The sequence below is a fragment of the Pristiophorus japonicus genome, chromosome 17 (assembly GCF_044704955.1).
Source record: "Pristiophorus japonicus isolate sPriJap1 chromosome 17, sPriJap1.hap1, whole genome shotgun sequence".
Lineage (NCBI taxonomy): Eukaryota > Metazoa > Chordata > Chondrichthyes > Pristiophoridae > Pristiophorus > Pristiophorus japonicus.
Genome location: NC_091993.1, coordinates 116838683 through 116971517, shown reverse-complemented (window position 1 = coordinate 116971517; position 132835 = coordinate 116838683). Strand labels below are relative to the sequence as shown.

Here is a 132835-nt window from a genome sequence, read left to right as displayed (position 1 = left end):
TAAAATCCTCTAACTTCCCTTCCCCTCCCTGTCTCCTTTGTGTTTAATGCTCCCCCCCCCCCCCCCCAGTCTCTGGCTGTGCCTGCACTAAACTTAACTCTAGGTAAGGTTTTTCAGAACTTACAAAAGTGGACACTTACTCCATTCTAACTTAGTTTAGAGTAAGTTTTCACTGCCTAAACTTGCAAAACAGGCCTAAGTGGCTAGACAAACCCCCTTTTAAAAAAAATACCTGAACTAAAGCGAACCTAAACTAACTCACTAGATTTGGAGCAAACGAAATGCTGAGAATTGCGATTTCTAAGATACTCCAAACTGGAGCAATGCCACTCGAAACTTGGGCCCATTGTCTATTCTATTCAGCCTATTTGGGAGGCCTTATATTTTTTTTCCTAAATTTATTTGGTGGGCCTGTGTTCTTTGGTGAGCTTGCAACAATTTTTAAAAAGGACAAAAGTTCTGATAGTTACAATAACACTTCTTAAAATAATTGATATACAAAATTTACACTGGCTAGAGTCTAATAGATAAAATAATCCACAGATTCTTCATGGTGAGAATTATATATAGAACTGCAATTGGCAAACCGAATGCACACATCTTAATTTTGTACATCATTTTATGTTGTTCAAAAATAAGGGTGCGACTTTCTTTTCACTCTCCTAAACTATCTCGGGAGTATCAAATCGGCATGAAATTGAACAATGGATATTTACAAAGTGCTCCGCAGACAGCTCATTGATCTAAATCACTGTGACCCGGCATTGATAAACTATCCAATTGAAGGAAAGAAGAGAGAAATAATATCAAAAAGAAAAAGGAGAAATAAATGGGGCAAACATTAAAATAAAATCTGTGCGCCCCACCCCCAATTTCTTTCTTTCCTCAACTCCCTCCATTGAAGATCAGCCATGATCTTATTGAATAGCCTATTCCTGCTCCTATTTCTTAAAAGAATGTAAGAACATAAGAAATAGGAGCAGGAGCCGGCCATTTGGCCCCTCGAGCCTGCTCCGCCATTCAATAAGATCATGGCTGATCAGATCATGGACTCAGCTCCACTTCCCTGCCCGCTCTCCATAACCCTTTACTCCCTTATTGCTCAAAAATCTGTCTCCACTTTAAATATATTCAATGACCCAGCCTTCACAGCTCTCTGCGGCAGAGAATTCCATAGATTTACAACCCTCAGAAGAAATTTCTCCTCATCTCAGTTTTAAATGGGCGGCCCCTTATACTGAGACTATGGGCCCAAGTTTCCGGTTCTGGCGAAAACGGCACACCTCCGAGGCTTACGTGACCTGCCTGGGCTCGAAAGCGTGCCGGAATCTTCCTGAGCAATTCTCCGGTCCTCCTGGAGCGTGGCGTGGCGTGGCGTGGCGTCTCCCTGGGGCGGAGCAAGCCTATCGCAGTCTGCAGGGGGGCGGGGCTAAGCCCCTGCGTGTCTTTCACAGCCGGCTCCCTTGCGCGTGCGCGTTACAATGTGCGCGCATGCGCAATGGAACCTCGACCTTGGCAATCGGCCATTTAAAGGGAGAACGTGGCACTCATTTAAAGCTAGCTGGGATTTTTGGTTGCAGGTAGGAAAAGGAGTAAAAATTATTTTACTGATTCTTGTGCAAAGGAGTGCTGCAAAGGTGCTGCATAGGTGCAAGCAAGGGCATTTAAAAGGAAAACGTGGCACTCTGTTACAGCGAGCTGTGTGATTTTTGGGTGCAGGAAGGGAAGGAGTGAAAAGTCTTGTGATTCTTGGAGTACAAAGGGGTGCTGCACACATGCATGCAAGGAAAGGACTGTGTTTTTAAAAATCACTGAATGGAAATCCAGTACCTGTACAGCAATGCAAGGACGTGCAGCGAGAACGAAGAACTTCTTGCATGACGAAGTCGAGACACTAGTTAATGTCATTGAGGGGAGGTGGCAGGAGCTGGACACCAGCAACAGAGGCCGCACAAAGGTAGCACCCAAAGAAATCAAAAAACGCTGGGACCTAGTTGGAGACGAATACTGCGCAAGTAGTGAATACCAGGAGATCTGGAGCCCAGTGTAAAAAGAAATGGCAGGACCTTGGTCAAGTCGTTAGTGTAAGTAATATCTTCCTTTTCTCAATGGAATTGCAATTGTAAATGTGACCAGCTGTATATGTCCCACCCGGCAGAAAGGCACCCTCTCTAAAAAGTTATATTTTCATCATTGCAGAAGAAATTGGCTCACAACAACAGGAGGAGGCCCGCCAAATCTGCACCCACTGATACCCTTGGAACAGAGGGTCGCTGCCATGATGAGTTGTGCCTGGAGAAAGGCAATCAGTGATGCACAAGCTGGGCCCACACGCTTGGGAGAGGGTAAGTCCTGAAAATGCATCGTGACCCGTCAAATCATCCTGCTGCCTAGCCTGCTATGTGCGAGACTATCCATGTCACCCATCCTGCCCACTATTTGACTGCTAACCATTTGACTGTTCGGTTATATTTTACAGAACATGATGTCAATCCAGAAGATTCAGAGGAAGAGTCGGATCCATGCGATCAAGACCAAGGCGGTGGGGGGGGAGGAGGGGGAGAATGGATGCGTTCAGGGAAGAATGCTGATTGTAATATGGATCAGTCCATAGTGCAGGGCCTCACTATCCCAGAAAATACCATGAATTCTCCTCCAACATTCCACTCCTTCATCCAACTCCCATCCTTGGGTGGTGCTTTAAGTTTTGATGCGGCATGTCATCGTCTCCTCACGTACCCATCCACGCTTAGTGATGTAAGTTCTGGTAAGACATTCCATGGTTTCACATCCTTCGAGGTTGAGGGTCACAGTTCCATGGTTTCACACCCTTTGAGGTTGAGGGTCACAGTGGTGGTGGTGGTGGAATGCAGTGTGGAACACCCAGGGCCCCACTGTCAGAGGAAGCAGGTCCCAGTGGTGGTGGTGGTGGAATACAGTGTCGAACACCCAGGGCCCCACCATCCCACCATGTACCTCGCACTGGAGGGGTGCTGTGAGGCAGAACCGGGGGGAGAGGAAGGAGAACCCGATAGGCTCTCCTGAGATGCAGCGTTCAACAAATGCGCTTGATGTTATTGCATTGGGTGTGGAGGGCAGTGACCTTACCCGTTCACTGGAGGGCACCATCAGAGGGGTTGGTGATGAGTTGACAGCACTGTCTGGGCAAATAGCAGTTATGTCACGTGAACTGAGTGCGGGAATCACAGGGCCAGTGCAAATGCTGGCAGAGGCCATCAGGCAGTTAGCTGCTGCAATAAGCGCACACCTCCCGGCCTATCAAATGCACCTCCCACTGAAATCCCAGTACCAGCCTCTGTAGATATCCAAGCTGGGACCCCTCTCTACCCCCCCCCTCCCACTCTCACCCCCACCACCCCTTCTCTTCCCCTACACCCCCCCCTCCAACCCCCATGAGGCAGTGCACATGCACCGAGATGTGGATGAGAGCTGGGTGCAGCCTTTCTTTGCTGTTGGTGTTGATGTAGTAGATTTGATGCCACTGTTGTAACTGTTTTCAAATTGAAATTGTGTACTAAGTTTTGTAACTTTACAAGTATATAAGTGATCTTAGAGTTTTTAAAGTAATCTTAATAAGTTGTTTAAATTTACTGCATTAAAAGTTATCTTAAGGTTTTTCAGTGATTTTGTTCACAAATTGAAATTGTTTACTAAGTTTTCTAACTTTAAAACTATATAAGTTTTTGGGGTTGTTAAGTGATCGGAAAGAGTCATCAAATTTGATACAAGAATGATTTTATTGCAGTAAAGTACATTGTAAAGATTTCAATGAAATATATTATACATTGAAACTGAATCATGACAAGAATGCTTTTATTATTATTGCACTAAAGTAAAGTACATTGTAAACATTTCAATAAAGTTTATTACTTAACATTACAACTGATTCATGGTCCATTATCATACCAAACAACATTTAGGAACACCTGCAAAAGATAAACATCCCTCACCCCTTCAGTCATGCCTGCCTCCCGCACCTAGCCATGACCAAGGGGCGTGCTGGTGCGGTGTGTCATGGCTCGGAGATCTCTCCTGCTGCAGTGGGATGGGTGTCCGTGGACCGAGGAAGTCAGCGACCAATTGCCCTTCAGTATCTGAGACACACAGATCGGTCCTGCTGCTGGCTGTGAGCGGTTGGGTTGGGGGCTGGGTGGGGGAAGGGGAAGTGTGCTGTTGGGAGTGCAGGAGTGAGGAGGGACACACGGAGCGAAGGGTTGGGAGGTGGGGGGGCAAGAGTCCTGCTGGGGGTGTGGGAGAGAATGGTGGGTTAGGGTGGCTTACAACATGTTACTCTAACAGTCAGTCCCTGACAGAGGCACAATGCCAAATAGTTAGCTTTACAAATGAGGTGAGATTCAAGTAATAGGTTGGACTAATGGGGTATGATGATTTCCTTGGATCAAATTAACCATAATTAGGTGTTGATGTGCCTGCCTCAGCTGGGAGCCTACACTTGTTTATTTATAAAAAGAGAACCAACTATCATCATTCAGCAGATATAAGCAAAATATCATCAAGAGGTTTAAGGCCATTTTAAGTGATGTGTTTAATGCTTCAGTCCTTTTTGTGTTTAATTCTTCTGCCCCCCCCACCATCTCCGGCTTCTAGGTAAGGTTGTTCAGAACTTACAAAAGTAGGCACTTACTCCATTCTAAATTAGTTTGGAGTAAGTTTTCCCTGCCGAAACTTGCAAAACAGGCCTGAGTGGCTGGACACACTCTTTTGGAAAAAAAAATATCTGAACTAAAACCAACCTAAACTAACTCACTAGAACTGGAGCAAACTAAGTGCCGAGAATTGCAATTTCTAACATACACCAAACTAAACTGGTTGCTCCAAAAAAATAGGAGCAACTCCACCCGAAAATTGGGCCCTATGTCCCCTAGTTTTAGTTTCCCCTATGAGTGGAAATATCTTCTCTGCATCCACCTTGTCGTTTCCCCTCATTATCTTATAAGTTTCAATAAGATCACCTCTGATTCTTCTAGACTCCAATGTGTATAGGCCTAACCTACTCAACCTATCCCCATAAGTCAACCCCCTCATCTCCAGAATCAACCTAGTGAACCTTCTCTGAACAGCCTCCAATTCAAGCATATCCTTCCTTAAATACGGAGACCAAAACTGTACGCAGTACTCCAGGTGTGGCCTCACCAATACCCTCTGCAGTTGTAGCAGGACTTCTCTGCTTTTATACGCTATCCCCTTTGCAATAAAGGCCAACATTTCATTTGGCTTTCTGATTACTTGCTGTACCTGCATATTAACTTTTTGTGTTTCATGCACAAGGTCCCCCAGTTCCCTCTGTACTGCAATACTTTGCAATTTTTCTCCATTTAAATTATAATTTGCTTTTCTATTATTTCTGCCAAAGTGGATAACCTCACATTTTCCCACATTGTACTCCCTCTGCCATAGACCGCCACCAGCTGAGAGAATTATCTGAATGATTGACCTTCTGATTTTTAAATCCCCTCCCTCTGGGATGTGCTTGGACTCGGTTCAGCTACAGCAGCACAGTTACGATAATTTCTTAAACCACGTGAGGAACTGACCTCCGCCTCGCCCTCATGTAGAGTTCTTTGTTGCAACATTCTTGGGCTGTGGGGAGGGATGTAGAAAATGTGGAAAGCACAACCCAAATATTTCTTGTGAAATGCAACTTCCACATTTTTGCCAAAGTTCATTGGTATGTGACAAGAGAAAGAATGACAGCAAAACAAAACACACCTATATTAAGCTGATTTTATTGTAAAGCCTCAAAGTTAAAAAGAAATACTTGCACTTATATAGAAAGACTTACATTTATATAGCGCCTTTCACAGCCACCGGACGTCTCAAAGCTCTTTACAGCTGATGAAGTACTTTTGGAGTGTAGTCACTGTTGTAATGTAGTAAACGCGGCAGCCAATTTACACACAGCAAGCTCCCACATACAGCAATGTGATAATGGGCAGATAATCTGTTTTAGTGATGTTGATTGAGGGATAAATATTGAGGGATAACTCTCCAGCTCTTCAAAATAGTGCCATGGGATCTTTTTACGTCCACCCGAGACAGCAGTCGGGGCCTCAGTTTAACATCTCATCCGAAAGACGGCACCTCCGACAGTGCAGCACTCCCTCTGCACAGCACTGGGAGTGTCAACCTAGATTTCTGTGCTCAAGTCCCTGGAATGGGACTTGAACCGCAATCTTCTGACTCAGAGGCGAGGGTGCTACCCACTGAGCCACAGCTGACTCTGAAACCACGATATTAGGACCAAAAAGAAATTAGCAATGGAAAATTCAATCATAACATACAACAGTGAGACAAAGCACAATTACCGCAGGGATCTGACGAGCTCCCTGAAATGTAAAGGACAGGGAGAGATGGTTGGGTTGATATTAAGAGTTGCCCATGTCCCATTTGATTTTAATCCTAGATTTTTGAGCAGGCTAAGCATAACATTACAAGAACTTGCAGGAGAGGGAATGCCCACTAGGGTTAATCATTTACCAATTGTTTGTTGACCTACCTTCCTTTCCATCACCTCGCTTCATCCTTGAACCTCATCAAAGGTTACATCTAAATGTTAACCATCTTGCCTTCAGCTCTGATTAGCCTCCTGTGTATTTCCAGTGCTTTTTGTTCTAGTCTATTAAAATTTCCTATCATTACACTGACCCGATTGAAAAATAAAAACTGGACTGTTCGTGTTTCGAATCTGATTTGGTTGCATTTAGGGGATTTGCAAAGTTGCTGAGAAATATGCTTTTAGTAGGCCTTATACACCGCCAGAACTTTAACACATCAGGGGCCTGCAAATTATCCTGCCTTTGGGTGCGAGTGTTGAGAGGGAGAGGCTGAGTGTTCAAGAGGACAGTATCGGTGTTATTGGAGGTAGATGATAGTCGGTGTCTCAATTCACCTGCGGACTGTGGGGCTCTACTTCTTCAGAAAATGCGGGCGGGGGGAGGGAAAAAGATGGGCTTGTATATAGCGAAACAAGTCAAAATAGCAGAGAAAGTTATGTTCTCTAGTTGAATCCTTCTTTCCAATCATATTTTGTGATGTTTTAAAAACAACGCAATTATTTAAAGAGGCTCTTATAGATAAGAAAAGAAGCATTTAATGTGGTTGGGGGAACTCCATCCATGAATAAAAGAAGACTGGTATTTTAAATGGTACAGATAAGTTAAACCCAGACTATTGGGTGAGTAGGGCCAAAAGACACATTTAAATTGAGGAAAAGTACATTTGGAACAGATATTAGGAGTTTCTTCACTCTAAACTGATGTTTGGAACAAACTGCTAAGCAAGATTATAAAGAATAAATTAGGTCATTTGCAATGGTTAGGGAACGAATGGGCTCCGATTCAATGGTCTGGATAGCTACTTATCTTACGTCTTCAAGAAATCCTATTTCATTTAATCAGATATAACCCCATCCAAAAAAAAAAACTTTCATTTTGGTCATGTAAATGATCTCAAGTTGAATAGTCTACTATTATTTTGATATGTTATACTTGATGTAAATATATTTTTTTTAATTTACCATTTTTTGCACAATTTTGTTCTGTCATACTTTTAGGCATGAAAGGATTTTATTGAGCTGGATTATGTCCCAGACTGGGAAGCTTCTGGAAGAAGGTTGACAAAGTGATTTATCAAGTCAATCAAGACTCTTGGGAGCCTTTCCAACGCCAGCTGAGCCTTCCTTCTGTGAAAGAGGAACTGACTGAAAATAACCAGGTGTTGGTCTATATCAGTTCAGAGGAACAACCACCTAGCCAACTAAATGGTCCACAATGTACACTCCACCTGTAGTAGGATCTCTTTGGATTATGTTGCCCTTCTTGGAGCTATTCAGAAACTCAAAAAAAGTTGGGTCTTCGGATCTTGGTGAGGAAATAGGAATGGATTGGGTATCATTTATCCTTCCTTCCCATGAAATGATATAGAGTCTCTTTGAATCTATTTAGCGTGGTGGTTTCCAGTTCACTTTTCACCATTGCTTTTTAGTTTGAGCATTCTTCCCTTTTCATGCTATTTGTTCGATAAGCATGCAAGTGCCTGGTTTAACATGATCTTACTAGGATTAGAAAAAGCCCCTCAAAAATGGAGGCAGGCAGTTCATGGCCATTTCACTCCTTCCTGTTGGTGCAACAGCCTTGATACATAAATAAAAACAGAAAATGCTGGAAATACTCAGGTCAGGCAGCATCTGTAAATTTTTCCAGTTCTGACGAAAGGTCATCGACCTGAAACATTGACTCCGTTTCTCTCTCCACAGGTGCTGCCTGACCCGCTGACTATTTCCAGCATGATCGGTTTTGATTTCAGATTTCCAGCATCTGTAGTATTTATCTATTGCAGTAGCCTTTATACATGAACAGGATGTTGGCGCAATGTTCAGCCTGACATTGTGTCACAGAACAGCCGGGCATTGGCTCACACCAATAACTTCTCCACAGCGTCATATCCCTCAGGAGAAATTAGCAAGCTTTCCCTACATGGAAAAAGAGTGGGCAGGGGGCAGTAGCCAGTCTATGAGGGTCCTGACATTCCAGGTCCCGAACTTCATTTTGAAGGGTGTAAGATGCCCGTGCGTGAGTTCTTTTAACGTGGGGTAGCCGTTGCACACTGGCTACCACACGAGCTTTGCAGAGCAAGGTCTTGGTCCAGTGGCAAGGGGGTCCAAGACGACTGGAAACCAGGCACTGTTGCATGGGCCTAGTTGCCTTCGGTGGGATGTGAGCCATAAAGCTCGGTGCTGAGAAAACCGAGGCCTGGCTGAGGGCAGGCATTAGGAGGGCTAGAGGTCCACTTTGTGGAAGGAGAGGTCAAATAGGTCAGAGTGACCACAGCCATTGTGCACACCACATGCGGCCAGGGGAAGGCCAGAGCATTGTTGGTGGGATGAAGACCAGGATGTCACCAGAGGGTTGAAGGCCCGAACATCACCGGAGGGATGAAGTCCCGAACATCACCGGAGGGATGAAGTCCCGAACATCACCGGAGGGATGAAGATGTCGCCATGAAGCAGTAGCCAACACGCCTAGCAACTGAATCAAAATTTGCATTGGAAAAGATTTGGGAATAAGTTTAGTTTGTACTCTGTTGGTTCTAGGATGGAACACAGCTGATAGAATTTTGGAGAGAGAAGGGATTTTAAAGAACATAGTGAGAAGATGGATGGGCAAAGTATGCTCCTATGGAACTACATTACCCAATATACACCATGACCCATGTCATATGCCCACTAGAAGAACATTTACAAATAGCAATTGAGGGGTGCAAAAAAAAAAAATGAAAGTTTTTTTTTTTAAAAACATTGCATATAGGGCAAGCAATAAACTCTGAGCTCAGTGTTATTTGGGATGAGGCTCTTCCGTATCACTGATGTTTGTGCTGGCTCGATGCTTATAAACTTTGGACTACAAATCCACTGTTTAATTAAAAATAAATCTTTTACATCCATGTAAATAACTGATAAAATAGTTCCGAGGATGGAAGAATAAAAACTGCAAATTCCCCATGAGGGGAAGAAGGAAAAACTATTTTACGTGTAAAAAAAAACGGATATGATTTGGGGAAAAAAGAACAAAGTTACTTGCTTCTTAAACACATTTAGTAACCTTTTTTAGACCATTAAACTTGCATTTATATAGTGCCTTGACTCCCAAAACACTTTATGACCAGCAAGTTATCTGATGTGACTTACTATTGCTTCTGTAGGTTAAAAAGTATTACAAATATGTTAGAACTGTAGCTCAATGTTTAGCTGCACTTCAATCCCACGCTCCTGATCTTTGGTCAGCTGGTGCGGAGGGGAGCAAACAAATCAGAGGACATTCTGGACCTAGCCAAGGTGTCCATTAACAGATACAGGCAACGAGCGTTCAATTGGCCCAACTGTGTGCATCTTTTCTGCGGCTACGTTTGCGCCCGGGTGTCCCATGGAGATGGAGCACTCTTTGTCCACTGGCACGCTTGAGGTCTTCCGCAGCAGTGGGCACTGGAGGGACTGGAGTGCTTCATCACCCTCCAAAACAAAATCCTGATTGAATTTGTTCAGTTTCCTTTAAATTTTGTTTAAGTTAGTTTTATTGGTTGCACCCCTTTAAGAAGGAGGAATATCCTATCTCTAATTGGTGATGGCATCAGTCATCAATTAAGTTTTAACCAATAAGAAGTAGACCTGTAGCTTTCAGAATCAATTAGATGTGTAACTTTTCTTTTTAATCTGGTGTCAATCACGTGAGGTAGTGCTTTCATAAAGTTGCTGCTTGAGCAATGGGCAAAACCACCAACACATTTATGTTGCAGTGGGTCAGTAGTGCACAGGAGACATGACACTCAGGGCAACAGGAAATCTAACAGTACCATAAAAATACAGTGGAACGCAAACCTCATCTGGTCTTCATGGTTAAAAGCCACAATCAAAATCTGCTGTCACCAATAAAGAAACAATACTATGATCAGAGCTTAACAGAATGATTATACTTCCATTTTGATTATGGGATGATCTTCCAGTCTCAGAGCACCAAAACAAGATACAACAGAAAATATAGAACAAAGGAAAAACACAATTAAACTTTTGGACGGGGTGGAAAAGACAAGTGCATATGAAACAAGGATGGTTGTTTAGGAGACCTTTATTCAGGTTAATGACATTTTTCATCCACTACTCTCCATAGTACAGCAATTAAAAAGGTTGTATGCAATAGAAAATTATCAAATAATATGTAGAGCAATAAGTGTTCCCTACTTTGAATATATCGTATTTCTTAATTAGCTGAAATTGAGCAAGACTCCACGCTGCTGGTTTATCCGGTGGCCTCTTAAATTTTTCAAACCATTGTCTTATCCCCAAAAATCCTTAGATAACAGGCTGAAAACCATGAACTGTACCAGTTAAGAAACTGCACTACCTATTTTAAACTCTCATTAAATCCAATATACAATTAAGATGACAACACTGACTTTGCATTTGGGGGACAAGGTCACGTCATACTGCAATGACTATATGTCACTGTCTCAAGTTGCTGTGGTTAACGAAAACGGTGGCAGTGACCTTCACCCATCCCCAACTTTCAGAGAAGTTTTGGCCGCCAAGTTCACAGTTACAATTCTGCAGGTTTTCAGAAGTTATCCAACAAGATATTGCACTAGTTCAGATACCAATCGTTTTCTTTCACAAGTCACGATGGGTGCGTAATTCACACGCATTACACGTGGTGATGAATCACAAGTCTTCCATCACAAGTGAAATCAACCCAAAAGCGGACTGCTGCCAGCCATTTGCTCACTTATTGTACATCCATTACAATTTAAATCGCAATGGATACATTTTAATTATTGTGCAGAGTACCGGATAATTCTTCAACTAACAAGAGATTTTGTGCTGCGAGTGCTATTGGGTTTACTTCGGGGATTTGCTTCAATAGTTTATATTTTTTCTATTTTTAAAGCCATTGCTTTAGAGCCAGGGGAAAAAAAAAAAATCAAAAATTGAGCAGGAGCTAATGAAAAGCAAATTCATAACAAGAACAAACCTGAATGTTTTAGATAACAAACAGTTGCAGTAAAGCTCATGGTAAGAGTACATAGCATTTTTTTGTTGTACAAACCCAGTATTATTTTTTGTCTTTGCTACGTGCGATACAAGTGGTGGGGACCACAAAGGTAGCTGTAATCAATGTACAACAAAGCAGGTATTGGTCCTTTTTAAAAATCATCTAAAATGCTGTAGAATCTATAAGGCAATGACATTTCTTTATCCCCATTTTATATGTCCTGAATAGTATCTATTGAATAGGTCTCCATTAAGATCTGAGGTGAGCCAGTAACAATAGATGCACCAAAACCAACTCTGCTCCCTCAGAGCCACATCTCTTTGTGGCTTAGGACCAAATTTACCACGTGCTAATGATACTCAAGAGGAAATGGCAATTCCAGAATACCCATAAAACTCCCAACATTAATTTCTCTCCAGATTCTTACTATCTTTGTCTCCCTTCAATAAATGAGTATTTAACCTGGATTTTCAGACGACCACCAACTGATGATGATTTTCCTATCAAAATCATAGTTATAGAAGAGTACCCGCCTGGCATACCACTGCCGATATATACTCACACGTGGCAACCCTTCCTGCTCTTAATTTTGAAAGTTAGAGATTTAAAAAACACATAGTTGACCACAGAGCTAGTTCATAAAGTTCCATACACATCCATTCTTTGGCATTCTCTATCCCCAGAGGACTGTGGATGCTGAATCGTTGAGTATATTCCAAGGCTGAGATCGATAAGATTTTTGGACACCAAGGGATATGGGGATCAGGTGGGAAAGTAGAGTTGAGGTAGAAGATCAGCCATGATCTTACTGAATGGCGGAGCACGCGTGAAGGGCCGTATGGTCTACTACTATTATGTCTGTGGCTGGAGAAAACTCATTGTGTACAGTTTTGGTCTCCTAATCTGAGGAAGGACATTCTCGCTATTGAGGGAGTGCAGCGAAGGTTCACCAGACTGATTCCCAGGATGACAGGACTGGCATATGAAGAAAGACTGGATCAACTAGGCTTATATTCAATGGAATTTAGAAGAATGAGAGGAGATCTCATCGAAACACAAAATTCTGACGGGATTGGATAGGTTAGATGCAGGAAGAATGTTCCCGATGTTGGGGAACTCCAGAACCAAAGGTCACAGTCCAAGGATAAGGGGTAAGCCATTTAGGACCGAGATGACGAGAAACTTCTTCACCCAGAGAGTTGTGAGCACGTGGAATTCTCTACCACAGAAAGTTGTTGAGGCCAGTTCGTTAGATATATTCAAAAGGGAGTTAGATGTGGCCCTTACGGCTAAAGGGATGAAGGGGTATGGAGAGAAAGCAGGAATGGGGTACTGAAGTGCATAATCAGCCATGATCATATTGAAAGGTGGTGCAGGCTCGAAGGGCCAAATGGCCTACTCCTGCACTTATTTTCTATGTTTCTATGTCACGTAAAGGAGGGATTGCCCCAGAGGGTCCATTGAGAAGTCATCACTCTTTGATTTGGGAGACTAGTCAGGGGATGGAGAGTGAGGGCTGAAAAGATTTTTCAAGTGTGCACCAAATTAGTGCCAGTGAAGGCCGTAAAACAAAAATCCACACGCATCGTTAATTGGTCACTTAAAACACCCGAAACGTGGATGCCGTGCTACAGACTGTAGAGGAACATTCTGCCACATGGCTCCAATGCATTGACGCCATGCTGCTGCAGAGATGTACTTTACAGGGCTCCATGAGAAAGCATCCAACTGGTGATTTGTAAATACTTGTGGAGTTGTTACTTTTCCTTTACACAAAAATGCATCTTCATCCTGTCTCATGCCTCATGAACCTTCCTCTCAGCTATGTCAAACAGTACAAGAAACACCTGTTGCTAACATGTCAGTTCATCAGCTGTAAAGTTTGTCGCCATAGCAGATATATTCTCCGGATTAGTGCATCTTTGTTTTCTATTGGGATAATTACTGAGCATATTTAAAGAATTCAAAAACATTATAAGAGTAGAAATAGGCATCGTGAGCAAATCAGGTACAACTTTTCCTAGTTGCACACCCCATAATTAAGCTGAAGCAGAGAAAAACATTTCAATAAAATGAAACAAAACACTATTCTTTAGAGACATAAAGCATAAAGAAATGTTAATAGAAATGATCACCCGACACAAATGTACCAAGAAAAGTGGTGATTATCTTGAAAGGCAATTTTAACCGTTCTGTAGCAGCCAGCTGGTACCCTTTCTACGGCCCTTCAAAATAAACTACAAAAAATTACTGTGCATCTGTCCACTGACGGGAGTGTATGGGCGGATATAATTAGTACATCTTTTGTGTTTCTTTTACTGTTGTATAGATTAACGAGGATACAGTGTCTTCTAACAATCATGCCGTTCAGCCTCGCACTGCAAGTCGTGCCCTTTTATGAGCAAGGATTGATTTTTGTGCAACGTTTGTTGGATGCAAGGATGCAGAGTGGACATTCAATAAGAATACCTCACTGCCCGTCTCTGAGCACCATCGGGACACGGAAGGGGGAAGGGGTGGCGTCCGCACCCCTGGGGTCTATCTCCCTTTCTTCCACTACGCTCCTGGCCACAGGAGTAAGAACAGAAGAAATAGGAGCAGAAGTAAGTCACATGGCCCCTCGAGCCTGCTCCGCTATTCAATACGATCAAGGCTGATCCGATCATGGACTCAGGTCCACTTTCCTGCCCACTTCCCATAACCCTTTATTCCCTTATCAGTTAAGAAACTGTCCATCTCTGTCTTAAATTTATTCAATGTCCCAGCTTCCACAGCTCGCTGGGGCAGCAAATTCCACAGATTTACAACCCTCTGAGAGAAGAAATTCCTCATAGTTTTAAATGGTCTTCCTATCTTTGCCAGATTATTCACACTTCCCCCCTCCTTCCTCTGCTACAACCACTTACACTCATCTCTGGACCCATCTTTTGTTTCTAAACTTGGCTCATGATCTCCTAACTTTTCCTTTCACCATTCATCACTTTTGTTACTTAAACACTGCTGCCCCCTACCCTGATACTGTCCTCTCCCTTTCGTTATTTTCCTGTCCTGCCCTGCCCCCACCTGTTTTAAAACTGATACTTCTCTAACATTTTCCGGTTCGGACGAAAGCTCATCAATCTGAAAAGTCAACTTTGTTTTTCTCTCCTGACCTGCTGAGTATTCCCACCATTTTCTGTTATCACAGACTATTGATTGGAGAGTTTAAAAAGACAGAAAGATAATTCAGTGTTGTCTAGTGCACCTGCTTGCAAAAACAAATTCCATCATTTGAGGTCCCTTTAAGTTTGCGAAATTAAAACATGAATTTCCACATTTATTGAGATAATACACAAATTCTACATTACTACACAATAAACAGCAGCTATCCAGGCTTATTTCCATCAGCAACATTGTAAATGTAAATACAGCTAAATCCCATTAATGGTAACTCTTATTTAAGGGAAATATCTGATTAACAAAAAATGCTTTGAACCTCCATGGGATAAAAGGCATCTACTAGAACTTCCATTACCAGTGCTGGGAGTGGTGGGCTTCTTTTGACATCAAGTTGAAATGGACTGTTGTAATGATCAATTTTTTCTCTCTCTCCCTCCTTTTTTTTTTCACCAGAAGGTATCATTTTTGGAAAATAAGACTTTATGGTCAAAGCAGGATCACTTATGATCTCAATATTGTTGGGTTTACACTGGAAGTTTTCACTGTCTCATGGCTGTATGAGCATTTATCAAATGTCAGACCTCATTGAGCAAAAGTTTAATCATCAGCTATTAAGATGACATTTTTGGAATTATTTACTTGGGAGTTGGCAGTGATACGGGGCTGCAACGAGCTCATTATATAGCCCACCAAACATAGCATGCATGATGGAGGGGAAAAACGGCTACGCCTCTTAAATTGAAGAAGTTGTAGCTACAGTGCCGTTGATCAGCTCACTGATTACTATAGTCATGAGGTCCCAATTTAAAACTGGTCCACTAATGTCCACTGCCACACTTTTATTCCCACTTTTGTTCCTAGGACAGCGTGCATCAGCCTTCTCAACAAGTGCTCTCCCCATCACTGGCAGTAAGAAGATGCATAGCTGATAAGACTGGTCCTGGCATTTCCCTATCCTCATGAGATGGCGCTCCTCAAAAATCATTTGCTTAGCAGCTCAAGCAAGATCAGGCATCGCCCTTTCCCCACAAGGAGAGGTCACTATCTTACTGTTAAAAGGGACTAATTCATTCCATACTCAAGATTCCTCATACAGCAATTAGCCTCGGTTACATTTCAGAATAGCAGTTAACCACACATCACAAGGACAGGAATCCAGGAAAAAAAACAGCACACAATAGATTCATTACAGCAAACGGGATGGTGAGCAGTCATGGTCAGGAAAGCTTGGGCCCAATCATACTGCCCAATTGGGCGGTGGAAACAGATTCAATCGTAACTTTCAAAAGGAAATTGGATAAAGACTTGAAAAGGAGAAACGTGAAGGAGTGACGGGGAAAGAGCGAGTGGCAGTGGGACGAATTGGATAGCTCTTTGGTTGAGCAGGTTGGGCCTATACTCATTGGAGTTTAGAAGAATGAGAGGTGATCTTATTGAAGCATATAAGATTCTGAGAGGACTCGACAAGGTTGATGCAGAGAGGATGTTTCCACGTGGGGGAAATCTAGAACTCGGAGGCATAGTTTAAGAATAAGGAGTCGCCCATTTACAACTGAGATGAGGAAGAATTTATTCTCTCTAGAGGGTCATAAATCTGAGGAATTCTCTACCCCAGGGCGCTGTGGAGGCTGAATCATTGAATATATTTAAGGCGGAGATGGACAGATTTTTGAACGATAGGGGAGTGATGGGTTATGGGGAGCGGGCAGGGAAGTGGAGCTGAGCCCAAGATTAGGTCAGCCATGATCTGATTAAATGCCGGAGCAGGCTTGACTCCTGCTCCTATTTATGATGTCCTTATGTTCAAAGAGCCGGCACAGGCACGATGGGTCAAATGACCTCCTTCTGTGCAGTGCGATTCTCGGAAATCTGCATCACAAATCAAATATGGCAAGTTGGTTTTGCACATGTTGCTTCAAATTGAGATAGTAGCAGTCCTGAAAATATTGCTAGGGAGATTTTTTCACCCTTCTTTCCTATTTAATAATCTAACTTTAATCAAATGAACAAAAGGTTACAAGGAAACAGATTTCACCAATCAGAGTCATTCTCACCCAGGTCAATTCACAAAACAACACAGAAGCAACTTTTTGATTGAAAAATCCTTCATGTTTCTACAATGATTTTTAAATCCTTTATTTATTTTTTTTAAAATATATCTTTTTCATGTAACTGGAGTGAAATTATTTTCTGGTCCCACTGTTGGGTATACAACCTTCGAGGCTCATTGGCATACAACCCACAGTATTGAGAGAGAGGTTACCAGCAGCAACGAATGCTTCTTCATGGTCCAGAAAATGCATTGACAAAAGAAAAAAAGCCCCGTCACAAACAGTACATAATCTCTGAAATGTTTTGCGTGTTTGTATACAGCAAGTGTCTGGAATATGAAGCCATCAGGAGGACTCGACCAGAGATTAGTGCTCGTCACCACAAATTCCATTTGGCACAATCTTATGACAATACTTGCTCGAATATGATTCCGTCAAAGTGTAACCGACTAGAATTAGAATACTGACACCTTAAAATCCACTTTCCCTGTTAAGCCGACAGATGCAAGCTTCGAATTCTCTTTGCCTGATTGGTAATGATTCATGTCCTGAAGTGTAACATCTAGTGGTGTCAATATATTAAAGCGCACAAGTAAGGCCAGCACTGCATGAAGAGACGTGAACTGAAATTCTGCATAAACAAAACCATTCACATTTTTTTTTTGGCTACACAGTGATATTCACAGCTGCTTTAGTACTGAATCGGGTTTGTTTAAAAGTTGATGCTCATCATTTATTACAGTCAGCACTGGCTCCTGAAAAGACACGAGTATCATACAACTATAACTGGCAATCACCAAATAGGATTCGATTGCCACCAAGAGCAGATTATTTAAAAAAACGTATAGTAAAAACAAGAGAATCCTTTGGAACAGTTTGAACTGAGCTTAAAGCTCACGTCTTGGACTAAAACAAACAGGAAAAACAAAAAAGAAGATACATTTTTTAAATTATTACAGTACTATTTTGTTTGCACATCAATCATATCATACAGGCTCAAGTGATTTCATGGAGACTGCACTGTCACAATATAATGTGGCAGGTACACCTCTCGACAGTAAATTAGAAATCAAAACACTCATTTATAATTTGGAGAGTATAGAAAAGAAAATACAAGCAAACGACCAGGCTGTGAAAGAAAGAAGATGCCCATGAGTGCAGAAATGCTCTTCAAATACATTTAAACGTGAGCATTGAAACAGCTAGGCTGGCTCCTACTATACATTCTTCTACTGAGGTTTCAGACAACTTGGTCCATCTTTTCATCATTTTGGTTCTGGTTTGTCTAATACCTGAAGAGGGGAAAAAAATGTTGTGTGTGACTATTCCATCAGTGATACGCATTGACTGTGCATGTCCTACCCCCTCCAGTTAAGCACAGATAATTGTGCATACTATCCTACTCTTTACATGAAGAGTTACTACACTAATTATATCAACTTGTACCCGAAACACATTTTTCACTACAATGAACCATTAGTGGTTAGTGAGCCTGCAATGTAAGTGGTAGCGAAGGTCTCTCTGCACAACAGGGTGCTTGGAACAAATCACCTAAGGGATGATTATCTGTTCAAATATAGTGTCATTCTTTCAGGTATTGGACTTTCACAATAACTGATACATTAAATAAAATGATCCTACATTTCATTTGTGTTCATTTTTGTGCAGAAATGCTCACAGTATGCTTTAACAATGCTTCAGAGGTTTTTCTGAACTTATTCAATTTTTGTATTAACATTTTCCTCTCTCTGCAACATAATTCCCACACGATGAATTCTCACAGGGGGTCAGGTTTCATTGTAAACATAGCATTGTAAACATACTTAATGAGGTGATTATAGTTCTTTCTTTCAGGATTTCTTGAATTAATACCAATGGCTACAGATCAAAAATTGGGGAATGAGCCATTATTTTATGAAGGTACTAGTGGAAGGGCAGGATCACGTTAAGTGTGTGTGATGAGTGCCCTCTAATGGCTCAGTTGGTAAAGGCAGTATGTAACTGAGCCATAAAGAGCAGCAGGTCATACACAGGTTCACATCCTGGCCAGTGATGACTTGGTTTGTCTCATGTGGGACAGCAGTAAGAATGTTAATAAAGGATGGGTCAGGGTAGATAGAAGCAGACTGCTTGCAGTAGTTCAGGGGCCAAGAACGAGGGACCACAGGTACAAAATTAAGTGCAAGGTTTAGAACCGATGCCAGGAGAAACTTCTTCGCAGAGAGTTAGGAGGTTGAGGCAGGATTTATATCAACATTAAGAATTAAATTGGATAAGTGGATGAAGGAAAAGGGATTGTAGAGATATGGGAACAGGATGGGTAAATGTGATTGGAACTATTTGATCATGGCCTGGAAATTCCGATGTCCCGAGCCCATACAAAGTTTCTAGCGGCCCGGAAAGGCATCGGAGAAGCCGGTTTTCAGCGTGCAATGCACATGCGCTGAAAACCGGCTTTTCCGATCTATCAAGCTGGAGAATGACAGATCATCTACAGATCGGGAGCGAGGACAAATGTCCTCAAAAATCTTGTGCCTGAAAAAGCATGCGCATAGCCTACTTTTACAGGCGCAAGTGTTTAAAAACACACAAACACAATAAAATAAAATAAACACATTGTATTGTTAAAAACTCTGCCCACTAAGGTAAATTTATTTTTAACCCAATTACAAAACTTTTTTAAAAAAAACGGAAATATATTTTTTTCTAAAGGCATTTATTAACTTTAATTTCAATTAATTTTAATTATGTGAGATCTGTTTTTTAATTTTTTTTAATTAGTGTGTTTGGTTTTTCCCCCCATTAATCGCACTGAGAACTCGTAGATACGCAAGTCTCAGTGCTATTAATGGGAACCTGTGAAATACCTACTTAGTCAGCTGAGCAGTCACACGTGACTGCATCTTCTGCATGGGAACCCTCCGGACGGGAGCGCACTTCTCAACGTGAGAGGAGAAGGCCTCCCAACGGAATCCAGGGCGCCTCCTAGACCACCAGGTACTTTCGTAAAAATTCTCTGGTCGGGAGGCCTCCAACCGGAATTTTCCAGCCCATATGTGGGGGGCGGGGGGGGGGATATACTTTGATACAACAACAACTTGTATTTATATAGCGCCTTTAATATGGTAAAATGTCCCAAGGCACTTCACAGCAGTATTGTCAGACAAAAAATTTGACACCGAGTCATACAAGTAGAAATTAGCGCAGGTGACCAAAAGCTTGGTCAAAGAGGCAGGTTTAAAGGAGTGTTGTAGAGGTAGAGGCGTGGAGAGGTTTAGGCAGGGAATTCGAGAGCTTAGGGCCGAGGCAACAGAAGATATGGCCACCAATGGTTGAGCGATTATAATTGGGGATGCTCAAGAGGTGAGAATTTGAGGAGCGCAGACATCTTGGGGGGTTGTGGGGCTGGAGGAGATTAGAGATAGGGAGCGGTGAGGCCGTGGAGGGATTTGAAAACAAGGGTGAGAATTTTGAAATCAAGGTGTTGTTGAACCGGGAGCCAATGTAGGTCACCGAGCACGGGGGTGATGGGCGAGCGGGACCTGGAGAGAATTAGGACATGAGCAGACAAGTATTGGATGACCTCAAGTTTACGTAGGGTAGAAGGTGGGAGATCAGCCAGGAGTGCATGGATTGATTGGGCCCAATGGCCTGTTTCCATGTTGTAATTTCTATGTACAGCCGACACGTGAAGAATGGACACTTGACAAAGCACAAGTGGATGTCAATTGCTGGTCAAATCAGCAGGGGTGGGGGGTGGGGGAATAATGTATGCTCTCACACAGCAATTGACCTCTTTTCCTCCCCAGCCGACCTCTGACTGGGGAGGAGCGGGCGACGTCAATTGATGAAGTTCACAAACGATGACTGCTGAAATTAACCTCAGTTTTCAAAATAAATATCCATGAAACATTTTGACCCCTCTACTGTTTTACATACAGGGGAGAGGTACTATCCACAAACCCCCCCACCTCACCCCCGGACGCAGAATAATTATTTTTCTACAGAGTACTATATATTTTTCCTAAATTGCAATGAATAAACCCTCAGCTAAATAGCTGAATATCTGCTTTATATCAGAATTTTTCAGGAAGTCTCTGAGTCACAACAGTAATCAAAGTTAATATGCTCGAAGATACAAGATGTTTAATGTTTTAGCAATCCTGTGCTCAGCGGCAGCTCAGTTTCGTCTAGTCTTATAAATTACGATAGCCTCACATGGAAAGGTTAAATAATTCCACTAAATACGTGCAGTGATGTTAAGGTCCATTATACAGAAGTGTACCTGTAGTAATTCGGTTTGAAAGGTCCATTTTTGTTTAGGCCAAGATACTTCGCCTGATCGTCTGTCAATTCTGTCAAGTGGGCATCAAAGGTTGGCAGGTGCAAACTGGCAACGTACTCATCTGTAAGGAGACAAGATTTATGCACATAAATGCTGGATCGAAGTATTGGATAAATAACACAAGTATCTTCTGGCACACTCTCTGACAGTTGCACTTGCCGACTGTCAACTGAAATATTTATCCAGGATAACTAAACATTCTTTGAAACTTTCCCGAAAATTTCAAGTTATTAGGGCCACGGTAAAACTATACAATGCATAATGGTAGACCTCCAACATCTTTGCATCCAAGACGCAGCTCTATAACGGAAGGCAGGCTACTGCTTACCCATCTTTTTAGGCAGAAGATACACGTCTTGTTTGTAGCGCCCCTCGGGGGCATTGTAGAGCTCGATCAGAGCCAATGCCTGCACAGAAAGAAAGACAGACTTGGATTTATTTCACGCCTTTCACGACCACCAGACATCTCATAAGTGCTTTACAGCCAATGAAGTACAGGCAACTCTCTCGATTATCCGCACACGGATGCAACGGGAAACCGTTGTAACGGCACTTAAAATTGTGTGTGCGCTGCTGCAGCCGCTGCCTCTCGCGGCCGCTGCTGACGTCAGAGTCCTTTTGGCCCGGGAAGGTATCGGGCCGCTGACGTCGGAGTCCTTTTGGCCCGGGAAGGCAGCGCACTCCGGAACCTCGGAGCTAGACAATCTCTTCCTCGAGGCCACCTGCATGCATGCTGGTAATGTCCATACTTAACTGCCTTGTTACTGTTTGTAGCTGATTGCACAGTTTTTATTAATTGAAGTTTCAACTTTATAATGTCAACTCGCTCTAACGGAGAAATCGTTTACCCGGCATAGCCCAATCCCCAAGGGACCCGGATAATCAAGAGTTGTCTGTACTTCTGAAGTGTAGTCACTGTTGTAATCAGTATAGATCATTAACTTTTATGCGGTAGACAGGATTGATTTAAAGCCATATATTTGGTGATACATTGTTTAAATTTTATTGCTTATATTTAGATTAAACAAATTTAGTGGCTTGGTAGCAGCAACAGTAGAGCACTGGGACAAGTGATAAGGAGGCCAGAGATTTGGTAGATTCAACTGGTGCTTGCTTAACAGGGCAGATTTGGCCCATCTCTGCGATTATTACATGCTTTTCAAATGTAATATTTTAGAATTACAAGACATTTCTTTTATCATCTCTAACCAGAAGTGCTGCCCAAGAGATTGAGTGAAGCTAGTCGGTATTTATATTAAACATACGGTCTTTAAAAAAAAAAGTATCACTTTACATTACAGAGTCAAACTCACACTGCAGTTACATTATTTATTGGAGTTCCCATCTAGTCACTTACCTGAGTGGTTGCTGTAATTGAAAGCACAAAAGTAGGCACAGTTGAGCAGCTCAAGTTTAGAAGACGGCCCTGAACCCAAAAAAATTGAGAAATTGTTAAGCTGACATTTTAAACTGTAACCACTGCCAGTTTATTTCCTTCTCCCTCCTTTATGTCCCCTCACCGAACACTATACATTGGCTGATGTGGCAGACAGGTGAGCCACTGACAGGCAATACAGTAACACAAAAGATGCACACGGGTACTATGGGATGGACCACTGTTCAAATATTCTCTCCCTTACAAAGCCTCTGGCTGCGATTTCGCCACCCGTGGCGAGTCCGGTGCGGCTGGAGTAGACAAATCCCGCTCCCGTCTTCATCCCCTCCTCCTCCTCCTCTTCTAAGTGATTTTGCCCCGATTGGGATTTGTTAAGCCCGCCCTGCGAGGTTCCTTGCCAATTAAAAGGAAGCCAGTCTGATGACATCATCTGATACCCACATTTATTTTGACAGTTGTGCTGTCAGTATTCTACAGCATTGATCTGCTGCAATCACTGACAAGCGCTGCACAGAGGCGAACGGCTGCACCCAAGTAGAGATCTCCTGGGGAGGTCTCATCCGCCCATTGCTTATGGAGGGAGTTACAGGGAGGTTCTTTTCCCTTCCAATGGGCGCACTGCACAGGAGGGCACAAGCAGGGATGTGTTCAGGAGGACCTGGCTGCAGTGGCACAAACCTTTCAATGATCACAGTAGATTACGAAATGTTACTGCAAAGCCACACTCAACCTCATCCTCCTGTACCACTCATCACATCCCCATCACTCTGCCTTCCTTACCCTACTCCTGCACATCCTTATTCACACCAACTTACCTTACACCTCCACCCATCCCTCTCTATCTACATTATCACTTCCCCATCACACCCCTCACATTCACCCTCATCCTAGTCCAATCGTTCAAACTAACAACACACAAGGTGCTTTTTGGTGAATGTTCGTGTAAAGTTTCTGTTATTGTGTGGTCAAGCATTGAAATCTTTATTTTCACCACTTTGCCTTCTTGGACAGATTTGTGTACACCTTCGAAAATGTCTTAGTGAGTTCCAGTGAATGGTAAGGCTTGCTTTGGAGGAGGTTCAGAGAAAGTTCACTAGGTTGATTCCGGGGATGAGGGGGTTGACTTATGAGGAAAGGTTAAGTAGGTTGGGCCTCTACTCATTGGAATTTAGAAGAATGAGAGGTGATCTTATCGAAACGTATAAGATTATGAGGGGGCTTGACAAGGTGGATGCAGAGAGGATGTTTCCACTGGTGGGGGAGACTAGAACTAGAGGGCATGATCTTAGAATAAGGGGCCGCCCATTTAGAACTGAGATGAAGAGAAATTTCTTCTCTCAGAGGGTTGTGAATTTGTGGAATTTGCTGACTCAGAGAGCTGTGGAAGCTGGGACATTGAATAAATTTAAGACATAAGTAGACAGCTTCTTAAACGATAAGGGGATAAGGGGTTATGGGGAGTGGGCGGGGAAGTGGAGCTGAGTTCATGATCAGATCAGCCATGATCGTATTAAATGGTGGCGCAGGCTCGAGGGGCCGTATGGCCTATTCCTGTTCCTATTTCGTATGTTCTTATACCCCCCCCCCCCACCCCCTCCAATGGTGATGAGTGTGAAAGGAATGGCTTGGACATTGTAGAGATGCTTTACGGTGCTGGTATGGGGCGTTTCACATGTTAAGTGAAGCAAATCTAGACATGGTGAGGCCATCGCTGACGACCCGGGCTGCAATGAGATCAGGTGCTGATGCCCTGTGCCCAGCGCAGCATTAGTTGATTGCGGAAAAGGTCGGTGTGGATGTTGATGATGGGGCTGAGGACCAAGCTGAGATGTTGTTCAAGGGCACGGAGGCTGATGGAATAGATGGCAGGTGAGGTTGAGATGGCAGGATCAATCTATCAATGGTGAGAGAGGTTGTTCCAATGAGGTGGCACTGGATAGAGAGTTTGCTCCAAACACTTGCCAACTGCATAAAGATCAATCTGTCTTCGAAATGCAATAAGCAATTGCTTCTAACCTTGGAAAGTGAAGACCTGTGAAATGGGAGCTTTCATTTGCAGCTGTCACATTAGTGAATTATTCGATGCTGACAACACCCGACCTACTTACCCGACGTGATAACTGCAACTCGTTAAAAATCTTGTACCTGGTAAAATACTGCTTAACTACCTTTTAACGAGCTTTTAACTAAATGGCTGACCCGCCACTTAGTGTGGGGTCTGATCTGGAATGACAGACCTGACACTTGGGAAACTGACAAGGAGGTGGGTTTAAAGCGGGATACGACCCGCTGTCAATCTTTTTGATTTTGACAGCGGACCCACCTCCAAACCCGCGCTCGCAGGGCTGGTAAGATTCCAGCCTGTGTGTGGGCAGCTACTGGTGCTAATTCACCACCTCTCGTGCGATAATTTACCGCAAGTTCAAGACGATGCCCGCAAATGATCCAATACAAGTCCCACGGCGTTGTCAGTTTAATTACCTTGCCTTCACTCTCAAAGATTTGCTTGTTCCCAGCCAGACGTATGTGCAGAGAATTTAGGCCAGAGAAAGTGCGGACACCCCGATTTCAGGCTTCACCTAATCCTGCTCTATAATCAGTTGCTAGGAGGTAAGCCTGTGGCCTGAATTGATCCACTGTTGATTTTTCCATCTCTCCCTCTCAGCGTTAACATGACAAACCTGAACCACTTGAGCTTGTAGCTTATAGCCTCCGAATCCTGCGAGCGGATCACTGCCTTTGTAATTTCCATTACCCTCTTTAATAAATAGCGCTGCAGTGCAGTCTAAATACCACTTCTGCTTTTTCCATGTCAAATCAGAATTAACCAGCAACATTTCTTTCAGTTGGACAGCAACAGGAGGACAACAACCAAGAAATGGTCCATCCAGTGACTCCTGCTGGAAAGTGCGGATGTTCAGTGAAGATAGCACTGGGATTGGCTGTGATGTTCTCCACATTCGAATAGCTTGCCGTCACTCACTGAGCTGGGCTTGTATGAAGAATGGCCTTTACTCCATCACAACTGGTTCAAATTCTACCCAGCTACATCCGAGACTCGAACACCCTCTACCGATTTAATAGTTGTGCGTCCTCCAGCAGCCCTATTCATCACCCTTTCACTGTGGGTGTATTGTCATTCTATGCCTCCAGACATCACCTGGAGAGTTAAAGGCTTGAAAAACAGATAGAAAGTCTGCAAATTTAGGTCTGGAAATAATACTGGAATGTATCAAAGTTAGAATTCAGAGCACCTTGAATAATCTGTCACAACTCCACTCACTTCCTCCAGATAAATATGGAAACCTGCATGGGTACTAGATTTGGCTGTCTTTTGGTATAAGATATGGAACGCTTAGGATGAGAAATTCCCCGGTGCCCTGATTGGGGGAGGTAACTGGCTCGGGGCAGGACTTCCTGTGCCCGGCGCGGAAGACCCACCCCGACCGCGAAATTGCGGTTACCGCCCCTCAGAGGAAATGGGAGCGCAATCTCGTGCAGCCCACATCCTCTTGGGGCGGGGTCCGGGGGCGATGCTGGGGGGGGGGGGGGAAGGGGAGATCGGCAGCTGACGCGGTTCAACGCCCCGACCTTTCATTGAAAGGGGAGCACTGCTGCACACTCTGCACGGCCTCCACTGGGCCACCAGGGCAGCGTGGTATCGGGGGCGCGCAAGGGGGAGAAGATGTCGGGTCGAAAACCGGCAAGATCGCGCCCCTTTAACTTGCGCACCGTGAGCGGGTGTCGGCCCGGTTTGATATGCTCTGCCCCACACTTTGCCCATGGCCCTGTATCTTCTCTGGCTTCAAATATTTATCAAAAACTTCCCTGTGCAACCGCAGCAGGTGCAACACCTGTCCATTCACTTCCTTCCATACCACTGTCTAGATCCCCAAAATCTCTTCCATGCAAGTCAGCAATCTACACACAGGTCCGCCAATATAACATATGGTATTTACAGACCCACAGTGCAGTATCCTCTAGAGGGCACTGAACGCAAATTAGTTGGCTGCTTATCCAACAATCTCCATTCAATCCATAATTGTTACACTGAGCTCCCTACAATTTGGCACCTGAACTCTCCCTCACATTCTCACTCTTGCCTCTCTACCTTTGGCCTTGTGCACATGAGCCAAACTCAACGCAAGCTTCAGGGCACTCTGCAGCTCTCTGCTCTGAACTCTATAACTTCAGACCTTAGCCAAATGCTCCACTTTCCAGAATTTCAGTATTATTTCCAGACCTGAATTCGCAGAAGTTTGATTTTTTTCCCCCCAGTTTTCCACCATAGCTGGGCCATCTCACCATCTCGGCTTTGAGCAGTTCTGTTGTGTCATTATGTGTGTGACCAGCTCCGTTGGGCGGGCCACATCGTCCGCATGCCCGACACGAGACTCCCAAAGCAAGCGCTCTACTCGGAATTCCTTCACGGCAAGCAAGCCCCAGGTGGGCAGAGGAATTGTTGCAAGGACACCCTCAAAGCCTCCCTGATAAAAGTGCAACATTCCCACCGGCACCTGGGAATCCCTGGCCCAAGACCGTGCTAAGTGGAGGAAGTGCATCCGGGAGGGCGCTGAGCACCTCGAGTCTCGTTGCCGAGAGCATGCAGAAACCAAGCGCAGGCAGCGGAAGGAGCATGCGGCAAACCAGACTCCCCACCCACCCTTTCCTTCACCCACTGTCTGTCCCACCTGTGACAGAGACTGTAATTCCCGTATTGGACTGTACAGTCACCTGAGAACTCTCTCAGAGTGGAAGCAAGTCTTCCTCAATTTCGAGGACTGCCTGTGATGATGTGTCTTTAACGTCTGTCTGTGGCCAGTTTGAAAGAATCGCTTACATTACCCAAAACTTCACCTGTTTTTCTTAACTTTCCCTTTTGTGACTCCAGCATCTATTGCTTGGTTAGTTTTCCTTTCTCACCCCTTTCCTTCCCGATTCTATTAAATTCTGAAGGAAGCCACTGTCCAAAGAGTTTACCTATCCGGTTTTCTCTCCACAGAAGCTGACTGACTTACTGTGTGTTTTCAGAATTTTCTGCTGCTCTTTGATTTGTGGTATTTGTTGGTTTTTTTCCCCCCCCTTTTATTTTACTGAAAGGCCGGTCAAGTAAGCTACTAGCCTGCACCAACGGAACTGTATCTCGATAAAAGTCAAAGTCAGTGCCTTCAGGAATGGGGAAAAATAAATAAATGTTTGCCTTGTGATTCCCGGCAGCTTTGTGCTCGCAATGTTATTCCCCTCCGTGAACTACCTTGAACTTATTCCTGTACAGATTCTTGCTCTAAAAGCAGAATGAAGGCCACGAACCTCAGCTAAAAGCACAACACGCTTCCCATCTGGCCAGATCACATGATCAACTTGAGACCGGACACGCTCCCACGTCAGTTCTGGAGTACGTAGGCTAGCCTGCAGTAGAAATGTTGAAAAAAAACAGATATAACTATGACAAAACCATCAAAAAACAATAAAAAAAAAATCTAGCTTATTCCATTTCAACTAGGCTAATTACTTGCATTCAAAATTAATTCATATTATCTTTAACTAATAATTACTCTCATTTTAGTCAAATCTTTCAATACTGCAGCAAATTGTGAAGTTAATGTGTTTCTTTTGTGAATAAAAATAACATTCAGAATACCAGAAGCATTCAGGCTTCTGAAAGCAGTACTATCAGGCATGTTACTAGACAAAGGTTACACAGAATCATAGAAATCGCGACACGGACCAATCGTGCCTGTCTGGATGCTATCTTCAAGTGGGAACTATCTATTTTAATCCCAATTCCCTACTCCTTCCCCAAATGCTTAATTTCACCTTAAATAGCTGTGACAAACCTTTCCTTACCACGTCAATCTCCGTGTTGGAATGCCCCATGTTGCAGACAATGCAGCCATTTTTCATTCGGTCAAGCTGTTCCCTAGTAACAACGTTCTTGTTACCTGAAAACAGAACGTATACATTTAAAACAAAACTGTGCACGCTATGTAGATACAGGTACGGCCATACACCACTTGAAAACGCAAAGTGAAAAGCAATTTACAAAATGCATCATTGTTAATAATATACAAGAGTGTTCATTCATAGCGGGTTACTGGGAACATCATTCAGCAACTCTGCCATCACTATATCGTAATCATAAATAGGTAAGTTTGAAATAAAGACTTGCATTTATATAGCGCCTTTCACGACCACCGGCCGTCTCAAAGCACTTTACAGCCTATGAAGTACTTTTGGTGCGTAGTCACTGTTGTAATGTGGGAAACACGGCAGCCCACTTGCTCCCACAAACAGCAATGTGATAATAACATAAAAAACAGATTATCTGGTCATGTTGATTGAGGGATAAATATTGGCCAGGACACTGGGGATAATTTCCCTGCGCTTCTTCGAAATAGTGCCATGGGATCTTTTACATCCACCCAAGAGGACAGACAGGGCCTCGGTGCAACGCCTCATCCGAAAGGTGGCACCCTCCAACAGTGCAGCACTCCCTCAGCACTGCACTGGAATGTCAGCCGAGGTTTTTGTGCTCAAGTCCCGAGACTGGGACTTGAACCCACAACCTTCTGACTCAGAGGCATGTGTGCTACCCACTGAGCCACAGCTGATACTTTGGCATCATCATTGGACACTTGGGGCTGGATTTTGAGGAGGAAGGCGACTTTAACGGTGAGGCCTGAATTGCATGCGAGGTCTGCAGCCAGCCAGATGGAGGGGCTGACTGCGGGCGGGTAGGCCTCCAGCACTCGGCCACACATAGGAGGGCGGGAGGAATTGAAGCCTGCTGTTAAAAGGATCGGGGGAGTGAGTTCAGCAGGGACCTTGTAAAAAGGCACTTACCTCCTGGATCCAGCAGTCGCCGTCTTGCTGTAACTGCCGGGTTTTACGAATTGTGTAAAACCAGTTGCCATGCAGTTAAAAGCAAAATGGAGGTTAAAAAAGAAGCTTCCAACCTGATTCTAATATTTAAATTAATGTCCCGCTTCCTGGGAGCGGATTGGTCCCCGTTCACCCCTCCCCCCCCCGTCCCCCCAAACTCTGTTAAAACCGGAAGTGACGGGTTGGAGAAGGATTTGGGTCGAGAATCTCATTTTTACACTATTTAACTACCCCAATGCCCCCAACATACCCATTTTCTTTATTTTTTTAATAAAAGGTTAAAATTCCACCTTTGCTTCCGGGATCAAAACAGAAGAAAACTTAATTTAAGAGGGAAGCAAAAAGCAAAGTTCAAACGGCCATAAATTGCAGTCTCTCCGGGTGCGTACGATGTGTGCATGTGCCCGAAGAGACCTCGCATTTTCCGGTTTTAGGCACGCAAAGAATAGCCGCTTAAACACGGCATTTACGATATGTCAAAACTTCTCGACAGATCGCGCGCCTTCCCAGTGAAGGGACTTTGGGGGTGGAGATTTGGGCTATTTGCCCAACTCTCATCTCCAGCAAATGTTCTTCAAACTCTTGCTTTTACCAGCGTAAAGGTTTTAAAAGATATAAAAATAAGAATTTATTTTTTCTATTAAAAACGCTGCCCATGAAGGCAAGTTTATGCTCAACACTATTAAAAGATTACTTTTTAATTCAAAACAATTTTGTTAATAAAACATTGAATTGAATTTGATTTCTTTGGTATTTTTATTTGTGTGTGCATTTTCTTTGTTTTTAAAGGTATTCTCATTGATTGCAATGGGAGCTCAGAGCTACCGTTACCGAGAATGAGAACACTACATTGTGATTGGTGGTCCAGGCCCATGTGATCACAGGAAGTGCTTACGTTCCTGGGATGCGTGGGCCTCTGTGCTGGGATGAGCAGCTAGGCCTGGGACCGGAAGTCTACGTTGGGGCGGGACCACCAGGTACTTTCGGATTTTTTTTGTGGTCGGAGGTATCCGACCGCGGAAATCCACCGACTGCAATTTTTGGCCCAATCAAACCACGGTTCTTCAAACGTCCCATTTGATGCCCGTGCTGTTGAACTAAACTGACACCAAAAATTCAATTTTTCTTAAACCCTCCTGGAGTCAAATATAGGGGTGATTCCAATTCAGTATCTAAACAATACGTGCAGTAAATGACGCTAATATGTGACTCACCTCTGCCACTATTTCATTTTTTTTTAAATATAGCTTTAGGACATTTTTCAGCATGCCACAACTTGGCCTTCCCCTATCCCATACCTCACTTCCAGAGCAATGTTTGCAATCGCATTAGTTAGACTGGGCTGCTAATTAAGACATTATCCACGCTGTAATTACATCCGCATCCCTCCAGTACCTGTGCAGGTAATGATCAAATCTCCCTGCCGTATGACTTCATTCAGTTTCATCACACGAAATCCATCCATACTACAGGAGGAGAAAAAAAAAGGTTTACAATGAAAATAAAGCAGTTCATGTCTTGGTCTGAAAGTCCTTTGCTTTTGACACAAGGGTCAGCTACTTACAGGGCACATCCGTTTAATCAAAGCACAATGTGAGTTAGTGCAATGAGAGTCTTCAAAGTGATAAACCTTATTTTTTCTGCTAGGGTTAACCCATGGTCTGCTGGTTTCCGAGGTCTATTTAGGTTGAAGTCCAGAGAGTTATGCCTCGAGTCAATTCTGTCAGGTGGGTTGAATATTATTGGCAGCATAAAAATACAAGCAATAGGAGCAGGAGTAGGCCATTCGGCTCATCGAGTCTGCTCTGCCATTCAATAAGATCATGGCTGAACATCTACATCAACTCCACTTTCCTGGGCTACCCCCATGTCCTTTGATTCCCTTAGTGCCCAAAAATCTAGCGATCTCAGTCTTGAATATACACAACAACTGAGCCTCCACAGGCTTCTGGGGTAGAGAATTCCAAAGATTCACAACCGTGAAGAAATGTATCCTCAGCTCAGTCCGAAATGGCCGACCCCTTATCCTGAGACTTTGACCACTAGTTCTAGACAGTCCATCCAGGGGAAATGCCTCTCAGCATCTAACCCGGTCAAGCCCTGTAAGAATTTTATATGCTTCAAAGAGATCACCTCTCATTCTTCTAAACTCCAGAGAATGTAGGCCTGTTCTACCCAATCTCTCCTCATAGGACAATCCCTCTCATTCCTGGAATCAATCTAATGAACCTTCATTGCCGAAAAAGAGCTATCCAGCCAAATCCTCCTTTCCAGTTCTTGCTCCGTAGCCTTGTAGCTTACGGCACCTCAAGTGCATAGCCAAGTACTTTTTAAATGCGATTAGTTTCTGCCTCTACCACCCTTTCAGGCAATGAGTTCCGGACCTCACCACACTATGGGTGAAAAAATTTCTCCTCAACTCCAATTACTTTAAATCTATGCCCCCTGGTTATTATAAAAGATAAAAGTTCACAGGGTTGGGGGTAATATATTAGCATGGATAGAGGATTGGCTAACTCACAGAAAACAGAGAGTCGGGATAAATGGTTCATTCTCAGGTTGGCAATCAGTAACTAGTGAGATGCCGCAATGATCAGTGCAGGGACCCCAACTATTTACAATCTATACTAATGACTTGGAAGAAGGGACTGAGTGTAACGTAGCCAAGTTTGCTGACAATACAAAGATGGGTTGAAAAGCAATGCGTGAGGAGGACACAAAAAACCTGCAAAAGGACATAGACAGGCTAAGTGAGTGGGCAAAAATTTGGCAGATGGAGTACAATGTTGGAAAGTGAGAGGTTATGCACTTTGGCAGAAAAAAAAAAATCGAACAGCAAGTTATTATTTAAATGGAGAAAAATTGCAAAGTGCTGCAGTACAGCAGGACCTGGTACATGAAACACAAAAGGTTAGTATGCAGGTATGGCAAGTGATCAGGAAGGCCAATGGAATCTTGGCCTTTCTTGCAAAGGGGTTGGAGTATAAAAGCAGGGAAATCTTGCTACAGTTATGCAGGGTATTGGTGAGGCCACACCTGGAATACTGCATACAGTTTTGGTTTCCATATTTAAGAAAGGATATACTTGCTTTGGAGGCAGTTCCCTCAAAGCCTCCATGATAAAGTGCAGCATCCCCACTGACACCTGGGAGTCCCTGGCCAAAGACCGCCCTAAGTGGAGGAAGTGTATCCGGGAGAGCGCTGAGTACCTCGAGTCTCGTCGCCAAGAGCATGCAGAAACCAAGCCCAGGCGCGGAAAGAGCGTGCGGCAAACCTGCCCCATCCACCCCTTCCCTCAACGACTATCTGTCCCACCTGTGACAGAGACTGTGATTCTTGTATTGGTCTGTACAGCCACCTAAGAACTCATGTTAAGAGTGAAAGCAAATCTTCCTCGATTTCGAGGGACTGCCTTTGATGATGATGATACTTGCTTTGGAGGCAGTTCAGAGAAGGTTCACTAGGTTGATTCCAGAGATGAGGGGGTTAACTTATGTGGAAAGATTGAGTGGGTTGGGCCTCTACTCATTGGAATTCAGATGAATGAGAGGTGACCTTATCGAAATGTATAAGATTATGAAAGGGCTTGAAAAGGTGGATGCAGAGACGATGTTTCCACTGATAGGGAAGACTAGAACTAGGGGGCATAATCGTAGAATAAGGGGCCGCCCATTTAAAACTGAGATGAGGAGGAATTTCGTCTCAGAGTTGTAAATCTGTGGAATTCGCTGCCTCAGAGAGCTGTGGAAGCTGGGTCATTGAATAAATTTAAGACAGAGATAGACAGTTTCTTAACCAATAAGGGAATAAGGGGTTATGGGGAGCGGGCAGGGAAGTGGACCCGAGTCCATGATCGGATCAGCCATGATCATATTAAATGATGGAGCAGGCTCGAGGATCCATATGGCCAACTCCTGCTCCTATTTCTTATGTTCTTATTAACCCCTCTGCTAAGGGAAATAGGTCCTTCCTATCCACTCATAGCTAAAAACATAGACAGGGAATTGAAACTGTCAGCTATTGAATCATGAGGGAAGCCTAATTTATCCTTTTTCGGGGTAGGGGGGGAATGGGGCTCAGTTTGCTTCTGTCCTCAACAAATGCCAATAAACACCCACTCTCCCCCACTCTGGCTCGCACCCTACCTAAAAGTTTAATATAGCAACGGTGATTGTCCCAGCTTCTTGGTTAGGAAACGAGCCGAAGCCAAGTATTCTATCGGAGGTTGAAGCATCTATCTTGGAGCTGCCTTATTTGCTTGCAAGTGTTTAAAACAGTCTTCTCGATGTTAAATTGGTGTTCATGCAGTTTATAGAAGATTTACTTAGCACTCCCAATGGCTCAGTGTTCGGTGCACCACCCAGCGTGATCATGAGCCATACAGACCAGAAGATCCCTGGGTTTGTGCGGGGTTATGGCTGGTTGCGAGTGCACCTCCTGTTGGAGCACTAAAATTGGCTTAGATATGTTGGGCTAGAGAAGGGGTTAAAATAAAACAATCAGCTGGATTGATATCCGGTGACGCCTACTGGAAATACAAGGGGGCTGATTTTAGATGAGGAAATGGTCACCTATTTCCCAGTTGGTCAAACTGCCTGCCCCTCATCTTCAAGGCTCAAATGGTTAGTTGAGCGAGCACAAACACCCATAAAGCCAGACAATGAAAACTGGTAAGGAACAAAACAAATGCATTTAAAAAAAAACTTTTACCTTACTAAAACAAAAATTAATGTAGCTTTTGAAATACATCCTTCTTTTCTTTCATGTCATATCTGCATTACTTATTTGTAGTTACAGTCTAGTAGTAAATGAAGATTAAGAAATGCACAGGACATTTCTCGGCCCACAGTATTCTTGGAATGAAATGATGAAATTGTTCTTCCAATGTTGAAATTTTCCTGCATTGCTCAACTATGAACCGAATTGAAAAACATCAATTAGGTACAACATTTTGCTGAGGATAGCACATCAAAAAGGTAACTGCCAGAAATGAATACGAACGCAGTCGCCTTTATCAGATGCATGGGAATAAAATATTTTATAAACCAGATAGGTATATTCTGTTCAGTTTTACCTCAAGAATGCCACTAAACCCCTAAGTTCCCTTAGCCGAAATACCAGAGATTTGAGCATGGAATGACAATAAGCATTGAAAACAGTCATCTTACCAAGCTTGTAGAGCACAAATTGGATCAATCTCGGTCACGTACACAACAGCACCCAGTGCCTTCAGCGCAGCACAGCAACCTTTTCCAACCTACAAAAACACATTATTCAAAACATTATTTATTTTTCTTTACGGTCTTTCACTTTGAGGAACAGCAAAGATATTGAGCAGAATTGTTTTACTGAGTGCATGGTTTACTGCAAAACGATTTCAGAAGCATTGTTGTAAGGAAATTTAAAGTGGCTGTGGAGATTAGAATGAAAAACCGCAAGACAGAAATTTGAAATGAACACTGAAAATATGCATCAGACCAGTCATCATCTACATAGAATGTAAGGCACAGAAACAGCATAGACATAGAACGTACAGCACAGAAACAGCATCTACATAGAACGTACAGCACAGAAACAGCATAGACATAGAACGTACAGCACAGAAACAGGCCATTCAGCCCAACTGGCCCATGTCAGTGTTTATGCTCCACACCAACCTCTTCCCAACCCTCGTCATCTAAACCCTTATCAGCATGACCTTCTATGCCTTTCATCCATATGTTTATCTAGCTTCCCCTCAAATGCATCGAAGTGAGAAAGACGGGCTTTAATGCTTCTGATGCACTTGTGACAAAGTTTTGCACCCAGAACATTAAACCATTTCCTTTTCAACGACTGATTGTACTTCCAGCATTTTTCTTCTTTATTTTCGAAGAGCCATTTCTCTTGACCTGACATTAACAGCAGAATTATGAGTATTACTTCCCCCCACCCCCACCCAAGTTCAAAACCAGTAAAGCAAGATTCTTGCTACTGTGTCAGGCCTCCCTGCGGAAGCAATCTTTCACACCTAGAGCCTTGCCTCATTTCCAAGTAAAGTGACAGATACGATATGCTCACTATTGCATCCATCATTCTACCTGATCTGCAAAATAGATAAGAGGATATGGGACAAGCAGCACTCAAAAGCTTTTATTTTAATAAAAGTGCTCTCTAAACAAACAGCTCCTCTGTAAGGGATACACATTTGCCACTGATACAGCCTCCATACAACACCATGTAGCAAGGAGGGAAAGCTGAACAGAACCTTCAAATGCATTTTTGCAAAAAAAAATGTTCCGAGGATGTGGGCATCGCTGGCAAAGCCAGTATTTATTTTCCATCCCTAATTTCCCCTCAGGTGGATTGTGAGTGGCCATTTCAGAAGGCAGTTAAGAGTCAACCACATTGCTGTGGGTCTGGAGTCACATATAGGCCCAGACTGGGTAAGGGCAGCAGATTTCCATCCCTAAAGGACATTAGTGAACCAGATGGGTTTTTACAACAATCCAGTAGTTTCATGGCCACCATTACTGATACTAGCTTTGTATTTATTCCAATTTTTAAAAAAACTAACTGAATTTAAATTGCCTCAGGTGCCATGGTGGGATTTGAACTAATGTCTCCGGTTCATTAATCCAGGCCTCTGCATTACTAGCCCAGTAACATTACCACTATGTTACTGTTCCCTCAGGGAAAAACATTCTCTTCCAAAACCAAAAACATTACTTGGGTTATTTCAGTTTTACATTTGCAAGGAACATGTGGGAATGAAGTGCATGTAATACATGAATCGTTTTGCTATGTTTATGAAATAGCTGCTCTCTTGCTGTCAGAGGGGCACTGACTCAATACTTTTGTGCAATAGATCGATTATCCAGAAGTCACTGCACTTTTTCCAATAACGTACAATAACTTCAGCAGCACCACAACCCAAATCAACAAACACTCGGGCAGGAGGGGGTTTTCAGAACAGTTTACCAATCAGATATCCAATGTCTGCATAATGACCAGAAAAAAAATTACAAAAATCATGCAGTTTACTGGGATGAGCACAAATTCATAACAATCAGCACAAAGATAAGGCCACAAACAGGATTATGAAGCACAAAAAATGCCATGCAGGTGAATGGTATTAAAATATTTATTTACAGAAGTACTTGGGAGCAATGTTCATGGTAAGCTGAGCTTTGTTCTCAGCAGCCTGTTTCTTTCAATGTGAGGTCGAAATTTCTGCTCATGCACGAGCAATATTTACAATGTAAAGGCTAGTGAGTAGCTTGTTCAGGACCTTTCACATTACTGCAGGGCTGCGCACACCTCAGCGAAAATACCGCTCGGGAGCAGGCTGCTTAGCGGGAAACACCGCTCGGGAGCAGGCTGCTTAGCGGGAAACACCGCTCGGGAGCAGGCTGCTTAGCGGGAAACACCGCTCGGGAGCAGGCTGCTTAGCGGGAAACACCGCTCGGGAGCAGGCTGCTTAGCGGGAAACGCCGCTCGGGAGCAGGCTGCTTAGCGGGAAACACCGCTCGGGAGCAGGCTGCTTAGCGGGAAACGCCGCTCGGGAGCAGGCTGCTTAGCGGGAAACACCGCTCGGGAGCAGGCTGCTTAGCGGGAAACACCGCTCGGGAGCAGACTGCTTAGCGGGAAACGCTGCTTGGGAGCAGGCTGCTTAGCGGGAAACGCTGCTTGGGAGCAGGCTGCTTAGCGGGAAACACCGCTCGGGAGCGGGCTGCTTAGCGGGAAACGCTGCTTGGGAGCAGGCTGCTTAGCAGGAAACACCGCTCGGGAGCAGGCTGCTTAGCGGGAAACACCGCTCGGGAGCAGGCTGCTTAGCGGGAAACGCTGCTTGGGAGCAGGCTGCTTAGCGAAAACGCTGCTTGGGAACAGACTGGACATTACCTCTCCGTATCCACACACTACCACTTGCTTTCCGCCGAACATCACATCTGTTGTTCTCTTTAAGCTGGGAACGGAACACAGAAGCAGAACATGAAATTCATAGTTTGTGAGCAATCCAAGAAGAGCAGGTTTGTAAATTTAACCGAGATAATAAATATGATTTGAGATCTAATTTTTTTTTTTTAAATCCCCTGGGCACTTTGGGGCCCTCTTCCGTTAGTTAACGTGCTAAAAAGGAAATAGCTCCCCTGGTGGCAGGATTGGCTGATCTCAGCTAGTGCAACAGAATGCTTGCCGAAATGGCCGGCGTCCCTGAGCTAAGGAAGAAGAAAAGAAGCACACAGCAGGAGCGCCTGCTCCGGATTGCTATCCAGTGATCCCCTCTGAAAAGGAGGTGCGTGCAAAAGACAGACAGAGAGACTTGCATTTATATAGCACCTTTCAGCGTCTCAAAGCGCTTTACAGAGTCGAGAGTCGAGAGAGGCAGCGGCCTATAAAAGGCTCAGCAGTCCGGGGAGAGTCGAGAGAGGCAGCGGCCTATAAAAGGCTCAGCAGTCCGGGGAGAGTCGAGAGAGGCGGGAGTCGAGAGAGGCAGCGGCCTATAAAAGGCTCAGCAGTCCGGGGAGAGTCGAGAGAGGCGGGAGTCGAGAGAGGCAGCGGCCTATAAAAGGCTCAGCAGTCCGGGGAGAGTCGAGACAGGCAGCGGCCTATAAAAGGCTCAGCAGTCCGGGGAGAGTCGAGAGAGGCAGCGGCCTATAAAAGGCTCAGCAGTCCGGGGAGAGTCGAGAGAGGCGTACCGGTGCAGCTCCAGCTGGGAGAGAAGGCAAAAAAGGCAAAAAAGTAGTAGAAAGAAATCAAAAGGTGACGTCACAGCCAACGTGGTAAGTGATTGGTGAATAGTTTTTCTTTTTCTTTATTAGTCAGTAACTTATAACATTGTTGTCGCCAATTTAAGTGTATCTAAGGGTTAAGTCATGGCAGGAGAGCTCGGTCACGTGATATGCTCCTCCTGTACCATGTGGGAACTCGGGGACAATACCAGTGTCCCTGACGACTACATGTGCGGGAAGTGTATCCACCTCCGGCTCCTGACGGTCCGCGTTGCGAAGTTGGAGCTGAGGGTGGATTCACTCTGGAGCATCCACGATGCTGAGAATGACGTGAGTAGCACGTGGAGCGAGTTGGTCTTACCGCAGGAGAAGGGTCCACAGCCAGTGAGGGAATGGAAGACCAGCAGGAAGAGTAGTGCAAGGAAGGTAGTGCAGGGGTCCCCTGTGGTCATCCCACTGCAAAACAGATACACTGCTTTGAGTACTGTTGAGGGGGATGACTCATCAGGAGAGGGCAGCAGCAGCCAAGTTCATGGCACCGTGGGTGGCTCTGTTGCACAGGAGGGCAGGAAAAAGAGTGGGGGAGCGATAGTGATAGGGGATTCAATTGTAAGGGGAATAGATAGGCGTTTCTGCGACCGCAACCGAGACTCCAGGATGGTATGTTGCCTCCCTGGTGCAAGGGTCAAGGATGTCTCGGAGCGGGTGCAGGACATTCTAAAAAGGAAGGGAGAACAGCCAGTTGTCGTGGTGCATGTTGGTACCAACGACATAGGTAAAAAAAGGGATGAGGTCCTACGAAATGAATTTAAGGAGCTAGGAGCTAAATTAAAAAGTAGGACCTCAAAAGTAGTAATCTCGGGATTGCTACCAGTGCCACGTGCTAGTCAGAGTAGGAATCGCAGGATAGCTCAGATGAATACGTGGCTTGAGCAGTGGTGCAGCAGGGAGGGATTCAAATTCCTGGGGCATTGGAACCGGTTCTGGGGGAGGTGGGACCAGTACAATCCGGACGGTCTGCACCTGGGCAGAATCGGAACCAATGTCCTCGGGGGAGTGTTTGCTAGTGCTGTTGGGGAGGAGTTAAACTAATATGGCAGGGGGATGGGAACCAATGCAGGGAGATAGAGGGAAACAAAAAGGAGGCAAAAGCAAGAGACAGAAAGGAGATGAGGAAAAGTGGAGGGCAGAGAAACCCAAGGCAAAGAACAAAAAGGACCATTGTACAGCAAAATTCTAAAAGGACAGAGGGTGTTAAAAAAACAAGCCTAAAGGCTTTGTGTCTTAATGCAAGGAGTATCCGCAATAAGGTGGATGAATTAACTGTGCAAATAGATGTTAACAAATATGATGTGATTGGGATTACGGAGACGTGGCTCCAGGATGATCAGGGCTGGGAACTCAACATCCAGGGGTATTCAACATTCAGGAAGGATAGAATAAAAGGAAAAGGAGGTGGGGTAGCATTGCTGGTTAAGGAGGAGATTAAGGCAATAGTTAGGAAGGACATTAGCTTGGATGACGTGGAATCTATATGGGTAGAGCTGCAGAACACCAAAGGGCAAAAAACGTTAGTGGGAGTTGTGTACAGACCTCCAAACAGTAGTAGTGATGTTCGGGAGGGCATCAAACAGGAAATTAGGGGTGCATGCAATAAAGGTGCAGCAGTTATAATGGGTGACTTTAATATGCACATAGATTGGGTTAACCAAACTGGAAGCAATACGGTGGAGGAGGATTTCCTGGAGTGCATAAGGGATGGTTTTTTAGACCATTATGTCGAGGAACCAACTAGGGGGGAGGCCATCTTAGACTGGGTGTTATGTAATGAGAGAGGATTAATTAGCAATCTCGTTGTGCGAGGCCCCTTGGGGAAGAGTGACCATAATATGGTGGAATTCTGCATTAGGATGGAGAATGAAACAGTTAATTCAGAGACCATGGTCCAGAACTTAAAGAAGGCTAACTTTGAAGGTATGAGGCGTGAATTGGCTGGGATGGATTGGCGAATGATACTTAAGGGGTTGACTGTGGATGGGCAATGGCAGACATTTAGAGACCGCATGGATGAACTACAACAATTGTACATTCCTGTCTGGCATAAAAATAAAAAAGGGAAGGTGGCTCAACCGTGGCTATCAAGGGAAATCAGGGATAGTATTAAAGCCAAGGAAGTGGCATACAAATTGGCCAGAAATAGCAGCGAACCTGGGGACTGGGAGAAATTTAGAACTCAGCAGAGGAGGACAAAGGGTTTGATTAGGGCAGGGAAAATGGAGTATGAGAAGAAGCTTGCAGGGAACATTAAGACGGATTGCAAAACTTTCCATAGATATGTAAAGAGAAAAAGGTTAGTAAAGACAAACGTAGGTCCCCTGCAGTCAGAATCAGGGGAAGTCATAACGGGGAACAAAGAAATGGCGGACCAATTGAACAAGTACTTTGGTTCGATATTCACGAAGGAGGACACAAACAACCTTCCGGTTATAAAAGGGGTCGGGGGGTCTAGTAAGGAGGAGGAACTGAGGGAAATCCTTATTAGTCGGGAAATTGTGTTGGGGAAATTGATGGGATTGAAGGCCGATAAATCCCCAGGGCCTGATGGACTGCATCCCAGAGTACTTAAGGAGGTGGCCTTGGAAATAGTGGATGCATTGACAGTCATTTTCCAACATTCCATTGACTCTGGATCAGTTCCTATAGAGTGGAGGGTAGCCAATGTAACCCCACTTTTTAAAAAAGGAGGGAGAGAGAAAACAGGGAATTATAGGCCGGTCAGCCTGACATCGGTAGTGGGTAAAATGATGGAATCAATTATTAAGGATGTCATAGCAGTGCAATTGGAAAGAGGTGACATGATAGGTCCAAGTCAGCATGGATTTGTGAAAGGGAAATCATGCTTGACAAATCTTCTGGAATTTTTTGAGGATGTTTCCAGTAGAGTGGACAAGGGAGAACCAGTTGATGTGGTATATTTGGACTTTCAGAAGGCGTTCGACAAGGTCCCACACAAGAGATTGATGTGCAAAGTTCGAGCACATGGGATTGGGGGTAGTGTGCTGACATGGATTAAGAACTGGTTGTCAGACAGGAAGCAAAGAGTAGGAGTAAATGGGTACTTTTCAGAATGGCAGGCAGTGACTAGTGGGGTACCGCAAGGTTCTGTGCTGGGGCCCCAGCTGTTTACACTGTACATTAATGATTTAGATGAGGGGATTAAATGTAGTATCTCCAAATTTGCGGATGACACTAAGTTGGGTGGCAGTGTGAGCTGCGAGGAGGATGCTGTGAGGCTGCAGAGCGACTTGGATAGGTTAGGTGAGTGGGCAAATGCATGGCAGATGAAGTATAATGTGGATAAATGTGAGGTTATCCACTTTGGTGGTAAAAACAGAGAGACAGACTATTATCTGAATGGTGACAGATTAGGAAAAGGGGAGGTGCAAAGAGACCTGGGTGTCTTGGTACATCAGTCATTGAAGGTTGGCATGCAGGTGCAGCAGGCGGTTAAGAAAGCAAATGGCATGTTGGCCTTCATAGCAAGGGGATTTGAGTACAGGGGCAGGGAGGTTTTGCTACAGTTGTACAGGGCATTGGTAAGGCCACACCTGGAGTATTGTGTACAGTTTTGGTCTCCTAACCTGAGGAAGGACATTCTTGCTATTGAGGGAGTGCAGCGAAGGTTCACCAGACTGATTCCCGGGATGGCGGGACTGACCTATCAAGAAAGACTGGATCAACTGGGCTTGTATTCACTGGAGTTCAGAAGAATGAGAGGGGACCTCATAGAAACATTTAAAATTCTGATGGGGTTAGACAGGTTAGATGCAGGAAGAATGTTCCCAATGTTGGGAAAGTCCAGAACCAGAGGTCACAGTCTAAGGATAAGGGGTAAGCCATTTAGGACCGAGATGCGGAGGAACTTCTTCACCCAGAGAGTGGTGAACCTGTGGAATTCTCTACCACGGAAAGTTGTTGAGGCCAATTCACTAAATATATTCAAAAAGGAGTTAGATGAGGTCCTTACTACTAGGGGGATCAAGGGGTATGGCGAGAAAGCAGGAATGGGGTACTGAAGTTGAATGTTCAGCCATGAACTCATTGAATGGCGGTGCAGGCTAGAAGGGCCGAATGGCCTACTCCTTCACCTATTTTCTATGTTTCTAAGTACTTTTGGAATGCAGTCACTGTTGTAATGTGGGAAACGCGGCAGCCAATTTGCGCACAGCAAGCTCCCACAAACAGCAATGTGATAATGACCAGATAATTTGCTTTTTTGTGGTGTCAATTGAGGGATAAATATTGGCTGGGACAACGGGTATAACTCCCCTGCGCTTCTTGAAAAGGGTGCCACGGGATCTTTTACGTCGGTTTAACGTCTCATCCGTAAGACGGCACCTCCGACAGTGCAGCACTCCCTCAGCACTGCACTGGAGTGGGATTTGAACCCCACAACCTTCTGACTCACTTGGATCGAGCTCAACCATGATGTCCCCAACAGTCAAACCGCCCACTGACCATCACAGTCTGTGTTCACATACAAAGAGTGGCTGCTTGGATGAGGTATCGAAGGCCAGCTGGCACCAGTGGAGACATGTCCACCATGAGTTGGGACCTTCAGGAGAAAATGAGAAGCAAATAACTGGGGAAGGAGGAAGTGGTGGCTGCACACTTTCAATTAGTACCCTGAATTAACAGATTTTGGGAGCTTCCGGAGTCTCTCATATTTTTTGATGGTGATTTTAAAGCAGCTTCAATGGCAACATTAAAGATGCCGTCTTTCGAATGAGACGTTAAACCGAAGCCCCGTCTGCCCTCTCAGGTGGGCATAAAAGATCCCATGGCACTATTTCGAAGAGGAGAAAGGGAAGTTATCCCCAGTGCCCTGGACAAGAAATAACCCTCAATCAACATCACTAGATCAGATTAGCTGGTCATTATCACATTGCTGTTTGCGGGACCTTGCTGTGCACCTTGGCTGCTGCATTTCCCACATTACAATAGTGACTACACTTCAAAAAGTACTTCATTGGTTGCAATGCACTCTGGGACATCCTGAGGTCGTGAAAGGCGCTGTATAAATGCAATTCTTTCTTTTTTTAAAGGTACTAGATTAATTTATGCTAGTGATGGGATAACAATTTTGTTTTTTTTTTAAAAAACCTGATCACCTTGGCTACCAATTTTAACGAATACATTACGTTTACTTACAGTTTCCACTCACGGTACGAGACTCCCACGTTGGAAGATGGGAGGGGGGGGGGGCACACATACCCACATAAAAGCAGTTAAGTATAGTCCAGAATCTAATACTGAGCTGCCTAAGATGCCTCACCCAATACATCCAAAGACTTCTAATCAAATATTACCAGGTAATTGCCTTTGGTATTTCCCGTAATAATTCAACACAACCAGAGGTCGTGCAACATTTTATCTGCCCTCCCTTGGGTAGGCAAACAAAGCACATTTCAAACAACCTGTGGAGTGATCCGGTGACTGGGAATGAAGGGGCTGGGAGGGGTAAAGGGAGAAAACACGTGCGCTTTTGGGCACAATGACCACTGATTAAACGAACACAGAGAATCCCCGAACAACCCCAAGTGAGCTTTGAAGCGGTTTTTCACTTCGCATTAAAATGAGCCACTTGCACATCCCAACATGCCAATATTAACAGAGCAAAACCAGCGCCACCCATTCAGCAGCAACTTTTAAAATATATATATATATTTTTTTTTTAAAATAGGTTTATAAGCAATTCTGTGGTCAATTAGAAACATGCTTCTGCTGAAATGAAGGGAGATGGTTCACAAATTATACAGATCAGTTACATGCAAAAACCTTCCAAGCAAAGCCACTGTGTAGCCACTTGCTTACCCATCCAAAATGGACTCCCTGCAGCAGTAGAGGTTATCAAATTTTTGTTTGGTAACAGAATCATTCACATTCATGGCTGGGACGCAGAGCTTTCCTGCTTTAGACAACTGATACAATCTGAAATGAAACAAAATAAAGACAAAACCTTAATGCGAGAGCAGTTTTTCTAACCCGAGAATCATGCTGAGGGTTATAACATGGATGCTGGCAACATGCAGCTGATTTAGCCGAATTATCAGATTGTTCCATGTTGCTATCTGGCCGTGCGTGAGCATGCAAAAGCGCATTCACAGCATCCAAACACAGATTACGTTTTTTTTTTAAGTCTTTCTTTTTAATGTTAAGGAGCCGATGGAATTTGTTACTTTGTTGACTGTGGCAAATTGGATTTTGTTTGGGCTGCTTAAGTTGATTTTTTTAAAAATAAACTTGTATTTCTGTGATACTAGATCCAATACTTTTCTCAACAATAAGCTAGCATCTTAAAACCAGGCCGTGCAGAATACTGATGTGAAGTGTTAATTAGTTATTCAAAGCTGGGATCATTATGCATAATCTCAACCATATTCTGCTATTGCAAGAAGATGGCTCCTTCCAACACCTGAAGGTCCAGGTATCATTCCATGAGTGGGGCAGGGGCACGTGCTTAGTTAAGATAGGTGCGTGCGAGCCCCCTACACCCACATCCACATCAGTGGTAGGCTCCCATCTCAGGGTAGTGACCCAGCTTGTTTAGATGTTCACCTTATAGAATTAACAGGGGCTCTCTTGCTTGCTTGTTCCGTTTCTCACAGACAGATACAAGAGTAGTTTCAGTTTTCATAGCACCAATAATCTGTCTGTATTTTAAAAGTTTGAACTAGCTTCACTTCAAAACTTTAGCCACAGAAGGAGAGCCTATTTTCAGAGAGTCAGTCCATAGCATTTTTATCAAGGAGTAAAGGAAAAATCGATTGTTCTCACTATGCAAACTGCACACTGTTCATTCATGCATTTTGTGTAAATAAACAAGTTGTTGATTTGAAACAGTGTCTCATCTTGGTCAAGTTTTCAGTCTGTCTTCTGTCAGTGGAAAGGATTCACATGGTGGCACCCGTCATATTTCAGAAGACGATATAAAGAGCAAGAGTTCTCCATTACAATTTATGTGTCACACTATCATTTAATTAGATACTGGGTGCACTCTAGATCATAGGGGATGCAAGGTCCACTTACGGGAGCGACTGACGACACTGTACCCTGGAGAGCATCTGGTGGAAAAGCTCAAAAAATTACAGCACTAATATTAAAAAGATAAAAAGAAAAAAAGTGAAGCTTAAAGGGATGTAAAATAAAACTTTGGTAGTTCCCAGGTGGTCAATTTGGGAATGATTTAAAAGTCTGCTTCACAATAGTTGCTGTTATGCAGCCGTCAATGTGAAGATGAATCAGTCAGGCTACCCACTCCAGCTGGTCTGAACACTTGCTTTGATGTGAAATTCAAACTGTCTTTGCTTCAATAGAAAATACGTATTTGATATAGGAAGGACATTACTGGTATTCATAAGCCCAATAAATGTGAGAAATATATATAGCTCATCTAGGAATGTAATACAAACGCACCATAGTGTATATTGTCTTTGACATGACACACCTCAGGAAATGCGGTGTAAAAATTGCCTACACTCACGAACATAGTCCCGAAGGAGCAGCTCACGAGATCCCCATGGCACTTCCACATTGCAGCAAAACTGAGACCAGGATCTCGCACGTGGAAAATTGCAAAAGAAGATCGTACCCTATTGCACCAAGCCACTACGTCACCTATTCATCCATTTTAGGTACTCTCTAGAAATTTTCGTTGAAGGCAGGTGCAACAGTAGTGATCTTAGTTATTTCATTCTTCCATTAACTATAGATAGAGTCACTGCTTTCTGCCACTATGCCCTCTCTCTCCTTTTTATTGAAGACCTCCGATTATTAGTTGTTTATTTTTATTTTGGCTAAAATCTTTTATATGAACATTCCCACCTGTGAACACCAGTCACACTCTCCTCTACAATGCCTCTGATCTTCTTAAAAACATTAGGATATTTCTTATAGACCCAGTGAGTCAGATCTCCACCATCATCCAGAATCTAAGATAGAGCAAAAAACACAGAAAAAGACAGTCACTGACTTTTGCACATGCAAAAAAATCCGGTAAAATAACCACAACACTCTTAGGTACGAGAAGGTTTTTAAGAAAATTAGATGCAGTTTATTTAAAGAAAACGATTCTACAGTGGCTCAGTGGATAGCACTCTCGCCTTCGAGTCAGAAGGATGTGGGTTCAAGTTCCACTCCAGAGACTTGAGCACATAAATCTAGGCTGACACTCCAGTGCAGTACTGAGTGTGCGCTGTATTGTCAGAGGTGCCGCCTTTCAGATGAGACGTTAAATCGAGGTCCCGTCTGCTCTCTCAGGCGTAAAAGATCCCATGGCACTATTTCAAAGAAGAGCAGGGGTGTTATCTCTGGTATCCTGCCTAATATTTCTCTCTCAACCAACATCACTATAACAGATTATGTGGTCATGATCATAATGCTGTTTGTGGGACCTTGCTGTGCGTCGATTAGCTGCCGTGTCTCCTACATTACAACAGTAACTAAAATGGAAAAAGTATTTAATTGGCTGCAAAGCGCTTTGGGACGTCCCGTGGTTGTGAAAGGCGCTATATAAATGCATGTCTTTCTTTCTTTATTGTTAGACTTTGATCAAGTGTCATTGGAGTTAGTGCACTGGTCAAGGTTATACAACTGAACTGAAATGGAAAGACATTTTCCAGCCTTACTTTTCCAAGGTGAATATTAACAGGGTTCTGGAACCTATAAAGTAATTCTATGATAAGATATCCTCCAAGAACACATTAGTTTAATCTCAACTTCTGCAAGGTCACTCTTCTTTATACTCCTTCCCTTGAACCACTTTCCCCATTCACAGATTTTGAAAATGTTAATGCTTATACAACCTGTAATAAGTTACTAAGCAATGCTCTGAACATTTCATAATATTTTTGGCAGCAAGTGCAATATATTGGCAGATTAATTCCTCGTGGGTTTGAGGATTTTTTTTTAAATAAATGAAAATTGAATGTAAAACACATCAATTTCAATAATTACAGTTCACTGAAGTGCAGAAAAATAGATATTGCAGGTTTTGAAATATTTTTTCTCTGTCATTTAATTTCACTAAACCAATAATTACTATATTTAGAAAAGATAAATAGCATTTCACAAGTTCTTGGTTACCTCCCCCCATCATATCTAATCTCCTTTATCCAATTAAGAAAAGTTCAGTCATGTCAGAAGCACGAAATGCGGATGTACCAAAGAACCGAATAATGGAATGTCGGTTTCACCTCTGCCATTCCACCTCGGCCACATTAGTGTGTCAGAAAAAAGGTTTGAAGAGTTGTAATTGGCTGCTTGCATATCTCCTTGCAGCTAGCGAATGACAAGGTGCAGTTGGAAGACGGGAAGCGAACAAAGGGTACTAAGGAGATAATAAAAGGATTCGGTACTCATTAAAAAAAAAGGCTAAAAGTCATCTTAACCCACTATGATTACTGCAGTCTTACAATTGGCACATGTAATGCAAGTTTGCATTTGAAAGCTTTACAACTCATTCACTTCTACCAGTTTTGGTTTAAGGAATTAAGTGCGCTGTTCTTTAAACTCTGGGACCTCGATCTGAAACCAGCCTCCAACTCATGGTGCGAGGATCCTACTCGGTCCTCAACTTGGCTAGAAAAGTAGCTCTTTACCATATTTGCTTGCCAGCTGTTCATGTTGACACAACAATCGATGCACCACCAGAAATCATCTTCAGACTCCCCTTTCCAAGCAAACACTGCAAATCCTGGAGGTGGAAAACAAAACAAAAATTGTGGGAAAAGCTCAGATATTTGTGAGCTATATAACAAGCTTAAAGGATTCAAGAGCAGACAGATTGTTCAACTGAGTGAGAGAAGCAAGCTCCACTGACTTCAAACAGATTTTCCATAATTATCAGATTATCATCTGCAAAATACAATTTAAATAAAAGTCTTCACTGCAGGAAAGGTACATCAATGAACCAGGCTCCCCAATATTCAGTGGGAGAATCTGAAGGGATCAGCTGATGACATTTCATGGGTGAGAGCATTTTACTAATCTTACCAAGACCAGCGCAATTAAATTCATTGCTTCTACTCAACGTTAGCTAGGTGGCATATTAGAAATACAAAACACGTACACTAACAATATCTAGTTGGTGCCAGCAAGGAAACGTTCCAAAATGACAATGTAGTTAATACAGCGCAAATCTGTTTTATTTTTTTTAAACATAGATGTACTGCTAATACCGATACTCTCCAATTGAAAATCTTCTGCACTTTAGGAACTCTTTAGATTAGAGGCTATACAAAATAAGGCCATCATCTCCAGTCCATTTGACCTTGTAGTTCCAGAATACCAACTCTTCAGTCTTTCCTTCAGCTTTGACATCCACCTTGAACATGCAGGACCTCAGGTTAATCTCCTCTGAAGGACAGCATCTCTGACAATGCGGCACTGGACTGTCAACCTAGATTAGGTACTCAATCCAGCTCAAACCCACAACCTCTGACCCAGAGGAGAGTGTTAGCTTGGCTCAGTTAGTGTTTTAGAGGCATCACATTTAAGCAGAGACGCATTACTACATAAGTAGACAAGAAGTATTTTAAATAAATGAAGACTTGCTTGCGATAACCTTATGCCAATACCAATAAACAAACACAGGCTGAAGGAGCTCAGTGAGAAAGTTTTAAAAAGGGTCTCACCCTTTAATACAAACCTGCTGTTAGAGACTGGCCAATGACCCGAGTTCCTGGATATTGTGTATAGTTGCTCTTAACAGAAGCATTGTATGCACTCTTTTTTTTTAAAAAAGAGCTTTAATTTAAAAGAATATTCGATTGAAGGAAACAGTTAGTTCCCATCAGCAATTGTCCAGCAGTTTGAAGAGACATTGGGGAGAAATTTTTCTTTTAAATGAAAAACAGAAAAATGCTGTTTGTATCTCCTTAATTAAAAGCCCATTCTCAGATAGTATGCCTGAAAGCCACATATTCTCCTGTAGTTTCATTTGAGGACCAATAACTGCAAAGAAATATAGGTATTCTACCATCTTTTATCAAAGGAATTGCAGCCCGATAAAACTAATTAATTCATACCCATTTATATTGCAATACCTCTTCTGAAAGCATGTGACTAGTTGCTGGTGCCCCTTTTAAAATTGTGGGATTAATTGAGAATATCCGGAACATTAAGCAACCAAGCCTATATAAAGCAAGCAGGTGTTTAAAAGGTGTGATCATAACTGTAAAGCCAGTGCACATACATAATCCTGTCCTTTTTCAAAAAATGAAACCTACCATTTTTTGTTTACATGAAGCTTTTTCTCTCGAGGCCACCTGCAGAATTTCACCTTTCCCAGTTCCAGTACTGAACTGAACTGAACCTGTGTGGCTTTTTATTCTTCACTATTCTTTCTCCCTCAGCAAGAACAGCAGCAGAGTGCAGAGTCCAGACTTCTTCAGGAAATGTATCAGTGCTGCTGGGATAAGACGACCATGGCTAAACTATCCTCTTTCCACTTCCCAAAATGGGATGGATCACACTCAATGTCTCTCTTCTCCCCACACCCCCCACCAATTTGTTTTGTGGGTGCGTGGCTCCTTTAAGGGGTTGCGTGGCCCATTCAGTTACACGTGCAAAACCCAACTCTGAAAAAGCCGGTCCTGGGCTGTGCGTGACCAGCAGAGAGCTGCACGGCCTAGCGGAAACATTGATCACACTCTGCCAAAAGATCATTTCGAAGTGGCAGCCAAAACAAGGACCAGTAAATGTCCCCAGGGAGGGTACATAAGAGACCTGTCTAAACTGTCCTGTGCTGAGCACAATTTGAATGCAGGTTCACAGAATGCCCATCACAAGACAGTCAGTCACTAAAGTTATTCCCCTGAATGTATTGTTACGGTTAACTACCATTACTATATTGCATGCAGGTATGGTATAAAAGTCATGTTCACAGACTGTACATACAGTCCCACGTAAATATGAACTGCCAACTTTCACCAAAAGCGCATGACAGTTGAATTTAAACTTTTGTTCGCCAATATGACCGACAATACTTGAAAAACCACAATTTTCTCACTGCTGCGGATAGCTGTGCTCGGCCCTTTTATGCCTGAAGGAATTTGACAAGAATGTTGTGCTGTTGGGTCATTAGTGCATGGGTGCAGGGGAGAGGGTCCTGGGCAATTTCAGATTGTGTACAGCTGCTTTTACATTGACCTCGGAGGGTATTTCAGCCTCTGGATTGTGCACCTGATGACAGCCCCAATGTAAACTTGCCTGCTTCACCAAGGCTAGCTGCTGGAAGCACACACGGTATTTTTTTTTAATAAAAAGCCAGATCTTCCCGGTGACGAATCTTCGCGAATTACACAGACATCCTCCAAGGGAAATGCAAAAGCAGCTCCAGTTTTCAGCAACCACAGCTTGTTGACAAACCAGTGTTAGCTTTCCTAAGTGCTCGGAGAAACCAATACTTTTTCAATACCTATTTAAATACATTTTCTCTACATTCTAGTTATCCTTATGAACAACTTTCAACTCTGAGGTGTGGGGTTTAGAAAGGGTGAACTGGGTCATCTCAGCTATTAACATTTGTAAGATGCTTTTATGCTGCATGCAGCAAACCGAGCCAAAAGCTTTGAAGCTCACTACAGATATGAAGACCACATTTACACTACATTTGGGGATCTGCAGTTTGCACCCAAGAGCCCCAACTACTGCAGGTTTCATTTTCACAGTCCTAGTGCAATAAGATCAATGATACGACTCAATGCCGGTGTCCTAAGTCCCGCTCACCCATCACCCCTGTGCTCGCTGACATTGGCTCCCGGTTAACAACGCCTTGATTTCAAAATTATCATCCTTATTTTCAAATCCCTCCATGGCCTCGCCCCTCCTCGTCTCTGTAATCTCCTCCAGTCCTAACCTCCCCGACCCAGAGATGTCTGCGTGTTGTAGGCATTAGGCACCTGCTGAATATATCTAAACTCATATAAGTTTAAAGTGGCCACACATAAAATGGCTGCCCAAGCATGATGGGAGCTCAGTTAGTCAAGTAATGAACTACTGACTGAGGCTGACTGAGCAATGACCTAGTGAGGCCCATTACCAGGATTGCCTTGGATACAAGATAATTATAACGAACCATTAGAGTACACTGGTATAATCAGTGACGTCACACAACCGAACCCCGAGGAACAGAGATAAGGGGAGAACCTGCCTCACATAACGAGGTCATTAATCAGCCCGAGCTGACAAAAACTGAAAATACAGCCCCTGAGGTATCAGGGGAATTTTATTGGGTTAAAGAAACCGATATTTAATCTATAATCGTTGTGATTGGATTGTGTCCAGCCGAAGTGGGCTGAGTAACTGTAAAGAACTATTGTAAAACATATAAATATCGATGAGTTTCTTTGTTCGTCGGAGAGAAGTGCCTGGATCCAGTCCTGAGGCTTCCTCCCCGCATGCGAAAATAAAGGCCGCATTGGCGTTGGAACCAACTGAGTGTTGAGTGATTCTTCTGAGAAAACATTCACGCTAACAGTGGCGTCATGAACAGGATTTCGGGGTCACTGACGTGCTTGGAGAAACCGGGTGAATATACCTTAAACAAAATTTAATAACGGGTGCAGAAGGTTGATTGATCGACATGAGGAGACGGTCCAATATCTCAAACACCTAGCCTGAGCCTGAATTAAGAGGACTTTAGTCCCACGTGACGGCCAGGAACTAAGTAGGTGCCGGGAACACACTTGGGACCGTGGGATTGTGATACCGAAAGACATCTTCCGGACCCAGTAGTGTGATTTGAAATATACCCCGGGGTAGAACCAAGCGGTGTACAGCGGCTAACGGAATCCAAACCTGTGAACAGCGTTGGACCAACGGGCAGAGTGGTGGTAGGTAGTCGTTAAGGATACGGAGAGCACTGCGGGAATTGCTTAAACGCGTTTTAAGAATTGTATAAGTTTGTGTAACAGCACAACTTGTGACCTGACAGTAGCCAGGAGACGGTCTACTACAAGTTACGCTAGGTAGAAAGCGGACCTCTGAGAGTAGATTCCTAACGGTTCTAGTCCTACCCAGGAATGGCCACGAAAGCAAGTAACCTCGAGTAGGGACCAGAAGGGTCCCTTACCCGCCACCTGGTGGAAAAACAAAAGAAACTAATCGAGAAAATGATTAGAGCAGGGTGGGATCCTCAGGACCTGCCAGCGAATAAAAATGAAAAGGCTGTGGTCTTGATACTGCGAGTCCACATAAAACTAACCGAGGAAGTAAATCAATATGTAAGAAATAAAAAAACCTGATAGTGATTATCATAAGTGAAGTATGGATCCAAGAATAGAGCCGGCCAAAATAAAAATTAATAAGCTTTGTTGAATGAAGAGAGACTTTTGTGAATGTCTGTCGTTGAGAGTCCTTGTGTGATTTTTTGACTGCGGAATGAATTTTTTTATGTTTTCATGTTGCCAAAAGCCTGGTTGGAAGAGGAATGCAAGTGTCTGTTTATTTTAGCACCACCCACTTTTCTAAACAGAGTGAAAGTTTTTTTTAACCTTTTGTAGTGTTGTCCTGTATGTGGGAAACTTTAAGACATTTTAAGTTAGAAACGCAGGTGTGGATTTATTCGGATGATAAGTTACGGAGCTAGGAAATGTACAAAGGATAGGTTTGTTGAGTAAAAGATAAAAAATACATGGTCCCGGTGGTTAAAAAAAAAGAATTTATTTGACACGCTCACTTACTTGTCGAAAGAAAACATGCAATGATTGATTACATTGGGTTGAAAGACATAAATTTAGTCTCGGAATGAGATAAAGAATGCCTTTAAAAAAAAAAGCTTCTCGCAAAAAAAAAAGTTTTAAATAAAGATTGAAATTACAAATTTTGAATTGGGATTTTGAGATATTCAGAGAAGGCACAGCAAAATACTGAGGTGGATTCAAAAAAAAAATTATTAAATTAAATCTGATCTCTTAAAGAAAAAAAGGAGATATAAAACTAAAAGGTTTGGAAACAATCTAGAAATACTTTCAGGGTCAGGTCAAACTCCTGAGCGAGTGGCGAGCTATCTGCGAAGGTGCAAAAGGGACTTTTGAAAAATGTTAAAAACAGCAAGCTTTAGCAGTTTAGAAGAGACATTTTAACGACTTTGAAACTGGAGCATTTTGAGATAACGAAAAGCAGCCCTCAAACCTGGACTCCATTCCAGTTATGGAGAAAAGAAAAAGATAAAGATAAAGATGCCACTTTGAAAGTAAACAAATGATTTTAAATTAACAAATTTATGGAGTCACAAGCCCTCCGTGTAAAATACAAAACCTAATTTGAAGAAAGGAGATCTGAAAAAAAAAAGATGCAACGTACTAAATAAGTGCTGAAAAAAAATGTTTGTGATGGAAAAAGACATAACTTACTAAATACTAGTTGATGTTTGCTGTAAAAAAGATATTGGTTTAATTAGAAAAAGAAAAAAAATTGGAAGAGGTAATGATTTTAAATTATGAGAAAGTTTCAATGCAGTTTGAAAAGATTTCCAAAATGGACAGTGTTTATCAAGAAAATTCCAGAACAGTCTAAACAAGCAGGAGGGTTTTGAAGATAACGAGGAGAAAAGATCTAAGCTATGCGAACTCAGCACAGAAAGAAAAAAAACTGGGAATTAAGAGAATCTTACTGAATTTTTAAATTCTTATAGAAAATGGAACTGGTACGGATGTTTAGATTTTGTGCTGAGAGAGAAATAAAACACAAGATTTGTCCAGTGAACGGGACCGTAAAAAAAACCGAAGTGTTGGAATGTATGAAAATAACGAGAAGAAAAGATCTAAGCTATGCTAACTCAGCACAGAAAGAAAAAATGGAACTGGCACAGAAGTTTAGATTTGGTGCTGAGAGAGAAATTAAAAAAAAACAAAATTGAATTTCAGTAAACAAATTAAAAATGTGTGGTCTCGTTTTAAATCAATTAAAAAAAAAAGATTCTTTGGCAAGTACTTGAATTAGAAGTTAAGACAAATTGGAGTTTAATCTAAAATGCTGTCTTTCCCGATGAGAAGATTTTTTATTATGACCACTTTACTAATGATTTATGCTGTTTAACGGATTCCTAATTTCTAAGCAAGTTTTGAAGGCACAAAGACTTGAAAAATTTTTTTTTTTGGATGATTACGTGAAGTCACGTAATGACATCAAGCTTTCTTACAAACCTGTGCATCCCAGCAGCCAAGGATTGGAGCAAGGACAGGACTTATTTTAATGCATGGGTACAAGTGAATCCTAATAAGAACCGGGTATGTGTACAGTGCTCCACGGGTATAAGGAGCAGCTGCATTAAACGGAGGGATGTCAAAGGGCCCGATGAATGTACTTTCAGCATAATTTGCGCGCCTCCGGGACAGTCCCAGCGATCAGTCATCCGCAAAAAGGGAGTGGGGCTGTGTGGGTACTATGAGGAGGTGGGGGCGGCTGCAATATCATTGTATGTATGCTTCTCACCCCCTCCGACACCGCGCCCCATAAGAACCACTACTTTGCCCGAGGAACTGCCTTATCCCACAACTACTAAGGGATCTGAAAATGGGATTGTAATGTACAACGAAGGGGAATTATTGTATGATAATGTTAAACATGAAATTGTGCCTGTCCTGATCAATATTTCAGGCATCCAGATGCCGGAATACTGCACAGAACAGTCAAGGAAAATGTACAATGTATTAAGTAAAGTTGTAATGCAGCAGGCTGCCGATGCAATGGGTGCCAGTAGATTTCGGGGACAGGGGTCAGCCCCCAGGATAAAGAGGGGAATAGTTAATGATGTTGCTACCGGTTTCAATACAGGGACCTCCATAGTAAACTCGATAGATATACAAGGGTTAAATGAGAGGGTGGAACAGCTTAGAGGGGTGATGAATGGGTTATTAGAGAGGGTGGAGCAAAACCAGGAAGACCAAGCCAACCTAGGAAAGGAGGGTGCCGAAATCCAGTTGGATGGCATCTCAGTCCTGGAAGCTCACGCCAAAACCATCAATCACCTTATTGATAGAGAAAAAGATACAGGAAAGCAAAGACAGGGGCAACTCTGTCACACTTATGGTCTGTGGATGGTGGGCCAGATCCGCCACAATCTTGACCAAATCCAACGCGGGGAAGTACCCGATTGGATAGACAGTTCACATTTGGCTCAGTTGGCTAACCAGAGGGGGACACTGGATAATTGTACTCTGAAGGGACTGACCCGAGAATACCCAGCAATTCCAGATTGCCAGATGGGTAGGAATACTGGGATAGGGATAGTCCTGATGATCCCTATAGCCACGCCGGACTCAGGGCCGTTCCCCCTATACCAACTAGAGAATATCGGAGTAATACAGGAAAGTGTCTCCATATGTTACTATCTGACCACCACCTCCGCCGTTCGTCAAAACAACATACTTACTGGGATTTCCCTAACAGAATGCAAGCAAAGGGGGTAGATCACAGTATGCCCTCACCCGGTGGGCCGAGGTGAGCTAGACGAGTGCGGGTTTAACCAAACCGACGGGTGTGTACTAGAAATAGTGCCCGCACATAGGCACTTCGCGAGGGCAGGCTACGGAGGGAAGGGAAGATACTGCGTCTCTACCACAGAGCGTTCATACCGGTATAATGACCTGCAGTGCCCGATACCACAGCCGAACTTTTGCTTTGCGCCGCTACGACCTGTCACGATCGGGCAAGCGCATATCACCCAGGTTAGGCACCGGAAGCCCGAAGTTATTGATGTAACCGAATAGCTCCACGATCATTTGCAGGATTATGATGAGCCAGAGTAGGTCCCTATCCCACATCTAACCGAAGTATTACGAGAATTGAGGCTCAGGGTGGGTCAATCCGTAAAGCTCTACCACCAACTGCAAACTAAAATCAAAGTACTGGAAGAAGATATTGATGTAGACTTACAAAGTCAGAGTTGGTGGAGAAAGGTCTGGGACTGGGGAATAAATGTGAACATCCATCCTTGGATTCGAATAATTTCACCCATACTGGTTGGGATACAATTGATCTTAGCAATAACATGGGGCATAATGGCCTGCCAGGCATGCAGGCACCAAGCACAACGAAGAGGGACCCATGACCGGTCCCCAAATACTAAACAAGCCTGTCTAATAAAGGGGCAGGAGGATTTGGTCTTTGTTAATTTGGTTTAAGCAACCGGGACTCCTGAAACCATGTGACTGGCCAGCACGTTGAGGTAGGGAGTACCGGGCCGTGCACAAAATCTAATAAAAGTAGGGCGGTCGGTTAAAGGGGGACTAGGACTAGTCCCTTTACCAAAAGGAGGGAATTGTTGTAGGCATTAGGCACCTGCTGAATATATCAAAACACTAGGCATTAGGCACCTGCTGAATATATCTAAACTCATATAAGTTTAAAGTGGCCACACATAAAATGGCTGCCCAAGCATGATGGGAGCTCAGTTAGTCAAGTAATGAACTACTGACTGAGGCGGACCGAGCAATGACCTAGTGAGGCCCACTACCAGGAATGCCTTGGATACAAGATAATTATAACGAACCATTATAGTACACTGGTATAATCAGTGACTTCACACAGCCGAACCCCAAGGAACAGAGATAAGGGGAGAACCTGCCTCACATAACGAGGTCATTAATCAGCCCGAGCTGACAAAAAACGAAAATACAGCCCGAGGTATCAGGGGAATTCTATTGGGTTAAAGAAATCTCTATGTAATCTATAATCGTTATGATTGGATTGTGTCCAGCTGAAGTGGGCTGAGTAACTGTAAAGAACTATTGTAAAACATATAAATATCGATGAGTTTCTTTGTTCGTCGGAGAGAAGTGCCTGGATCCAGTCCTGAGGCTTCCTCTCCGCATGCAAAAAATAAAGGCCGCATTGGCATTGGAACCGACTCTCCGATTCTGAGTGTTGAGTGATTCTTCTGAGAAAACATTCACGCTAACACTGCGCTCCTCTAATTCTGCCCTCTTGAGCATCCCTGATTATAATCGCTCAACCATTGGCGACTATGCCTTCTGTTGCCCAAGCTCTGAAACTCCCTGCCGAAACCTCTCTGCCCCCCTTTCCTCCTTCAAGATGCTCTTGGTAACCTGCCCCAATTACTCCTTATGTGATTCAGTGTCAAATTTTTTGTCTCTTAATACTCCTGTGAAGCACCTTGGGATGCTTCATTATGTTAAAGGTGCTATATAAATACAAGCTGTTGTTGTTTACGCACGGACTAACATTGCAGCTAAAGTGGGTGTATAAACGCACCATTGGTGTGGCTAGAACCTCACTGTTGAAGACAAGCGTTGGGTTGGCACAGTGTTTCTGACATCCACATAGCAATGCTGGGGATAACTGTTGATTTTTACCTTGGTTGGTTGATCACCTTTGGTGGGGCATGTTGGGCGTCGTTCTGTGAGCCACATACCAACTGTGGTTAAGAGAACACATTTTCATTGCAACTGATAGAAACTATTGGTCAGGGTTCACACAGCTCAGAGATGTTACTTCTGTACAAAGATCCTGTTACACTTCAATATATTTTTTCTTGCCCTCGCCAAATGCTGAGGGCATTTCCTCTCTCTCCTCCCACCCCCCCCCCCCCCCCACCACCGATGGGCCTGGGTGGGGTGGGATTAAGAGAGAAAGAACAAGAATAGAGATGGAAAAGTTAAAGAATCAGACAGCATTGGAGAGCTAAGTTAATATGAACAGACACAGTCATTAGTTCAGTGAGTTTGTCAGTTTAACTAGACAGTGCTGGGACCCCAACTATTTACAATCTATATTAACGACTTGGAGGATGGGACTGAATGTAACGTAGCCAAGTTTGCTGACGATACAAAGATGTGAGGAGGACACACAAAATCTGCAAAAGGACATAGACAGACTAAGTGAGTGGGCAAAAATTTGGCAGATGGAGTATAATGTTGGAAAGTGTGAGGTCATGCACTTTGGCAGAAAAAAATCAAAGAGCAAGTTATTATTTAAATATAGAAAGCAGTACAGCGGAACCTGGGGGTACTTGTGCATGAAACACAAACGGTTAGTATGCAAGTACAGCAAGTGATCAGGAAGGCCAATTGAATCTTGGCCTTTATTGCAAAGGGGATGGAGTCAAAGAGATGGCGGAAGTTATAGCAGATGCATTCGTTATCATCTACCAAAATTCTCTGGACTCTGGGGAGGTACCAGCGGAGTGGAAAGCAGCTAATGTAACGCCTCTGTTTAAAAAAGGGGGCAGATAAAAGGCAGGTAACTATAGGCCGGTTAGTTTAACATTTGTAGTGGGGAAAATGCTTGAAACTATCATTAAGGAAGAAATAGCGGGACATCTAGATAGGAATAGTGCAATCAAGCAGACGCAGCATGGATTCATGAAGGGGAAATCATGCTTAACTAATTTACTGGAATTCTTTGAGGATATAACGAGCATGGTGGATAGAGGTGTACCGATGGATGTGGTGTAGATAGATTTTCAAAAGGCATTCGATAAGGTGCCACACAAAAGGTTACTGCAGAAGATAAAGGTACGTGGAGTCTGAGGAAATGTATTAGCATGGATCGAGAATTGGCTGGCTAACAGAAAGCAGAGAGTCGGGATAAATGGGTCCTTTTCGGGTTGGAAATCAGTGGTTAGTGGTGTGCCACAGGGATTGATGCTGGGACCACAACTGTTTACAATATACATAGATGACCTGGAAGAGAGGACAGAGTGTAGTGTAACAAAATTTGCAGATGACACAAAGATTAGTGGGAAAGCGGGTTGTGTAGAGGACACAGAGGCTGCAAAGAGATTTAGATAGGTTAAGTGAATGGGCTAAGGTTTGGCAGATGGAATACAATGTCAGAAAGTGTGAGGTCATCCACCTTGGGAAAAAAAACAGTAAAAGGGAATATTATTTGAATGGGGAGAAATTACAACATGCTGCGGTGCAGAGGGACCTGGGGGTCCTTGTGCATGAATCCCAAAAAGTTAGTTTGCAGGTGCAGCAGGTAATCAGGAAGGCGAATGGAATGTTGGCCTTCATTGCGAGAGGGATGGAGTACAAAAGCGGGGAGGTCCTTCTGCAACTGTACAGGGTATTGGTGAGGCCGCACCAGGAGTACTGCATGCAGTTTTGGTCACCTTACTTAAGGAAGGATATACTAGCTTTGGAGAGGGTACAGAGACGATTCACTAGGCTTATTCCGGAGATGAGGGGGTTACCTTATGATGATAGATTGAATAGACTGGGTCTTTACTCGTTGGAGTTCAGAAGGATGAGGGGTGATCTTATAGAAACATTTAAAATAATGAAAGGGATAGACAAGATAGAGGCAGAGAGGTTGTTTCCACTGGTCGGGGAGACTAGAACTAGGGGGCACAGCCTCAAAATACGGGGGAGCCAATTTAAAACCGAGTTGAGAAGGAATTTCTTCTCCCCGAGGGTTGTGAATCTGTGGAATTCTCTGCCCAAGGAAGCAGTTGAGGCTAGCTCATTGAATGTATTCAAGTCACAGATAGGTAGATTTTTAACCAATAAGGGAATTCAGGGTTATGGGGAGCGGGCGGGTAAGTGGAGCCGAGTCCACGGCCAGATCAGCCATGATCTTGTTGAATGGCGGAGCAGGCTCGAGGGGCTAGATGGCCTACTCTTGTTCCTAATTCTTATGTTCTTATGTTCAAAGGCAAGTCTTGCTACAGTTATACAGGATATTGGTGAGGCCACGCTTGGAATACTGCGCGCAGTTTTGGTTTCCATATTTACGAAAGGATATACTTGCTTTGGAGGCAGTTCAGAGAAGTTTCACCAGGTTGATTCCGGTGATGAGGGGGTTGACTTATGAGGAAAGGTTGAGTAGGTTGGACCTCTACTCATTGGAATTCAGAAGAATGAGAGGTGATCTTATCGAAATGTATAAGATTATGAGGGGGCTTGACAAGGTGGATGCAGAGAGGATGTTTCCACTGATAGGGGAGACTAGAACTAGAGGGCATAATCTTAGAATAAGGGGCCGCCCATTTAAAACTGAGATGAGGAGAAATTTCTTCTCTGAGGGTTGTGGATCTGTGGAATTCACTGCCTCAGAGAGCTGTGGAAGCTGGGACATTGAATAAATTTAAGAAATAGACAGTTTCTTAAACGATAAGAGAATAAGGGGTTATGGGGAGCGGGTAGGGAAATGGACCTGAGTCAATGATCGGATCAGCCATGATCTTATTGAATGGCGGAGCAGGCTCGAGGGGCAGTATGGCCTACTCCTGCTCCTATTTCTTAAGTTCTTATGTTAATTCAGCTCCTGCGCACTGCAGATACAGTAACTCCTTAGAGTCAGTTATCTCAATTAGGTTAGCACCACTTGCTGTTGAAAATCAAATTCAAAAAAACAAACAAGAAAACACCCAAAGACAATATAATCATCAGTTTTCAAAAAAGTGATTCGGCTCATGAGGAGCAGCATCATTTATTTATTTGAAGAGGCAATGTGGAATGACACAGCCAATTCCCCAGTACGTCTATCCACGGTGTGGCACAGGGTCAGCTGGAGCGAGACACAATGTATGAATCACATTCTGCCGAGGAAATGGTGGCTGATGCAGGTGGGCAGAGACGCACATCTCATCTTCATGGGAAAGGCAGCCCCGAGAGACACGGGGAAATTCACCGTCCCCAAAGGGATGGCTACCGCGGAGTTTGGCCTGTCGACTGAAAAAAAAAAATCGATCGGCTGCTGCGGTTGGATGATTTTCCTTCCCTGAGCCATATTCAGCTCGGGAGGGGAGGGGGAGGGGAGGGGGGGGGGGGGATTTGAGCGGTGTGCACTTCTGCTGGAATCGGCGCGGTGAAGCTGCTGTAAAGGAGACATTGCAGCAGAGATCTGTGCAGCGTGCGGGCCACTGGAAAGCGGCAAGCACAGGGATTTTCAGCGACAGAAAGGTAAACCTATTCCCAGCAGTGCCCCCGCGAGGTATTCGAGTCGGCGCTCGAGCGGGACACCGCTGGAGCTTTGCTGCGATCAGGGCCATTTGGTAGGGAAATAGATTTTTTAATTAATTTTATTGTTTATATTTAAGATTACAGCATCAACTGTATTTATCTTTTAATAGGTGTATTAATTGTTTTGGCTCCATTCAACCTGCTGAGTGCTGCTCAGAGGTTTGCACATACCCCTGTACTTTTGTACAACTTTCAGGTCCGACTCTTTTGTGGAGTCCTGTGGGCTGCAGAGACCTGCTGGGCAGGGTTCACCCTGAGGATGGGAGGAGTGTTGGGAGGGTGACACCTGGTACACCTGCTCAGAAGCAGGGTGGCACGCAGGAGAGGGCATCGCCGTCAGCACCGCGCAGACAGGCAGCGGGCAAGGGAGGCAGCAGACATGATTCGTTCATTCTACGCTGGAACAGTGTGTCCGCCGCCTTCACCGGCCCGAATCAGGTGTACTGCGGAACCCCAGGATAGCGCCAGAGCATTGTGCCACCAGGCGCATCATCGAGCAGCGCAGAGGCATCCTTAAGCAGAGGTTCCGGTGCCTGGTCCGCTCTGGTGGCACCTTGCAGTACTCTCCTCAACGGGGTTCCATAATCGTCGTGGTCTGGTGCATGCTGCACAACCTGGCCATCATGAGGGGACAGCCGCTGGAGCTCGAGCCAGCAGTACCACCTGAGGAGGAGGAGGTGGTGGTGGTGCAGGAGAAGGATGAGGTGCAGGAGGAGGAGGATCCCAGTCACTCCAGAGCTCGGAGGCATCGCCCCATCGCTACCCTGGAAGGGCCGGGTGCAGACTGGCCAGCACCCTCCTGGGTGGGTGCATCCTCACATATATGGAGGTGCGTGACACCTCCCCTGCAATCTCCCTCCATGCATTATGTACCAGTGGTCTGTCAGGTCACCCCACGTCAGGAAACAGTATTCTTCTTCTATCCTCCACACAGTCCATCAGTGTCCCCAGCTCCATATCAGTGAACCTTTTAGCTCTCCTTGCATCTCTTACATCAGCCATCCTTCCAATCTCCTTCCCCCCACCCCCCTCAGGGCCTTGCTGCAAACCGTGCCCTTTAAAAAGGCCAGGGAGCAACTGGCTCGTTAGAAACCCTTACCTGAATGCTGAATTTCTCAGTGCTGATAACGCTCAAATTAAGACAGCCACACTGCTGAAAAATTCACTTTGGAAGAGTTCGTTAGCGCTGGAACCCATTTGTTCACTTTTGGAGCTGAATATGGGGTGGCCCAGCCACGAAAACATTTCGCTGCTAATGTGGCCACAAAAAGGTGGGAGAACACCAGCTTTTCGGCGGTACTGAATTTCGGGCCCACCATCTGCAATTAACACATTTCAGAGGAATGGAAGGTTTTATTTTGACAGGTGGTTGGTAAAATTAGCACCATCAGTGGATTGTTTCACCGCCATGAAATTAAAGCGACTTACTTCAAAATGGAGGTTGATGGGAGTTGGAGAAAGATGGAGGCGGGAGGAGAAGAAAAGATCTTTGAGAGAATTAAATTAAGATTTTGTTATTTTCTACATTACTTAAAGCTGGTTCATACAGTCCCTTTGCTTACTTTGGCTCAATATCCAAGGTATTCAAAACAACTACTGGGGAAATGGAGAACCGCCAAGCAGGTATTCTAGAACTCGCTGCCTGAAAGGGTGCTAGAGGCAGAAACCCTCATCACATTTAAAAAGTACTTGGACGTGCACTTCAAGAGCCATGACCTACAGGGCAACGAACCTAGTGCTGGAAGGTGGGATTAGGCTGGGTAGCTCTTTTTTGACCGGCATGGACACGATGGGCTGAATGGCCTCCTTCTGTGTTGTAATTTTCTATGATTCTATTCTATTTTACACAAACGCAAATTAAGAGATTTTTTGAATGTAGTAATAAAGACAGACAGTTATTCATTAGCTGGTTCAAGTGACTCAGCGGGACAGACAGACAGCACAGACTTGGTATAACCTTGGCACAAGTGCCCTGGAGCCAAAATAAAATTAAAAAAAAGAAGAGTGGGAAACAAATATTGCCACAATGTTAAATACCTTTCGTGCAACTGCAAGCTTTCTCATTTTGAAACACAGTAACCTGAAATACTGCATTCCTAAACCTCACTCCTTTCACTGCTCAATATGCTGGTAAGCAGTCAGTCAGTGGTCACCAAATGCACAATGATAAAAACTTTACTTAGTGCGACCGACTACCAACATCTTCCATCTCTACATTCCATTGTGATGGCTCTTTGCTTCAAACTAGAATAACTACATGCTGCTTGATGTACAAATCTTTGGGGTTAGTCATTACTGTTTTGATTTAATCGGATTTTAATTATTGGACTTACATAAGAAATAGGAGCAGGAGTAGGCCATTTGGCCCCTCGAGCCTGCTCAGTCATTCAATAAGATTTGATTTTGGCCTCAACTCCACTTCCCTGCCCGCTCCCCATAACCCTCGACTCTCTTCATACTGAAAAACTTACGCTTGCAATTTAAACATTTTTTTTTAAATAAACACAATTTGGACTAGGAGTGCGGATATATTTCCACACACGTTCCCTATCAACAGGGTTCAGTACATTTCATACCGATTACATTTAATGGCCCACTTCAGACTGCAGGCAAATCAAACTGAAGATCTTACGGTATTTGGCACAGAACATGAAAATAAATTGTAACATTGCACAAGCAGAAAGGCTTTTAGAAAACACAAATCCATCTCTCTGGACTCGTATCTTCGCCTTATGGGCCTTTTATGACAGTAAAATGATCCAATAAATGTGTCTCGGGACAATTATCACCAGCAGAACAGAAAGTTTTTGTACCGGGAAAGCCGCCAACCAGGAATTAATGGGCTTCAAACACTTCATTTTGTTGGTCTCTGTTCTGGTGAAAAGAGCACAATAGAACCATGGATTATTTGAGCTCTCTTTTATCCATTTGAGTTTTCAGTGAAAGTACAGGCAATCAGCGTAGCGGGTCCTGGAAACCGATGTTAGTCGCGACTGCCAGAAACTCCTTTGAAACAATTCAGCTTACAGGGAGGTGCAAACTCTCAGACTCGGCTGGTTATCACAGAAGTCGGGGCTCCTTACAAATTACCTCACTTGTCCTAATGTCTCCTTATGTGCTCAGTGTCAGATTTTGTTTGATAACACTCCTGTGAAGCGCCTTGGGCTGGTTTGCTATGCAGCAGGCGCTGCATATATGGATGCAAGCAGTTGTTATACACACGACAACATGCATGTTGGAATGTATCCTAACGCACCAAGTCCCTTTTACCCATCAACCCTGTACTCTCTGACCTATATTGGCTTCCGGTCCAGGACATTTTATTACGATAAACTCACGACATAAATGCAAGTTATAGTTGTTTAGATTCTGGTTAGACACAGTAATGCAGCATTTTGCACAAGCTGTGTGCGTTTGAAACAAATGTGATGCACTCATACTTCACTTAATGCTGGTTATTTGTCAGTTTATTACTGAATATTTTGATTTTTATGGACTATTTATGTAAACTTCCACAATAGAGGAGGCATTACTTCAACTCTCATCAACAGGTGAACAGCAATATAGCACTGCCATTCTGCATGATGACTATAGTCTTCAAGTTAAATTAACAAATCATAATAGACACTACACTACACTTACTCTTACTTACACTTCGATAATTTGGAGGCTGCCAATTACCCAGTAATTCCATCATCAGCCACGGAGTCAGTATACTCCAGACTGGAACATTTGAGCTGATGCAATTCAACTCTCAAAAAGAAATTCAGTTTTTATTTACAAATTTTAAACTTTCAGTTAGAATTCTCCCACTAGAGAATTTTCATTATCTACTGTGAAACCAGTATTACACAACTTACTCTGTACCAATATACAGCGTACATCATAGTGGTAAGATGTGACGTCTTGGGAAAAAGTGTCTGGGAGGGCGGGGAAATTCAGCTGTAGCCTCCCTCAAAACTGCTGAGGGGAGGTCTGGCGGACCACCAGATCCTTGGCTGGAGAATGATGGATGGTGCAGGGACGTAAAAATAAAATGATAGCTGGAAGAGTTTGGGAGAGAAAATTTAAACCTTCGTTTCCTGCTCGGCCATTTGTATCTTCTTACAGCAGCGAACATAAATCAGTGTATGATATAAAGCAAAATAAAAAAATAAAATAAACCAGTGTATGATGTAAAAGAACAGTTGGACAGGAATTTATTCACTCAAAGGGTCGTGAATGTTTGGAATTCTCTACCCCAAAGGACTGTGGATGGACGCTGAATCGTTGGATATATTCAAGCTGAAATAGATTTTTGGGCTCTAGGGGAAATCAAGGGATGAGGATCAGGTGGGAAAGTGGAGTTGAGGTCGAAACTCAACCATGATCTTATTGAATGGCTTGAGGAGTCGTGTGGAGAGCCACTGTAAGCAACAAAAGCCACATTAAAAAAAACTCAACTTTTTGATCAGTTTCAAAAATATCAGCGATCTAAAAGAACCAACAATGATTTGAACTCGGAGGCAAAAGAGACATCTTTGAAGCGAGACCCTCGGTGTGAACAACTGTGACCGCACGAGGCGGGCTGCTTCCTGCCTGCCTCAAGCTCTCACACAACAGAGACAATTTTAGGAGAGTTGTTGGTGCTTTGTGCCAACTAAAACATTGTTATATAATGACCATCAGCAATAATCATTTTGCTGCTTCGTCATACACAATGTTCCACTGATGCTTTTCTCATTCTATGATTTTTTTTAAATTTGAAATCCTGGCCAGAATATGATGTTATGTGATTATAATCGCTCAACCATTGGTGGCCATGCCTTCTGTTGCCGAGGCCCTAAGCTCTGGAATTCCCTGCCTAAACTTCCGCCTCTCTTTCCTCCTTCAAACCTACCTCTTTGACCAAGCTTTATGTCACCTGCCCTAATTTCTCCTTATGTGCCTTGGTGCCAAATTATGTGTCTCATAATACTCCTTACGTTAAAGGCGCTATCTAAATACAAGTTGTTGTTGTAGGATGAGAAAAAGGCAGCAGCACCATAGAAACTCAATCAATTTCTTGTCAGATCTCGTCCCCATGTACCAGCTCACCCTCCACTTACCTTCATCCCCACCCCTCAAAAAGGATAGAGTTACTTTCCTCCAGTAACAGAATAATTAGTGAACACAAACTACTCCCACAGGTGGCCTGTGTAAAAGAGCACATTTTTCAGCAGTAACTATAGCTGTTTTTACATTGGAAGGGGACCACATCTCGTGACACAGGATCCCGGAAACACGGATTTCATGTAGCTGCCAGAAAACCCAATGTAAAACTGTTGAGATTCACCAAGAATGAAGGCCAGAAGACCTTTCACTGCAGGCTCACGTCTTCAGGTAAGCCAGCAAACCAATGGGTGGTGCGATCCTAGCTGGAGAAACAGCACGAAGTTTACAGTATTCTGTGATCGTAAACTGCATGGTGTTAGATGCGTTAACTCCAGCAGTATTCATGGGTATACTTGAGGGTGCCCATGCTTTAACTCTTGCTAGTCTTCGATTAAGTTTCCTAGACTTAAGTGGGGTTTGCCTCAAAGTATGCCTTCCATATTGGGCAAACAGAAATTCTGAGTGTGCTTGAAAGTTTTTAAGTTATGATGCTCTGTTTCCAGATGTGTCGGATACATTAAAAAAAATTGGAATCAGCTCCTCTGATGGCTCAGCAAGATTATCTAATGAGTAGTCACATGAATACGGGCAACTTGAATGAAGTACAGATGGCAACCAGCACTCACGGATCTAAACCTTAACAATGAGTCAGTGCCTTTAGAGAACAGGGAGAGCAAAAAAACTGAGTAAGCTATACAAACCAAGATTGCAGCTTCAAAACCAGTCTGTTCTGCGTTAGTTGATCCGAGTCAGGACAACAGTCGAGGTGCTAGAATTGGCCTCAGCTCCCCTCGATTAGGAAGAAAAATATCCTGATCTCTCAATTCCTGCTATAAACACACATGTAAACACTGCTGGAGGGTAGGATTCAGGTTTGGTGAGGTCACCCCCCTGCAGTTGAATAGACCATCACAACTCTGTGAAGAGTCACATGAATAAGGGCCACTTGCATGAAGCAACAGATAGCAACCAGCACCCATGGATCTGTACCTCAGCAATGAGTCAGTGCCTTCAGAGAAGAGGGAGCAGAAAATTGACAAAACGATGCCAAGTTGCAAACTATGTCTGCCGTTGGTCTGCATTCTGTACCGGATAATAAATAGCACACCAGAGGCAAATAGCAGAAACACTGAAGTGTGAACTAGTATGTAAATAAAATATGAACATACCAGCCTCAGCGAGAGCAGCTGCCACTTCATTCTGTGTGGAGTAAATATTGCAGGCTGCCCAGCGACACTGTGCTCCAAGAGCTCCCAGGGTCTCTATCAGGACCTGCAGCAAGCACACAAGGAAGAAGTTAACACAATAAATGCAGCTTGTGTGGCAGCGTTATAGTGGGACGACTGTTTCTCCCCAGATCTCCAGCCTTGCTGAACCCGGCCAGTTTAATTTGGGGGGCTTGCCGCTGGCTGTGTGTGAGCTCACGCCCTGGAGCCAATACAACCCATTAAACCCAACATAACAGCATCTACATCACTCGTTCCATTTCAAAATAAATGGGCAGTTAGGCTGAGCAATGTGGTGGAATAAAATTAATTCTGCAGCCCTTAAAATAATGCAATTCTCAAGCAAGTGCCACGCAGTGCCTCACAACCAAAGATACTAACTTGTCCATGCAGCTGCAGTATCTACTCAATTACGTTTTAAAATTCACTAACCCAACAGTATAAGAGACCTTCCCTTTTATGATATTTGTGTGTTTTTAGACCTGTTCCTTTCACAGCTTGTATGTCACGTGTCCTACCAAGGGCTCATCTCCCAAGGGAAATGAGTAACCACAAAACTGTGAAATTTCTTCCTGACTCGTTGAAAATAACCCACCAAAACTTAATACCCGATAGCAGGACAACCTACACCGTTCAACCTTCAGAAAACATATTCCACGCAACCCATTTCTGCAGTCTCAACAGCTGAGGAACTTGTATTCTGATCATCTACGTTCACACTTAGCCTTAAAACCTGCTAATATAGTCTTAACTAGACATGTAGTCAATTTCTTACCCAAAGTTATTCAACATTACATTAACTGCTTTTGTGTAGAGTTCTACACCAACTTGCATCTTGTTTTGAAGCTAATTCATTTAATACTCATGTCCTTTCATTCTGTGATCATAGTTGAAATTAAATAACCCGTCCCCCCACCCCCCTCTCCCCGAGAAATAAAAACAGAACATGCTGTAAATACTCAGCAGGCCAGGCAGCATCTGTGGTGCGAGAAACAGAGTTCACATTTCAGGTCAGTGACCCTGACGAAAGGTCATGAACCTGAAACGTTATCTCCGATTCTCTCTCCACAGATGCTGCCCGACTTGTTGGGTATTTCCAGCATTTTCGGTTTTCATTTCAGATTTCCAGCATCCGCAGTACTTTTGTTTTGGAGCAGAGTCCCGGATCTATTCTACGGACAGTTTGGTTAGTGACTTCCGCCAGTGAAGGCATTACAGTTTGATGTTCCCAAGCTTGGGAGGAGGAAAAGAACAAGGAGTCCCACTGCTGATTATCATCTGCTGACAGCTGCCACAAGCGCAATTCAGGCAAGGTGATCAAATAGATGACCAATAGACAAGAGTGTCTAGTGTACTTCTTACTGATAGTAAGCTGGCAGGCACCTACACCAAGCTTCCTCTACTACACTTACACAATGACAACAGATCTTTTAAGACAGATAAAATCCAGAAACAACTTTATTTTCCAATTTACTCCACCTCAGACACTAAATACACCAAACCCTCCTGTGGTATTATGCTACTGGCACCAGCCGCCCTTTGATCCATCGTTCAAGTAGCCCAGGCAGTGACTGTTAGTCTATCTGACCATCGAAAACATCACAGCTAAGTCCGATCCTGTCATCACCCAATGTTCAACCACACACTTTTCCGCTCAGTCTACTGGATAGTGGTCAGGAATAGAATTCCGGCTGAGTTTTCTTCACCCTGTTCTAGCAGATTGAAAACAACCATAGTACACCCACTGCAACGCTGTTGATGTCAACAATAGTAAAACAGCTCAAGAATTGGAATCTCTTAGTCTTTTTTTTTTTTAATTCATTATTGGGATGTGGCCATTGCTGGCAAGACCAGTATATATTGCCCACTCCTGTTGCCCTCGAGAAGGTGGTGGTTGGTGGGCTTTCTTCAGCTGGTGCAGTCCGTATGGTGAAGGTGCTCCCACAATGCTGTTAGGTAGGGAGTTCCAGGACCCAGTGACAAAGAAGCACGGCGATCAATGTCCGAACCCGCGTGACGGAGGGAAATTTGGAGAAGATGTTCCTGTGCACTTGTTACCCTGGTCCTTCCAGATGGTGGAGGTCGCGGGTTTGGGAGATGCCGCCATAGAAGCCTTGGCGAGTTGCTGCAGTGCATCCTGTAGGCAGTGCGCACTGCAGTCAGGTTATACAGATGGTGGAGGGGGTGGATGTTTAAGCCAGTGGATGGGGTGCTAATCAAGCACACTGCTTTGTCCTGGAGCGTGTCGAACTTCAAGTGTTCTTGAAGCCACGCCCATCCAGGCAACTGGAGAGTATTCTATCACTCCTGACGCATGTGGGGAGGCTTTGGGAAGTCAGGAGGTGATCCACTCGCTGCAGAATACCCAGTTTCTGACCTGCTCCAGTAGCCACGGCATTTATGCAGCTGGTCCATTTCATTTTCTGGTCAATAGTGATCCCCGGGTCTTATGATTTCATGTTACACTAAGCAATGGCTTTACCCACTAGACAATCGGGGAAGACTAGAAACAAGTTTAAGACTTCTGTTTGTAAACTGACTATGCTTTGCCTCAGTCCATATTCTCTCAGCTTGTATCCTCATTAGAATGGAGAGGATGTGAATGTTACTGCCCTTTAATTAACTAACAGCTATCCAAACTTTACAGACCCAACTTTATATGCTTCTTACCGCAGTTTGGGCAGTGATGTGGGTGCAGCCCACAATTTTGGCTCCAGCTAGTGGTTTTTCACCCTGAGCTCGTTTCCTAAGAGCAACAAGGGCTGACATTTCTGGAAGAAATAATTAAAATGGCAAAAAAAAACACAGATCAACGAATTAATACAGCTACTAATATCCTTTCAATTCACAGAAGACAATTTGCTACGCACACATTTTATTTAATCACACAGAATCATCATTGCCCAATGCACAAGTGCACTGTTAAACAGTGGGATCTAGAATCATTTTCAGCCAAGAATCTAGAAAAGCAACAAATTTGTTGGGAGTGGGCTGACCTGCAGTATAACTTAGATGGGAGAAAGTAATTGTTTTTCTTAGAGGTAGAAAAAAAAGACAGGGATCATCATTCAACACGTCCCACAATGTCTCATTACTCTAATGTCAATCCATTTTGATTCCACTATGAACTATCTGCTATTTAATGTTAAGTTTTGGGTTCTCATTTCTCTGGTTTCAGATAGGACAGTCCTATAGACAGCACATTCTCAGACAACTGCTGTGTAAGATGAAGCAATGAAAAGATGAACTGAATTCTACCACCAAGCTTCAAATGCATTGGAGAGACCCTGTGGGAAATGAACAACATTTTGAAGCTTAAAATGATTAAGCCCTTTGAAGTCGCCCAGTGACCAGCAAGTGCATTGATGTCTTTGATATGAAATATTGTTTGGATACAAAAGGCATGAGTGTCGTTGTGCAAATAGTTCCACTGTCTGCAGTTTCAGCACACCACGAGGATTTCTTAGGATTAGAATTTATGGAAGCATCCAAACGTCTAAATGTGAAGTTCATTTTCAATTTCTAGGACTCTAGTACATGAAAATATCTATGAAGTTTAATGTTAAAAATATTACAAATACCAGTGGCCAATTACTTTCCACAATGTCAAGCAAAGATACCCACTTTGATGGAAAAACAGTGCTACTGTTGTCCCCCTCTCAGGTCTAATTTAAAACACCTTTTTGACAGAGATGCCCCTGCTCTGGGCTTTCCTAACTGAGGCCAGAACAGCTGAAGCAATGATGAAAAAAATGATTTAAAAGAATGATTCCCCAAGATCAAATTTGCCTTTTTAAGCATCAATACTTTTTACAAGTTCACATAATCCTTTATAAACGTCAGTTAATTAATGTGACATCAAAGTAACAGACGAAACAGAGAGAAGCAAATTTTTCTTGACAGCATTAAATTAATTAGCATTAATAGTGGCACTTTGCTCATCTTTGAAGATCTGAAAACGGCTAGCAATCAAATTTTCACTGAGATCTTTGCTATCTAATATCTTTTATATTATTTCTTGCCATCGACAGCAGCCTGGACTTCAGTGGAAATGCTGCAATGTATGAGGCTCCAGAGGAGCAAAGCATCTCAGCACAGTTGTGCCATTATGGGCAAGTGCAACGATCAGCACTGCCTCCGCAAGATCCTGCAAATCCATTGGCAGGATAGACACACCAACGTCAGTGTTCTCGCTCAACATCCCCAGTATCGAAGCATTGACCACGCTCAATCAGCTCCGCAGAACGGGCCACATCATCCCCATGCCTGACACGAGATTCCCAAAGCAAGCGCTCTACTTGGAGCTTCGACACAGCAAGCGAAACCCAGGTGGGCAGAAACACTTCAAGGACACCCTCAAAGCCTCCTTGAAAAAGTGCAACATCCCCATCGACACCTGGGAATTCCTGGCCCAAGACCTCCCAAATGCTGTCAAGCATCCAGGGGGGCACTGAGCACCTCGAGTCTCATCGCCAAGAGCAAGCAGAAATCAAGCGTAGATAGCAGGAGCATGCAGCAACCCCAGCTCCCCGCCCACTAGTTCCTTCAATCACTGTCTGCCCCACCTGTGACAGAGACTATAGGTCCCGCATTGGACTGTTCAGTCACCTGAGAACTCACTATTAGTGTGGAAACAAGTCATCCTCAACACCGAGGGACTGCCCAAGAAGAAATAGCATCACCATCCCAATCAGGCCAATTAAAGATGCTCTCATGAGACAGGGTAGCAGCCAATCACCTTTTTCAGTACATCACTTGATAGGAAAAGTTCTCCGTATCATTTGAACCCTGAGCAATAACCCTTCAAATTTACATGTGCAATGTATTTGCTTCATGGGTTCTTTGCTTAAGAATACATAGCAACACATTGCTATTAAGAACTAGTTGGTCTATTAGCAAAAGGTTCAACAATCACACTACACATTACCAGTCCATCCACCAGGCTCACGACCACCTGCCTCATCATGGATCCCCCCTGAACCCAACTGGCTGGGGTTTTATTGAGTCTTGTGAACATCACATGACTGGCTAAGCCACTTCCAACTCAATAGCTCTACAACTATTTTGAGTTGAACTTTAAATCAATTGCCCCCTGATTAAAGGGGGGGCACACTCAAACCTGTTCAGGTGCCCCCTTGTTTTTTTTATTTATTTATTTATTTATTTATTTATTTTTTTTTTGAGGGCACCGGCCCACAAATTATTCAAGTGCCCCCTGGCTAAAAGGAGGGGGGGGGCACTAAAACCGGCACAATAAACAAATTAAACTTTAGACAAAAAATATCAAATTAAAATTTGGTTGCCGGGGGCGATGCACTCCAGTCCCTCTGGCACAAATAGTCACATTGCAACACAGCAGCAGCAGACTGCTTCATTTTTCTGGGGAAGGGACGCAAATATTACACGACACAAATTCTGGCAGCGGTGGGATTTGAACCCACGCCTCCAAAAGAGATTGGAGCCTTAATCCAGTACCTCAGAACACTCGGCCACGCTACCACTTGGTTTTGATCCATTGACCTCTAGGTTATGGGCCCAGCACGCTTCCACTGCGCCACTCTGCTCAGCAAACCTGTGAGCATACTCACAGGTGCATACACTACACCCTGGGTCACTAACAAGACAAAAGCTGTGCCAATAGAATATTGATTCACATTCTTATTGCAACAAGGAATCAAGGACATCAGGCGAAGTGCAAGAACAGAGGGAAATTATCAGTATGGTTCAGCCTGTTATAACTGAGCAGCATCAGTCTTTTGAACGTCACAAAAGGTGAGAGGGTTTTTGGAAGAGGGAGGAGAAGGGACAGAGAGAGCAAGAGCGAACACAATACAGATCTTCTTATCCTGTGGAACAACTTCATATTAGAGAGAAAACTATCTAATTACTATCAACAAAGGACTTCAAGCGATCTATAATCACGATTCAGTTTACTTTGCGAGATAAGATTTCTAAAAGGTTAAGCAGCGGCTGCACCCAGTATAATCTCTGCCCTATCGTACCTTGCTCAGCAATTTCAATCTCCCTGCGTCCAAACTCTGCCTGCTTGATGTTCTTTACACAGAAGTCACTGCTGTTCTTGGAATTGGTTTGCTGCTTGTCCCTTGGGGAGGTCTCATCATCAGAACTGTCTGTATAGGATGCCGCTGAAGGGAGAAAGGCAGTGTACAAATGACAATGTCAGTGTTACACACACAATGAACATTTAACCGACTCAACAGCATGCAAATTCAAAAAGCAGTGTAAATAAGATATAAAGAGACCATCATTGATCAACATACATTCCATAATATTGGAGTGCAGCATGTCGCTGTCTTATATATAGAGAGCAGACACCTCATTGTGGAAAACTGTGCTAGAACAAAGGCATTTATTGCAAAAGGGATGGAGTATAAAAGCAGGGAAGTCTTGTTTCAGCTCTACAGGGTATTGGTGAGGCCACACCTGGACTACTGCGTGCAGTTTTGGTTTCCATATTTACGAAAGGATATACTTGCTGTGGAGGCAGTTCAGAGAAGATTCACTCGGTTGATCCTGGGGATGAGGAGGTTGACTAATGAGGAAAGGTTGAGTAGGTTGGGCCTCTACTCATTAGAATTCAGAAGAATGAGAGGTGATCTTATCGAAACGTATAAGATTATGAGGGGACTTGACAAGGTGGATGCAGAGAGGATGTTTCCACTGGTGGGGGAAGACTAGAACTAGAGGGCATGATCTTTGAATAAGGGGCCAGCCATTTAGAACTGAGACGAGGATAAATTTCTTCTGAGGGTTGTGAATCTGTGGAATTTGTGCCTTAGAGAGCTGTGGAATCTGGGATATTAAATAAATGTAAGGCAGAAATAGACAGTTTCTTAAACAATAAAGGGGATAAGGGGTTATGGGGAGCGGGTGGGGAAGTGGAGCTGAGTCTATGATCGGATCAGTCATGATCTTATTGAATGGCGGAGCAGGCTCGAGGGGCCTTATGGCCTTCTCCTGTTTCTTAATTGACATTCTGAATGGCCCAAACTGTGGGAAGAGTTCTGCTGGGTTAAATCCCTGACGTTTTTTGTGGGGTGGGAAAGGACACAGAAAGCAGATCTATATACTCACCTCCCAAAACAAACCATTATACCTATTTATTAAATACTGTGGTATTGATGGCTGCAAACTTCCCCATCCTATCCTCCCTGCTGAAGAAGTGCAACAGACACAGGGACACAAGGGGGGGGGGGGGAGGGAGGGGCGGGGATATGTGAAATGAAATTGTTTTCATACAGATCTTTCACTTTTCTCATGAAAAATTACTGCAGGCAAGTAGCGCACCCAGTTATTATCAAGAAAGGTGAATAAGGACAAAGTTCGAGTTCTACCTGAGCTGTAGCTGTCTGTGGAAGACTGAGAAATGGAACGTGACAGAGACCTTCGGCCAGTCTTGGTGGGGAATCTGCTGAATTCCTGCTTCTCATCTGCAAACTGGATTTGCTGCAAACAGAAAGCATCCATATAAACAGAAAGGAACTTCAAAACGCATACACAAGGCAAACTTAGGCAATAGAGTTTTTGCAATAGGCATACCAAAGTTGGCCCGTACAGTAGACTGTAGGGTGAAGATGACAGCTCACCCACCCATTCTCAGCTTGCAATGTTGGCGAGTGCTGCAAGCCAGTTTGCCACCCTCCCAAGTAAAAGACAAAGGAAACCTGACTAATAATGACTGACTTTGACCTGTGCATTAACATTTCCAAACCAATCTTACACACCCCTCCATTCTTTTGGGTTTTCAAAGAAACAAAAAAGGAAGACTTGCATTTATATAGGGTGACCACAGGATGTCTCAAAGTGCTTTACAGCCAAAGTACTTTTGAAGTGTAGTCACTGTTATAATGAAGGAATGTCAGGGGTGGAGCAAACTTCACAGCAGTAAGTTTTTTTAAAAAAGAACGTAAGAAATAGGAACAGGATTAGGCCATTTGGCCCATCGAGCCTGCTCCGCCATTCAATACGATCATGGCTGATCTGATCATGGACTCAGTTCCACTTCCCTGCCCGCTCCCCTTATACTCCCTTATCGCTCAAAAATGTGATGCCTATTTATAGTCATATATGGGGCTTTCTTCACAGAAACACAAGGTACCTGCATGTTACAAGAGAATGCTCAAACCAACTGTAATGTAAAACTAATAGTGAATACAAAACAGTAATATGTTGCCATTTCAGTTCTTGTGCTGCATGTTGTACCATGGGATTATTCACATACAATGTATTTCGCTTACACTCACCTCAGAGGCATGCACTGGTGCTTGCTGTTTACAGTTCAACATCTTTCCTGCCTGTTGGGACTGGATATTGAGCCACTGGACAAGCGCTTAACACCCATACCCTAATTCATTTCCCATTTATGACACACAAATCTCCTTGCACATTAAGGAAGTCCTCGAGATGCATACAAGAACCAAAATCTCTCTGAAGTATTGCTAAATCGCCCAAAGCTCAGGGCTCCTTTCAAAACTGGAATTCTGATGGAAATGTCACTAGTTCTGTGTTTCCAGTAAAATCACCCCAGGGGTTACCTTTCCCAGTGATGGGAACTTAAAAACAGAACAGTATTTTGTACTTTTTTTTAAAAAAACGGTATCAAACTGTTCACCGTTTCTCCAAGCTAGGTTATTTTCTTTAATGCTTCCTCTTTGGAAATTTCTGCTCCGCACACTTTGATGGGCCGACAGGTAAAACATAGGAACAGGAATAGGCCATCCAGCATCTTGAGCTTGACCCACTATTCATTCAATTAGATCATAACCGACGTGTACCTCAGCTCCATTTACCCGCTTTTGTTACATATTTCTTGATACCCCAACGTAACAAAAATCAATTGATCTCACTTTTGAAAATTTCAACTGGAGGTCTGCTCCCAGCATCACCCCCATCCCACCTCGACTCGACTACCCCCCCACCACCATCTAGTCAGTTGCTGCTAGGTGCAAGAGCATAGTTCAGAAAATGTACTTCCCAATTGTCTCCTCCTCAGTGTGGGGAAGTATCTGGTTTCGAGGAGGCTCCTTCCCACAATGGTTGAGGTCAGAAACTCACCACTTGGGAAATCACCGACTCTGACTCTGACCAGCATCCTACCATAGTATTTGTGCAGGAACCTTGGGCTCTAATGCACTGAGCTAATTACCACCCCTCAAGGGGTTAATAAAAAGCAATCATATACACAGATGTCATGATGTGTACTGCATGCTCACAGGTTTGTAGAGCTGTTGCAGCACTTGATTAAAGTGCACAACTAAAATAGTTGTAGAGCTATTGCATTGTGAGTGGCTTAGCCAGTCACGTGATGTTTACAAGACTCAATAAAACCCCAGTCAGTTGGGTCTGGGTCATCCATGGATGAACTGGTAATGTGTAGTGTGATTGTTAAACCTTTGTTAATAAACCAACTAGTTCTTGATAGCAATATGTTGCTATGAATTCTTAAGCAAAGAACCCTTGAAGCAAATACATTACAATACGTTAACATTATTGCTGTCCCATCATTAATGTGTTTCTCTCCTGGAAACAATTGCAGACACCCATATACTACATCATTCTCGAACTGTACTTGGTAAAAACCAAGTCTCCAATGGCCATCTGCAGGACAGCAATCTCTGACGGAAGGAAAATGTGTCATTGCCTTAAAGAAAAGAGAGTCACACAGGCACACCCATGCACAAGAAGCTTGCTACATGTGTGGGGGTGCATACAATGGGCTTGGAATCAATCACCAGCCCATCAAATGAGTCACATTGCCTTGGTTATCAATATTTTGCTAAGTGTACTGAGCTTTCACCCAGCAGATCCATGTTTGTGTCAAAAAGTTAAGATAAAACCATAAAGGAAATCCAAAATCACACCACAATGGGATCGCCATCACTGCACCATTATCCGCCATCACAAATTATGCACCACTTTTGCAGAACAAGCCTTTAGTGAGACATTGCCTCGTTGCACATTTCCTTTTCTGGTTTGCATTTTCTCCTTTCCTTGATGAATTAAACTACAAAATGTTTATTTTGTTATGTGCATTTGCTCCCATGACCAGATCATTGCAACGCTACATGTACAAGATCAAATTGGAGACTATGGACTGGCATCTTCCATTATCAACGGCAGTGTGTGCGGGTCCCTTCCTCATAGCGAATAGTGGAGACTCCACTGCACGTGCAGTCTTGTAAACTGAAAAATACTCTTGCATTGGCAATGTTTTTAATTTGGATTCTAGAAGAACATAAGAATTAGGAGGAGTAGGCCATTCGGCCCCTTGAGTCTGCTCCATCATTCAATAAGATCATGGCTGATCATCTACCTCAATTCCACTTTCCTGTCCGGTCCCCATATCTCACGATTCCCTTAATATTCAAAAATCTATCGATCTCGGTCTTGAATATACTCAAAGACCAAGCATCCACAGCCCTCTGAGGTAGATAATTCCAAAGATTCACCACCCTTCTGAGTGAAGAAATTTCTCCTCATCTCGGTCCTAAATGGCCGATCCCTTGTTCTGAGACTGTGACCCATGGTTCTAAGAACATAAGAAATAGGAACAGGAGTAGGCTATTTTGGCCCTTCGAGCCTGCTCCGCCATTCAAAAAGATCATGGCTGATCTGATCATGGACTCAGCTCCACTTCCCCGCCTGCTCCCAATAACCCTTTATTCCCTTATCGCTCAAAAATCTGTCTATCTTCACCTTAAATATATTCAATGACCCAGCCTCCACAGCTCTCTGGAGCAGAACATTCCACAGATTTACAACCCTGAGAGAAGAAATTTCTCCTCATCTAAGTTTTAAATGGGCAGCCCCTTATTCTGAGACTATGTCCCCTAGTTTTAGTTTCCCCTGTGAGTGGAAATATCCTCTCTATATCCACCTTGTCGATCCCCCTCATTATCTTACATGTTTCGATAAGATCACCTCTCATCTTCTGAACTCCAATGTGTATAGGCCCAACCCATCTTCATAAGTCAACCTCCTCATCTCAGGAATCAACCTAGTGAACCTTCTCTGAACAGCCTTCAATGTAAGTATATCCTTCCTTAAATACGGAGACCAAAACTGTACACAGTACTCCAGGTGTGGCCTCACCAATACCCTGTACAGTTATAGCAGGACTTCTCTGCTTTTATACTCCATCCCCCTTGCCATAAAGGCCAACATTCCATTTGCCTTCCTGATTACTTGCTGTTCCTGCATACTAACTTTTTGTGTTTCATGCACAAGGACCCCCCAGGTCCCTCTGTACTGAAGCACTTTGCAATTTTTCTTCATTCAAATTGTAATTTGCTTTTCTATTTTTTTCTGCCAAAGTGGATAACCTCACATTTTCCCACATTATACTCCATCTGACAAATTTCTGCCCAATCACTTAGCCTAGACTCCCCAGCCAGAGGAAACATCCTCCCTGTCTAGACCTGTAAGTAGGCTGGTATCCATGAGCATCCAGCTTCTATATCACAGTAGCACACTCATGGATCCAGTTTTTTGTGTCTACCGTGGAGATAAAGGAGCTGGATTTATTAGTGTAAAGTCTATTATCCATTGAGGCAGGGAGTCGCTTCAGGTAATCGAAACTCCACTGTATCTCCATACTGGCAATAATTAAGAACTACTCATTTTACATCGGCTATTACATTATACATCTAAAAACAATGCAGCCAACACAGAAATGCTCGAGATTATGAAATACTGAGATGTAGTTCAGGTACTTCGCTGAGCAGGAGGGAAGTAGGAGAACATAAAATGAGCATATCAGAGGTCTGAAAAGGGTCATTCCCAAATTGGAAATCAGCTGGGTTAAAATGGTCAATCTGCCCATTATCTGGGCTAACCCAATACTGGAGCTTAGCAAAATCCTAATCCCTAAACAGCTGCTAAAAATATTACCAAAAATCTCAGAAGCTTAACAAGTCACCAGTTTATACAAGGCTGTTCCACCAGCTAAAAGCAAATTTCAAATCAACTGTAAACTGAAATAAATTATGGTTAGTTTATCAGTTGTGTTCAGCCACCAAAGGACTCACTTTAGGAGTGGAAGCAAGTCTTCTTCGGTTCTGAGGGACTGCCTATGATGATGATGATGATGATGATGATGATGATTCAGTGTACCCACGAGTATAGCTTTATTGCAGGAAAGCATCTCAAATCCATTCTGGATATAAAACGCCATATTAAATTTTGACAAGACCATATCTTTTAAATAAAATAAATTCCTCACTTCATGCACACTGGGTGAACAGGCAGGGGAAAGGATCGAAATGTCTACCCTCAGGCCCAGGTTAATGGGAATGTGAGGAGGATGTAGCAGCCCAGATCATCAGCAACCAGACAGTTACACAGGCAGCAACTTGAGACATCTGGATGATACATCAATAGCCATGATGCATGCCAACAATGCTGATGAGGAGGAGAGTTCATCCACCTTGGAAAAAAAAACAGTAAAAGGGAATATTATTTGAATGGGGAGAAATTACAACATGCTGCAGTGCAGAGGGACCTGGGGGTCCTTGTGCATGAAACTCTTTTAGAGTCTACCTATAAAACATAAAACATTAAATCGTGCCACCCGAGGTGCAGCAGGTAATCAGGAAGGCGAATGGAATGTTGGCTTTCATTGCGAGAGGGATGGAGTACAAAAGCAGGGAGGTCCTGCTGCAACTGTACAGGGTATTGGTGAGGCCGCACCTGGAGTACTGCGTGCAGTTTTGGTCACCTTTCTTAAGGAAGGATATACTAGCTTTGGAGGGGGTACAGAGACGATTCACTAGGCTGATTCCAGAGATGAGGGGGTTACCTTATGATGATAGATTGAGTAGACTGGGTCTTTACTCGTTGGAGTTCAGAAGGATGAGGGGTGATCTTATAGAAACATTTAAAATAATGAAAGGGATAGACAAGATAGAGGCAGAGAGGTTGTTTCCACTGGTCGGGGAGACTAGAACTAGGGGGCACAGCCTCAAAATACGGGGGAGCCAATTTAAAACCGAGTTGAGAAGGAATTTCTTCTCCCAGAGGATTGTGAATCTGTAGAATTCTCTGCCCAAGGAAACAGTTGAGGCTAGCTCATTGAATGTATTCAAGTCACAGATAGATAGATTTTTAACCAATAAGGGAATTAAGGGTTACGGGGAGCGGACGGGTAAGTGGAGCTGAGTCCACGGCCAGATCAGCCATGATCTTGTTGAATGACATAGCAGGCTCGAGGGGCTAGATGGCCTACTCCTGTTCCTAATTCTTATGTTCTTATGTAATGAGTTTCATCAAATTCAAAGCAGATTGTTTTTTTTTTAAAAAAACAGTTAACTAGTTAAATGCTTGACAATACAATAAATAAATAGAAGTCGTTTTGCTCTAGAGTGCAAAAAGTCACTGCTTCAGTGAAGTTGCGGAGAGGATAATCAGAAGAATTTAACTACAAAATGTTGTTCTCTTCGGAGCAGAGAAGGCCAAGAGGAGCTTTGATAGCTTAAAATCATGAAGGATTTAGATAGAGTAAATAAAGGTAACTGTTTCCAATAGCTGAAGGATCTATAATGGGAGGACACAGATTTAAGGTGATTGAACCAGAGGTGGCATAAGGAAAAACATTTTTACGCAACGAGTGGTTAGGATTTGAAGTGCACGGCCTGGCGAATACAGATTCAATAGTAGCCTTCAAAAGGGAATTGAATAAATATTTGAAAGAGAAAAAAAATTGCAGGGTTTTGGGGAAAGAGTGAGACTAACTGGATTGCTCTTTGAAAGAGCCAGTGCAGGTTTGAATGGCCGAATGGGGTCCTTCTGTGCTGTATTATTCTATGATTCTATGCAAATCAATGTTCAAGTCTCTTAGTTGCATTCAGTTCTGGCATTTACAGTAAAGTCTGAACAGTGATAAATACAGGAAGCTCTGGCAGGGTCTCCGCCTGTTTGCTGAAACTGCTTCAGCTACCCAGTATTTTATTTAAAAGGATGTATACTACAGTGTATATGTGCTTTTAGGAGATGTGGCTTCCAGCATACTCATCCTCTGCCGCAGGTTCTCAATCCACTTCACATACCACTAAACAAACATTTATTGTAGCACTCACATGCTGCATTTGTGCACACTGGCACACAGATTACTATTTTTTGTGTGAGAAGGTCTTGCACCATCAGTTAATTGCAAAAACAAACCGGAGCAATTGCCAGCTGCAGACATTGGACAACGTGCCTTAGCCAGGGACCTACAAGTTACACAATCAGAAAATTACTGTCTTTCTACAACAGGAGCAGTGCTGCTTCATTTAAATTGTTTTTTATTTAAAAACTGGGAGTTGTAATAGTTGTCTGCAATTTTTAACAACAACAACAACAACTTGTATTTATATAGCGCCTTTAACGTAGTGAAATGTCCCAAGGCGCTTCATAAGAGTATTATGCAATAAAAATTTGACAACCGAGCCGCATAAGTAGAAATCAGCGCAGGTGACCAAAAGCTTGGTCAAAGAGGTAGGTTTTAAAGAACGTCTCGAAGGAGCAAAGAGAGGTAGAGAGGCGGAGAGAGTTAGGCAGGGAGTTCCAGAGCTTGGGGCCTAGGCAACAGAAGGCACGGCCACCAATGGTTGAGCGATTATAATCAGGGATGCTCAAGAGGGCAGAATTAGAGGAGCGCAGACATCTCGGGGGTGGGGGGGACTGGAGGAGATTCCAGAGATAGGGAGGAGCGAGGCCATGGAGGGAGTTGAAAACAAGGATGAGAATTTTGAAATCGAGGCGTTGCTTAACTGGAAGCCAATGTAGGTCAGCGAGCACAAGGGTGATGGGTGAGCGATACTTGGTGCGAGTTAGGACACAGGGCAGCCGAGTTTTGGATCACCTCTAGTTTACGTAGGGCAGAATGTGCTCCCAGGCCAGGTTTAAACAAGCATAATGGATGCAATGCAAGCTCAGCCCAAAAGAACACAAGAATCAGGACAGGAGTAGGCCCCTCGAGCCTTAACTGCCATTCAGTAAGATCATGGCTGATCTTCGACCTCAACTCCACTTTCCCGGCCCGATCCCCATATCTCTCGATTCCCCTGGAGTCCAACTGTCTATCGATCTCAGCCTTAAATATACTCAATGATTCAGCATCCACAGCCTTTTAGGGTACAGAATTCCAAAGATTCATAACCATCCAAGTGAAGAAATTCCTTCCCATCTCAGTCTTAAAAATCTGGCCTCTTATCCTGAGACTATACCCCCAAGTTCTAGACTCTCCAGCCAGGGGCAACAGCCTCTCAGCATCTACCCTGCCAAGCCCCCTCAGAATCTTATATGTTTCAATGAGATCACCTCTCCTCCTTCCAAACTCGAGAGTATAGGCCCAATCTACTCATAGGACAACCCTCTCATCCCAGGATGCATAATGATTGGAGCTTCTTTGTTTTGATTTGAATCCCGTTATGTTCAGCAAGTGGTGCCCTACCGGAGGCAGGCTCAGTGTGTGAACCGTTCACTGAGCCTCTCTCGCCTGCACTCAACAGAGCCATCACATTTAAATGACTTCCGTTTGTATAGCACCTTTAACACTGCAAAACATCGAGATTATACTGCTGGGTTTGAGTAGAACACAAATGGTCACTCTGTATGTTTACATCCCAACATGTTTACATTCTTCTCCTTCGCATTACAGGCAATGGTTAGCCTGCGTCTAACCATAAATCTTCATCGCAATTATACCCGTCGGCACAAGCCACGAGTGCGCTTGAAGCCAGAGTGGATTTGGCATGTAGAATTCAGAGTTTACGTGCTCAGTCAGAGGCAGAATTGCAGCAGTCTTCAGATCCAATTCCGACCTCTAACTGGCCTTGTTCGCAAAGCTTTAAAAGGTCTTTTCGCACCTTTTCAGTATTTACCAAAATTCCTCTTTTTGCTATTTTGGCAAGAATATTTTTTCTGTTGCGACATAATGCTTACACAACGAAAGAGAATTCACTTGATGTAGCTTCGAATCTCCTCCAGCAGACAACAGGATTCTTTTAAAATTCTCTGGAGCATTCAGCCAGTCACGACTGCAACAGCCCAGATGGTGCTCAATGCAACATATGCAAACGAGGGGAAAACACAAAAGTAAGAGCCAGACAAGTTGGATTATAGCGACACAATCACATTGCCAAAACATATATTGGAGAGCAACATTGCTCATGTACCACACTGATCAATTGTGAACACTTGCATATTGAGCTTTATATGCAATGCCCCATCACTGGTCACTCTGGCAGGCACACAGGGAAGGAATGCGTGAACAGCTCCAATTGCATTTTCACAAGCCTATATTTTACAACCAACTTTGCAAGAACTTTTGCTATGGTGTTTAATCTGCATTGTCCCACATTCACAGATTCTGGAGGCTGCTTAAAAAATGCTTAGTGTCAGACGTGGATCAGAGTCTGAAGGTTGTGGGTTCAAGTCCCACTCCAGGGACTTGAGCACAAAAAGCTAGGCCGACACTCCCAGTGCAGTGCTGAGGGAATGCTGTACGGTTGGCGGTGCCGTCTTTCAGAAGACATTAAACAGTTTGCTCGCAGGTGGAGATAAAAGATCCCATGGCAATATTTCAGAGGAGCAGGGGAGTTATCCCCGGTGTCCTGGCAAATATTTATCCCTCAATCAACATAACAAAAACAGATTATTTGGTCATTATCACATTGGTTTGTGGGAGCTTGCTGTGCGCAAATCGGCTACGCATTTCCTACATTATAACAGTGACTACATTTCAGAAAGTACCTCATTGACGTGTAAAGTGCTTTGGGACGTCCATTGGTCGTGAAAGGTGTTTTATAAATGCAGGTCTTTCTTTTAGGTGTTATCGGTACACTTTCCAATTACCATCACCAGCAATCACGAATTTGTTGGCGTAGGCTGCAACAGTGGAAGCTGTAGCTCGTAATTCTGCAGCCATAGTGCAGGTACTGGTTTGACAAGAGTACCTGCGATCAGAGTTGTGTCAGCAGGCATCGAGTTATAATTCCCTGCTCAAACCACTCGATTCTCAGGCAGAATGGAGCTCAGCACGTGTACAGCTCTACTCACCAGTGTCCCAACATTTTCGAATGTTAGGAGAAACCCAAAAGTATAATCAGCTCTTTAACCTTTGAACTGTATGAACAGTCTGATAGACCACCTGCGTACTTTTAAATGTCAAAAATTAAAAAGCAAGCTTTGGAATTATACTGCCCTGGTCTTAATCAAAAGCAATGAGGCATGAAATGCAAGTTGAACTGACAAAATTCTGCAATACAACTGGACGTTTGATAATCATTTTTACAAAGCAGCCCCAGATTTTAGATTAAGAGGAGTGAAGTGGAAGTTTCCTTCACTTTCCTGGTTTAATTGACTGACCTAAATAGTTCACATAGCAGTCATCATATAGGCAGTCCCTCGAAATCGAGGAAGACTTGCTTCCACTCTCAAATTGAGTTCTCAGGTGACTGTACAGTCCAATACGGGAATTACAGTCACTGTCATAGGTGGGACAGAGTGGTTGAAGGAAAGGGTGGGTGGGGAGTCTGGTTTGCCGCACGCTCCTTCCGCTGTTTGTGCCTGTTTTCTGCATGTGTCCATGTGTCTATTCTCAGCATCATTGTCCCATTAGATTAAATTCAGGTTTCCAAATGTGTTTGAGTTATTTTCAGATTTATAGTCCGTCCATCCCAGTAAATTGAATGGAAACACAAAAAGGACAGCAAGGAAGTCAAACCAGAAAATATTTTGTGTGAGGTTGAAAAAAAACTTTGGGATTATAGCTTTGAAATGGTGGGGTTTTTTTTGACTATACTGTTGGCAGAAAATCCAGTCAGGATTTCAATGTTTTAAAATCAGAAATTGTTTGTTCAACATGGCCTGATTATTTTATTAATTTTCATTAGTTTTTCAGAGTTCTGAACGATTCATTATTTAACACCTGTATCTCCAAGTATGTGCTCTGCAACCTTGTGATGTATGTCCAAGATATTATACTAAGAGGTGGTGGCGGCACACTACTGAGATGAATCACTTGACTGCATGATCCCAGATTGTCGCTTGTACTTCCTGATCACAGTCGTATCAACAGTAGAAAGATTCAGCTGAGGATAGCCACCTCGCCACAAGTGTTTTTTTTTTAAATAACATTAGAAAAAAAAGAGAACAAGCCACTGCTCTCACCCACCTCCTTACAGCTACATTCCAAGTTAGAGCTATGCAAATGGCTTAAAGAAAAATACATTAAAGAATACCATTCTTACAAGAGTTATTCTATTTTTCGTGCTACCTAGCACAGTGCTAGAGGAGATTGTGTGGAAAAGATGCAAGTGAATAACTGGGTTTGGAAAATTAAAAAACTTACATCATGTTGGTCTGATTAAACTAGCATCACAGAATCCACACAACTGTACCTCATCACAACGCTTGACCAAAATGCTTTATACGTCCAATTGGAACACGTCTTTCCCACCCCAGAAGCAAAGCAGTTATGTTACTGGATGGGTAATCCCGAGGACTGGACTAATGATCCGAGACACCAGTCTAAATCTCACCATGGGCAGCTGGATAATTTAAATTCAGTCAATTAAAAAGCTAGTGTCAGTAATGGTGACCATGAAACTACCAGACTGTCGTAAAAACACATCAGGTTCACTAATGTCCTTCAGGAAAGGAAATCTGCTGTCCTTACCCAGTCTGGCCTACATGTGACTTCAGACCCACAGTAATGTGGTTGACTCTCAACAACCCTCTGAAAAGGCCGAAAAAGCCACTCGGTTGTGCCAAACCACTACAAAGAAACACAGAAAATAGGTGCAGGAGTAGGCCATTCAGCCCTTCGAGCCTGCACCACCGATTCAATACGATCATGGCTGATCATGCAGCTTCAGTACCCCATTCCCGCTTTCTCTCCATACCCCTTGATCCCTTTAGCCGTAAGGGTCACTACACTACGCAGGATCAAGGCAGAGACTCTCCACCACCTTCTCGGGGGCAATTAGGGATAGGCAATAGATGCTGGCCATGCCAGCGATGCCCATATCCCATGAACAAATAAAAAAAAGACAGAAAAATTGAATCCATTACTACTTAAAAGGGCCCCAATCAAGAATGACCCTTCAGCTTATTAGTTTTATGATGGCTAATGTTGAAATGCAAGTACTTCTGATGTACTCTCAATATGGCTCAACACAGCTTGGATCCCCCTGGGCTTCAGATCAGCATCATAGGCCGTCCCTTGGGGCCGAGGATCACTTGCTTCCACACTAAAAATGAATACTTAGGTGACTGATGAACTCAATTTAAACGGTGGAAGATGCCTGTGCATGAATTCTTTTAACGTCAGGTGGCTATTGCACACCAGCCACCATACGGGCTTGACGGAGCACGGTCTTGGTCCAGTGGTAAGGGGATCCAAGATGACTGGAGACCAGGCTCTGCCGCATGTGTCAATACATACACACAAACTCAAACATACTCCTACTGTCCTCCTTCCTTCCTCCTTCCCACAGAACCTCTCTCTACGTGGAATTCATAGTCCGCAATGTGAGCCTCATTGGTTACAAATTTATAACCATAAATGCATTCTGGCAGGAGTTCGATGACCATTATGCATCCCAGAGTACTTAAGGAAGTGGCCCTAGAAATAGTGGATGCATTGGTGATCATTTTCCAACAGTCTATCGACTCTGGATCAGTTCCTATGGACTGGAGGGTAGCTAATGCAACACCACTTTTTTAAAAAAGGAGGGAGAGAGAAAACAAGTCATTATAGACCGGTTAGCCTGACATCAGTAGTGGAGAAAATGTTGGAATCAATCATTAAGGATGAAATAGCAGCGCATTTGTCGGACCAAGTCAGCATGGATTTATGAAAGGGAAATCATGCTTGATGAGTCTTCTGGAATTTTTTGAGGATGTAACTAGCAGAGTGGACAAGGGAGAACCAGTGGATGTGGTGTATTTGGACTTTCAAAAGGCTTTTGACAAGATCCCACACAAGAGATTGATGTGCAAAATCAAAGCGCATGGTATTGGGGGTAATGTACTGGCATGGATAGAGAACTGGTTGGCAGACAGGAAGCAGAGAGTCGGGATAAACGGGTCCTTTTCAGAATGGCAGGCAGTGACTAGTGGAGTGCCGCAGGGCTCAGTGCTGGGACCCCAGCTCTTTACAATATACATTAACGATTTAGATGAAGGAATTGAGTGTAATATCTCCAAGTTTGCGGATGATACTAAATTGGGTGGCGGTGTGAGCTGTGAGGAGGACGCTAAGAGGTTGCAGGAGGAGTTGGATAGGTTAGGTGAGTGGGCAAATGCATGGCAGATGCAGTATAATGTGGATAAATGTGAGGTTATCCATTTTGGGGACAAAAACACGAAGGCAGATTATCTGAATGGCGGTAGATTAGGAAAAGGGGAGGTGCAACGAGACCTGGGTGTCATGGTACATCAGTCACTGAAAGTGGGCATGCAGGTACAGCAGGCGGTAAAGAAGGCAAATGGTATGTTAGCCTTCATAGCTAGGGGATTTGAGTATAGGAGCAGGGAGGTCTTACTACAGTTGTACATGGCCTTAGTGAGGCCTCACCTGGAATATTGTGTTCAGTTTTGGTCTCCTGATCTGAGGAAGGATGTTCTTGCCATTGAGGGAGTGCAGCAAAGGTTCACCAGACTGATTCCAGGGATGGTTGGACTGTCATATGAGGAGAGACTGGATCAACTGGGCCTTTATTCACTGGAGTTTAGAAGGATGAGAGGGGATTTCATAGAAACGTATAAGATTCTGACGGGACTGGACAGGTTAGATGCGGGAAGAATGTTCCCGATGTTGGGGAAGTCCAGAACCAGGGGACATAGCCTTAGGATAAGGGGTAGACCGTTTAGGACCGAGATGAGGAGAAACTTCTTAACCTGTGGAATTCCCTGCCGCAGAGAGTTGTTGATGCCAGTTCATTGGATATATTTAAGAGGGAGTTAGATATGATCCTTTCGGCTAAGGGGATCAAGGGGTATGGAGAAACAGCAGGAAAGGAGTACTGAAAGAATGATCAGCCAAGATCTTATTGAATGGTGGTGCAGGCTCGAAGGGCCGAATGGCCTACTCCTGCACCTATTTTCTATGTTTCCCCAAACTGAGCAGCCCAAATTGGTCTTTCCATTATTATAAGGGTGGATCAGGAAGTCAGAAACCCTTCCACAAAAAATATATTTTTAAATCGCTCAGTTTACTACGAGAACCACAAGCTTTCTGGACCTCCAGTTCACGGTTGCCTTTAAAAAAAAATTTTTTAAAAAAGAGATAATGAGGGCATAGTTCGGAGCAGGGGGATACCTGGCTTCTCAAATGTATTCACAGACCATCCAGATTTTATACAGGTAAAAACTCAACCTAGGCATAGGCAAATTGGATGTGGATTTAGGCCAAGGTAGCTTTGGATTGTCACAAACCCTTTGTTTATTTAATTTGATACAAAATATAACAGTTAACTCAGAGACTTTCAATCCTGGAATTTAGAAAATGGGGGGAAATACTTTCATCTTCTGAAAGAGAAAAGTAATGTTTCAAGGCAGAGACCTGCTCAGTTCTGGCCTTTTCTTTTTGCAGCATTTTAGATTGGGCGGTCTTGGGCCAGGGACTCCCAGATGTCAGTGCAGATGTTGCACTTTATCAAGGAAGCTTTGAGAGTGTCCTTGAAACGTTTCCTCTGCCCACCTGGGGCTCGCTTGTCGTGTAGGAGTTGCGAGTAGAGCGCTTGTTTTGGGAGTCTAGTGTCGGGCATGCGGACAATGTGGCCCGCACAGACACAGACAAAATGGGCCAAACGACCTCCTTTTGGGCTTCATATAGGGTTCTGCTTGTCACACAGAATATGCTGCTATACTTTCAATAGTCACAAACACACATGCTATCTCAATATATTATGTGCGCACACACACCAGTTTAAATAGTGACACAGCAATTCTATCTCAATGAACTTAGGGCAACTGGAGAAAAAAAAAATGCAGGAATATTAGGAAAGAGCAGGGGAGTGGGGCTAACTGGATTGCTCTTCAAAAGAGCCAGCGCAGATTCGATGGGCCGAATGGCCTCCTGTGCTGTACCATTCTACGATTCTAAGTGGCCATTTTGAATAGCATGACTCTTCAGACATCTCGCTGGAACCCAGCCAAACAAGATGACTCCGTAGGCACAATGAATTAGTAATACATTTCCTCATATCCTGTCTGGATACTCCCCAAAGCGGCTGCTACAACTCTCCCAATGTCACTGGCATGGGAATCAAACCCAGAGGATTTTCAGCAAGTGTTTGTTGAAATACCTGATTCAAGGCACCTGTGTAACATAGAAACATAGAAACATTGCAACCATCTAGGATTGGTCACGTCACAAAATCAGTCATTAAAAATTGTACAAATGTGATACTCCCTACCTCAGAGCTCTGCTTGGAGAAAGTAAATTCAAAGAAATTGCTGCGCAATATAAAAATCAATGTTGTACTCTACCAGATCCTAAGTTGTAATTTTAGAAAAACCCTGTCCAGGTGGCCTAGACTATGGCCCAGCCCAGTATCATTTCTTAATTTTGTATTAAGGATCAGGAACTCGAGGGTATTTACCCCCCAAAATATTTTATTTATTTATTTAAAAAAAACTTAAGTGCATGAAAACTGAAATTACGTAAGCGACCAGTGTTATAGTCCTTAAAGCAGGATCTCATGGCTATTCTGAGTCCACCCATCCTGTGTTCTTGTGCAGGAAACTGCACACACGTACCAGGTTTAGCGGTGCTAAGAAGCAGGCAGGAAAAGTTACTTTTCTGCTTATCACTGCTTTGCACTTTTAGTAAAACTGTACATATGGTCGCTCCAAAGATTACAGATTACACCTGCTTCTCCTCCTCCAGATCTTCATCCTTGCCATCAGAAGACTAGACCACCTGACCACATCGAATTTCCAACCGAAGGAGAAGTTACCATTTGGTTCTATTAAAAACATTCTGCAGTATAAATTAGTGACGAGAGTTCAGAACAGTTTAATTTATTTGATTCTAGCAATGAAAGATTAACGTGGGCATCTCAGAGCTGGAACACTCCTGCTGCTCACACCTTAGAAATGTGTGTAATCAGATTTGATGACACTGAACTTCTATTCTCCAGCCACCGACTCCATGGCTCTCACTGGTAACTGTCTGAGGCTGAACCAGACCACTCACAACCTTGGTGTCGTATTTGACCCAGAGATGAGCTTCCGACTAGATAGCCGCTCCATCACCAAGACCGCCTACTTCCACCTCCGTAACATCACACGACTACGCCCTTGCCTCAGCTCAACTGCTGCTGAAACCCTCATCCAGGTCTTTGTTGCCTCTCGGCTTGACTATTCCAGTCCTCTATCTTCCAACCTAAATAAACTCGAGCTCATCCAAATCTCTGCTGCTTATATCCCAACTCGCACCAAGTCCCGTTCACCCATCATCCTTGTGCTCACTGACTTACATTGGGTCCCAGTCCAGTCCAACGCCTTGATTTTAAAATTCTCATCCTAGTTTTAAAATCCCTCCTTGGCCTCGGCCCGTCCCCTATTTTAAACTACTCTAGCATTGGCGGCTGTACGTTCAGCTGCCTAGGTCTTAAACTGCGGACTTCCCTCCCTAAATATATAAATATATATATATATATATACACACATATATATCCCTCCCTTCAAGACCCTCTTTAAAACCTACCTCTTTGACCAAGCTTTTGGTCATCTGCCCTAATAGCTCAGTGTCAAATTTTATTTGATAACACTCCTGTGAAGTGCCTCGAGAGGTTTTACTACATTAAAGGTGCTGTATAAATACAAGTTGTCATTGAACTAGTCCCTGATTAATGTTCAATTTGTCAGTAACTATTCAAACAGGTACTGTATAACTGATCTATTTAAAGGCAGTTTGCACCTTAATTGCCGTCAATCAGTAGAATCGTGGCTGTACTACCGAGTTTTTAATTTTTTTTCCAAAATTCAATATAACCAGTATATTCTCCTGCTGTTCCATCAGTCACCATCTTCAGTGTTGGTGGAGCTGAAGAGACCGTACTGCGTGCTCCCACCCACTCACCGTGCAACCCTTTGACGAGCAGTATATGCTCAAGGAACAGCTCGTATCTACGTGCTCCCATCAGTCACCACCTTCAGTGTTATGTGGAGCTGAACAAACTGTACCTGTGCGCTCCCACTCACTCACGCAGTCCGACGATTCCTCCCTTTTCACAGGCAGCACACACCACAGGAACGGATTATACTTGTGTGCTTCCATCCACTTGCAGTGTAAATCCCCTCCCCTTTCACAGGCACAATAAGCTACAGCGACAGACCGACAAGGTCAGAAAATAAACACAGACAAAGAATGCCAATCTTAGCTGATTTAGAGAAAACTACAGTTAAAGAAAGACTTGCATTTATATAGCGCCTTTCACGACCAGCAGACATCTCAAAGTGCTTTATAACCAATGAAGTACTTTTGGAGTGTAGTCACTGTTGTAATGTAATGTTCTCCATCATTGCACCAACTATCTCTTAAATTATTCAGGGATTTTGTATCCACTGCTCTATCTTAAAAAACCATTCTTTGCTGTGAAGAACCTCACATAAGCCTTAATGTTGCCCTTCATCAGTTTGAGCCTGGAGTGTTTGCCCTATGGTTGAGGTTTAACTTGACCTGGGGCTCCTGCTTTAGCTTTTCTATAGCATTTGGTACCTTACATATTATAAAGGTCCCTTCTTAGTCACCTCCTTTCAAGGTTTCTCCAGCCTTTCCTCATAACTAAGGCCATTTGGTTTTTGGTTTTCACCCAAATACAGACAGAATCATGGACTGCCATTCCAGAGACGCCAGTAGAGTTGTTCCAGGATCCTCTCGGTCCTTTCCAACTTCACCCATAGCTAATCTGAAACCATTCAATAAGTGTCTCTGGGGCTCATTTTTCCTTTCGATGTACAGTACTTTACACTTAATCAACAGCAGTTGCACCAATTAGTCTAGCAGATCTGGAGAGAGAGTACCTGAATTAACCAAATGGCAAATAGCGTTTTATTGTTGCTTAATTTCTCCTCATATCCACTGAAAGCCCCAACTTGCAATAGATCTGTGCCCTCCCACAGTAGCTCACACCAAAGTCTTCACATACAGGAGGAGACAATGAGCATCATCAGATTTTTCCATTTTGGGTACAAATCACAGCTGAACCCGGTCCCGCCTCCATCCCACGTTCGCATGCAAATGCACTCTGCACAAGAGCTACTGCCGAATGGGGAAGCTTGGCTGATTTTGACCTACTTCACCCAAATAGCACCCCGACTGCCACCCAAGCCAAGATCAGCTCACTCAGCACAAACTGGGAACTGAACTTGGGACCTTCTCGATCTGAATAGTTCAGTACCACATTGGGGGGCGACTTTCCCTTCTTAGCCATCTGAGCAACAGCAATCAGTTTTAAAAAAACATGAATCATGCTGAAGAATGAGGATACGTTAATCTAAAACATTTAAATGAGATGCAATGTAGGTGTCTCTTCTAAATGAACTGGGACCTTTTAATTCACGATCAAAACTACTGCAATTGTACATCATTTTTAATTACGTGGATTCAAAGTAAACCTCTCAAGTCAAAAGCATGCAGCCAGCTTGCAAATTAAGTGACAGACTCCACTCAAGATTGTCTCTAGAGCCTTAAAGCATTCAGTGCTAAGCAAAAATCTCAAAAGAAAATAAAAAAACGATACCTTAATATGCTTCTGAGCCATTCTTCTTCCTTTTGTATCCCAGAGTATAATTCCCCAAGCGTGTTTTTATAATTTCGTGTATCACAGCCAACTCATTTCCTAAGGAATGAATTGGTCTAACTCCCACCCACAGCTTTGAGTAAACTTCAGTGTTATAGATTTAGTCACCTGATCTGATTTCCCATAACCTCCCAGAGGCGTTCACAAAAAAGCCTTCATATTAACGGATTGTGAAATCTCTTGAAAGCTTGACATTCAAAATTCTTTAACACTAATATCCATTTTATGGTCCATTATAAAACAAAAATTTTCTTAATAGTATCAATTAAATTAATATCAAATGCCTTTATTAGGGTTCACCTAGGCTTCCAAACCAGAAATACATGAGAAAGAATAGTTATATTGATAGTTTAGAGAAGCTGGGGCTGTTCGCCTTGGAGCAGGGAGGGCTAAGAGGAGATTTGATAAGAGATGTTTAAAATCATGACGAATTCAGACAGAGTAAATAAAGAGAAACTGTTTCGAATGGCTGACGGGCAAACCAGTCCCACCCACCCTTTCCTTCAATGACTGTCTGTCCCACCTGTGATAGAGACAAATTCCCGTACAGATTTAAGGAGATTGGCGAAAGAACCAGAGGTGACATGAAGGAAAAACTGTTTTACACAAAGTGATTCGGATTTGGAATGCACTGCCCGATAGAGTGGTGGTTTCAGATTCAATTGTAGCTGTAACGCATTTGCTTAAGAATTCGTAACACATTGCTATCAAGAACTAGTTGCTTTATTAACAAAAGTTTATCACACTACACATTACCAGTTCATCCACAAGGCTCACAACTGCACATCTCACCGAGGATTACCTAGACCCAACTAACTGGGGTTTTATGGAGTCTTGTGAACATCACATGACTGGCAAAGCCATCATCATCATCATCATCATCTTCATACGCAGTCCCTCGAAATCGAGGAAGACTTGCTTCCACTCAAAGTGAGTTCTTAGGTGACTGAACAGTCCAATACGGGAATTACAGTCTCTGTCACAGGTGGGGCAGACAGTAGTTGAAGGAAAGGGTGGGTGGAACTGGTTTGCCACACGCTCCTTCCGCTTGTTTTCTGCATGCTCTCTGTGACAAGACTCGAGGTGCTCAGCGCCCTCCCAGATGCTCCTCCTCCACTTAGGGCGGTCTTTGGCCAGGGATTCCCAGGTGTCGGTGGAGATGTTGCATTTTATCAAGGAGCCTTTGAAGGTGTCCTTGAAATGTTTCCTCTGCCCACCTGGGGCTCGCTTGCCGTGTAGGAGTTCCGAGTAAAGCGCTTGCTTTGGGAGTCTTGTGTCAGGCATGCGAATAATGTGGCCTGCCCAACGGAGCTAGTCGACGCAGTCAGTGCTTTGATGCTGGGGATGTTAGCCTGGTCGAGAACGCTAACGTTGGTGCGTCTGTCCTCCCAGGGGATTTGCAGGATCTTGTGGAGATATCATTGGTGATATTTCTCCAGCAATTTGAGGTGTTGACTGTACATGGTCCACATCTCTGAGCCATACAGGAGGGTGGATATCACTACAGCCCTGTAGACCATGAGCCTGGTGGCAGATTTGAGGTCCTGGTCTTCGAACTCTCTCTTCCTCAGGCAGCCGAAAGCTGTGCTGGCGCACTGGAGGCGGTGGTTGAACCTAGTCGTCGATGTCTGTCCTTGCTGATAATAGGTTCCCGAGGTATGGAAAGTCGTTCACTGCCGTGCATCTTGATGACCGGGGGGGGGGGGGGGGGGGGGGGGGCAGTGCTGTGTGGTGGGGTCAGGTTGGTGGAGGACCTTTGTCTTATGGATGTTTAGTGCAAGGCCCATGCTTTCGTATGCCTCAGTGAAGATGTTGACTATGACTTGGAGTTCAGTCTCCGAATGTGCGCAGACGCAAGCGTCGTCCGCGTACTGCAGTTCGACGACAGAGATTGGAACAGTCTTGGATCTGGCCTGGAGTCCACAAAGGTTGAACAGGTTCCCACTGGTTCTGTAGTTTAGTTCCACTCACAATGCTACAGCTCTACAACAAACCTGTAAGCATAATCACAGGTGCATACATTGCAGTAGCCTTCAAAATAGAATTGGATAAATACTTGGGAGAAAAAATTGCAGGCGATATGGGGAAAGAACGGGGAAGTGGGACGAACTGGATTAAGTTTTGAAAGCTGGTACAGACTCAATGAGCTGAATGGCCTCCTTCTGTGCTGTAGTATTGTACAATTTCTTTGCTGCAAATGGTCTGTCTTACATGATTATCCACAGTATCAGCACTAATATCACACAATTGTATCTATCAAAGGGCAACAATGTCCTAAAAACCTGATACAAACTTCTCTTGCTCAGTAATACAGGCAACACAAGTATGTCATTTGTGTCAAAATGTATCACCAAAATGTTTATATTAGCAAAATGGCATGCATGACTTCTATCCTTTCCCTCTTCCTCAACAGTGACCACCCTCCTGAAACCTCCTTAACCACAATGCAGTGCTTGATCTGACAATATAAAATGTGCTCTTCGAAGCTAATTAGGACATTCCACGGCACTCACGAGTGCACAAAGCAAACAGGAAAGGTCAAGCGGAGCCGATTAAAAGATCTGTATGTACTCAAGTCGACCAAAAGCTTTGAAGGTCACTTTTTTTTAATATTAAAAAAATCCATCTAGCCCAGGCTTGAATCCAAGCTTACTGCTTGCATGCAACTCCTGTGGGTTGTAGGGTGGGAAAAAACACGATATTTAAATCTGCCAGCTGACTTCAATAAGATTGTTTTCTGCCAACATCTGCACGTTTTGCGGTAATCTCATGACGAGCCCTTTTCAATTGTGATGCTTTAATTCTGTGCTGCTGTAACAGCAACAGTGACTAGGCAGGAGGGCGGATTCAGTCCCACAGAGCGCTCAAGAATTTCCCTTTTAGGGGGCAAGTTGCTGTTTTCAGAAAACAAGTTTTATTCAACACTGATGAAAGAGAAGGAGAGAGTCTTAAATCAGCCTCAAAAGACGGTCACTAAAATAATTACTGTTTGGAAAAGCGAACTGTAAACTATGCAAACCACCACATAACCAGTTCCCTCTGAGCTGCACGCCTAATGGGAAAGGACCCACACAGGCCGCTCAACAGATTTTACATTGTAAATACCGCGCTTGCGCAGAAATTTAAAGGGTCCGCGCATTAAAGAAACAGACCGCGCAGAGCAAAGCGCAGCTTACAGGGAACTTTGCACATAACCGTACCAATTCCACTAGCCTGAAACTTTGGAGTCCTTTTGTCCAGTAATGCCCCACACCAACCAATTCATGATGTCACAATTAGCATCTCCCACGCCTCCAGGAATGCCCACACAAAAAGTTGAACTTTTAATCCAAAGTGTCTTTGATTGGTGGCACCTTTGCTGCGTACCAAAATGGTTGATCACTGGAGGCTCAATGACCATCAGAAACCGCCAAAGTGGTCTAGCCAAATACCCATTTTAAAATACACTTTTAGATCTCAAAGAGAATTAACGTTTGGCTTTATCAAAGAAGATTATCTTTTTATACATAGTTAACGTCGTAACGCTCCAGTCACCCCCCACACCCACAGTTACAACATTGGCTTTATAAAGACTTGAAAAAGACTTGGATTTATATAGCGCCTTTCACGACCACCGGATGTCTCAAAGCGCTTTACAGCCAATTAAGTATTTTTTTTTAAAAAGGGTGTAGTCACTGTTGTACTGTATTTGTAATTGGAATGTTATAAGTAGGTAACACTTAAAATTCTACCATGATTTTCAGGAATTTTATGCACTCTCACTATTTCAATATAATGTACTGTCTGGGAAATGAGTCTGGTGCTTCTAGCTGTGGTTTGCTGGGCCCAGCTACATACTAACTGTGAGCCCTAGCAGGAACTGGGATGTCTGAGATGATACTGCAGCCATACAATAACTCTTTGAGTATCCATTATTTATGAACTTTATGGATGTGATAGTGTTCAAATTGCACCCCCAAAATATCCTCCATAGCAGCTAGTGTGACACACTATCGACCATTGTACTGTGTGCCCCTGTATGATTACAGACACCCTGCAGAACAGGCAATCCGTTCAATGCATGATCACAAACAGCGGACTAACAGGAAATAGTAAGTCAGTGCGAATTCTTAAAATTGGTGGAATTGAAATATTAGCTCTCCTCACCAACACAGGCACACAGCTCCTTAAAAATACAAGTTGTATTTAAAATTTCGCATATATGAAATGCAAAGACCTAAAGTGTGCACTTTAGGCAAAGCAATAAAAACCTGTATTGGATACAGTCAAACACTGACTAAGTTACAGAATCCAAACATGCACAAGGCAGTCAATCGATTTGTAACCAATCACAGAACATATTGGCCCAGAAATCCCGGCCTCCGCGTCCATACGGAATGGGAAGGCATTGCAAAAGCTGGTTTTCAGCGCACAATGCGCATGTGCTGAAAACCGGCTTTTCAGATCGGTCAAGCTCCAGCTCAACAGATCCTCCGCATATCGGGAGCGAGGACATTTGCGGGATTTACCCATATCTTGGCCAGCAAATGCCCTCAAAACTCTTGCGCCTGATAAAAGCAGATGCATAGCCTACTTTTACAGCCGTAAGAGTTTTAAAACATAAAAAATATTTTTTAAAAACCTGCCCACTACGTTAAATTTATTTTAAACCATAATTTTTACAACTTTAAAACTCTGAATTTTTTTTCGCTAAGATATTTATTAACTTTAATAATAAATGTGAGGTTATCCACTTTGGTGGTAAAAACAAAGACAGACTATTATCTGAATGGTGACAGATTAGGAAAAGGGGAGGTGCAACGAGACCCGGGTGTCATGGTACATCAGTCATTGAAGGTTAGCATGCAGGCAGTTAAGAAAGCAAATGCCATGTTGGCCTTCATAGCGAGGGGATTTGAGTACAGGGGCAGGGAGGTGTTACTACAGTTGTACAGGGCCTTGGTGAGGCCACACCTGGAGTATTGTGTACAGTTTTGGTCTCCTAACTTGAGGAAGGACATTCTTGCTATTGAGGGAGTGCAGCGAAGATTCACCAGACTGATTCCCGGGATGGTGGGACTGACATATCAAGAAAGACTGGGCTTGTATTCACTGGAGTTCAGATGAATGAGAGGGGATCTCATAGAAACGTTTAAAATTCTGATGGGTTTAGACAGGTTAGATGCAGGAAGAATGTTCCCAATGTTGGTGAAGTCCAGAACCAGGGGTCACAGTCTAAGGATAAGGAATTTAGGAGCGAGAAGAGGAGAAACTTCTTCAGCCAGAGAGTGGTGAACCTGTGGAATTCTCCACCACAGAAAGTTGTTGAGGCCAATTCACTAAATATATTCAAAAAGGAGTTAGATGTAGTCCTTACTACTAGGGGGATCAAGGGGTGTGACGAGAAAGCAGGAATGGGATACTGAAGTTGCATGTTCAGCCATGAACTCATTGAATGGCGGTGCAGGCTCAAAGGGCCGAATGGCCTACTCCTGCACCTATTTTCTATGTTTCTATGTTTCAACTAATTTTAATTATGTGGTGTGTTTTTTTATTTGGTGTTATTGGGTTTGTTTTTTTTTCTCAATTAATAGCAATGAGAACTCGTAGATACGGAGTTCCCATTGCTATCAATTGAAAATACTTTACCCGATTGGCTGAACACGTGACTGCACCTTCTACGCGGGAACCTGGAGGACGGGAGCGCGCTTCGCAGCGCGGGAAGAGAAGGCCTCCCCAACAGAATTCCATGTGCCCCCGGAACCACCAGGTACTTTCGGAAAAATTCTCCGGTCGGAGGCGTTCGTCCGAAAGAAGCCTCCGACCGGGATTTCAGGGCCATTACTTCAGTTTTTGGAAACATTTCTTCCTTAAACTCTCCAATGCTAATGGCAGTTCTCCAGAAATGGCTTCCTTTGTAAACCTAACCAAAGGTCTATGTCTGAAGCAGAGGAGGAGAAAAGAAAAAGTCAACATTCAAATTTTCCCAAGGCTGTTAGTTTGAAAGATTGGCACTCGGTTTCTCTATTATGTCAGCTGTAGTTCAGTGGGTAGCACACTCGCCTCGGAGTCAGAAGGTTGTGGGGTCAAGTCCCACTCCAGAGACTTGAGCAAATAAATCTAGGCTGTCACTCCAATGGGAGTGCCGCACTGTCGGAGGTGCTGTCTTTCGGATGAGACGTTACACCGAGGCCCCGTCTACTCTCTCAGGTGGATGTAACAGATCTCATGGCACTATTTCAAAGAAGAGCAGGGGAGTGATCCCCAGTGCCCTGGCTAATATTTATCCCTCAATCAACATAACAAAAACAGATTATGTGGTCAATATCACATTGCTGTTTGCGGGAATTTTCTGTGCACAAATTGGCTGCTGCGTTTCCCACATTACAACATTGGCTACACTTCATAGGCTGTAAAGTGCTTTAAGATGTCCGGTGGTCGTGAAAGATGCTATATAAATGCAAGTCTTTCTTTCTTTATTGGAGTTGTTAATAAGTTGAAATACTTATTGCAATAAGTTGCAGAGTACAGAGACCCTGGATAGTTCCATAAAAAACATGAATTTCCTGAAACTCACCGATTTAAAAGAAAAGGGCCAATGTTGTTGGTTAGGTTAAGTGGAATGGCACAAACTGGAGGACCACTTGAGTGAGGGGAATGGAGTGAGGAAGAAAGACTTGCATTTATATAGCGCCTATTACAACATTCTAAATACTTTACAGCCAATGAAGTACTTTTTGAAGCATAGTCACTGTTGTAATTTAAGAATGTTGTTGTGGAGGAAGTGCATCTGGAAGGGTGCTGAGCACCTTGAGACATCACCGAGAGCATGCAGAAATCAAACGCAGGCAGCGGAAAGAGCATGCAGCAAACCAGTCCCACCCACCCTTTCCCTCAATGACTATCTGTCCCACCTGTGACAGGGACTGTGATTCTCGCAGTGGACTGTTCAGTCACCTAAGGACTCAGTTTTAGAGTAGAAGCAAGTCTTCCTCAATTCCGAGGAACTACCTATGATGATGGTAGGAAAGTAAGAAAATAAATCTTATGTTTAAAAGGACAAATGTAGCTTATACTCAAGGATAAATTCAAACTGATAAGATCCTGCCATGCTTCAGAACACACACACACATGCATGCACGTGGGACACAAGCCAAGATTCCTAATGGAAAATATCAACCTTGTGGTGGCAAAAGGACAGTCGGGGACCTGCACTGTCACACCAGAATGACGGTACAGGAGTGGTAAAGAGAGGAAAGCATCACAATAAAGAGATACAACAGGGGTGGGAGCATGAGGCCACTAGAACATGTCGCAGGATGGGGATTACCAGCAGCATTTGAACAAGTGTGTCATTGCTCAGTCATCACTCCTAACACATGATGCATTTAATAGACACTTCTCAAATTTAATTACATTTATTTTTTAAGCTGAGATCTGGGTGGCTTCTGTGATCGGCCATCCTGGAAGCCACAGAACAAGCAATGAAAAGAAAGACTTGCATTTTTATAGCTCCTTTCATACCACCAGACATCTCAAAGCGCTTTACAGGCAATGAAGTACTTTTGAAGTGTAGTCACAGTTGTAATGTGGGAAACGCGGCAGCCAATTTTTGCACAGCAAGCTCCCACAACCAGCATGGCACAAAAGCTGGTTGCACATTCGGCAGAGGCAATACGGGGATGGCAGTGTGAGAATATCTATTCCATCAGATGTTGAGCAGCAGAGGATGATCACCCTGAATTATTCTCAAGAAGGCACAACATTTTTATTTAAAACTGTAAAATTATGCGTTGTGAACCCCGCTCACCTATTTCAAAATTCTCACCCTTGTTTTCAAATCCCTCCATGGCCTTGGCCCTCCCTACTTCTGTAATCTCCTTCAGCCTCACAACTGCCACACAGCCCCCAGGACATACCGCGGGTCACGATCCCCCCGCCAGGAATGATGCCGGACCAGGGAGTTTGCCGGACCAAAGAGTCCCGGACTGGAGAAGTTCGACCTGTAATACTTTACCAATAGGGACCAACATTGCAGAAGCAATAATTAGGTCCTTTCATAAAAGGTCGTTTGCCAGAAACTGCACTAACAATTTAACTTGCAACCATGTCATTATGAAGCCTTTCCACTATTGAGAAACATATCCTCCACACAGTAATTTAAGTGGTAATGGGTCAACATTTTGTAAGATAACAACAAGGGCAAGATCTAAAAGGTGGTGTTTAAAAGAGTCATGACTCCCATCACAGGGAGGGAGAGCAACTGTGAATAATTTTCTGTTCCAAAATTCCACATGCAAGGATTATAATGAGTTTTTCACAATGCAATCAGCTGTGGCTCAGTGGGTAGCACTCTTGCGTTAAAAGGTTGTGGGGTCAAGTCCCACTGCAGGGACTTGAGCACATAAATCTAGGCTGACACTCCCAGTGCAGTACTGAGGGATTGCTGCACTGTCGGAGGTGCCGTTTTTCAGATGAGACATTAAAAGATCCCATGGCATGATTTCAAAGATAGCTCCTACCACTGGTGTCCTGGCCAATAGTTATCCCTCAATCAACACAACATAAACAGATGATCTGGTCTTTACCACATTGCTGTTTGTGGGAGCTTGCTGAGTGCAAATTGGCTGCCGCATTTCCTACATTACAACAGTGACTACATTTTAAAAGTACTTCACTGGCTGAGAAATGCTTTGGGATATCGGTGGTCGTGAAAGTCTTTTTCAATTAAGTCTTGTGATGCCAATCACCTCACTCCCACTTTAAAAAAAAGACATCCAAGTGAGTGTATTAATGCCGGGAAAAGGAAGACTTTCCCATTTAAGGCATCCAGAATCAGCAACAAGCATCCCCAGTCTGGTACACCACACAGTGAACTGCAGCCAGAGAACTGCAAGGGGCACCTTGGCCCCAATTTTACAAGAGCATCTATGCGACAATTTCTATTTCCCACATTCAGCATTCTGTAGCTTCTTCGAATCAGGCTGTCAACTAGTCCCAGGTTGTGCGCTCTGGTCCCAGGCTTTGAACACGTCTTTTTAAAATTCTAAGCAGCCTTATTCACCCTTCCTTTTCTGTATTTGAGGCTATGTCTTTGTGACAAAAATGCACTTTTTTTGGTCTGCGTTAGATGATAGATTTAAATCTATGAGAAACAATATACACAGGGTTAACTGTGCTATGTGGTGAGCTCTGCAAGACACAGCAAATGCACGTGATGCCATGGCGGGTGAAGTCCAATTAATATGCAATGCAGTGGTGTTTTCTGTGAAACAAAGCTGTTTTCATATGTTAATACTGGCTGAGTGCAGAGGCATTGAATGGTACCTGCTTCATAGTAGCTTTAATGGCAGGATGAAAGAGGCAATCAATTCCAGTTATCACGGATAGATCGAATGGGAGGGCAAAAACCCTGGCCAGTGTCAAAGAATGGCTACCTATGTAATATTGCCAAGAGAAAATGCAACCTTGTGAATAACTGTTGATCTAATGCAATTAAAGGACATCTATTGCCTTTTGTTTCAGCATAATGAGAGATTTGGATTATATTTCTTTGGGAAGCCCATTTGAATCTTGGAGTCAGCTTTTAATCTTCCAGTCAGCAAAGTGCTTAAGTTTATGCCAGTCCAGCAGGTAGGCGAGGCCAGTCTGATAGTGCAGCGTGTTTCAGAGCAAGAGACGCGAGCTTCTGTTTCACAGAGTGAGTGAGTGGGCGGATGGGATACTTACATACTTATTATTTTATATAAAATCGAGGCGAATAATGAGGTGTATGATTCATTGTTTTATACTGTACATTATGCAATTACCGGTTTTATTTGATAAACCCATTTGTTGGTTTATACAACACAAAAGCAAAATACTGCGGATGCTGGAATCTGAAATAAAAACAGAAAATGCTGGAAATCTCAGTGGGTCAGGCAGCACCTGTGGAGGGAAACAGAGTTAACGTTTCAGGTCGATGACCCTTCGTCAGAACTGGCAGAAGTTCAAAATGTAATAGATTTTTAAGGAAGAGCAAGGGGCACTGAAAAGGGGAGGGGAAGAAAGAACACAAGGGAAGGTCTGTGATAGAGTGGAAGGCAGGAGAGATTAGAGACACAAAAGGGATGATGGGCAAAAATGAGATGGCAATGGCACAAATTAGGAAACAAAAGATGAGTCTAGATGGAGGGGGGGGGGGTGGTGAATGACAGAATAATTACCAGCTGGCATGGGAAACAGCCAGAAAAATAAAAATAGAAAGGGGTTGGTGGGGGTATTTTAAAAAAGGGAGGAAAGGGAACAAAATAGGGGCAGAGGTTATGGTCTAAAATTGTTGAACTCGATGTTGAATCCAGAAGGCTGTAAAGTGCCTAATCGAAAGATGAGGTGCTGTTCCTCGAGCTTGCATTGAGCTTCATTGGAACAGTGTAGGAGGCCGAGGACGGAGAGGTCAGAGTGGGAGTGGAGCGGGGAATTAAAGTGACAGGCGACCAGAAGCTCGGGTCACACTTAGACTGAACGAAGGTGTTCCGCAAAGTGGTCACCCAATCCGCGTTTGGTCTCCCCAATGTAGAGACCACCAAATCGTGAGCGGCAAATGCAATATACTAAATTGATAACACCATTTCCCCTATCTCGGGAGCCTCTGATCAACAAGAGCAGGCATTGACGACGTGATTTAACACCGCCTCCAGTGTGCCAGTGCAGTCTTCGGCCGTCTGAGGAAGAGAGTGTTTGAAGAGCAGGCCCTCAAAACTGCCACCAAGCTCATGGTCTATAGGGCTGTAGTAATATCTACCCTCCTGTATATGCAGAGAGATATGGACCATGTACAGTAGACACCTCAAGTCGCTGGAGAGATACCACCAACGATGTCTCAGCAAGATCCTACAGATCCCCTGGGAGGACAGACGCATCAACATCAGCGTCCTCGACCAGGCCAACATTCCCAGCATTGAAGCACTGACCACACTCGATCAGCTCCGCTGGGCAGGCCACATTATTCGCATGCCTGACACAAGACTCCCAAAGCAAGCGCTCTACTCGGAACTCCTTCGTGGCAAATGAGCCAAAGGTGGGCAGCGGAAACGTTACAAGGACACCCTCAAAGCTTCCCTGATAAAGTGCAACATTCCCCACTGACACCTGGGAATCCCTGGCCAAAGACCACCCTAAGCGGAGGAAGTGCATCCGGGAGGGCGTTGAGGACCTCGAGTTTCATCGCCGAGCGCACGCAGAAATCAAGCGCAGGCAGTGGAAAGAGCGTGCGGCAAACCAGTCCCACCCACCCCTTCCCTCAACGACCATCTATCCCACCTGTGACGGACTCTATGATTCTTGTATTGGACTGTTCAGCCACCTAAGGACTCACTTTTAGAGTGGAAGCAAGTCCTCCTCCAGTCCGAGGGACTGCCTGTGATGATGATACTAAATTGAAAGTACAAGTATCTCTTGGTCTTAGTCTGACAAGAGTGTATAGTCAGTCTGCCTCTTGAAGAAAGAATCAGATGGCAGCACTTGATACATTCCAGTAACTGTTGCAAGGGGGAAGTATCTAGTGATCCTTGGGTCTCGCTGTGCTTTACATAGATATTGGGCAGAAAAGGGTACACTTTGGATTGTAGGAAACACAAGATCTTAAGACATTTCATTTAAACCCTCCCGGAAAAAAAAAAGAGGCAGAAACTCTCATCAGATTTAAAAAGCACCTGTACCTGAAGTGCCGTAACCTACAAGGCTATGGGTCAAGAGGGATTAGGCTGGACAGCTCTTGTTTGGCCAAATGACCTCCTTCTGTGCTGTACATTTCTATAATTCTATGATAAATGTGACAGCCCTCTTTTTGTAGAATCTGTGAATAAATTAAGCACGTTGATGTTTATCTTGTCCATATCCTCTAGGATCTTGAAAGTTTTAACGAGGTCACCTTGAGCTTCCTCTTCTCCAGTGCAAACATTGCCAGCTTCTGTATTCTCTCCTCATAACTTACTTATCTAATCCTAGCTATCTGTTTAGTTGTCCTTCATTGCACCCTCCCAGATACCTGGATGTCTTTTTCATACTCTGCTGACCAAAATTGTACATTGTAGTGTATTTGCTACATGGGCTCTTTGCTTAAGAATTCATAGCTACACATTTGCTGTAAAGAACTAGCTGGTTTCTTAGCAAAGGTTTATCAAACTGAACCCTACCGATTCATCCACCAGGCTCACAACTACATGCCTCATTGTGGAGAAACTGAACCCAATTAACCGGGGTTTTATTGAGTCTTGTGAACATCACGTGACTGGCTAAGCCACTCACAATGCAACAGCTCCACACGTCTGTGAGCATGCCCACTGGTGCATCCATTACATACATCGTACTTTAAATGACATCACTACTTATCAGCCCATTTCCCTAATCTATCCAGTATCCAGGTCCGTCTATAGTACAAGGCTCCTCATGCCTATAAATAGCTTTAAATGAGAAAAATCAGTTTTGATATCTTACTGTGCCACACTTGTAGTGTAAACAGCATTTATTGCAATAGATCAATACAGAATTTACGATACAGGAGGATCAAAGCTGCAAGCCATTTACACTCTTGGTGTTTGGACATTGACTCGTTCTCACATGCAGGATAAATTCTACTGCCGATCGCCCTTACTCATACTATTTTACTATCTCGGTCTGAACTGCTGGCAACACAGTTCAAAATAGGGGGCCACCCAACTCGACAAACTGCAAAACAGGTCAACCACCACCATCTGGGGATCCATCAAAAGAGGGAGGAGAAGGATAAGAGAAGGCACAGTGCTGTGGTTTTCCTCCAAATAGAGGGTAAGGAACAGCACTGGGATATGGGATACAGTGTCAGCTGTGGCTCAGTGGGTAGCACCCTCGCCTCAGAGTCAGAAGGTTGTGCGTTCAAGTCCCACTCCAAGGAAAAGCACAAAGAAAAAAAAAATCTAGGCTGACCCTCCAGTGCAATATATTACAGCAGTTTTGTTGTAAATTCTCTCTCATTTTGAGATGGCCACACTGGGCATTGAGGCATAGAGTAGTATTTAGTAGACTCATGTCAGCTGTGGCTCTGTGGCTCACTCTTGCCTCCGAGTCAGAAGGTTGCGGGTTTCACTCCAGATATTTGAGCATACAAAATCTAGGCCGACATTCCAGTGCAGTCCTGAGGGAGTGCTGCACTGTCGCAGGTGCCGTCTTTCAGATGAAACATTAAACCGAAGCCCCATCTGCTCTCTCAGTTTGACGCAAAAGATCCCATGGCACTATTTCGAAGAAGAGCAGGGGAGCTATCCCTGTGTCCTGGACAATATTTACCTCTACATCCTACATCCTCCAAAAATGTACTTCATTGGCTGTAAAGCACATTGAAACGTCCGGTGGCCATGAAAGGCGTTATATAAATCTAAGCCTTTCTTTTATGAGAATGTCACCCTCCTATCTACTGGTCAGAGGTTGAGATGTGATGTATTGAGGGACTTAAAAAAAATGGCAGTGCAAAAATGAAACACTCACTCATTTTAAAGTAAAAAAATGTGACAAATATGACCAAAAAAAACTATTTTTTTTTTTTTACAAGAAAATCTAAGCTGCATCCAATTGACTGGAAGCCATTTTCACAAAAGATGCGTAAAAAGGTTGGTTACATAACTGCGTTAGAACCTTGGTAGTAGATACTGTACGTCCCTACTGGGTCTCGGTGCCACAACAACCAAGGAGCACACTCAAGAAAGAACGAACAAGGTTATTAAGCAAGATTAAAAAAGAATTTTGCAAAAGACAGTATATCAAGATTTTGTATGGAACGGACGTGCTTCTTTTGCCTTTGTACTCGACAAGAAATGTTCCATTATGCTGCAATTTACAAATTCTGTGACCTATAAAGATGAACTGCTGCTACTGTTGCCAAGAAATTTGTAAGCAGGATCTGTGAAATATACAGGAGTGAAACACTATTTATAGAATGGAACATGAAATTGCTTTTATGACTTCCTCCCACATTCGATGTGTGTGTGTGTGTGTGAAGCATCAACTCAGCTTCATCAACACATTAGAGAACACACAAGTGAAGGACGCTTAAAGATCGAAGTCTTCCATTGTAACGTTTCTTGAAGAATCGTACATTTAGAAAAGTAATAGGCCCGGTACTGGGAATTCCAAAAATAAAATTCCAAGATAAACCCTCTAATTAAGAGATACCACTGAAATGGAATACCCTTTACTTGCTGGTTGAAGGTGAGCATTTCTCGGAGCTCATTTCAGACTTCATAGATCAGCACTAAACAATGGCTGGGAGTGCATGAATGGTTGACCTTCATATAACTATTCTGGATTCTCAAAACAATGCAAGAATTTGTTTAGTTCTGGTCCAGTGGTGCAAGACATCATAACACCAAAACGTACGTCAGAGTGAAAGCACACAGGTCACATTCTCCCCACACTGCTGAGATTAGCCTTCCTGTGTGGAGAAAAATAAAGTTTGCCCACAGACCCAAGCCACACAAAAATGGCCCAATGGGTAGCTGCACTCCTTGTGGGGAGCGAGTTAACCAGACAAAGATGGTCTCGGTTTTAATCCCTTTATCTGCGCCATGGTAAACCGGACTCCGTGCCGAGAGCACAACCAGCAGCACTCCCGCTTCTGAAAGCTACTCGGTGACCTCTACGGGAAAGCAGGAGTACATGGACATCAGATAAGAATCAGACGCAACCCTGCTGTTTCCCATTCTTCAGTTGAATAAGCTGAAATCAGGCACCATAATTTCTCATACATGTGAGGGATTGGAAGGCTGCTAGGGTGCAAAGCAAGGGAGAGAAAAATATTTGTTCAATTCCGAGTCAGTAGATTGTGGGTTCGAGGTCCATTCCAGGACTCGAGTGCGTAATCTTAACTGACACTTCAGTGCAGTACTGAGGGAGTGCTGTATTATTGGAAGTGCCATCTTGTGGATGAAACGTTAAACTGAAGCTTCATCTGCTCGTCCAGGTGAGTACAAGAACACGCAGCTCTTTTCGATGAGGACCAGATAGTTCTCCCAATATTCAGCCCTCAAAATCAAAACACTAAAATAGGTTTAACCACTTTTGGCACCCTTAATGTAGAAAAACATCGCAAAGTGCTTCACAGAGGCATGATCAAAAAAAACCTGATGCTGATCTAAAGAAGGGGTGATCAAAACCTTGGTCAAAGAAGTGTATCTAAAGGAGCAAGAGAGAGGTAGTTAAGTATAGGGAGGGAATTCCAAAGGCTGAAGGTATGCCCAACAATGGTGATGCAAAAGTGAGCAGAACACTCAAAGGTAGTGGGTAGTTTGGCAGAGGAGAATGATGTCCTGTAGAGTTTGAGGCAGTCCAGCTACATCTGGTGGGGAATGGCTAAACCTGTTTATCCTGGAAACCCTCAAGTCTGTACCCCTTGGATGTGAGGGAGTTAATATGGGAGGGTATCCAAACTTGCACCATCCTCACCCCGTGCTCGCAGACCTACATTGGTTCCCGGTTCGGCAAACCCTCAATTTAAAAATTCTTATCCTGGTTTTCAAATCGCTGCATGGCCTCGCCCCTCCCTATTTCTAACTTCTTCCAGCCCAACCACCCTCCGAGATCTCTGCGCTCCTCCAATTCTGGCCTCTTGCACATCCCCTATTTTAATCGTTCCACCATTGGTGACCATGCTATCTGCTGCCAAGGCCCTAAACTGGAATTCCCTCCCTAAACCTCGCCACCTCTCTTTCCTCCTTTAAACCTACCTCTTTGACCGAGCTTTTGATCACCCATCCTACTATCACATGTGGCTTGGCGTCACGTTTTGTTTGATCAACGCTCCTGTGGCACACCTTGGGAGGTTTTATATTACAGGTGTTGTATAGATGCATTGTTGTTGTTGTTGTATATATGGGGAATGACTGGAATGGGAGACAAGGAAGTTTGACTGGGGACAAAGGCTTCAATGGTGGAGGCGAGGGAGTGGTTGAGCAAATTGATGGCGGCAAAGGAATCATGGGGAACTGAGAGTTAACTGGTCATTTATTTCCTCTTGGATTTAATTCTAATATAACCAAGTGCTATTGGAGCACATCATGTGTTGGTGCAACCTGTTCGCTGTGACTAGTTGAAAGCTAGGGTTACAGTACTTAAAATAGTCAACTGGAATAAAGCAGTGCAGCTCGCCAGCAACTTGGAAATATATTTTTTTTGATAAAGGTTTAATTGCGAGCCAGTCATCATCAGAAGATACCATGCGAGGAGATCCATGCTGCTTTTATCTTGTAGGACTGCTGCCTCTGGCAATGCTGAAAGGAAGTGGGCGTGACATGGCTGCCTTTAGAAGCACTGAGCTGTGTAAAGAGATACCTCTGGAATGTAGCAGTGTTCCAACAAGACTTTCAAACTGTGTGCGCAGTTTTGATTTTTCCAGAGTCATAAAATCAACGCCACACATTAAGTTTCAAGTTGTTCTGTAATACAAACACAGCCACACAAATCTCATTAGCTTGGTTCCAAGAGTCTGTTTATGGACAGTAAAAAAAACTAATCTGGTAAAATGAGTGAAGGATATCTGCAATACTGTCAATAATCCTCACCGGAGTGAGTACTTGGGATTTCTGCGTTTTACCTCTAATGAGCAACTCCCCATACTGCACAGCCTACCCATACTTGCTTGGCATTGACTAGTAGCAATAGCCACACAAAAATAGCCTCAAGTTGTGGCACCAAACACTGTGGATAAAAATTCCTCTGGTTACCATGTGTAACATCAGAAATAGGTTATTTTAGAATGCAGCACGCAGGAGAGTGAGCAATTCATATTCTTGCTTTTATTGATGAGACTAGTTGGTTTCGGTTACATTGCTCAAAAGAAAAAACAATATTTGTTCCACAGTAACTGTAACTCTGACTTTGAATATCTTGCACTCCAACTCTTTCTGCATCTTTGAATGGCTCACACACTTTCTTTCCCAAATGTTCTCCCTCTCTCTCTGCAGGGTTGCCCTTCCCACCGTCTCCCACCTACATTAAGTCAAAACTCTCATCCTCGTACAAAATCTCGCTTTCTCTTTCTTTCCACGTGTTTTTGACCTGCCTTGGAGACCTGGAAGCAGACACCAAACTCTGACCAACTGCTTGCTGCAGAAATTCTCTCAACGGGCCCCGACTGCAAGGCACAGTTCTGCTTCCAGGCAACAGTGCAATCTTCAAAGTCTCTTTGCAATATCCCAACATTCAGTCAAGTCCAGTGCCTTGCAAAGTGCAGGTGTTGAACAAGGGGCCAGGCTTAGGAGGATTGAGAGCAGAGGCAGAAGGGGAATAAAGCAGGAATTGAGCGTAGTTTTAGTGCTACAGAGCAGCAGCATCTGACTGATCCACCAGTTACATGATTGATACAGACTCGTTGGAAAAGCCTGAAGGATAACAGACACAAGATGTGCACTCTACTGGAATCTTGGCACAGAATTCTGTGTAAGACAGCTAAATTGGCCAACAAATCTAATTTTAAAAACAATCCTATTAAGACTGAACTGCCTTGTGCTGGACTGAAGGAGAAAGTGTGAGAACCGGGTGGTGCAGTTTGTTCACATGCCACCCATTCACCTCTAGGATACCATTCCCTGAGGCGCACAAATCTGTCCAGTTTTAGTCTAGTTTTCAGCAGGCATGAATCTGTACACATGCATAGAATTCAAGACTCAATATTCACGCCGTCGTCAGTACGGCACATTAAGTAACAGTGCCGCACCTATTCTGGCCAAATTATTTTGAGTGTTGTAGCATCCTCACAAATTCCGATCACCAATGCAAGCATACATGATGTGACATGTACACTCCTGCACTGTTAAGTGGCGTTGAGTTACAGAGGATGTGAAATGCCCAATTGTGTGTAATCTAAACCAGCTGCACAAACATTACAAGAATCTACTAACACATCTACCTGCTAAAGAGCTCAAATTCATCATGAGCCATGAGCACATTAGCGCCAGCCTGCGTCAGGTAGACACAGGCCGGCACTAATGTGCTCATGACTCATTTTGGGTTGTGCTGAGTGACTGGAGTGGAAGTTATTTCACTGCCTTCCCACCAACATGTGTGAGTCTCAGAAAAGTTGAGTCACTTGTGACGTGGGGGCTCTGGGAATTTTGCACTGCATTTCAAACCACAAGCACCAATATGGCACAAAGATTGGCCAGATGTGCTGCGCATTCATACGTTTCCAAAGATCCTCGTATGACTTGTCGGTTTCACTCAGACATGCCACAAAAGATAGGCCAAGTGGAAAAAGGAAAACAGCACATTGATGCAGTTGGGACTACTCTTGTGAGATTGAGGGTTGAGGTTAAAGCACATTGTTGAGATAAAATCAGAGACCTTAACCCTGAATCTAGCCTGTCCTACACACCATCAGGTGCTCAGCATTAGGTGCAAGAACAGAAAAATATTCCATTCCTCATGACATCCCTCACTTCAAATCAGAAAAATTCATCCAAACATTTAAAAAAAATTAATTCACGGGATGTAGGCATCGCTGGCAAGGCCGGCATTTATTGTCCATCCCTAGTTGCCCTTGACAAGGTGGTGGTGAGCCGCCTTCTTGAACCGCTGCAGTCCATGTGGTGAAGGTACTCCCACAGTGCTGTTAGGGAGGGAGTTCCAGGATTTTGAATCAGTGACGATGAAGGAACGCCGATATTGGGGGGGGGGGCAGGAAGGTGGAGAAAGAGAGGGGAAAATGTAGAAACAAAGTTACCAAACATTTACCTTGGATTTTATCCATAGTCATCCCAGTAAGTACAAGCAAATAGATGGATTAACAGATTCAGATTGGAATGTCACATCACAATGTTATTGCAGTATATTTTTCTAACCTTGGACTAAACACTGTTTGGAAATTGCTTATCAAAAGGGTGTAGCCTGATGCGATGATAACAATACCACTGTCAATTATTTAAAGTCCTTCTGCGACCTTGGTGGCTAGCTTGTGCTTTTGCAGCTCCACCATTAACAGGATCATTAAAGCCAGCTCCTATAAACCAGTCGTGGGTTCTTTCAGCGAAATAAAGAAAACACAGGAGCGAACCCAGCGAGAAACAATGAATCGAGATGTTAAAGAGGAAACAAAGAAGGGAAGACAAGTCAAAACGATTTATTAGGCCAGTTGCACTGCACATTTTACAATCATGTGAAACAGTTTAATAAAACGCCTTGCATTATACTCTGCTGCTAAGTTACCCAAAATCAAATTTTGGCAAGCCGTGCCAGGCCACTTTAAGGAAGTATCCTCCCACCAGTTGAGCTTCACATAAGCTGCAGTCCAAGTTTGTCAGCGTTAACATTTTTCCATCTAAATTAAAAAGTTTGTAATTTGTAATTTAGGCAGGTAGATTATCAAGCTGCTGCTTACTTTATACTGCAGGCGACACCTGCTTCTGCAATTTCCACACATCCAATTGTTTAATTACACGGTGATCCTGAATTAGTCGAGAAGAGTCCGGCCAATTCAGCACAGAAACGTCTTCACTCAAGAGGGTGGTGAATCTTTGGAATACTCTACCCCAGAGGGCTATGGATGCTCAGCAGTTGAGTGTATTCAAGTCAGAGATCAATAGATTTTTGAATATTAAGGGTATCCAGGGTTACGGGGACAGTGCAGGAAAGTGGAGTTGAGGTAGAAGATCAGCCATGATCTTACAGAATGGAGGAGGAGGCTTGAGGGGCCGAATGGCCTACTCCTGCTCCTATTTCTTATGTTCTTATTCTCCTAAAGATTTATAGTTCGAAGAAGTGTGTGCCTAGGGTTTTGCATATGGTGTGTTCTTGAAGTCATTCACGCTACAAGAGGCAGAAAACTGAGCAGATGCCAAGTACAAGAAAGGAAAAATAAACACTATGTGCGCCCTCACAGTCACCCGGTGACTGCAGCACACATCTTCGAACAGGTCACCTGTCCATATACTCAACCACAGTAAAAATTTGGAACCGATTTCAACATCGTCAAACTTTTGACAGCGAAAAAGTCCAAAGTTCTCCAGTACTGACGTTAAACAGTACAAACACACATGGTTCAATAAATTCAGAATCCTAATATTTATATTTAATGCATTAGAGAATAATGTGCATTACGAGGCAGTAACTCACAGGGACTTCAGGAGGTAAAATTGAAAGCATAAAGCTCAAATGGTTTATAATCGTCCAAATTCTATTATAGCCCTTGTAAAACTTATTTATAAATTATATTTATCATAGAATTACAACATGGAAACAGGCAGTTTGGCCCATCCAGTTCATGCTGGTGTTTATCTTCCACACGAGTTACCCAATTTCCGTTGGGGAAGTAGTTGAGATGCTACAATTGGCCCAACCCCTCCAGGTTAGGGAGACGCAAAAAAGTCACGGATCCTGTTTCCGATCATTATCCAGTAACAAAGGGATCTCGGAGTACGAATACACAAATCACTAAAAGTTGCGCCACAGGTGAGCTAGGCCATAAAAAATCAAACAAGGTGCCACATAAAAGGTTACTGCACAAGATAAAACTTCACGGGGTTGGGGGTAATATATTGGCATGGATAGAGGATTGGCTAACAGAGAACAGAGAGTCGGGATAAATGGTTCATTCTCTGGTTGCCAACCAGTAACTAGTGGGGTGCCGCAGAGATCAGTGCTGGGACCCCAACTATTTACAATCTATATTAATGACGTGGAAGAAGGGATTGAGTGTAACGCAGCCAAGTTTGCCGATGATACATAGATGGGAGGAAAAGCAAGGTGTGAGGAGGGACACTCAAAATCTGCAAAAGGCTAAGCGAGTGGGCAAAAATTTGGCAGATGGAGTAGAATGTTGAAAAGTGTGAGGTCATTCACGTTGGCAGAAAAAAATCCAAGAGCAAGTTATTATTTAAATGGAGAAAGATTGCAATGTACTGCAGTACAGCGGGACCTGGGGTTACTTGCGCATGAAACACAAAAGGATAGTATGCAGGTACAGCAAGTGATCAGGAAGGCCAATGGTATCTTGGCCTTTATTGCAAAGGGGATGGAGTATAAAAGCAGAGAAGTCTTGCTACAGTTGTACAGGGTATTGGTGAGGCCACACCTGGAATACTGCATGCAGTTTTGGTTTCCATATTTATGAAAGGATATACTTGCTTTGGAGGCAGTTCAGAGAAGGTTCACTAGGTTGATTCTGGGGACTTATGAGGAAAGGTTGAGTAGGTTGGGCCTCGACTCATTGGAATTCAGAAGAATGAGGGGTGATCTTATCAAAACGTATAAGATTATAAGGGGGCTTGACAAGGTGGATGCAAAGAGGATGTTTCCACTGATGGGGGAGACTAGAACTAGAGGGCATGATCTCAGAATAAGAACTGCCCATTTAAAATAGAGATGAGGAGAAATTTCTTCTGAGGATTGTAAATCTGTGGAACTCGCTGCCTCGGAGAGCTGTGGAAGCTGGGACATTGAATAAATTTAAGACTGAAATGGAGAGTTTCTTAAACGATAAGGGGCTAAGGAGTTATGGGGAGCGAGCGGGGAAGTGGAGCTGAGTCCATGATCGGATCAGCCATGAACTTATTGAAAGGCGGAGCAGGCTCGAGGGACCGTATGGCCTACTCCTGTTCCTATTTCTTATGTTCTTATGTTCAAACCAAGCACTAGGGTTTATTTCTAGGAGGTATAGAATTGAAAAATAGGGAAGTTATGCTAAACCTGTATTGAACCTTGGTTAGACCACACAGAGTACTGCGTACAGTTCTGGTCGCCATATTATAAAAAGAATATAGAGGCACTGGAGAGGGTGCAGACAAGATTTACAAGGATACCACCAGATATGCAAGGCAATACACATCAGGAAAGGATGAACAGGCTGGGTCTCATTGCTTGTGAAAAATGGCTGAGGGGTGACCTAATAGAGGTCTTTAAAATTATGAAAAATTTCGATAGAGTGGATAGAGAGAGAATGTTTCCACTTGTGGGGAAGGGCATAACTAGAGGCCATTAATATAAGATAGTCACCAAGAAATCCAATCGGGAATTCAGAAGAAACTTGTTTACCCAGCGTGGTGACAATGTGGAACGTGCTACCACAGGGAGTGGTTGAAGCAAATAGTATAGATACATTTAAGAGGAGGCTGGACAAGTATGAGGGAGAAAGGAATAGAGGGTTATGCCGATAGATTTAGATGAGGAAAGACGGGAGGAGGCTCGAGTGGAGCATAAATGCCGTTATGGACTGGTTGGGCCAAATGGCCTGTTTCTGTGCCATACATCCTATGTAATCCAGTAGCCCCTGTTGAAAGCGAGTGCGTGGATATCAGCACTGGGCTTAGCTGTGATTCCCTGACAGTCATGCAGCCTGGTGACACTCAACTGTCTAGGTTTCCCACATGAAAAAGGTTAACTTGGGCGAGACGTGAAAGTGTAGCACACATCCTGCCATTGTGCTCAACCGGAGTCCAAACCTTCAGGAAAAAGGAGAGAGAAAACAAAGGGGAAAGAGGAAGGGAAATTTTTCACAACGGTCTGATCTAAACTTGCAGCTCACAGCGTTGCACTGGAAGAGTTTTAATACAGTCGGTAAAGTGTAACACACATGCTCTGTGAGAATCTCCATAAGCTTCCTCAAGCTTCAAAATCCAGTTTAACCTCAGATTTTGCTCACACACCGTGGTTTCCAAAGACTCTCTACTCTGCCAATTGCTCCACCACAATTATTGAAAAGTCATCCCATTGCAAAGTGCACGTGGCACAATATAAATCAGTAGCAGCCTTCTCAAAGTCCAGAAAACATATCTGCCAGCTCATTCATACAGAATTCTCCTGGATATGTGCTGTGTTCAGAAATTAAGGAAGCATGAAAGCAAATGCAGACATTTTTTGGGACAAAAATGTATATTTAATAAAAAGGGTGTCTCAGTATTATACTGCTAAAAACACTTCGATTTAAGCATCTCAGTTTTTCTCGGCATCAATTTTAATTTCTTAAAAAAAAGGTTTCAATTAATATAAATGCACGTTCTTAAAGTGTTGGTATTAAAAGGGAAATTGTTGGACGACGATGCTGAGCATAGTAGAAGCAAACTGAAGTTCAGAGTCCATGAACATACAGACACGCACATTAAAATAATTATAAAGTGTCTCTGTTTTCTGGGTGCAAGAGAGGAGTTTGGCAGTCTCAGACCCAGTCCCTCATGGGCCCGCAGCATAAAACCGCCCCCAATTTGGCACCTCACTCAAAAAAAACCACATGATGGCTGGTTCGAGAAATAGACAAAAAGGATTCAGCAAAAAAAAAAAGAACGACTTGCATTTATATAGCGCCTTTCATGACCACCGGACGTCCCAAAGCACTTCAGTCAATGAAGCACTTTTTGAAATTTAGTCATTGTTATAATGTAGGAAATGCACAGCAAGCTCCCACAACAGCCATGTGATAATGACCAGATCATCTAGGTTTTTTTTGTGTCATGTTGATTGAGGGATAAATATTGGCCAGGACACCGGGGATAACTCCCCTGCTCTTCTTCAAAATAGTGCCATGGGAATCTTTTCCATCCGCCTGAGAGAGCAGACGGGGCCTCGGTTTAACGTCTCATCCGAAAGACGGTACCTCTGACAATCATCATCATTATAGGCGGTCCCTCGAACGAGGATGACTTGCTTCCACGAGAGTTCACAGATGCTTCAATGAAGGACCCATGTTCTAGTCCTGAACTCCAGTTGAGGGGGTGGAAGATGCCTGCGCGTGAATTTTTTTTTTTAAACGTGTGGCGACCGTTACACCACGTTAGCCACCACACGGGCTTGACAGAGCTAGGCCTTTATCCAGTGGCAAGAATTAACCAGGACGACTGGAGACCCACTCTGCTGCACGGACCTAGTGCGCACACATATCGCAGTGTGGGCTGGCCCGTGCTGCCCCTGGGCCCTCGGCTCTTCTGGGCCACGTACCCTCATTCGCCGCACCTTCACCCACGATGTACCAGGGCCCAGCGCTCCAGCTCTATTTATAGCCCCGACCTGCGGTGATGTTCTCACACAGATCAGGGCAGCCTGTGCAGCACTCACGTCAGCCTAGATTTTTGTGCTAAAGTCTCTGGAGTGGAGAATGTTCTTCAAAGCCTGGGGCCGAGAAAGGTGGTTGAATATAGAAACATAGAAAATAGGTGCAGGAGCAGGCCATTCAGCCCTTCTAGCCTGCACCGCCATTCAATGAGTTCATGGCTGAACATGAAACTTCAGTACCCACTTCCTGCTTTCACGGCATACCCCTTGATCCCCCGAGTAGTAAGGACTTCATCTAACTCCCTTTTGAATATATTTAGTGAATTGGCCTCAACTACTTCCTGTGGTAGAGAATTCCACAGGTTCACCACCCTCTGGGTGAAGAAGTTTCTCCTTATCTCGGTCCTAAATGGCTTACCCCTTATCCTTAGACTGTGACCCCTGGTTCTGGACTTCCCCAACATTGGGAACATTCTTCCTGCATCCAACCTGTCCAAACCCGTCAGAATTTTAAACGTTTCTATGAGGTCCCCTCTCACTCTTCTGAACTCCAGTGAATACAAGCCCAGTTGATCCAGTCTTTCTTGATAGGTCAGTCCCACCATCCCGGGAATCAGTCTGGTGAATCTTCGCTGCACTCCCTCAATAGCAAGAATGTCCTTCCTCAAGTTAGGAGACCAAAACTGTACACAATACTCCAGGTGTGGCCTCACCAAGGCCCTGTACAACTGTAGCAACACCTCCCTGCCCCTGTACTCAAATCCCCTCGCTATGAAGGCCAACATGCCATTTGCTTTCTTAACCGCCTGCTGTACCTGCATGCCAACCTTCAATGACTGATGTACCATGACACCCAGGTCTCGTTGCACCTTCCCTTTTCCTAATCTGTCACCATTCAGATAATAGTCTGTCTCTCTGTTTTTACCACCAAAGTGGATAACCTCACATTTATCCACATTATACTTCATCTGCCATGCATTTTCCCACTCACCTAACCTATCCAAGTCACTCTGTAGCCTCATAGCATCCTCCTCGCAGCTCACACTGGCACCCAACTTAGTGTCATCCGCAAATTTGGAGATACTACATTTAATCCCCTCGTCTAAATCATTAATGTACAATGTAAACAGCTGGGGCCCCAGCACAGAACCCTGCGGTACCCCACTAGTCACTGCCTGCCATTCCGAAAAGTACCCATTTACTCCTACTCTTTGCTTCCTGTCTGACAACCAGTTCTCAATCCACGTCAGCACACTACCCCCAATCCCATGTGCTTTAACTTTGCACATTAATCTCCTGTGTGGGACCTTGTCGAAAGCCTTCTGAAAGTCCAAATATACCACATCAACTGGTACTCCTTTGTCCACTTTATTGGAAACATCCTCAAAAAATTCCAGAAGATTTGTCAAGCATGATCTCCCTTTCACAAATCCATGCTGACTTGGACCTATCATGTCACCATTTTCCAAATGCGCTGCTATGACATCCTTAATAATTGATTCCATCATTTTACCCACTACTGAGGTCAGGCTGACCGGTCTATAATTCCCTGCTTTCTCTCTCCCTCCTTTTTTAAAAAGTGGGGTTACATTGGCTACCCTCCACTCGATAGGAACTGATCCAGAGTCAATGGAATGTTGGAAAATGACTGTCAATGCATCCATCTTTACTCTATCTATTCCAGATTTGACCCGAGAGTACTTGATGCGAACACTGGGTTCCCGACAAGAGAGGCATCATGTTTCCCAGTATGAACATCACTCATCTTGATGAGCACAAAAATTCACAAAAAATACCCTGGAGTGAGCTTGCAGGAAACAAGTGCAACATTCAAGAATTTGCTGCTTGAATTCAGGTGATAAATGCTGTTGCTTTCACTGGGTATATTACACAGCAGTCCCAAGATGTTGGTGCATAAATTCAGTAACTGATCAATAGACAGATCTCAGTACACTGCAAACATATTAAGGTGAAGTGGGGAGTCAACACTAACTGCGTAGATTGCACTGCAGGCTCCATGAGCTCTTCTACATAGCTCTCACTGCAATGCTTAAGGATGTTGTGCCAAACGCAATAATATGCGAGCTCCAGTGAATATTCCACACTAGGTCACTAACATCAAACATTTTACTGCATAAACACACACGCCGGGGATTGGGCCCCAACTCATTTGAATTTTTTCCTCTTTCCAAACCAACTACAGGGGCAGAATTATCCTGGCCATTACGCATAGCGATATCAAACGTTTCTGTGCGCTATTCCCATCGCAATGGTAAATGCATTTTTTCACTTTGATGTGTTTATGAAATACTGACCAGAGATAATCCTCATTGGTGCACTTACAATATTCCTACACCTAGCAACCAAAGCACTTTTGCCCCCTTCACACCTACGTATTAGTGACGCAGCCATTGCAGCGAGTTGATTATGGAAAGATGTTTTATCACTGGTCCCATTATAACGAGGATGTCTGCACTGCAGCATTCTGTGCGTACATACTGCTCTACACTTTGTGCCACGTTCATTATATTGGAGTGATTGACAATCTTCGAAACATTTTCAAATGCCCAGTTTAGAAAGATGAACTGTGTGTGTCGCCAAGTCTTCCTCATTAAGTGTTTATTTTCTGCCATTTTCATTCATGACAGGGAGCAGTGGAATTAACCCTTTGCCAGGTGCAACAGCATTTTTGCACCAAAATAAAATGATCCAAAAGGATGTCAGAAAATAGAATCAAACTGGTGCAGCAGAGTACAACCCTGGTACTGAGAGGGTAGATGCTGAGAGGCTGTTTTCCCCTGTATGGAGAGTCTAGAACTCGGGAGCATAGTGTCAGGATAAGGGATCGGCCATTTAAGACTGAGATGAGGAGGAATTTCTTCACTCAGAGGATTGTGAATCTTTGGAATTCTCCGCCCCAGAGGGCTGTGGATGCCGAGTATATTCAAGGCTGAGATAGATAGATTTCTGAACTCGAGGGGAATCAAGGGATATGGGTATCGGGCAGGAAAGTAAAGTCGAGGTCAAAGACAGCCATGATCTTATTGAATTGCAGAGCAGGCTCGAGGGGCCAAGTGGCGGCCTCCTGCTCCTAATTTTTACATTCTTAATCTAAAAGATATAACTGTAGGGGCTTTGCTTTGTGCCAGTACTGCAATTATAGCGTCGAAGCAGCTTGAATCCAGAGTCAGGGCCTGGTCGGACACCAGAATGAAGTGAAGTAGGACTCCGTGGAGGAGACTCGCACATTCAATCTACTTCAAAGTCAGCTCAAACCTTCGACCCTATTTACACAAGTTTAACAGTTGTGCAAAGTGGGTTTGGCTTCGCATCAATGCTAATCTTATAGATATGAATGCACTATTAAGAATCTAACAAGAGTCCTAACTAGAAACACCACCCTGCCTTCAAATCCCTCAACATTGCTGGGCACATGAAGGCCAAGCCCACACGTACACAGAACCAGAATGTCAGAAGGCCAGTGTTCATGTACAAACTAAGTTGCTCCCATCTAGAAATCTGCATTTAAAAAAATTATAATCTCTTCAAAATTAAACAGTTTGGAAGACTGTTTCTTGTATTATAACTCAATAATAAAAGATCTGTTTATGCCTTTAACTTTGCTAGAAGTACCCTCAGTAAAAGTATTTCTGTCTCTACAATTTCAGACAAACTAGTGTCTGCTTTGAATTTAGAGTCTAATTGACAATTTTAAAATTGCTGCTCATTCAGGCCCCTCTACATCACATGCTGGGATAGATAGGTGACTGCTTTGGTTATATATAATGGGATCAACATCATCATAGGCAGTCCCTCGGAATCGAGGAAGACTTGCTTCCAGGAGTCCTTAGGTGGCTGAAGAGTCCAATACGGGAACCACAGTCCCCGTCACAGGTGAGACAGACAGTCGTTGAGGGAAAGTTCCCGGGCAACTATGGTGGTGCGGCGTTCCGGCCTGTCGCTGCTGGAGTTGTCCATGAGGGTCCTGACATTCCAGGTCCCGAACTTCATGTTAGGAGGAGTGGAAGATGCCTGTGCATGAAATGGGATAGGTCATCATCATCATCGGCAGTCCCTCGGAATCGAGGAAGACTTGCTTCCACTCTTAACATGAGTCCTTAGGTGGCTGAACAGTCCAATACGAGAGCCACAGTCCCTGTCACAGGTGGGACAGATAGCCTTTGAGAGAAGGGGTGGGTGGGGCTGGTTTGCCGCACGCTCTTTTCGCTGCCTGCGCTTGATTTCTGCATGCTCTCGGTGACGAGACTCGAGGTGCTCAGCGCCCTCCCGGATGCACTTCCTCCACTTAGGGCGGTCTTTGGCCAGGAACTCCCAGGTGTAGGTGGGGATGTTGGATTTATCAGGGAGTCTTTGAGAATGTCCCTGTAACGTTTCCGCTGCCCACCTTTGGCTCGTTTGCAGTGAAGGAGTTCAGAGTAGAGCGGTTTCTTTGGGAGCCTCGTGTCTGGCATGCGAACAATGTGGCCTGCCTAGTGGAGCTGATCAAGTGTGGTCAGTGCTTCAATGCTGGGGATGTTGGCCTGGTCGAGGACGCCAACATTGGTGCACCTGCCCTCCCAGGGGATTTGGGATAGGTAGGTGCCTGCTATATATACACATCATTGTCGAGTTTTAAACATCCATTATAAATTTATACGTCCACATATATAATGGAAATTGCTTATGTAATTAGTGGCACAGGGTTTTTTTAAATATTTATTCACGCGATGTGGGCATCACCAATATTTATTGCCCACCCCTAATTGCCCGTGAAGGTGGTGGTGAGCCGCCTAATACAACAGAGTGTCTCGCTGGGCCATTTCAGAGGACAGTTAAGAGTCAACTACATTGCTGTGGGGCTGGAGTCACATAGGCCCAGACCGGACAAGGGTGGCAGATTTCCTTCGCTAAAGGTCATTAGTGAATTAGTTGTGTTTTTAATGACAATCCAGTAGTTTCATGGTCACCATTACTGACACTGGCTTTTTATTCCAGATTTATTTGATCGAATTTCAATTCCCCAGCTGCCGTGGTGGGATTTGAACTCATGCCTCTGGAGTATTAGTCCAGGCTTCTGGATTACTAGTCCAGTAACATAACCTCTATGCATCGTACCCCTACTATCTACAACTACACTGGGTTGCCCCAGTGTGTCAAACAAGCGCCAAATCAAAGAGCCCCCTTTTAAAGAGGAAATAATAGAAAACAAAATCATAAAAGAAAAATTATCAAATTAAATAATTCTTTTCACTTTCTAGTTCCTGTGGTGCCCACTGGTGGCGGAGGCCTCCAGCGTATCGGTGGGCACCATGTGCCCCATCTCTAGGACCACCCAGGTGTAGCCAAAGCCGCGCAAGTGCGGCAGGCAGCTGGAGCAACCGCCCCCAGGGGGCTGCATCCAACCTGGTCCCAGGGATGGCCACCTTAGCTGGGCCAGGAGCTGACCCATGAGGAGGTCCTCTGACTGGCCTTCCCAGTCAAGTGGAATGTACCAGATCACAGGGCTCAAACAGTAGAGGACATAGCTCCGGTGAACCATACCTTGAGTCTACAAAAAGTTTAACTTTTACAATGTAATAAAGGCTGGAATTAATCTCCTGAGGCTCCGCTTAATTGCCCTTGGGAGCCAGAAATACTTGCTGCATGAGACTCAATGAATTTTATCTTGTGATTTTTTTTCAACTCTCCTTGATAATTGCGACATCGTCAGCATATCCCTTATCACTGTATTCCACTCACATGGTCACGCCGCTGAGATTTATTATTCAACATCACTATAGTGCGTATTCATTTGCAACGGTGAATTCTAAACTCACTTAATTCTAAACTCACTTAAAATAAAAGGATGAGAGATGTTTGCATTGGCGAGGAACAGTCCGCGTTCCACTTATATGAATTCAGCACTCCTGCATCAAAGTCTAGGTCGTCGCGATGGCAAAATAACGCATCTTATCTGAACCTCAAAGAAAAGAGACTTTTATTTAAAGCACCTTTCACGACCACCCAATGTCCCAAAGCGCTTTACAGTCAATGAAGTACTTTCTGAAGTAGTCACTGTTGCAATGTAGGAAACGCAGCAGCTAATTTGTGTACAGTAAGCTCCCACAAACAGCAATGTGATAATGATTGGATATTTTTTTTTTTTTAAAGTGATGTTGATGGGATAAATATTAGCCAAGAAGCCAGGCATAACTCCCCTGCTCTTCTTAGAAATACGGCCATGGGATCTTTTACGTCACCCTAGAGGGCAGACGGGACCTCGGTTTAACGCCTCATCTGAAAGATGGCACCTCCGACAGTGCAGCACTCCGTCAGCACTGCACTGGGAGTGACAGCCTAGATTTATGTGCTCACATCCCTGGAGTGGGACTTGAACCCACAACCTTCTGACTCAGAGGCAAGAGTGCTACCCACTAAGCATTCTTACTCTACTACTGTAAGGTTTCATAGAAACATAGAAAATAGGTGCAGGAGTAGGCCATTCGGCCCTTTGAGCCTGCACCGCCATTCAATAAGATCATGGCTGATCATTCCTTCAGTACCCCTTTCCTGCCTTCTCTCCATACCCCTTGATCCCCTTAACAGTAAGGGCCATATCTAACTCCTTCTTGAATATATCCAATGAACTGGCATTAACAACTCTCTGCGGCAGGGAATTCCATAGGTTAACAACTCTGAGTGAAGAAGTTTCTCCTCATCACAGTCCTAAATGGCCTACCCCTTATCCTAAGACTATGTCCCCTGGTTCTGGACTTCCCCAACATCGGGAACATTCTTCCCGCATCTAACCTGTCCAGTCCCGTCAGAATCTTATATGTTTCTATGAGATCCCCTCTCATCCTTTTAAACTCCAGTGAACAAAGGACCAGTTGATCCAGTCTCTCCTCATATGACAGTCCAGCCATCCCCGGAATCAGTCTGGTGAACCTTCGCTACACTACCTCAATAGCAATAACGTCCTTCCTCAGACTAGGAGACCAAAACTGAACACAATATTCCAGGTGAGACCTCACCTAAGGTCCTGTACAAATGCATTAAGACCTCCCTGCTCCTATACTCAAATCCCCTGGCTATGAAGGCCAACATACCATTTGCCTTCTTTACTGCCTGCTGTACCTGCGTGCCCACTCAGTGACTGATGAACCATGACACCCAGGTCTCGTTGCACCTCCCCTTTTCCTAATCTGCCGCCATTCAGGTAATATTCTGCCTTCGTGTTTTTGGATAACCTCACATTTATCCACATTATACTGCATCTGCCATGCATTTGCCCACTCACCTAACCTGTCCAAGTCACCCTGCAATCTCTTAGCATCATCCTCACAGATCACATCGCCACCCAGCTTAGTGTCATCTGCAAACTTGGAGATATTACACTCAATTCCTTCATCTAAATCGTTAATGTATATTGTAAAGAGCTGGGGTCCCAGCACTGAGCCCTACAGCACCCCACTAGTCGCTGCCCGCCATTCTGAAAAGGACCAGTTTATCCCGACTCTCTGCTTCCTGTCTGCCAACCAGTTCTCTATCCACGCCAGTACATTACCCCCAATACCATGCGCTTTGATTTTGCACACCAATCTCTTGTGTGGGACCTTGTCAAAAGCCTTTTGAAAGTCCAAATACACCACATCCACTGGTTCTCCCTTGTCCACTCTGCTAGTTACATCCTCAAAAAATTCCAGAAGATTCGTCAAGCATGATTTCCCTTTTCATAAATCCATGCTGACTTGGTCCGATCCTGTCACTGCTTTCCAAACGCGCTGCTATTTCATCCTTAATGATTGATTCCAACATTTTCCCCACTACTGATGTCAGGCTAACCGGTCCATTTCTGAAGCAGTCCCTTATGGCACTTTTGAACCAGTGACAAATTAATGCTGTGGCCTCATGCTCACAAAGAACTGCATTGAGGTTTCCAAAATTTCTCTCACTTTAGAGCACTTAAAGCCAGCAGATAGAGGTCATTTTCATGTAATGCGGGCAAGATTTCACCCGGGTCCTAGGGGTGAAAAGACGCTGTTCTGACCCCTACACTATCTTACAACATGCTGCTGTTTTAATTTAACACAAAGTATAAATTCACAGGAGAAAAATGTGTTAGACAGGAGTGATTACAAAGCTGTAATCTAATTGAGGGATTCAGAACACAAAGTAACAGACCAAACTATGAGCATTTTATAGAGTCATCTGCACTCAAAGATAAGATTAGATATTTTGTACTATGCAACTTTTGACTTGAAATGCTCCCTTTGTTTTGTGATTATTTCCGCCAACAGTAGCTATCACAGTGAATGTTAATTCAGTTTATCCATATCCTTGGAACACAATGATATTCATTTACGACGGTTAACATTACTACTCAAAACTTAATCAAGAAAATATCTGCAGTGAATTTCCAGGAAATTCAATGAACAACGCAAATCAAGCCAGTTCGTGCATCACACAAACGTTAACATAATTCTGGAAGTCAACTGCTGATACTGGTTCTTCATTTGGGCCATCAACAGCTGTGCAGTTGCGCAGTGTGGCAGATGAGAGGATTAGATGTACTATACTGCTGGGAATGAACAACCCACTGCACACAGCAGCAACACTGACCAACCAAGGAAAGCAGGCAGAAACAGACGTATACAGTACCTCTACTTTCACTATTCTCACAGAAGCTGTGCAATTGTGGTTTCCACCTGCAAAAATATGCAACTCACATCTTCCCGCCTCCATAACCATGAACTCATCCAAAACTCAGCTGCTTGTAGCCAAAATCGCCCCCCTTGTGCTCACTGACCTACATTGGCTCATAATCCAGCAACACCTCAATTAAAACATTTTCACACAACCTTCCGGACTCAACATCGAGTTCAACAATTTCAGACCATAACTTCTGCCAGTATTTTGTTCCCTTTCTTTTTACAAAAACTCCTTCCCCCTTTTTTATTTCTCGGTTTTCCATGCCAGCTAGTAATTATTCCACCATTCACACCCTATCTAGACTCATCTTTTGTTTCCAAACTTGTGCTATTACCATCTCAATTTGGCCCATTATCCCTTTTGTCGCTCAAATCTCTCCTGCCCTTCCACCCCATCACAGACTTTCCCTTTTGTTCTTTCCTCCCCCTTTCAGGGCCCTAGCACTTCCTTAAGAATCTGTGACATTTCGAACTATTGCCAGTTCTGACGAAGGGTCATCGCCCTGCAACGTTAACTCTGTTTCTCTCTCTGCAGATGCTGCCTGACCCGCTGAGATTTCCAGCATTTTCTGTTCAGATTCCAGCATCTGTAGTATTTTACTTTTGTAAAAATTCTCATTGTTGTTTTCAAATCCATCCATGGCCTTGTCCCTCCTTATCTCAGTAACCCCCTCCAGCCCTACAACCCTCCGAGATCTCTGCGCTCCTCCAACTCTGACCTCTTGCGCGTCCCCAATTTTAATTACTCCACCATTGGTGGCCATGCTTTCAGCTGCCAAGGTCCTAAGTTCTGGAATTCCCTCCCTAAACCTCTCTGCCACTTTACCTCTCCTCTAAGATGCTCTTTAAAACTTACCCCTTTGACCAAACTTTTGGTCATCTGCCTTAATATCTCCTTACGTAGCTCAGTGTCAAATTTTGTTTGATAATGCTCCTGTGTAGTACGTAACATTTTACTACGTCAAAGGCACTATATAAACATAAGTTGTTGTAATAGCAGTGAATTTTATGACAAAAAAAGAAATGCTGAATCACTTCCAGAGTTGCTTAGCCAGTTTTTAAACTTCAGTGAGTAAAGAAAAACACAAATCCCTCATTTAAAATGGGAGTGCCAAATAGTTCCCATACGATTCTATTTTAAATCAGTCACGAACACCTCAACTTAATTTTGGTATTGTCGGCAGAAAGCCAAGGGATGAGGAAAAAGGAATAAATATAACATGCCCCTTTAATCTTTTTGTGTTCTCAGCAGTTTTTTAAAATCTTTCCAGACATACTAAATCCACAGGAATCAAACACCAGATATTTGAATAGCTCTACTTTAGTGTCTTTACTACATTACAACAGTGATTACACTCTAAAAATACTTCATTGGCTGTAAAGCACTTTGAAATGAAAGACGCTATATAAATCCAAGACTTTCTTTATCGCCCGCCTTCTTGTAAAAAAAAAAGTATTAATCCCTGGTACGACCACAACAAAACACTTGTGTTTCATTTAATTAATATGAATTGGCACTCAAACCTCGGGTGCAAAACTTAAAAAAAAAAACAACCCCAATTCGACATCCCAGCAAACACGATGTTCCACAGGCCCCAAGTCCTCCCTTCTAGTTTTCAACAGACCCCCAAGCCTTTAGCACTCTAAATCTCAAGCTTTAAGGCAGCGATCAGAAGTGCAAAATTGCTTTATAAAAATGATTAATACAGAAGAAGATGATCAAAAAACTTCCCTCAGTGTGCAAAAAGTGCAGCTGGCAATTATGACACTCATTCTACAGAAGAATGACACTTAATATTTTTTTGGCAGTAGGGACATTTGCTGTATGAAGCTGAGACAATGAAGGTTATGGTCTCTTCCACCCGCCCCACCCTTCCCCCACAGATCATATTTAACATGATGCCCGATTGGGCTGTCATTTTGACGACACAGGTGTTAGTTGACTTCTCATTTCTCACTGCTAGTATCTCACTGAATGAGTAAGCATATCTCAACATTGTGCAAACTCGGAAACTCAAATCTCAACTTCATATAATTGAATTTCTCTCTGCAGATAATCAGGGCAAATATTAAAATACTTCCAGTTATTATGGTTAGGCAGGACCAGGGGGCACAAATTTAAGCTGTATAGGGCTAGATCTACGTTAAATGTCAGGAGGTGGCTCTTTTCAGAGAGAATAGCAGACCTCTGGAACAAGCTGCCGTTTCATGTGATGGACACAGACTCACGGAATTCCTTCAAGCAAAAGCTGGATTTGTTTCTGGCTACGGCAGAGATGAACTCTTACAGAAGGTAGGTATTGCAGGGAATTTAATGGCCAGAGTGATCTAATGGACTAGTTTCGATTGTCTCGATGGGTCGGAGAGGAATTTGCCAGATTTTTTGCCCCTCCAAATTGGCCTGGGTTTTTTAAATCTGTTTTTTTGCCTCTCCCAGGAGATCTCAAGGTTTTGGGTGGGATGGAGTGTATATGTTGTAATACACAAGGTATCGCTATTGTGCGGGGACAGGCTCAATGGACCAGATGGTCTTTACCTGTCATGTCATTGTTCGCATATGGCCATATGCTAAAAATGGAAAAGAAATTCCTAAAAATAGACGCTTTCCGCTATCAGTACCATCCCCAACTTCGATTTTCAACAAACATCGGTAAGGCCACATGCGGAATATTAGGATACCTTCACTAATCTCATACTCCCAATGGGGAGCTATGCTCGGAGGAGTGGCTCAGTTGGTACCAGACCCACGAGTCAGAAGGTTGTGGGTTCAAGCTCTACTCAAGGACAAGCTCATAAAAAAAAACTGACACTTCCGTGCTGTAAAGTCCTTACTCTACAGTATGAAACCACACGAGGCACATTCTGGGGACAAGGTCACTCTGTGACCGTAACTCTTTATTCACAGGACTCCAAAGACGATGACCCTGCGTGGGACCTCCCTTTTTATATCTGTGTGATCAGGTAAGGAGTGTCTCCCACAAGTTCACCCCTTGTGGTCAAGGTGTGCATCTGGGTTGAGTGTATACAGTAATACAGCGGTGTTACATTGTGGTTACATAAATGACACGTGGAGTACTGAGGAAATGCTGCATTGTTGGAGGTGCTATATTTTGGAGGAGAAATTAAACTGGGAGCCTGTGCAGAAGGACGTAAAAGATCCCATAACATTTTTTAACAAAAAAAAGCGAGTTCTCTCAGTAACATTCATCCCTCAACCAGTCCCACCAAAAAACTGATTAACTTCTCATTTATTTGTGGGACTTTGCTGTATGCAAATTGGCTGCTGTCTTTGTCCATGTAACAATGACTGCACTTCCAAACTGCTCTACAGCCAAACATGCGTGGTTTTTAGCTAAATGCAAGTTCTTTCTTTTCTTCACTCTTGAGGATTGAACTTAAAAGACTGAACAGCACCATGCACAGTGATGGCTAACTCAGCTCAAGCAAAACAGATACATTTCTAACTCAGTGGTGGAGAGGTATGCAGCAAATGCAGCAAGCAAATGAAAAAAGCCCAGATCAATGCTTCCATCTCAGTGACATTCAATATTTTTGTTTTCTTATGAAGAAACTCAAGTAAAGGACCAAGGTACAGGATGCAGGACACCACCAAAAGCTTAAGTGAGCAAGAGAGAAGACAAGGCTAATTAACTAAAAAGGACAGACCGGTTTGCATTTATTTATATAGCGCCTTTCACTACCACCGAACGTCTCAAAGCGCTTTACAGACAATGAAGTACTTTCGGAGTGTAGTCACTGTTGTAGTGTGGGAAGTGCGGCAGCCAATTTGAGCATAACAAACTCCCACAAACAGCAATGTGATAAGGGCCACATAATCTGTTTTTGTCATTCTAATTGAGAGATAAATATTGGCCAGGACACTGGGGATAACTGCCCTGACGTTCTTCGAAATTGCACCATCTTTTACATCCACTTGAGCGAGTAGCCGGGGCCTCGGTTTAAAATCTCATATGAAAGACGGCACCTCCAACAGTGCAGCACTCCCTCAGCACTGCACTGAAGTGTCAGCCTAGATTTTTATGCTCAAGTATCTGGAGTGGGATTTGAACCCACAACCTCCTGATGCAGAGGCGAGGTGGTACCCACTGAGCCGCGGCTGACTAGTGACAGATAGCATCAATAATGAACTGAAATACAACAACTTGACAAGTGTCAATAGCTCAATTTTCAGTTGACATGAACAAAATTCTTCAGTTTTCTCTTTAGAAAAGTATGGAGACACTGCGATTTCATCAGTTGATAGGAAGCTGATGGTGGAAAACTGTGAATCAGAGAGTCATAGAATGGTTACAGTGTGAGAGAAAGCCATTCGGCCTGTCGAGCCCGTGCAAGAGCACCTCAGCTAGTCCCACTCCCCAATCTTTCCTCATAGCCCTGCAATTTTTTTTCTTTCAGGTACTTATCCAATTACCTTTTGTGCTGAGTTGTAAAGCCAGGGCAAGGTTGAACTACTATCACACACCCTTGATTAAGAATGTTTGGAGTTTTGATTCAATTAAGGTCAGAAGGTAGCTGGACCATGACAACATGGCATGTTCCCTGAAGTCTACAGGCACCATAGATAATCATTCCATATTTCAATATCCAGGGTGACAAAGCAGCTGGGATCCAGGTCATGGGTTACTTGAATTCATACCATGTAAGAAATGTTACCTGCAACAGATTTTAAAGCTACATGCTCCTTCCTGGGAATCATTAGACTGGATAATCCTTTCATAATTGTGCTGGTCACTAAATTTCTTAGCAATATGATAAAAATATAAAACAAAAATGGGTCTGTACATGCTCAGTAGGTGCTCTAAACAAATGTGCTTTGGTTAACCTAACATTACGTTTAGATACTTGCACTGAAACAATTGAAACCTCAATCTCAAATCAAGAACATTCATGCCAATAGCTCCATTACCTCCCATGGGGAGTTGAACAATTAAAAAGAACTTCTATTTTGCCTTGTGCCAAAAGAGACAATGATAACTTTCCCTTTAATGCTTTTACCACATGAACACTTTTATGCGTACACCGACTCTGGCAACCAGCGTTACATGCAGAATGCACCAGAATGAAATCACTGTTTAGGCTCACAGATGAAAAATATGTCAATTTAGCCAAAGGTACTGGATGTCCAGTGGTATTCGGGGCAACAACAAAACTTGGTGCCTTCCAGAGAGGAGAGGAGAGTAAACGGGAAATATAGAAAAACTGGGAAAAAAAATGCAGATCAAATCTACCATGGAGAGTGGAACCTAAGACTTACCCCAAAACCAAAACTGGGTTTGGGAGGTGGGCTTGCTCTCTGTAAACTAACTCAGCAATTGGATCTCATTAAAAGGGGGGGGGGGGGGACGACGACACAATTATCACCGCCCACAAACGTGAGGGGGGGAAAAAAAGGCGAGGGACGCGGCGAGGCTCACTACGCATGCGCCGGCTCGCACTGCACGCTGGGAGTTGTAGTCCAGCCGTCGCATCCCACAAGCCGCCAGCGCGCCGTTAAAAACTACAGCCCCCACAATCCGGTCCACCGACTGGGAACTTGAGTTTTTCTAATCCCCCTTTTCTCTCTCTCTCTCTCACACACACACACACACGCTCACCTTTTTGACAGGTTTGTGCGAAGCGACAGCGCCGCCGTCGTTGTTGAAGACGACCAGCGAGGGTTCTTTCTGCGCCACGGCGTCGAGCAGCGTCTTGTTGAGCGGGTACCTCTCGGCGTCAGCCTTGCCTTTCTCGCCGCCCTGCGCTCGCTCGGCGTTGGCGCTCTCCTTCACCTCCTTGGCCCGCAGCGCCTCCTTCACGTCTTTCGTCTCCACCGGCTCGGCCGGCCCTTTCTTCAGCAGCTCTGACATTTTTTTTGTTCTTCCCCTTTTAACCCTCCCCCCCTTGCCCCCACGCCGGACCTTCCGCTGCCGCTCGTCGCTCGATCCCAGTCCGGATGTCGCAGCAACGACCCAGGCTCTGGTGTGTTTACGTTCGACGTCGGAGGACCGCCCCCTTTTCGCGGGCCCTAAATCGATGTCGAGCACCCGTGCCAGCACTCTGCGTCATGACGTCAACGCGCAACCTGCTCCCTTTCGGCAAAGTTGCTCATTTTGTCTTTGCAACTTTTCAGGCTCGAATGGCCGGCTCCTGCACCTACTTGCTATGTTTCTATTTGGTGGCCGGTGTGCAACGGCTACCACATGTTTAAAAACAATCCACGCACAGGCATCTTCCACCCTCCAAGATGTAGTTCGGCACCTGGAATATTAGGTCCTTCATTGAAACACCTGTGAACTCATTCCTTTTTGGCGTGGAAGGAAGTTATCCTCGCTACGAGGGGCCCCCTCTGATGATGATATCTGCAGTGCTACAGGGTCTTTCACAACCACCGGGCGTCCCAAAGCACTTTACAGCCAATGAAGTACTTTTGAACTGTAGTCACTGTTGTAATATGGGAAACTTATGTCGCCAATTTGCGCACAGCAAGCTCCCACAAACAGCAATGTGATAATGACCAGATAATTTTTTTTTTGTGATGTTGATTGGGGGATAAATATTGCCCAGGATACCGGAGATAACTCCCCTGCTCTTCTTCGAAATAGTGCCGTTGGATCTTTTACGTCCATCTCATCCAAAAGATGGCAGCTCCGAGTTGATCATTTTTGCAACTTTGAGGACAATTTCAGCTTAAATGCCGAATAAAACCACACCAAAGCACGGCACATACAGGAAAATAAGTAAGCCACAACAGTGCTGTCCACTAGGAGAAGGCAAGATGAAAAAGGCACCTTGTGAGAAGGCTTCTGAGGGAGGGGAAAGAAAAAGCTAGGACGAGTTAAGGAGAAGTGTCCCAGAGACTAAAGACTCTGGGTAGGGTAGATGCAGGGG

At 43.7% G+C, this 132835-nt stretch overlaps 1 protein-coding gene across 2 annotated transcripts; it reads right to left on the bottom strand.

Annotated features, from left to right (window-relative positions):
* Window positions 1–16828: 16828 nt before the first annotated feature.
* On the bottom strand, window positions 16829–131845 carry LOC139228048 (S-adenosylhomocysteine hydrolase-like protein 1). 2 transcript variants are annotated; one of them, XM_070859195.1, is made up of 17 exons: window positions 131563–131845; window positions 74832–74943; window positions 73479–73622; window positions 70147–70247; window positions 67420–67522; window positions 47786–47880; window positions 46011–46117; window positions 44001–44117; window positions 37297–37360; window positions 34584–34672; window positions 30811–30881; window positions 28381–28475; window positions 27844–27942; window positions 22495–22563; window positions 21466–21544; window positions 21078–21198; window positions 16829–18084 (listed from the first exon to the last, which is right to left on the bottom strand). In XM_070859195.1, exons 1-17 carry the CDS (start codon window positions 131812–131814, stop codon window positions 18078–18080), a joined length of 1725 nt encoding a protein of 574 aa, XP_070715296.1. In that variant the 5' UTR covers window positions 131815–131845; the 3' UTR covers window positions 16829–18077. The 2 variants fall into 2 exon arrangements, with proteins under 2 accessions (XP_070715296.1, XP_070715297.1); XM_070859196.1 differs by lacking the exon at window positions 131563–131845 and adding an exon at window positions 93234–93342.
* Window positions 131846–132835: the final 990 nt, after the last annotated feature.

Bases quoted from the DNA above. Each gene is read 5' to 3' on its own strand.
- LOC139228048 (XM_070859195.1), bottom strand. From the start codon at position 131,814: ATGTCAGAGCTGCTGAAGAAAGGGCCGGCCGAGCCGGTGGAGACGAAA. The intron at 70,248-73,478 runs GTACGATAGGGC...TATTTCTTCCAG, and splicing joins GATTGAAATTGCTGAGCAAG to AAATGTCAGCCCTTGTTGCT. The intron at 67,523-70,146 runs GTAAGAAGCATA...TGCTTGCTGCAG, and splicing joins ACATCACTGCCCAAACTGCG to GTCCTGATAGAGACCCTGGG.